The 144,179-nt window shown below is 41.2% G+C and overlaps 2 protein-coding genes across 10 annotated transcripts; both read left to right on the top strand.

Moving 5' to 3' along the window:
* Positions 1–6,836: 6,836 nt before the first annotated feature.
* LOC110501495 (cordon-bleu protein-like 1) lies at positions 6,837–40,641 on the top strand. 4 transcript variants are annotated; one of them, XM_036958865.1, is made up of 13 exons: positions 6,837–6,871; positions 7,724–7,807; positions 28,027–28,224; positions 30,288–30,495; positions 30,648–30,873; positions 31,083–31,142; positions 31,334–31,428; positions 31,606–31,848; positions 32,046–32,163; positions 36,763–37,024; positions 37,122–37,207; positions 37,347–38,701; positions 40,103–40,641. In XM_036958865.1, the coding sequence occupies exons 2-13, from the start codon at positions 7,746–7,748 to the stop codon at positions 40,157–40,159; spliced, it is 2,970 nt and encodes a 989-aa protein (XP_036814760.1). In that variant the 5' UTR covers positions 6,837–6,871; positions 7,724–7,745; the 3' UTR covers positions 40,160–40,641. The 4 variants fall into 4 exon arrangements, with proteins under 4 accessions (XP_036814760.1, XP_036814759.1, XP_036814762.1 ...); XM_036958864.1 differs by lacking the exon at positions 6,837–6,871 and adding an exon at positions 6,958–7,492; XM_036958867.1 differs by lacking the exons at positions 6,837–6,871; positions 7,724–7,807 and adding an exon at positions 16,778–16,843.
* A 248-nt stretch (positions 40,642–40,889) lies between these two features.
* On the top strand, positions 40,890–105,858 carry LOC110501496 (growth factor receptor-bound protein 14). Of its 6 annotated transcripts, XM_021579095.2 has the most exons (15): positions 40,919–41,006; positions 52,195–52,409; positions 53,927–54,059; positions 85,347–85,503; positions 97,241–97,362; positions 97,522–97,596; positions 97,831–97,968; positions 101,042–101,152; positions 101,316–101,411; positions 101,503–101,562; positions 102,667–102,783; positions 102,914–102,983; positions 103,575–103,662; positions 103,871–103,964; positions 104,045–105,858. In XM_021579095.2, the coding sequence occupies exons 2-15, from the start codon at positions 52,231–52,233 to the stop codon at positions 104,189–104,191; spliced, it is 1,587 nt and encodes a 528-aa protein (XP_021434770.1). In that variant the 5' UTR covers positions 40,919–41,006; positions 52,195–52,230; the 3' UTR covers positions 104,192–105,858. The 6 variants fall into 6 exon arrangements, with proteins under 6 accessions (XP_021434772.1, XP_021434770.1, XP_021434771.1 ...); XM_021579097.2 differs by lacking the exon at positions 52,195–52,409 and having other exon boundaries at positions 40,890–41,006; XM_021579096.2 differs by lacking the exon at positions 40,919–41,006 and having other exon boundaries at positions 52,104–52,409.
* The last annotated feature ends 38,321 nt before the right edge of the window (positions 105,859–144,179 follow it).

Here is a 144,179-nt window from a genome sequence, read left to right on the forward strand (position 1 = left end):
AATTTAGGCTGTTGGTGTTGTCTTTTGAGTTCTCTTCTAATATAGCCTATGTGTGTACAGCTTCATATTGTATGATAATGCCAATCAGGTTTCATAATAGCAGAAATCCACACAAAACAACAACACAAAAATGTAGCTTTGGACTATTGGTAGATTGTAATACTTTGCTATATACTTTTGTCTTGCAGCCTAAATCAGCCATCACAACAGCTTTATGATCTATGGCTCTCTGGAGGAACCAAGTCTTGGTCTCGTGTCACTCACGTCTGTTGGTTCTTCTCTGATTGTCAGTGCTCTGTGACTCTGCTGCGACTGGCTATGCTACCTTCACTGGGTACACGCAAGGTAAAACTCAACACACTCTCATGGTATGTCTCTAATCACTCTCCACTAAGGGTTCTTTTTCTAACCTCTTATCTCTTTTTTTTGAAAACTACTGCAGGAACGATGACCTGGCTATGTTTGTTTACTTCTGTCTTGGCATCAGTATAATAACAACTTGTCCTCTGGAGTGTGTTGTGACTCGAGAGGTACGGTGCATTCTGAAAGTATTCATACCCCCTCATCAATCTACACACAATACCCCATAATGAAAAAGGGAAGACAGGTTTTTATAAATTGAGCAAAAAAATTCTAATACAAAAAAATATACATTTACATAATTATTCAGACCCTTTGCTATGAGACTTGAAATTGAGCTCAGGTGCATCGTTTCCAATGATCATCCATGAGATGTTTTTGTAACTTGAGTCCCCTGATGATTTGGAAAGGCACACACCAGTCTATATAAGGTCCCACAGTTGACAGTGCATGTCAGAGCAAAAACCAATCCCCCGTGAGGTCAAAGGAATTGCCCGTAAAGCTCCAAGACAGGATTGTGTTGCGGTACAGATCTGCAGCAATGAAGGTCTCCAAGAACACTGTGGCCACCATCATTCTTAAATGGAAGAAGTTTGGAACCACCAAGACTCTTCCTAGAGCTGGCCGCCTGTCCATACTGAGCAATTGGGGGAAAAGGGCCCTGGTTAGGGAGGTGCCCAAGTACCCAATGGTCACTCTGACAGAGCTCCAAAGTTCATCTGTGGAGATGGGATAACCTTCCAGAAGGACAACCATCTCTCCAGCACTCCACCAATCAGGCCTTTATGGTAGAGAGGCAAGACACAAAAAATATTGCAACATCACAATTGCAACCAAATATGTCTTCATAAAATTATTCCCTCCAGGGCTCAAAACCAAGTCATCTCCTTCGCATAGAGTTAATCAGGCTGTTGATTGTGCAAACCCACAGTTTCATCAGCTGTCTGGGTGGCTTACTCAAATGATCCCGAAGGAGAAACAGCTGGATGTCGAGGTTCACAGCTGGCAACAGCTCTAGTGGACATTCCTGTAGTCAGCATATCAATTGAAATTTCCCTCAAAACTTGAGACATCCGTGGCATTGTGTTGTGTGACAAAAGTGCACATTTTAGAATGGCCTTTAATTGTCCCCAGCACAAGGTGCATCTGTGTAATGATCATGCTTTTTAATCAGCATCTTGATATGCCACACCTGTCAGGTGGATGGATTATCTAGGCAAAGGAGAAATGCTCACTAACAGGGTTGTAAACATATTTGTGCACAGAATTTGAGAGAAATCAGCTTTATGTGTGCATGGACAATTTCTGGTGTCTTTTGCTTCAGCTCATGAAACATGGGACCAACACTCTACATGTTGCAATTATCTTTTTGTTCTCTATAGTTTCAAAATCCTGACCCCCTCCTCTCAGATTCAAGGTAGCTGATGTGCGGTTCGTAACAGGCATGGTCCTCCACTCTCTGGTCTTGTGACCATTTGATCTGAATGAACTGTGCCTCGAGCAGCCTATGTCGACAGAATCAAGCCTTTAGACATTAATGTAAATTTCCTTCATTATAATTGTCAAAAATGACTGGCATTTAGTACATATTGATGTAATTAAAAGTGTCATTAAAGTGTGGCTACATTTTCTGGCGCATCCCTCATGTCAGCATCGGTTTGGACATGAGGTTGTAACTAATATGCATATCACCTACACTTTGTCATGTAGGCTTTTTTATTTATTATATTAAAAATAGATTTGAATATTATTCCAATGTTGGCCTCTCTGATCTAATTCTGATTGGAGTAATTGTTTGATATAGTGATGATTTTTGTGTTTTTTTTTACTTGTCCATTCGGACAAGTTAAATCTATATTATGCGAGTCCCCAAATTAGCTAGCTAGTTACAAGTATCTTTGTTTATATCAACATACTAATGTTAGCTGTCTACTAGCTAGTCAATATTGCTATTGTGGTGTACAGCAAACTCTCACACCTGGTGTAGCTAGCAGTCTAGCATGGTAGATAGGGAACTTAGATACAGAGCATTCTGAAAATATTCAGAACCCTTGACTCTTTCCCCTCATCAATCTACACACAGTACTCCATCATTTGCAAAGTGAAAACCGTTTTTTAAAAATTTGTGCAAAAAATATATATACACTGCTCAAAAAAATAAAGGGAACACTAAAATAACACATCCTGAATCTGAATGAATGAAATATTCTTATTAAATACTTTTTTCTTTACATAGTTGAATGTGCTGACAACAAAATCACACTAAAATTATCAATGGAAATCAAATTTATCAACCCATGGAGGTCTGGATTTGGAGTCACACTCAAAATTAAAGTGGAAAACCACACTACAGGCTGATCCAACTTTGATGTAATGTCCTTAAAACAAGTCAAAATGAGGCTCAGTAGTGTGTGTGGCCTCCACGTGCCTGTATGACCTCGCTACAACGCCTGGGCATGCTCCTGATGAGGTGGCGGATGGTCTCGTGAGGCATCTCCTCCCAGACCTGGACTAAAGCATCCGCCAACTCCTGGACAGTCTGTGGTGCAACGTGGCGTTGGTGGATGGAGTGGGACATGATGTCCCAGATGTGCTCAATTGGATTCAGGTCTGGGGAACGGGCGGGCCAGTCCATAGCATCAATGCCTTCCACTTGTAGGAACTGCTGACACACTCCAGCCACATGAGGTATAGCATTGTCTTGCATTAGGAGGAACCCAGGGCCAACCGCACCAGCATATGGTCTCACAAGGGGCCTGAGGATCTCATCTCGGTATCTAATGGCAGTCAGGCTACCTCTGGCGAGCACATGGAGGGCTGTGCGGACCCCCAAAGAAATTCCACCCCACACCATGACTGACCCACCGCCAAACCGGTCATGCTGGAGGATGTTGCAGGCAGCAGAACGTTCTCCACGGCGTCTCCAGACTGTCACGTCTGTCACATGTGCTCAGTGTGAACCTGTTTTCATCTGTGAAGAGCACAGGGCGCCAGTGGCGAATTTGCCAATCTTGGTGTTCTCTGGCAAATGCCAAACGTCCTGCATGGTGTTGGGCTGTTAGCCCACCTGTGGACGTCGGGCCCTCATACCACCCTCATGGAGTCCGTTTCTGACCGTTTGAGCAGACACATGCACATTTGTGGCCTGCTGGAGGTCATTTTGCAGGGCTCTGGCAGTGCTACTCCTGCTCCTCCTTGCACAAAGGCGGAGGTAGCGGTCCTGCTGCTGGGTTGTTGCTCTCCTACGGCCTCCTCCACGTCTCCACATGTACTGGCCTGTCTCCTGGTAGCACCTCCATGCTCTGGACACTACGCTGACAGACACAGCAAAACTTCTTGCCACAGCTCGCATTGATGTGCTATCCTGGATGAGCTTCACTACCTGAGCCACTTGTGTGGGTTGTAGACTCCGTCTCATGCTACCACTAGAGTGAAAGCACCGCCAGCATTCAAAAGTGACCAAAACATCAGCCAGGAAGCATAGGAACTGAGAAGTGGTCTGTGGTTATCACCTGCAGAACCACTCCTTTATTGGGGGTGTCTTGCTAATTGCCTATAATTTCCACCTGTTGTCCAAACCATTTGCACAACAGCATGTGAAATGTATTGTCAATCAGTGTTGCTTCCTAAGTGGACAGTTTGATTTCACAGATATGTGATTGACTTGGAGTTACATTGTGTTGTTTAAGTGTTCCCTTTATTTTTTTGAGCAGTGTATATAACAAAAGAATACCTTATTTACATAAGTATTCAGACCCATAAGTATTCAGACCCTTTGCAATGAGCCTTGAAACTGAGCTCAGGTGCATCCTGTTTCCATTGATCATCTTTGAGATGTTTCTACAGCTTGATTGGAGTCCAACCTGTGATAAATGCAATTGATTGGACATGATTTGGAAAGGCCCACACCTGTCTAAATATGGTCCCACAGTTGACTGTGCATGTCAGAACAAAAACCAAGCCATGAGGTTGAAGGAATTGTCCGTAGAGCTCTGAGACAGGATTGTGTTGGTGCATAGATCTGGGGAAGGGTACCAAAACATTTCTGCAGCATTGAAGGTCCACAAGAACACAGTGGACTCCCTCATTCTTAAATGGAAGAAGTTTGGAACCACCAAGATTCTTCTTAGAGCTGGCCACCCGCCCAAACTGAGCAATCGGGGGAGAAGAGCCTTGGTCAGGGAGGTGACCAAGAACCCGATGGTCACTCTGACAGAGCTTCAGAGTTCCTCTGTGGAGATGGGAGAACCTTCCAGAAGGACAACCATCTCTGCAGAACTCCACCAATCAGGCCTTTATGGTAGAGAGGCCAGACAGAAGCCACTCCTCAGTGAAAGGCACATGACAGCCTGCTTGGAGTTTGCCAAAAGGCTCCTAAAGACCACTCAGACCATGAGAACCAAGATTGAACTCTTTGGCCTGAATGCCAGGAAACCTGGCACCATCGCTTCGGTGACGCATGGTGGTGGCACCATCATGCCGTGGGGATGTTTTTCAGTGGTAGGGACTGGGAGACTAGTCAGGATTGAGGGAAAGATGAACAGAGCAAAGTCAGATATCCTTGATGAAAACCTGTTCCAGAGCGCTCAGGACCTCAGACTGGGGCGAAGGTTCACCTTCCATCAGGACAACGACCCTAAGCACACAGCCAAAGCAACACGGGAATGGCTTGAGGCCCAGCCAGAGCCCGGATTTGAACCAAATCTAACATCTCTGGAGAGACCTAAAAGTAGCTGTGCAGGGATGCTCCACATCCAACCTGACAGAGCTTGAGAGGATCTGCAGAGAAGAATGGAAGAAAGTCCACAAATATAGGTCTGCCAAGCTTGTAGCGTCATACCGAAGAACACTCAAGGCTGTAATCGCTGCCAAAGGTTCTTCAACAAAGTACTGAGTAAATGGTCTGAATACTTATGTAAATGTTATATTTCAATGTTATTTTTTTCATACACATTTACACAAAAAAACAACAGTTTTTGCTTTGTCATTATGGGGTTATGTGTGTAAATTGATGAGAAAATCCATTTTTAGAAAAAGGCTGTAACGTAACAAAATGTGGAAAAAGTCTAGGGGTCTGAATACTTTGCGAATGCACTGTATGATTTTTCTGATAAAATGGCACTTCATAACTTCAGGCTCAGTGTTCATTCATTTGAATGCAAATCACGTACGAACAACAGTTCCCTATTCTCTCTTATGTCTGTCGGTAATATCCAATGTTTTTTATAATGGGTCTCTCAACAACCATGCCCATGTGGCTGTCACCTTGCTTATAGTTGCAGCGTTTACATTGCTATCCTTGGCCTACGACTGTCTGGGTATTGTTCTGGTGTTAAATGTAAGTCAGATGTCCTTAGAATTGTTGTGACTTATTTCCCTACTCTGGTACAACATGTAAGACTGCAGAAAAATGTATTATGAACTCTGCAATGAATGTGTGTGTCACAATTTACTATTTGACTATGATGTATGTGTGATAATACGCAATGCATTTATTAATTTGTATATCAAATTGTGAAACAGTGAAGTTCCACCTTGAATTTTGCATTTATTTACCTACCACATGGTGTCGCTATAACATGAATAAAACAATCATAAAAAGGCTCCATTTGAAAACTAGGCTACCTACAGTATTGTCCTCTTGCCTTAATGTCATTATTCACCCTTCAATGATTAATATATATCCAGAGCTGTAGGTGTTTGTCCATTGGTAGTGTCCCCCTAAGAACAATGTCCAATTTCTGACACAATAAAGCTAAGTTTGGTAAAAAAATGTGGTATGTGGATGATGGTCATGCTTAGGCAAGAACTATAAATGGAAATAAGTAGCTACAGTTTACATTTTTTTGTTGTTATTTCATGAAATGTGTTTTTTAGAAAAGGGGTGTTTTTCCCAAGTACTGGGGTAACATGGGAAAAACATGTATCTAAAAAATAACTAACTCAATGAAGTTACTTGTAGATGGTTTGGGCATGATTTGAAATATGGTAATTGAGGTACCACTGACTTGCATTGGATCACCTTTAATGTTACTGCTTTATTAAAAACTGATTACAATTTGTATATCTAAACAAGTGGTTATTTATCTTTAGGCTCTCCTAATGGTATATATAACTTTTTCTAAATGACAAAATATTAGATCAACTTAACTCAGAATTGTTTTGTTAGAGTGACAATTTTTTGTTTGTTGATGAGACAGATACCATTTTTAGTTGAGCAAGAGCATTGGCAGCCAGAGAAAGTGTTGGAAAAAAACGCGAATTGTTCACTTCAGATGTTGAAAATACCAATGAAAGTCATACGAATTGGCTCCTTCAATCAAGTTTCACATAGACTTAGTGAACAAAATATTGATGCACTTAAATATTTTGTCTTTCCCGTTCAGCCTCTGAATAGCACACATACACACTCGTTCTCTGAATAGCACACATACACACTCGTTATCAAGGCTTAAACGTCCTTCTTTAACCTGTCCCCTCCACTTTATCTACACTGATTGAAGTGACATCAGTAAGTATCATAGCTTTTACATGGTCAGTCTTTCTTGGAAAAAGCAGGTTATCCGGTGTTCTTAAAGGTTTTTTTTAGCACTCAGTGTACATATTTCCAATGCTGCTTTAAATGAATAAAAAAGCGAAACGTTTGTAGCCTATTCCTTCTGGGATGGAGAGATGAAATCAATCACCGCTGGGAGGAAAACTAGGGCAGTAAGGTATTCGACGCCACACGAAAGCCTATTTGCACGCTGAGTCGTCGTCGTGCAAAGCATCTACAGTACCCATAGGCCTACGTTTGGACGCCGATTTATTTGTATTTTTTAGTTGTGCATTCGACAGAGAACTTGGCATCCGTAGCATTGTGTCACAACTTTGATATGTTGACTGCTGGCTAAACGGGAAAGACTGGGTTGTGCTGGCGGCGTATTGGAACAGAGCAGTGACTGTTGTTTTGATCCAAGAGTTGGAGGTAAAAGTGGGAGTTCCAGAATTCACAAGAACGCAGAGTAGCCTAATGGATCACTGAACGAATGAAAAGTCTACGGTATATTTTGTACGGTATAAGTAATTTTTTGAATCCCTAATAAAGACTGATGAAAGTTGACAGCTGCTCGGAGGGGCAGGGCCATTCATGGTAAGAGATTACAGAAGTTACAGAATGATCTTAATGAAATTGTACTTTAATGTCTGTAACACTTTGTAAGTCTGGCAAAAGTTATCCGGCGAAACTATGACTTCATTGTTAATAGGGGCTCGCCCATCCGCAGCAGGCACTCGGTCGTTTGGGACAGCTCTAGATGTAAACCTGTGCATTTTTTTTGTTATGAAATATGAATAATTGTGTGTTTTTCTTGCCTTTCATTAGTCCGAGGGATTTAGTTAAACCTATGCAGCTAGACATGGAAGAAAATGGGTCCCAAGGAACTCGACGACGACTCTCTGGCTCTAGGTACAGTATGTGGATTCATTATGGGTACTAGGTCAGAAGGTTCCTGTGTGAGAACTGTCAGCTGTCAGTTTTTCTTAGCTGTAGTCTACTACATTATTGTTCACTTCAGGATAGAATTGTAACCATTACTTGGAGGTGTTCTAAAATGCTTAGATTGATGATGACACTTAAAAAACGTGTATATTAGATCATTTATGGTGGAATTCATGAGATGACATCAGTTGGAAAATATGGGACTTTTGTAGCCCATGGTGTCTTATGTCATTCCAAACCCTTATTCAGTTCAAACCTTTTACAAAGCTTCACTGGGATTCCATCCCTTCAATGCCATTATCTACCCCCCCCCCCCCCCCCCCCCCCCCCACGCACACAAAGACAATGTTGCAATACATTTTCTAGACACATGTTGCAAGCAAATTGCAATTGAATGACATGATTGCATGTCTAAGACAAAAGGTTTGACTCATTTAATAGTCCACAACCAGAGGGGATATATCGGCTAGATTGAGTAAATGTAGTCAGTAACTGAAGTAACAGTTGTTGCAGACATTTCAGTAACCTTTGAACTCCACTCATTTCCTGCCTTCTGAGTTGTTCTGAGAAATTGCCTTGACCACATGTTGGGGTCATGGGAAGCATTTTGGAGGAAAACCAGTGTGCATCTCATGTGCATTATAATCAACATCTGGTTATTTATTGATATTCGGAAGTCTTAATTGTATGGATGGGATGATCTCATAGATATATCCTCATATTTCAGTCTCAATATGGAAAACTCCACATCTGTGGAGAAATGGAAACTTCACATGAATTGCTATTAAACCCTTAAATTCTGCATCTCAGTCCTAATTAAAATCACAATAAATCTGCAGGCCTGCGTTGCATGCCAAGGGAGTGAGCAGTGACTTTCTAAAAAACTTGCAAAGAACTTTGGAAAACTCACTCCCAAGTTTTTTTAAGAGCAAACGCCTCCGACCAACTGGAATACGGTCAGCTGACATCATCTTCAAGCAACCGGTCTTGAACCAAATAAATGGGAAATCCCACACGGTCGCAGACATAACACTTTTAAAGAGCTCCTCGTTGACTCTTGTTTATTTGATATTCAATATTAGGCAAAAGACACGTTTAGACCTCTCCTCATGGATCATTTTGTTTTACCACCAGTGGTAATTTTTTTGGGATAGGTGCTTATCATGAACTCCACATAACCACACAGTAATCTATTGGATCAAGTGCTGTAGTTTCAGACCCTTTTGATATGTCATTGGAGAATTGTGTAATTTGGTAGCAGAGCCCATCTGGCTTTCTAGAGTAGCAGACTACCCAATTCAGTCTGTGGTTTGTCTGTTATTTGGAAATGAAAGCCACTCTCCATGAGCTGTTGTGTTGGGGGGGGGGGGGGGGATACATGTGTGCCGGTTTTATTTGTGGCTTCTCATACTTTGAGCCACAACTGCTTCTGAAAATCCACCCCTCTTTTCAAGTGCAATGACTTGTGGAGACATCATGTGGCCCTTCACGCCATGCTACATTTTGTTATCTTGCTACAGACCCTTCCAAAACACAGGCCCTTGTCCAAGGGTGGCAGTTTGTAGTGCACACAAACATGCATAGCTCTATGAACACAGTGAAATTCACTTGAGGATTTTCCAAATTTAGATTCAACTAAATAATTGTATGTCTAGTTCTGCTTTGGCTGTTGGAAAAGTGACTTAATGTCTGCTAAAAGACTGCATCATTTTGCCACAGCAGCATCTGTTTGCAATGACATCTGGTCTCTCATTTTGAAATCCTTCGCTTGGCAACCTTGCGTTTCTGAGTAGAGCGGCACATGCAGTGCCTTCAGGAAGTAGTCATACCCCTTTTTCCACGTGGTGTTGTGTTACAGCCCGAATTCAATTCAATTAATTGATTCATTTGAGATGTTGCGTCACCGATAGCCCAAAATGTCAGCGGAATTATGTTTTTAGAAATGGATTCAAAATGAAAATCTGAAATGTCTTGAGTCAATAAGTATTCAACCCTTATGTTATGACGAGCCTAAATGTGTTCAGGAGTAAAAATGTGCTTAGCAAATCACGTAGGTTTCATGGACTCACTCTATTTGCAATAATAGTGTTTATTGCACATAGAGAGTGGGGTACATAGATGACTACTATCTCTGTACCCCACACATACAATTATCTGTGAGGTCCCTCAGTCGAGCAGTGAATTTCAAGCAGAGATTCAACCACAAAGACCATGGAGGTTTTCCTATGGTTTGTTGTTATGAAGGGCACTTATTGGCAGATGGGTAAAAGAAAGCAGACACTTAATATCCCCTTTGAGCATGATGCGGTTATTATTGTTACACTTTGGATGGTGTATCAATACATCCAGTCACTACGAAGATACAGGCGCCCTTCCTAACTCTGTTGCCGTAGCGGAAGGAAAACGCTCAGGGATTTCACCATGAGGCCAATGTTGATTTTAAAACAGAGTTGAGTGGTTGTGATAGGAGAGAACTGAGGATGGATCAACAACATTGTAGTTCATCCACAATACTAACTTAGATGACAGAGCGAAAAGAATTAAGGCTGTACAAAATACAAATATTCCAGAACATGCATCCTGTTGGCAATAAGGCACCAAGTGAATACTTCAAAAAATGTGGCAAAGAAGTTTAACTTTTTGTCCTGAATACAAAAGCATTATGTTTGGGGCAAATCCAACACAACACCTCACTGAGTACCACTTCATATTTTCAAGAACAGTGTTGGCTGCATAATGTTATATGTATGCCTGTCATCAACAAGGACTGGGGAGTTTTTTTTAGGATAAAGATAAATGGAATAGAGCTAAGCACAGGCAATATCTGAGAGGAAAACCTGGTTCAGTCTGCTTTCCTCCAGACACTGCAAGACAAATTCACCTTTCAGCAGGACAATAACCTAAAACACAAGGCCAAATGTGCACTAGAGTATGCACAAAATTGAAGGTTCCTGAGGAGCCGAGTTACAGTTTTGACTTAAATCTGTATAAAAATCTATGGCAAGACTTAATGACTGTCAAGCAATGATCAACAACCAATGTGACAGAGCATGACAATAAATATATATATATATATATTGTATTGTACAAATACTGTACAATCCAGGTGTGCAAAGCTCTTAGACTTACCCAGAAAGACACAGCTGTAATTGCTGCCAAAGGTGATCCTAACATGTATTGACCCAGGGGGTTGAATACTTATCTAATCAAGATATATTAGTGTTTTATTTTTCTCCATTAATTACAATAATAAATAAAACGTTTCTTCCACTTTGACATGAAATAGTATTTTGTGCAGATTGTTGACAAAAAAAGCGACCAAATCCATTTTAATCCCACTTTGTAACACATCAAAATGTGGAGAAAGTCTAGGGGTTTGAATACTACCTGAAGGCTGTACAGGCCTATCCAAATGTAGGATCTTGATTTTTATCACCCTGTTGCAGGAGAACTTTCCTGAAATGCAGGAAATGTCAAACTTGTAGTGTAAAAAGGCTTCTGACGTTTTAATTTCCATTCGGACATTTCAAAGTTGAGTTTTCCTTTTCAAAAAATATATCCGCCCCTACAAAAATGTCCATTAGTTATAATGCACATAGTAATTCGCACTTCCTGTTGCTGCAGAATTGTTTTCCTGTTGTAGCAAACTGCTGTAGCAAAGATCCTACATCTGTACAGGAAAGGAGTGCAGAAGGAGGATGGATGGTTTATACATTTTCCTCCATGACAGCTGAGTGTTTTTCTTGGTGACATTCCTCTCCCTATCCTCCCAGCTATGTGAAGCCCGTGCTGATAATGAGAGACACCATTTTTTTTTTTTTTTTTTTACCATGATCTCACATTGCAGGCTTCCCTCGGAGTGGAGCCGAGCGTGGAATTGGTATAGGTATTGTGAATCCCCGCAGCTGTTTCCAGACACTTTAGCAGTCCAAGGGCACAGCTGCATTTTAATTCAGTAGCTTTATTCCCATTTAACTGCATCCACTGAAGATATCGTAAGTCTCGACCCTGGCAAATGAGAACACTGTCACACATTGTAGATGCTCAACTATTTGGACGTTTCTATTTTAGTTCTTCTGTTCTGAGTTGAAACTTTGCAGGAGTATAAAAGGATTGGGTCTCTGCAAATATTTGGACAATTAATTAAGCTCACAGTAGCACTAATCAAAGTGGTTGAAAGCTATGGTGAGAGGGATGGGCTGAATTCTACAACATGTCAATATTAGGAAAATATAGCTGCAAGCTGAAATCATTGGGGTCAAAGTTACTGCCCTATAACCGTATTTTGTGTTATACCGCCAGAATTTAGCATACTGGCAGCAGTACGCCCTTATAACGAGCTACTGCACACCCATGTTTTCCATGGTAGAAGTTATAGGTCTTCGAGGCTAACGTGTTCGCTGTGAGGAGAGGAACTTGTGAAACTAATACTGCAATTTCAAATCGAAATTTGCCATTTCAAACCACTTTGATTAGTGCTACTGTGAGCTTAATTAATTGTCCAAATATTTGCAGAGACCCAATCCTTTTATACTCCTGCAAAGTTTCAACTCAGAACAGAAGAAGACCTAAAACAGGAACATCCAAATAGTTGAGCCTCTACAAACAGAAGTGTTATAAGTCTAGACCTTGGCAAATGAGATCTTCACTGGATGTGTTAAAGGGTAATATAGCTACTAATGTAAGGTTATGATAGCATAGACAAAAACCCTCAGAGTTCTAGCATTTGCAACATTTTCCCCTTAAAACTTTCCTGAGGGGTAAAAGCCTCTGTTCAGCCAGGAAAAGAGTTTCCAATTGGGCCAGGAACTACTGTAGGTTACAAATTAAACACAAAACACGGTCACAAAACTCTGAAAGCCAATAGAGGACAGCAGGTGTCATTCCCTCACTAAATGCGATGAACTTACATGAAAATGAACACATTTCGAAATAACTTTTCAATACAGAATAGTATATACTGTGTTTGATACAGCATTTGTGCGATTATTATTAGGCCTATACATTTGTACAATGTTGTTCATCACATTACAATACTGTTTGACAGATTCAATAGAGTAGATACAGATATCACACAGGCCTTGTTGTTTGTAGTTTCAGTGAAGAGGTCAGTGGCATTCCAGAGGCCACCCACACCACTCATAGCAACAGCATTAAATGTAAAGGAGAGAAAAAATCACTGAATTTGGCCAGTGGGAAAATGAAAACTACTTCTAACAAAAAATGTAATTGAGACCTTAAGACAAGCTTGTGTTTGCTAAGCCCGTCAGGTCTTGGGAATACAGAGGCTTTTATGTCTTGTGGATGGGATGCTTTATGCCTCAGAGAGCTAAAACAGACAGTGGCCATCATCCAGAGAACAGGGAATAATGGGTTGTCTTTGTTGTGCAGTTGAAGCCAACGCACTGACCGTAAATACCAATGAGCACTTATTCCTGGAGTTGTACTGTGTTAGTATACAAAATCAGTCAACTATATGTTAAAATTTCGCCAAATGAATTGGTAGGCTTGGCTATTGCAGGAATTAACGTGCTCGGTTTTAATACCAGAGAGAGCACGTATTCAACACAGATTCCACGCAATAGCTCTGTGCAAATGGCGTCATAGTGCCTGGACAATACCAATGGTCAATAGTGTGTATGAAGTCTTGGCCCGTGCTTTGTTTCTGTTGTGTACTCTTCCACCTACCATCCACCTTCATAACAGAGCCTTTTGTGTTAAAAAGGTCAGAGAAAAATAGAAGGACAGGGTTGAATAAAAGTACGTGAAGCAAATCTCTAGATGGCGCTATTCTCGCGCACATTATCATTTACCAGTTGTTCATTCGGTATATTCAATATGTCACAGAAGCAGACATTTCGCAGCTGCTAACCTGATGGTTACATATGTGAGAAATATGTATCTTTCATAACGAATGCTAGTTTATGGTACTGTGGCCCATGTGTCATTTTATTTTTGGATTTCCTCTGTGTCTTTTACATGGAAAACTGTAATCACAAAGCAAGATCATAGTTAACGTTCCCTCTTGGGCCTTTGACATTTTGTAAAGCTCCAGTGCATGTGATGAGCATCAGGGGAGACCGCAGAGCAACAGGCTAATGCTTCTTTGATAAACACTCCTGTATAGACAATGCAGCATTGTCTCATAAAAGAATGAATGCAGTCTGATTTATATATATTATAATTATGACTCGAAGGGGAAAAGCGCTCTCTTCTCCTGCATTTTTATGTAAATGTTGACCTCACAGAAAGGACAAACTTGTTCCTCTTTTTCAGTAGCGTACACGTTTTACATACACTCTTAGAAAAAAGGGTTCCAAAAAGGGTTCCAAAAGAGTTCTTCGACTATCCCCATAGGAGCCCCCTTTTTGGGACCAGATAAAACCGTGTTTGGTTCCAGGAAGAACTCTTGGGTCCCATGTAGATCCCTTTATGAAAATGGTCCTAAATGGAACCCCAAAAGGTTATGCCATGAACCAAAAAGGGTTCTCCTATGGGGACAGGCGAAAAAAAAAACCTTTTTAGGTTTTTTCCTAGGAGTGTAGGCAGCTGAAGCGTTATGTGTATTTGATGGGTTTACAGTGCATTCAGAAAATATTCAGACCCCTTGACTTTTTACACATTGTTACATTACAGCCTTATTCTAAAAATGATTTTAAATTGTGTTTTCCCACCTTATCAATCTACGCACAATACCCCATAATGAAAAAACAAAAAAAGGTTTTAAGATTGTTTTGCAAGTGTATAATTTTTTTTTTTTTAAACATCACATAATATAATTATTATATAATATAATCATAATTATTCAGAACCTTTACTCAGTACTTTGTTGAAGCACCTTTCGAGTCTTCTTGGATATGACCCTAAAAGCTTGGCACACCTGTATTTGGGCAGTTTCTCTCAAGCTCTGTCAGGTTGGATGGGGAGTGTTGCTGCACAGCTATTTTCAGTTCCACCACAGGTGGACTCCAATTAAGTTGTAGAAACATCTCAGGGATGATCAATGGAAACCAGGATGCACCTGAGCTCAATTTTGAGTTTCATAGCAAATCGTGCGCCGAATACAACAGGTCCAATACAACAGAATAGTTACAGTGAAATGCTTACTTACAGACTCTAGCCAATAGTGCAAAAAAGGCGTTAGGTGAACAATAGGTAAGTAAAGAAATAAAACAACAGTAAAAAGACAGGCTATATACAGTAGTGAGGCTATAAAAGTAGCGAGGCTACATACAGACACCGGTTAGTCAGGCTATTTGAGGTAGTATGTACATGTAGATATGGTTAAAGTGACTATGCATATATGATGAACAGAGAGTAGCAGTAGCGTAAAGGTGGTGGGTGGCGGGACACAATGCAGATAGCCCGGTTAGCCAATGTGCGGGAGCACTGGTTGGTCGGCCCAATTGAGGTAGTATGTACATGAATGTATAGTTAAAGTGACTATGCATATATGATAAACAGAGAGTAGCAGCAGTGTAAAAAGAGGGGTTGGGGGGGGGGTCACACAATACAAATAGTCCAGGTAGCCATTTGCTTAGCTGTTCAGGAGTCTTATTGCTTGGGGGTAAAAACTGTTGAGAAGCCTTTTTGTCCTAGACTTGGCACTCCAGTACCACTTGCCATGCGGTAGTAGAGTGAACGGTCTGTAGCTGGGGTCTTTGACAATTTTTAGGGCCTTCCTCTGACACCGCCTGGTGTAGAGGTCCTGGATGGCAGGCAGCTCAGCCCCAGGGATGTACTGGGCCGTACGCACTACCCTCTGTAGTGCCTTGCGGTCAGAGGCCGAGCAATTGCCGTACCAGGCAGTGATGCAACCAGTGCTCTCGACGTTGCAGATGTAGAACCTTTTGAGGATCTCAGGACCCATGCCAAATCTTTTTAGTTTCCTTAGGGGGAATAGGCTTTGTTGTGCCCTCTTCACGACTGTCTTGGTGTGTTTGGACCATTCTAGTTTGTTGTTGATATGGACATCGAGGAACTTGAAGCTCTAAACCTGCTCCACTACAGCCCCGTCGATGAGAATGGGGGCGTGCTCAGTGCTCCTTTTCCTGTAGTCCACAATGCACTTATTGATAAAGCCAGTGACTGATGTAATGTACTCCTCAATGCCATTGTATTTGTTCCAGTCTGTGATAGCATCTGCTTCATCTTACCACTTTTTTTTATAGACCGAGTCACTGGTGCTTCCTGCTTTAATTTTTGCTTGGAATCAGGAGGATAGAGTTGTGGTCGGATTTACCAAATGGTTGGCAAGGGAGAGCTTTGTACGCATCTCTGTGTGTGGAGTACAGGTGATCTAGAATTTATTTTTCCCTCTGGTTGCACATTTAACATGTTGATATAAATTAGGTAGAACTGATTTAAGTTTCCCTGCATTAAAGTCTCTGGCCACTAGGAGCGCCACCTCTGGGTGAGTGGTTTCCTCTTTGCTTATTTCCTTATACAGCTGACTGAGTGTGGTCTTAGTGCCAACATCTGTCTGTGGTGGTAAATAAATAAATAAATAAATAAATAAATAAACAGCCACGAAAAGTATAGCTGAAAACTCTCTAGGCAAGTAGTGTGGCCTGCAATTTATCACAATATAATCTACTTCAGGCGAGCAAAATCTAGAGACTTCCTTAGATTTCGTGCACCAACTGTTGTTTACAAATATGCACAGACCACCCCCCCCCCCCCCCCCTCCCATTAGCTGAATATCCATGTCATCATTCAGCCATGATTCCGTGAAACAGGATATAACGTTTTTGATGTCACGTTGGTAGGATATTCGTGATCGTACCTCGTCTAATTTATTGTCTAGTGATTGCACGTTGGCGAGTAGTATTGACGGTAATGGCAGCTTTCCCAGTCGCCTTCTCTGGGTCCTGATCAGTCATCTTTGTCCTCTGTACCTGCGTCGCTTCCTCTTGCAGATAACGGGGATGTCGGCCCTGTGGGGTGTTTGGAGAATGTCTTGTGCGTCGGTCGTCCTTGTTGTAGAAAAATCTCGAATCCGAGGTGAGTGATCTGTGTCCTGATATCCAGAAGGTATTTTTTGCCGTAAGATACGGTAGCAGAAACATTATGTACAAAATAAATTACAAATAATGCAAAACACCCACATAATAGCACAATTGGTTGGGCGCCCATAAAGCTGCTTCCTGCGCCGTTTTACAGGGCCTGAATACTTATGTAAATAAGGTAATTCATTTTTTATTTATTTTTTACTTGCAAAGATTTCCAAACTTGTTTTCTCTTTGTCATTTTGGGGTGTTTTCTGTAGATGGATGAGGATTAAAATTTTAAAAATCCATTGTAGAATAAGGCTGTAACGTAACAAAATGTGGAAAAAGGGAAGGGGTCTGAAATACTTTCTGAATGCACTGTAAATAGTTCCAGGCGCTAACTGCTCCTAATTTCAGCTCTTATCACTCCAAAAGCAATGGATTTAAACATACACATGGACAGGAACATATTACTTGTCGTTTTCTTATCTTAATGCTTGGCAGATGTTCACCCTGTCTTTACTGGGCCAAGTTACTTGCCTATACTGAGAGAGGTTCTGATAGAAGCATATTTGACCTCTGAAATAAGGTGTGGGGAGAGAACAGGTCAGACAAGGTTGATCTCTTCTGTAACTTGCGTTGTGTAGTGTCATGGACATGGAATTCAAGGATCACCCAGAATGATCTGGAATCTCTTTGATTGACAGACTGGCTAACTAACTTACTACCAGCTGGAGTCCCAGTGGTATTAAGAAGGATATAATGTACTATAGTCTCATAAGGAACGGCTGGGTGCCGTTTATAGTACACTACTTTTTGACCAGTAGTGCACTATATAGGGAAATAGGGTGCCATTTGGGATGTGCCCAATGTTACTGAAGTGAAATAAGGCGATTCATAACAGAAGGTTATAACATACTGTATATTAATGCTAAGCCACTCTGAAGTTAATATTGCCCCCTGGATACAGTTGTCTAAATAAGGGTGTGAAAAGCCTGCATACGGACATGTTATGGGAAAATTGTTTTGTTTTGCCTAAAATAATAAGGTATACACATAGTTTCTTTTTTTCCTTTTATTTTTTTTAATCTCCTGCCATCCGTCCCACACAGCTCCTGGAGTAATGGCCTTTCCAGACCTTCTCTAAACAGCTTGTGTTTACTGTGAGCAACCTCTCACCAAATGACCAGCTGTGTCCCTGGTCCAGTGTTTTGTCTTTCCACAGGGATTTCCCTTCTCTGCAACCCAACCCCCAATCCCTGTCGCTCCGATTCCCACCCACTAATGCCTCCAACCACAAGTCGTCCCTTATCGTCTGATAGGGCTTTTCTGTTGAATGAAGGACAAACTCTAAAGGCAAAAGAGTATGTACAGAGGAAGTATACTAAGATCATGTGTTTCAGTAGAGATTCCTCTGTTTGTTACACTTGGAGCATGAACTGTGTGACACTTGATCATTGTATCGTATCAAGCACCTAGTTCTCTTATTTTAAGTGAAAGAACCAGGGAAGGGGACATCTATAGTACATAGTAGGGCAGAGGGTGCAGGAGAAGACTTTGATGTAGTTGAACCTATGTTGATCTGGCACTCTCATTGTAAGATGTAGGACATTTAGTTGAGTCCATTGTACGCTTACTACCCAAGGTCAAACTGTAGCTTCCTGCTTTTTTTTGTTGCATATTCAATGGGCAGACGGTGACCTCTTGCGTAGATTGTTCCATTTACAACCACTATGATTTAGCAAACAAAATACAGCACAGGACTGTTCAAACTACTTTAAGTACTGTGTAATAGACGGTAAAAGGCAGCATCTCTGAGCCCTGAGTTTCAGGTCATGTTTCAACCTGCATGTCATTCCTGACATTATCAAGTAGTATGGAACTGAAAAATGTTGTTATAGATAATGTTCCTCTGTGAAAAAAAAAAAAAAGAATCTAACACCAACCTGCATATTGGTGCTGTAAATCTTGACCGATTCTTCTGAGTTTAGCTTGCCTATTATTACCTTTCCTCATATACCTGTTGAATAGTCCAACATCTTATGTGCTGAGTAGCTGTGCGAGTAAAGCATTGGAAAGCAGGAGGCTATTAAATCGGGCCTTGGTAAGCCGCTGGGGTTAGTAATACGTAGGGTGAGAGTGGGTGAAAACACGCTTTGTTGATGACGTTTCACTTATCTTATGAAATACATTTTTCCAGGACAATTATGATTATGTTCTGAATCGGTCGGTGGGGGTCTGTCTCACGTGTCATTAACAGTAGGTCCAAAAAGTTGCACTTTGTAACCTAATACATCTGACAATAAGCACCTAGCTGTGTTGACAAAGCGGTGCAGGTTTCCCATAACAACTTTTGAGGATTTTACATTTTGTGGTCGCCGTCTTCAAAGTTGTTTCCTCGGGTTGCAAAATTAACATAACACGAGCTGAATGAAATGTAAAAAGGCTTTGAAAATAAAGGGCGTTGTTATACGCTCAGTGATCTGTTAACATTTCACAGAGACTCTCGTTTTTTAACAGATTATGATAGAGACATGAAGGTTTAGACCATTTGTTTTCTTAGAGGATTATCTACACAATTGAACATTTTTACCCGTTGGTAAAAAGATTTTGATTGGACACCCTATAATAAGTTCTGACAGATTCCATAGTTAACACTCACTATTTCATCACCGGCCTGTACAGTAGACCTAATCGGGCAGAATGCTCAGCTACATACAGATGTCAGATCTTAATTTGATCACTGTTTTGTCGCTGAAAAGTTCAGCATCAGGAAATTCAAATGAGCCTGAAAACCCAGAGTTCTTTTTTCTTTCCATGCGGGGCAGTTGAGTCATTCGGACCAGTGCCAGCTCTCGCTCTCTCAAACGTTAAAAGCACCAGACAAAATATCAATAAATATCCCACTGCTACTGTAGGCCTATAGGTCCAATTACTGCAACGTTTAAATACATTAAAAAAATAATAATAATCTGAGATGCATCAATACACATCAACAATCGTTGTTTTATATAGCTTAACACAAGATGGATTTTGGTCTCCACGACAACATACAACACGTGTCAAGTGTATCCGAAATGCAGCCGTACAATAAGCTAAACCTTAGGCTACAGTAGGCTATAAAAACTAATTCCACACAGGCCTATAATATCACAAAGACGAGATGAAATTGAGAATAGTGAGGTAGCCTACGGAATGGAGCATAATGTCGCATAAAAGAGCAACTGATTTTTAAAGCCAAAAAACGCAGCCCATGATTTTTACAGTGTGTGTGTATATAGTGAATACAGAAAGTATTCAGACCCCTTGACTTTTTCCACATTTTGTTATGGTACAGCCTTCTAAAATGGGATGTTTTTTTTCTCCATTAATCTACACACAATATCCCATAATAACAAAGCAAAAACGTATTTTTAATACATTTGCAAAAAATCTAAAAATAAGTATAAGTATACTTTTCTCAGTACTTTGTTGAAGCAACTTTGGCAGCGATTACAGCCTCGAGTCTTGGGTATTATGCTACAAGCTTGGAACATCTGTATTTGGAGTTTCTCCCATTCTTCTCTGCAGATCCTCTCAAGCTCTGTCAGGTTAGATGGGGAGCGTCGCTGCACAGCTGTTGTCAGGTGTCTCCAGAGATGTTTGATCGGGTTCAAGTCCGGGCCACTCAAGGACATTCAGAGACTTGTCCCGAAGCCACTCCTGCTTTGTCTTGGCTGTGTGCTTAGGGTCGTTGTCCTGTTGGAAGGTGAACCTTCACCCCAGTATGAGGTTGTGAGCGCTCTGGAGCAGGTTTACATCAAGGATCTCGCTGTACATTGCGCCGTTCATCTTTCCCTCGATCCTGACTATTCTCCCAGTTCCTGGCGCTGAAAAACATCCCCACAACATTATGCTGCCACCACCATGCTTCACTGTAGGGATGGTGCCAAGTTTCCTCCAGACATGACGCTTGGCATTCAGGCCAAAGAGTTCAATCTTGGTTTCATAAGACCAGATAATCTTGTTTCTCATGATCTGAGAGTCCTTTAGGTGCCTTTTGGCAAACTCCAAATGGGCTGTCATGTGCCTTATTCTAAGGAGTGGCTTCCGTCTGGCCACTTTACAATAAAGCCCTGATTGGTGGAGTGCTGCAGAGATCTTTGTCCTTCTGGAAGGTTCCTCCATCTCCACATAGGAACTCTGGAGCTCTTGGTCACCTCCCTGAACAAGGCTCTTCTCCCCCGATTGCTCAGTTTGTCTGGGCGGCCAGCTCTAGGAAGAGTCTTGGTGGTTCCAAACTTCTTCCATTTAAGAATGATGGAGGCCACTGTGTTCTTGGGGACCTTCAATGCAGCAGAAATGTTTTGGTACTCTTCCAGATCTGTGCATTGACACAATCCTGTCCCGGAGCTCTATGCACAATTTATTTGAGCTCATGGCTTGGTTTTTGCTCTTGACATGCACGGTCAACTATGGGATAATTTTATATTGACAGGTTTGTGCCTTTCCAAATCATGTCAATTAAATTTACCACCGGTGGACTCCAATCATGTTGTAGAAACATCTCAAGGATGATCAATGCAAACGGGATGTACCTGAGCTCAATTTCGAGTCTCATAGCAAAGAGTCTGAATGGTTATGTAAAGGAATTTGTTTATTTTTTTATACATTTACAAAAATATGGCTGTTTCATAAAGTGGAAAAAGGGAAGGGGTCTGAATACTTTCCGAATGCACTGTTGTTATGGTCTTGGGAGTGGATGGCCCTTACATAGGTGAAATTTCCATTGCTTAGCTGTTATGCACTGACTACAGTAGCGTAGGCCTACTGTACTTTTCAGTTTGATGCCGGCATTTGAAGTCATCCTGTATTGTGTCGCTTTAATATTTAATTTCATAAAGCTATCAAGATGTTTTATGCATTTAAGCTTATTAAAATATTATTTAATTGAGCTTGAGATTGGAACCCATGCCGACTCTGGCATATTTGTGAGGACACATCATTTATTCAGTCTATTTCTTGCCTTGAACACAAAAAAGTTATTGATCTCAAATTTTGTTTTTTTTCTCTTAACAAAAATACATCTATCCCCTACAAATATGTACATTTATTATAATCCACATAAGAATACAGCACTTCTCTTGTGAAGCCTGCACGTAGACTACATACAGTAGGCTACTTGAACTGGCGCCCTAGTGGACCTGCAGTCTAAGATACAATGTAGGTAGCTAAGGTACTGCATTGTATACAAACACCGCTTCAAGGTGCCCCCTGGCTGGGATTTCTAAATATTTCTTTAGATATTCAAATCCTCCTGCTGTAGGGTTTATTTTCCTACTGCGTCGAAATGGGTCAAATTAAGATCTGACATCTGTAGTAACCACTACTGTAATGAACAACGTCACTTAGATCACATCATTTGACCTAGCTTGCCAGGCACCCTGCAACAACCTCCTCTTTTCTGTTTTACGATTGACTTCTCTAATGCTATTTTACTATTTCACAGTGAAACCGATTTGAACCAAAACCAGACATGCTGGATTCATTTAAAGAAATGTTAATCAGACGTTGTAAACAATAGTGTATTCCGAATGGAGACTTGTGGATTCATCAGATGTATAATACTAAGGTAATGCTGCTACTGTAGTTATGTTATCTTAGATTAGGCTGATTTAATCATGTCAATCTCAACAGCCCTATGCAAATCAATACAAATCAGAGGCTTGAGGCAAAGTCTGTTGTCGTCTATAAGGATATGTTTATCAGTAGTCATCAGAAAGCAATCATCCAGAAGTGATTTATAAGATTAGCTTACAGGGAATCTGTTCCAAACCCCCGTCTCAGCAACTAGAGCACCCTAGAAACATCTGAGCAGGCGTGTAATCTCATTCGTTGGCAGGCTTGTTCATGGGAGTAAGATACACACAGAGTTGCTGATGTGATTTCAGAGTGAATCACCTCGAAGAAGCAGGGAGTGGTGGTGGGCTGTGTTTGGGATAATGAATAGCAAACACATACAAAGTAACACCTGATTGAATGAAGTGTTGGAAAAGCGTCCCAGGCATGCTATTGTAGCCAGGCTCAAGGAGGCGGACAGATCGCTAGCGGACACAGTGTGGTTTGGACTGGAGGATATGAGAGGAAGTTGATAAACTCGCTGTGAATGTGATGGATGGCAGGGCTGTGTTGTTTCACCGCCCTGCCCACAGGTTCACGGCTCTAGCGCAGTGTGCAGGGAGGTAAAGTAAAGCTGATTTAGCCCTTTGCTTATTACTGAAGGTGGGGGAGTTCACTCACTCACTGAACTGAAGCTCCACCGATACACCGGGCTTAAGAGATTTCTGCGACCGACTGACTGAGGGGGCCCACTGTGTGAAGGGATTTGAAGTACAGGAGACTACAGGTTTTCTGATGTCACCGCCTGGGCGGGGCATTAAGGTAGGCCCGGTCTCCTCTGCTCCAACAGTCCTAGCATAGCGGATTCTGTCTTTGAACGCAGTGGAGATGGCAGGTCTTTAAGAGGGGAGAATTCAACACGGAGGCCAAGAGGTAAGAAGGCGTTACAGGTTAATGATTGGAGGAGAGGATCTGTTTTAGGACGAATGTGTAATGTTTAAACCTGTTGCCAGCATTTGAAAATAAAGCACAGGTGGACTTGAAGCACTCTAGTTTTGCTCTACTTCCTAGAGCACCCTGTCTAACTTTTGTTGCGTTGTTTCTTTCCTAAGACAGTGTTGAAGGGGAACATGGTGGGTGTACGTGCCTTCAGTTTTAGGATTATGTACACTTGTGTATTACTGCTACGATTCTTGAAAGTACATGCCTGGGTAATGACTTCAGACAAGACCAATGTGGGCCATGTTGCTTGCACTGTCATACAAGAATGTTGTAAGACCCGTTGGTTTGAGTAGCTAGTTTACTGGTTGTAGTTTGCTTGGATTCAATGGTTTTGTGGGAGTGTACAGTAGAGTTTCTGTTAACCCTGTATGTGTGAGGGCCGGTACAGTAGATTACTCAGGCAAGGCAATATTTTTTAAAATTTTTTAAAGTGGTGTGGACGTTGGTGGTGGTATGCATTGTTGCACTCTCGCTTCTTAAAATACACAGGGTGTTGTCCAGAGCAGAGCAGGAAGGCTTGTTTGCATAGCCACTTTGTTTGTCGCTTTGTTCATGAACCTACCTTTCCCCAAGGGACCTTTTTTTAGGCTACACAGCCGGTAAGAGACTTCAACAGCGGGGAAGGCTTCCTAATCTTTATGCATCAACTCTCAGTAAAATAATTCCATGTATTCACTGAACATAACTTCAGCTTGGCAACTCCAAGAACACTCTTGTCAGTCAGAAGCATAAACAATCTGTCCCCCCCCCTCAAGTATTTACTTTTCCCCTCAGGGTTTCCCATTGATTATGAAAGAATTTCATGGAAGAGGCTGAAAATGTCTTTCACGGGAACATGCCTATGATCCAGCTGCAAACATGTCCATTGGAATGTAAGGAATTTAGACAGCCCTTGTGGTGATGTTATTTGTGCCTCCCTTATTGGTTCAAAACAAATATAAGAATGGCATGTCAGGATATTACTGGTTTAAAAATGGTAACAATCAAAACAGAATGTATTTAATACAGGTCAGCGAGTAGGCTTGAGCAGGTTGCCTGCTTCCCCTTCGGCTTATTCATTCAGAGGAGCGAGTAGCAGCCTCCCTGATGCCGGCGATTTGATATTGCAATACTTGTTTTATAGGTTAGTTAATTATGTTTGCCCTAACAAAGACCCGGAAGTAGCCATCAAAGGTACGACACTATAACAACATCTGTGGATTGATTTGGAGACACCATAGTCATTACTGTTGAACTTCTATGGACTGTTGTCTCGGTCTGTCTGTCTCTCTCTCTCTCTCTCATATGCACACACACAAAGGCATCTCAGGTATATGAAAGTCGGTAGCAGTATGTGGATATTATGCCTTTGAGCTGTAGTCCTATTTGTGCATCGTCAGACAATAATGGAAGGAACATGCCACATGCCTTTGATGCTAATCTAACAGTAGGATTATGAAAATGCAATATGGCTTCTTGTGTGCCGTCTGGATGTATTTGGTTATTGTCTGCTTTAGGTAGACTGAATGCGGACCTTCCTGCAGCTGCGTTGCACATTTGCGCAGTACCAGGTGTGAGCAAAAACATCAGAGGCTGATTTCACTCTACATCTGTTTTCATATTTCACACTACTGTAGTGATTCATCAATTGTTGGTGCCAGACTAACAGTAACTGATGGCTGGCAATGGTACCCCAGAGTTCACACAACTATTGTGTGTGTTCTGATACAGTCTGGCAACTGGCAAGTCCATAAGTATAGTAGGCCTCTTTCGACTTGTTTACCAAGGTTACACTCTTAGAAAAGAAAGTTGCTATCTAGAACCTAAAAGGTTTTGCCGGATGTCACCCTCTGAAGAACCCTTTTTGGTTCCAGGTAGAACTCTTTCCACAGAGGGTGGAAACCAAAAACGGGAACCAAAAACGGTTCTCCTATGGGGACAGCCAAATAACCCTTTTGTGTACTTAGTGGTAATGAATCAAGCTATAGGCTGTATCTAACACTCTATACATCAGTGGAGGCTGGTGGGAGGAGCTATAGAAGGACAGGCTCATTGTAATGGCTGGAATAAAATACTAGACAGTATCAAACAAATGGAAACCACGTTTGCCTCCGTTCAATATATTCCGTTCCAGCCATTACAATGAGCCTGTCCTCCTATAGTTCCTCCCACCAGCCGCCGCTGGTATACATACACAGGATACACTCTGGTACACAGGATCAGCTGTATCAAGCCTGTGATCAATAAAAGACACGGAAAACAAAGGCACAAGACTTGTCATTTCCTCCTGTCTATTGACCAATCAGCATGTTCCCCGGTTGCGAATGGGTTTGTTTATGCACACCAGACCTCCTATATGCAGGGAAACACTTAGGGGTAAATGTAGGCTTAGACGGGTCAAGCTGCAACATGTCTCCGTCTATCATCATTCACCAGTCACCTCACTGTCTGGCAGAGGCTGCTGCAGAAGCATGGGCTTGGATGAGGAAAACAGTCCTTTTTGTCTCTGCCTTCTCTGGATACGGCTCCTGAGAAAAGCTAGGCTGTTTTATAAACCCAACAATATTCTGTTTGTCTTTTGAGGACTTTTGACTAGTATTTGTATTATTCTATTGGTTATATTGGCACTTGCCTTTTGTTTCCAGAGTCTATTAAAGTGTCATTGTTGTAATTTAGACATGCCACTTATGTTGTTTCCTCTCTGTGGAAAGTAAGTAAATCTTGGCATAATTTCGACGAATGGTATAACATTTACATAGGGAGAGTGTAGCTCATTCCCATAATCGCATTGCCAAACAAACTTTTAGAGCCATGAAATCTGGACTTTGTACCCTAGCCTGGTGTGGACCACAGTAGTCTGTCTGTTTTAGCTGGGGGCGTCTGTTGACATATTTAGTCACAAGGCTATTCATGGACATTTCTGGTGGTTCTAGACTAGTTTTGTCTGTGTGTTAAATATAACTATAATTTAACACTTTGTCTTCCCTGCCTAATGTCTGTTTCTGATGCTCTAGGCTTCTGGACGCATAAGTCCCACGCTTTGTTAAAATCTAAAGCAGTTAAATGACTTTTAATTGCATCATTGTGCAACTATTGTGAATGAAGGTGGGGGCTTACTGGTGTTATTTACATGATTAGAACCATGGAATATTTGAGAATAGAACCCCCCTGAAGGAACAAATATTATTTTCAAGTCGGGGTTTAGTGGGCCTGGGCCCATCAAGTTAGGACATTTGCAAAAATGTCTCTTTTTTTTTCAGAGTAAGTGGTGACCTCTGAAGAAATCACATACACTACAGGTCACGCAGCTTAGTCAATAATTATAATTATAATAATTAATGACAACTTGAATTTATAGATTGTTTTAGTGACACATCATGTATACTGAATTTCACTGCCAGTTTCTCATACTGTAATGTGCAGTATCCCTCTGAAGGACAAAGTGTCTGACATCTTATCAGGAGATTTGTCCGTTTAAAACGTGTGCATGTTTGCTTTGGCTGATGGGTCAGCTGTCGCAGTCAGGTCTGTCTGTACAGTGAGTGAGAAACATTTTCAATCCGACCTAAAGAAAAATCGGCCATATTTTTATTTATTTGACCTAACTAGGCAAGTCAGTTAAGAACAAATTCTTATTTTCAATGACGGCCTAGTTCAGGGGCATTGTGGATTAACTGCCTGTTCAGGGGCAGAACGACAACGTTGTACCTTGTCAGCTCGGGGGTTTGAACTTGCAACCTTCCGGTTACTAGTCCAACTCTCTAACCACTAGGCTACCCTGCCGCCCCATGATTCCACTCTCCCCAGTTAGGCCCAGTCAGTTATAATGATGATGGTGTAATTAGTATAAAAGTAAGGATTGGCCACACACGTCTTCTGACAGACGGTCCGACTTTTTTCTATCCAGTTGTACACACCACACAGCAGATGCCACTTTACTCTGTATCGTTGGGAAAAGGCTAGTCAGTAATACCTGTTGTATACCTGTTGTATTCGGCGCATGTGACGAATACAATTTGATTTGATGGTAATATTGCTGATTCGGTGATTAAAGGGGAGACTGATGGGTTTTAAAAGACACCTGTAGAGAGAGACATTTTAGAGAACAGTTCAGAGGAACCGAGACTTTGGTCACTGTGCTCCACCTTTTTTTGTTTCTGTTTCACATGGGTTAACCTTTCACCTCACTGTCCTCAGGCCCAATGGACAAATCACTGCACTTGTGTCTTGTGACTTGTTTGCAAATGGAGCCCCAAACGCTTTCATCTAATAGCTGCTTACTTTAAGTTGGGAAGAAAGGATTCCTTTCATGCTATATAATGCAGTGTTATGTGTAACCAGATTTGTTTTATGCAATAACAGAATCTTGTCTCATGAAATGTCGTTTTTTAGATCTATTGCGAACGGTTAGGATTATTTTCGTGACAAAAATTACCCAGAGTCCTTCTCTTTTTCTACTTGTTCAATGCTTCTTATTTCTATGGATACCATCAGGGAAAGATGTGTATTCATACCAATGAAATACTACCATATTGTTTTTAGACTGTAACAGGCTGATAATATTGTGTTTTTAATATTATTGTGTGAGGCTCATCTTGTCCCTTTTCCTACTGACAGAGTGTCAACCAAAAGCAAGGCACCCTCTCCCCCAGTATCAGTGAAGGGCCTGGAAGGTGCAGGCCTCTCCCAGAGACACTCTGTATCAGGATATCCTCTGATGACCATGGACCAGAAGGAGAACCTACTTGAACAGGACCTGACTCTGGTTGTGGTTCTGCCAGGCGGAGTGGAGAAGACGGCCACTGTCCATGGCAGGTGAGACTTGGGCTTAAGTCCCACATGGCACCTATTTAGTGCCTATAGACCCTGGTCAAAAATAGTGCACTAAAGAAATAAAGGAAGTGTCCCACTCTGACTAAACACCAACCAAGTGCTCCCAACTTTCCCTCCTTGAAAATGACCTCCAAGATATCCCCATGATTCCAAGATGAAGCGTGATCTAAATGTATTTTGAGCGTCAGAACAAAAATATAAACGCAAGGCAACCATGTTTCATGTGCTGAAATAAAAAATCCCGGCGATGTTCTATACGCACAGAAAGCTTATTACTCTCAAGTTTTGTGAACAAATTTGTTTACAACCCTGTTAGTGACCATTTCTCCTTTTCGCTAAGATATTCCATCCACCTGACAGGCATATCAAGAACAGCATGATCATTACACAGGTGTGCCTTGTGCTGGGGAGAATAAAAGGCCACTCTAAAATGTGCCGTTTTGTCAACACAATGCCACAGATGTCTCAAGTTGAGAGGGAGCATGCAATTGGCATGCTGACTGCAGGAATGTCCAACAGAGCTGTTGCCAGAGAGTTGCATGTTCCTGTCTCTACCATAAGCCACCTCCCAATGTTGTTTTAGAGAATTTAGCAATACATCCAACCGGCCTCTCAACTGCAGGCCAGGTGTTACCATGCCAGGACCACCCATGGCTCTGCCCCTTCCCAGTGATGCAAAATCCATAGATGGTATATGAGTACTGCACATCCTACCATTACATCATCTTTCCAAGGCTCTAATGTAATGTCCTATCTCTCTGAGTCAGATATTGTAGGTGGTGCTGTAAAAGCTGTGGTTTTGGTTAACAGTACTTGCACCATTAATTGCAACAAAAAAAAAGTTTTATGATGTGGCTGATTCCTTTCCACTTGCTAAGGTTTAATAATGTTATTTACGTTTTAGGCCCAGTAATCACATTTTATAGTTTAAATATGTGTAAAAAAAAAAGTATATATATATATATATATTTCCTGAACTTATATGTCCTATATATAGGACACATTTAAACCGTAGTTAAAAAATAAATCATAAGGAATGTCTCTTTTACCATTTATGAAAGTGTTGTTCAATGTGTTTCTATGGGATTTGGTTCTATTGGTGAAATTCTATATATGCAACAATTCTAAATATATTTTCATTGATACCTAAAGGGTTCCTAAAATTAATTATCAAATAGCTAAACGATCCATGGTATGACTGTCTTAAAACAAATTCATGTCAGTTTCTAAAAGCCCCCCCCCCCCCCCCCCCCCCCAATCTTAGACTTTAGAGAATTAGCTAAGATTAATACATGTAGACTGTGTAATTTGCTACAGGCCCCCTGCACACACATTTCATGAAAGTTAGTCTTATGAAGTCTGGACGATGAAACTCTCATCCACACCAATTCAGCTGAGACCAAAACTAATCAGACAAACATGAGATTAATATCTCACAGTCAAAGGGCTTTGTTGTTTTTCAGAACAAGGACTTTGTGTCCTGGTATGAAACTACAGGCCCACACTCTTCACTCGCCATCACTGAAGTTTACTCAAGATATCATTCTTCTATTTTTGCAAGACTCAAATACTCCATTGGTATATTGTGCCCCTTGCCCTCTCTAGCTTTAATCAAGACCAACTTTTAATATAAAAGGATTAAGCATCAAATTCTTAACCCTCTTTTATTTTACAGAGCACAGTGAACTCATTATGATAAGGATTAAACTTTTGGTATTATATTTCCAGAGACTGGAATTTGGAAACTGCTGCATAGCTTTGTGTGGATGCTGTTGCTAAATGGTTTTCCACATCACCAACAGTTGTGTGTGAAGCACAAACTGACAGCTCCTTGTGCAAAGCTTTATCACTGCGAAAAACTAGTGTAATAATGCATTACTATTACGTAGAGTGTAAAAGTCTTCTGTGATAGCATCTACTTTCGTGAGAGTAGTTTCTCCTTTGCATTTGCAATTTCCACACAAAAGTTCAGTGTTTTCTCAATACACACAGCCTTTGATCCTTAGCTTGGGCGATTATTACTACTAACCTTTTGTGTTTTTCAGCAAGCCTATGATGGATTTGTTAGTCATGCTTTGTGCCAAGTACCACCTGAACCCATCAGGCCACACTATAGAGCTCGTCACCACCAACAGAAACCACATCAAGTTCAAACCCAACGCTTTGATCGGGGCCCTAGAGGCAGAGAAGGTTTTGCTCAAGCCCAAAGGAATGGAGGAAAAGAGTAAGAAGCCTGGCCCTCAGATGCCAGAGGTACAGTTGAGACATCTGTGTTAGAAATGCCCTAGTTAAAATAATTGCTTTATCTTGTAATGTCTATATGAAATGATAGATCTATGTTTTTCTGGCAGTTTTTAATGAGGATAGTCATGAGGTCTGATAATCTAATTGCTTTGACTCTTCAGGCAACTGTCCGTCTGGTAATAAACTATAAAAAGACCCAGAAGACTATACTGAGAGTCAGCCCTCGAGTCCCCCTTGAAGACTTCTTACCAGCTATTTGTGAGAAATGTGAATTTGACCGACAGAGCACACTTTTATTGAGAGATGCCCAATCTGAGGATCCTTTGGATTTGACCTGTTCTCTCAATGATTTTGCAATAAGGGAGGTTTATGCAAGGGACACAAAAGGTAAGGGCTTCTCTTTAAAGCCATCAGCCTTTGAAATCTGAATAATTGCCATACATTCTGAACTAATCTCGGCACCCAGAGCCAAATCTTGTGTGTTAAGTCTGTCAACAAGAGACTTATTCTGAATAAACACTATTCACCATTCATTCATTTTACAATTACACAGGTGCATTTACTACCGCATATCATTTCCACCTTCTCTTCCATAGCTATGTACTCAGCAGATGTACCTGCCTCACCTACTACACCAACTCACCAAGGTCATCTAGGTAATGTAACATGATTTTACATGGGTTTTAGTTTTGCGATTTGTATTTACCAGTGACATTATGCATTTGAAGTTCATCAATACTTTTGACAGAGATTTAAGAAACGTTGTCAGTAAGATCAAATCAAAGTGTATTTGTCACGTGCGCCGACTACAACAGTGAAATGGCCGGGATCTGTATATTCCTAACAGATACCATTCCACCCAGCAAAGATAAAATCCAGAAGGAGAAAGAAAACAAGGGATTGTTCAGTCTATTCAGGAGAAGTAAGAAGAAACCTGAGCAGGTGTGTACTATGTTAAATTACAGGTCAGTTTTGGCTGATTTATGAGTTAAATGCGTGTGTGTGGGTGGGGCATGGGGATATTGTCACAGCCATGTGATTGGATAGTTTTCTCTTTGCTTACTGCAGAAAACAGGCCTTTGATCAGGATCTGATTGGATGTTTGTTTGCTCTTTGAAGGGAATGACTGCCAGTGCCCCGGCGTCCCCAGTCTTCCCTAGCAGGCCTCGACCTCTCAGCATGAGCTCACTCAGTGCCCACTCCTCCACATTCAACTGCAGCACCATGCCTTCTGACATGTCAAAGAAGAGACGGGCCCCTCTGCCACCAATGCTGGTGTCCCAGAGCCCCCCCTCTAACCTCAGCCATCGCCAGAGGTCCATCTCCGCCTCGGAGCCCGAAACCCAAACGGATGGTGACCAGGTGAGTGGGACTCAACCCGACTGGACCTGTGTTCTGGCTTTACCAGGTCTATTTGTAAAGGTAGTTATTAGTATGTCCAGAGAAATGGCTCATGATGCATTTTTAAAATTGAAATCCTAGACAAGTAAATCAATCATTTCAGGTAGGTTACTTCTTTGCATACTTCAACTAACTCGTTTTCCTCTTCTGTTGTGGAGATGACGACTGGTCTGAGTCGCAGAACAGAGTCTTCACTGAAGAGGACAAAGCGCAAGGCTCCTCCACCCCCCGCATCTCCTGGAGTGGTTGTCCAAGATGAAACTTTGCTAGATAGAGGTAGGAGAGGTTTCACTGAATTCATATGTACTGTATTGAATCGTCTTGTGCTCAAGCCCCTGTCTAGATACTGTATTTCAGGTGTAGTTTCTTACATTAGGGGGTTACCTGAAAAGTTTTTTGGATGTTGGTGATTTAGTTGCTCTTTCTTCTGGTTTGAGACCTTGAGTACATATATTGTACTTTGGTCTCTAAAGTCAACAACTGAGAATAGTAAATAAGACCAATGATTGATCAGTGGGAGTTGCAGTCATTGTATTTGACTCCAATGCCTCCTAGTGGTCAATATGAAACAGTTACAGAATGAAATAGCTACACTTGTGGAGCCTTCAGTACTCGAGAGTTTGAATCCAATTCAGAAAAGCAAAACATTTTGTGATCTCATGGGAGAGATATATATATTATTATGTTCCTCCATAAGGGTAAACACCACGTTCTATCAGTACTTCCTCCCTCCTAAACTTGCAGCCTGCGAGTCACCAGATGAGGGTGCCCGAGGGAGATTCTGCGCTGGCGCAAGCTTCCTGTTGTCTCTCCTACCCACTCTGCTCTGCTGCCTCTTTCACCTCCTCCTCAAGCATCTCCTCTTCCTGCGCTGGCCTGTTGCTTCTCCTTCCCACACGTTCCGTCGATCGGATGAACGTGTCCTGTTGATTTTCTTGCTGCGTGTTTACACCTCAATATGATCAAATTGGTCAAACAAAACACACTCTTGAACACAACAATACAGACGTAAATACATGCATTACTTAGTTGCGATACATTGAACGACCGTTTCCAGACTTTTGATCCAATGCATGGATTTCTATGGGTTTATGATTATAAAGTGATGGAAATCAGACACACTGTTATTCAAGGGAAACCGGTCGGAAAGGACTATCCGGAAATCCACTACCTGCTATTGATTGAAAACCGGCTTTTGGTTACACCTGTTACTGACTAGCTTAGATTGGGTTGCATGCTTTCTGTGAGAGAGGAATGATCTTTAGTGATCTTTTTAAAGGTTAAATATACATGAAGTACGTTCTAATCACTCCCAGCCGTTCAGCAATACAGACAGCCCCGGGAGACTTTGCGTTGGATCTAGCCATCATCCTCTTGTTTATTCTGAATTGTGTTTTTGCATTTTCAAATGGCTCTTTTGATCCTTGTTTCCGCTCTGTTCCAGTCTTTTGTAACATGTTTAAAGTCTCCAGTTATGCTTTCCACACGTCAACTCCTTGTGTTGTCAGACCTGCGTGTATTTCATAGAAACTTAATTTGTACGTTCAGTATTTTGAATACTACACTAGCCAATTATCCCAGATCGTATGAATAAAAGATGTGACTGCTCTCTGCTTGTATTGCTACATCTTCAATCTGCCCTCTCTCCCCCGCTGGCTTCACATCATCGACTTCGCAGAGAAAGATCAAGCCCCGATTCTGGATGTCTCTCCCTGACGTCCCACGGCTGTTCATTTCAGTTCGACATCAGACTGCACAGTGAGGAGTCTCAGCTTTTGTATAACCAGCCTGCTGAGTATTCCTTCTGCTCTCTATTTCCCTGTGATGGCCTTGAAGTGCCGAGGGAAGAACTAGAGGGGAATATGAGGTACTAGATGTCTTCATTAAGCCCAATTCACTTGTCTGAAGTATCCCGAACACAATAATATTATGTTCGCTGTTGTGTGATTGTGAAAGTGACACTAGTAATTAGTGACATTTTTGGCCAATACCAATATTTTCCTTGCCAAAAAAAAAACGATTTAACCAATATTTAACATTTTAGCGGCCTTTTATGCATTCTAGTACATTTTAAATAGTCTACACACACACATGGACGCAGCGGTCTAAGGCACTGCATCTCAGTGCACAAGGCGTCACTACAGTCCCTGGTTCGAATCCAGACTGTATCACATCCAGCTGTGTTTGGGAGTCCCATAGGGCGGTGCACAATTGGCCCAGCGTCGTCCGGGTTTGACCGGGGTAGGCCTTCATTGTAATTAAGATTTTGTTCTTAACTGACTTGCCTAGTTAAATAAAGGTTACACACACCACACTGTCCAAAAAGTCATTTTGGGGGGGAATTTACTTATGTCCCCATTACCAGTAAAACATCATCAAAACCTATTTCTTTCACTTACTTACTGGCTGTGCTCTGTTTTGTTGTTTATTTGTTCAATCGTTTCATTCTCAACCAGGATTTCATCAAACATGCCAAGCAGTGAAGTTTCAGCTCTGTCTGTCCGCAGACTCTCTTCCTCTGTGCGCACTGTCACTGTGCCCATTTCCATCTTCTCCAGCTGTGTATGTAACATTTCACGTAAACCCTGTTTCTTGTCTGCATCGAAGTAGCGGTCTTGGTACATAGCATCGAGCATGGTGGTCACACAGTAAAGAGAGAATGCCACTGAATTGTTCACAGCCTGTGTCGGCAGTTTTGTTGAGCAGGCGTTTCGAATGGAGCACACTGGTGTGTTCATGTTTCAAACATGTCCTCAAATGCTATTGAAATGTCAGCAGAGGTATGACAACCAGCACATTCATGAGCATGCAATATGACCTTCCTCAGTATAAAATCCTCAACGACCCACTGTGCTGTCAGACTCGGCATGCTCGTGGGGCTGATATTGCTGGTCCAAATGTCAGTTGTGAAGCTAATACCAGTGACGCCACTACTGTGTAACTACGGTAGGGCAACATCTGAAAAATAGCTCACTTTATTGTGTGTACCGGTGCTCGACTAGTCGGCGAAAGCCAACATCACCCACGACACGACAGTTGATTGTCAAGTGCAATGAATTTCATTATCTTGGCGTTTTAGTTGTCTTTCTGAAATGTTCTTACTCTTTCAAATGACTGCTCGACTTGTTGACTGCTCGATCCACACAGCAGACATTGTGGGCTAGGTTAGGAATGCTGTGTTGTGCTAAATTTTCCATGGCGTCATTACGTCATGTGCATACCTAATATAACGTAGGTACGTCAGCTTTGACATCGGTTTTGCACATCTGCGTTAAACTAGACATCGGGCCGATGTCTAAATTTGCCTGACATGAGACCCATCTCGTCCAAAAAGTTGACTCAAGTTTGTTAAAAAAATCACCTGGAGCCACCTGGATGATCATCAAGACTCTTGGAAGAATGTTCTATGGACAGATGAGTCAAAAGTTACAACTTTTTGAACGACACGGGTCCCATTATGCCTGGTGAAAACACTGCATTCTACACTAAGAAACTCATACCAACGGTCAAGCATCGTAGTGGTAGTGTGATGGTTTGGTGATGCTTTGCTGTCTCAGGACCTGGACGACTTGCCTTAATAGAAGGAACCATGCATTCTGCTCTGTATCAGAGAATTCTACAGGAGAATGTCAGGCCATCTGTCTGTGAGCTGAAGCTGAAACGCAGCTGGGTCATGCAGCAAGACAATGATCCAAAACACAGAAGTCTACATGAAAATGGCTAAAAAACAAAAACAAAAATAGTTTTGGAATGGCCTAGTTAAAGTCCAGCCCTAATCCCAATTGAGATGATGTGGCAGGACTTGAAACGAGCAGCTCGTGCTTGAAAACCCACAAATGTTGCCGAGTTAAAGCAGTTCTGCATGGAAGAGTAGGCCGAAATTCTTCCACAGCGACATGAGACTGATCAACAACTACAGGAAGCGTTTGGTTGGAGTCATTGCAGCTAAAGGTGGCACAACCTGTTATTGAGTGGAAGGGGTAATTACTTTTTCAGACAGGGGCATTGGGTGTTGCATGACTTTGTTTATGAAATAATAAACAAAATTAGTATGTAATGTAATTGTAGCGTTATTTGTTCACTCAGGTTCCCTTTGTCTAATATTATATATTTTGGTGAAGATCTGATAACATTCAGTATCAAACATTTGCAAAGGTAGAGCATTTTAAATGGGGCAAATACTTTTTCACGGTACTGTAAGTATTCACACACCTGAGTCAATACTTTATAGAAGCACCTTTGGCAGCAATTACAGCTCTGAGTCTTTCTGGGTAAGTCTCTAAGAGCTTTCCACACCTGGATTGTGCAACATTTGCCCATTTATTATTTTCAAAATTCTTCAATCTCTGTCAAATTGGTTGTTGATCATTTCGAGGCAACAATTTGCAGGTCCACAGAGTATTATGTAGATTTAAGTCAAAACTGTGTCTCAGCCACTCAGGAACATTCACTGTCTTCTTGGTAAGCACCTCCAGTGTAGATTTGGCCTTGTTTTTCATTATTGTCCTGTTGAAAGGGAAATTCATCTCCCAGTGTCTGGTGGAAAGCAGACAAACAGGTTTTTTGTCTAAGATTTTGCCTGTGCTTAGCTCCATTCTGTTTCTTTTTAATCCTGAAACTCCCCAGTCCTTAACGATTACAAGCATACCCATAACCACTATGCTTGAAAATATGGAGAGTAGTAATGTGTTGTATTGGATTTGCCCCAAACATAACTTTGCGTTCAGGACAAAGTTAATTGCTTTGCCATATTTGTTTTCAGTATTACTTTAGTTCCTTGTTGCAAAGTGGATGCATGTTTTGGTATATTTTTTTATTCTGTACAGGCTTCCTTTTCACTCTGTCCTTTGTCATCTCCATCCTGTTGTGCTGCAGGTGGCCAACCTACTACACTGGAAGAGATCGTGGAGCAGGAGGAGACCACTGCCTCTGTGATCCTAGACTCTATGAGTGATGTCCAGGAGGACGACAGCAGCCTTAACCTGTCAACAGCAGACATCTCCGTGGACTCTGAGAGAACCGAGGGTCTCTCTCCATCCCCGGACGCCCCACATGCTGAGATGGAGACCTCCCCACTGTCTGAGAGCGAGTGCCCAGCGGGGGAAGATCAGTCTTGTGATCTGTCCTCAGATGGCAAGTACGAACTCTAGCAGTTAGTCCTACATTATGAATGAAGTAGTGCGTCTTTGACTTCGGTTTTTTGCATTGCTTTTCTTAACTCCTGTTTTTGACAGACTAGTCCACAGCATGGTGAACAACGCTGAGTGCACGGTTCCCATGCTGAGTGTGGGGATGGACACATCTGAAACAGAAGGTGCTGGTAGGTTTACAAGTAGTGATGAATTGAAATACATAAAGTTCCTAATGCGTTAACTATGGATGTAATGCTATAGCTTTAGAAGCAATGTGGCAAAATCCATGTCTACTTTGTACTAAATCATGTTTTTTATGTTCTCCAGAAAGCCCTCCATGCCAAGCAGAGGAAATAAGTGACCAGACAGGTTTGCCATGTGAAGATTCCACAACACAAGATGGGGCCAAAGGTGAATGTAGTACTGAGAGCTCTCCTACTATCAGCCCACCAGCAGCCCGGCCAGTGACACAGAGCACAGGAACACAGGCCTCCGATCAACTGGACACTGACCCCTCCTGTGATGAACCACCAGCGGCCACCAGCACCCCCTGTGTCCCTGCCAAAGCCTCTACCTCTGGAGCGGTGGTCCAGAAGAGGGACATGTCCACATCCACAGAGAAGCTGCTGACCACTGCTGAACCCATCACACCTGCCTTATCTCCTTCCTCAGCAGCCTGTCGGGACCAAACATCCACTCAAAGTGCCCCGGCCCCACCGAAGCCATCCAATGAGCTGACAAGGGACTACATCCCCAAGGTGGGGATGACTACGTACACTATCGTGCCACAGAAGACTCTGGAGAAACTGAGATACTTTGAGGTGGAGCTAACGTTGGAGTCCCCTTATGAGGCTCTAGAGAAGGAAGTAGATATTGGTTCACTTGAACTCAAAGAGGCTGAGCAGCTACAGGTCAGAACACAACAGACAGAGCTGCCGTCTACTGTACCTCGGGAAGACTATCAGTCTCAGCAAGTCCACAGCACTACTACTAGTGAGAGCACTGTAAATGGCAACCTGATCGAGTCTATTCACTCCCCCTCAACACCGACGACAATAATTCTTGCAAGAGATGACAAGATTCCATCCCCTGCTAGTGGTGGAGACCAAGCAGGCTCCATAGCAGAGGTCAAGGAGATGAGAATTCCACCCGCAACTAAACCCAAGCCTGGCTCTTTCCGCTTGCCACAGCACAAAAGAACACCTGGGTTTTACGTTACCTCGGCTGCAGTGAAATGTTTGAGTGCCAGTCCTGACGCTGGCCAGAGGGAGGCTCCAGGCAGTCTAGTGGCAACAGCAGCAGGGCAGGCCCTGCAGCCAGTAGGGGGCAGCTTCCCCCCTCCTCCTCCTCCGGTGCAGTGGGACGAGGAGACATCAGAGGGAGTTGAGGTGGAGCTGAGGCCAAAGGAGGAAGAGAGCAGAAGTGTGCCCCCTCCACGGCCCAGTCCCGTCAGGGCGCCCCCTTCCCCAGGACTGAGCCTGGAGAAATTGAGGAGTTTTACTGCTCCCAAACCCTACTCTCCTACTACCCCCTCCCGCTTTGCCCAAGCTGTATCTTCGGCAGTCAAAAGGTCCCAGTCCTTATCCACTGGGTCCACCTCACCATCTCCTTGCTCGCCACCATTCTACCCAATCACAAGCAGCTTTTTTGTTAAAGATCCTAAAGGAACAGCTGGGGATAAGGTGAGTAGTTGCAGATGTTTTGTGTCATGTTCTTTCTATTAGAAGCCATCCAATGAGCTGACCACAGACTATTTATTATATTCTCTATATTAGAACATAGTGGGAATCTGGATATTTATCTAATTCAATGAATTTCTGAACAAGGATAGTGTATCTTCGCAGCTCAATGAAAGTTGCTTTTCCCTTAAAATTCAGAGGCTCAAATGTTGATTGCTTTGATACTTGTATTGAAGTTCAAAGCATAGGACTACCTTTAAAAATACTTTGCAGTAGAATTGAATCTCTTCACGAGATGATTTAAAAGTGATCCATGTTTCACTGTCTGTGCTATCTTTAAACATTTGACTACCCTCAGATGAACTCTTCAGTCTGCTGTTTTCCCATGTCCTCTAGGGTCAGCTTTGAGACTTTTGAATAACACAGGAAAGGGGAGGTGTACTCCTCTGAGAATGTATATACAATTTTCTCTCAATGGAATTAGCACACTACAATGAGCTTTTGTTTCTAGGTTGGGTGTGTGTTTTTCCCCCCCCCAGTGTGGCCTGGTAAACAATCCTAGCTGCTTATCCCACCTCTTAGACACCTTGACCTATGACACGTCCCCTCCATCAGAGACTGGGCCGGTGTGCCTGCGTGTCAATGATGTGCCTGTCCTTGGGGAGCCACACTTTGTATCTCCTTGTGAATAGCCTGAGCGCACGTCTTTTACCATAGTTATTCCTGAAGGACTCTCTGTACCAGGCCTATACCGTGGTGTACTGGTGGTTGATGTATCTAAAGCAGGTACAGCAGTGTCTTCTTTCGAGTTTCTCTGTATTGACTGGCACACTCAGTTCTGAGTCATGATTGATTGTGTACATTGTGTCTTCTCCGCTGAGCACAGGGCAGTGACAATAGCGATTGGGTGAAGGACAAAGGCTTGGAGCTCCAGGGAGTGGGGGACCCATGCAGTGTCCCAGCCAATGACATAACTGTTCAGATGGCAGGCCAGAGTGACCCTGGCCTCAGTACGTGTGGAGAGGAGCTGAGAAGCAAAGGGTCAACAGAGACATCAACAGTAAGGACTAGACTGTCACATAACATGGTGTTAAGTGGGGAGGGACTGCGACAGTGTCATAGACTGCCTACTGTAATATGACACTCCCTCACTACTTAACACCATGTTATGTGACAGTCTAGTGCTTACTGTAGATGTCTCTAATGATCCTTTGCTTCTCGGCTCCTTTCCACACGTACTGAGGCGTTGCTCAGCGTCACTCTGGCCTGCCATCTGAACAGCCATGTCACTGGCTGTCCCCTTCCCTGAAGCTCCAAGCCTTTGTCCTTCTCAGACTACATGAATGTATGTATAATTGCGTTAAGTTTCAAGTTCCCTCTTCTTTTTTTTATTTTTATTTTCAGGAGCCTGATGTCCTGCCCTCGAGTCTGTCAGTGCCTGAGCCCAGGAAAGAGGAATAAAACTTTGTTTGATAGTTTTAAGACCTTGGTTGCTAGTCTTAACAACAACCTACACACTGTAGAAGACTACTTTTTCTGTTTTGTTATGAGATACAGTAATTTATGTCCTCCGCATATAATTTTGATGTTATGAAATAATTGTATGTATTATTCCCAATTGTGTTTGAAATTTGATTCATATTGGACTTTTCAGCTGTCTTATTTTGCCAACAAATATGTATATTATTAGTTTTAATAATGAGTTGTAATTTTCATTGAGAAAATACAGTAGCCTATTTAGTACTGTCTACCATTTTGAAGAGGTCAATAATTGGACTGACCTGAAAGTGGTACTTATAAATTCCTCAGTCCATTTTTTTATTTTCTGTTACTCATTTGGTTTTGATAAAGCTGTGCCCGGACATACACTGGTATGTAAAGTATTTCTCTGTTATGAATTAAAGTTACATTCACAGCATATTAAACTATTGACAATCAAAGAGTGTATCTCACTGACTATTTTCTGAACGACTTAAACACTAATTTGCAACCAAATCATATACACTAGACAATTCATGTTATTAAAAGTACAAAAGGTCCCGTAACTGAAACGAAGCATGCTTCAACTACAATTAAACGGTACAAAACAACATCCCATAAAAAGTAAGATGATTCTTCTCTCTACGGATCTCAGCGCCAGACCCCTCTCAGGTAAAACGTGAGGGCTGTGCATGACGTAACGCATACGTAAATATAAACACCTGTCTAGGGAGAACGCGTGGACTAGATGAGCAAACACCTCAAAGGCAGGGATGAAGACGAGAGAGGAAGCGATATGCAGTAACAGTGCCATTTCAGCCAGCGGCAGGTATTATGTTACAATAAACCATGTTCTAGGGAGCACTGGCATAAGCTAATTGTTTGAGTTATACCGATAAAGAGTATAGCTAGCCCCTACTGTGTAATTATGTTAATGTCGATGATTACATGGTGTCCTCGACCTATCCATTGTGTTTTTAGATGTCCTTCGAATATGTTGACTCGTAATCTTATTTTCTGACAGACGATGTGTGTGATGCATGTTATTGTGACCGTAAAGGTAAAACACGTGCAGCCTACCTGTCTATGTCATAAGAGGCTGAGGTGAAATAATGTAGCCTTTTAAAAGCTACAATGTCACTTTTTTGGCAACCGGACCAAATTAACATAGAAATTGAGTTATAGATCTATCATTATAATTGATAACAAGTCTAAGAATATACAGTGTGCAACTGCAGCCCACAATTCGGACGTTCCTGCATGTGGGCATTCCTGCAGCCCTCCCACCGCCCAGTATACTATTGTTTCCTTCATGACCCACCCCCTCCTTTAAAGTTTTTAGTTTTGCCGTCATTTACTTTCGGTTTTGTAAACCAGCATCAAACAGCTGAAAATATATTTTACATAACCGCTGTGATATACAATATTTTGGGTTTAGATGGTACAAGGATTATCTACACAATGACTGCTTGTTTTGGCACATAAACTGAATTTAGGCGGACAAATCGAATTTTAGCAACCAGTAAATGGCGAAGCGATTTCTGCATATCGCATCTTAAATGGAAATTGAACGGTTATGGGAAAATACAACTAAAGGCTGTAACCCTTCATTATACATTCACGATTCAAAACGTAATTTCAACAATTTTCAGCAAAAACAAACCGATAAAAAACTACAACTTTGTCATGATGAATATTACAAATAAGACTATTCTAGCTCTTTATTTCACACATACTACCGTAATATGTCACTTCAATACCATACTACTGCCATCTGGCTGTTGTTTGTATGAACCTACCGAGTCATGGCTCGACATTGAAATCCATATGGCCTAGCCTACTTGTCATTATTAGAGCACAAGGCCATATAGGGTGCAGTCACCTAACCGTCACTAAAGTAATAACAATAGTATCCTATTATAGCACTTAACTGACCATGACTAAATGTGTAAAATATTTATGTACAAATGTTAAATTATTTATAATGTATGACTTAAATATCAAGCTGTTATTGGTCAAATATAATAATTATTAAATAATAATGTCTTTGCTTTTGGTCTTGACGATAGTAAGTTTGATAGAGGCATGATCAAGTTGGTGCATAGCCGTTAGGAATTAAATAATGAAATATATTTTTTTATATTTTTTAACCATTTTGCTTCCAAACCCTGAATAGGTTTGAAATTCATTGCAGGTTATTGCCTCATATAAAATTCTTCAAGAATGGGTGTGTATTTTTAGTAGTTTGATAAGGAGACCTCTAAAATATCCACTTAGGGCCTATCTCCTGCAAAACACTCAGAGGCTAAAAGCTCTTCAGCCTAGAGCTTTTGTACACTCAGGGAACAGGCTATGCTGTACAGATTTAGCAAATGTTATCTACACGTGTTCAAGTATTTTCTCCTAGAGTTGCAAAGAGTGTGTGCTCGACAGATGCATGTTAATCTTTCATTATAATGAGCAGCGATATCTCTGAATATACAGTATTGAGAGTGGTTGAGGACACCAGGCAGTCTGAGTGTTTACAAGTGTACTATTGTAGGCTGTAAATTACAGCCGGTAATTTATTATGCTCTTGGGTATTTTTCCTGTCTTTTTGTATGCCTGAGTTCATGCAGTGGAATAAGAGGGCATGATGTGATAGTCCCCTGAAGTGGATCCAGCTGAACATTTTTATTTACTGAGAACAGTTTTTTTTCCCCTTCTTTACAGATGCCAGTTTGCTCAACTGATGGATTTAGCTAATTAAAATAATAATAATTTAACGGACTGTATCGCTAAATATTTGGCTTGGACCGGATACCGGGGTATTTTGAAATACTGACAATGATTTTTCAATTAGTGTCGTTTTTATTACATTTTTTATTCACAAGAATTAAATTGAGCCAGTCACATGGTATGCTTGTTTACAAAGAGCGCATGGAGCAACATTATGTTTCGTGTTGAGCAGCACAAGAGAGGTGATCAAGTTACACTTGGAATTCACTACTAATGTTTGCCAGCTAAATATCTTATAACTAACTACAAGTTGACTATCTAAGTGCCAAATAGATTTTCTCCAGCTCAGGGCTCCAGCTATGCATTTGTTTCGCTAACTTGCTAGCAGTGGGTGGCTAGCTTTCAAGAGCAAGTTACCTTGGTTACAGCAGAGACCATCAATCCCCTCCAGGATTAAGTGTGGGTAGCCTTTTGAGATAGTTGTTTAACTTTATGTGCTTGGTTATCTGTCCTTGCATTTAATTTGTGTTTGCTTGCGTTTGTTAGCATTTACCTAGCGTCTGCTATGGGAAATAGCAAGTACTTGATAGCATAAAAAAAAGAAATGAGCTCCTCTTGTGTGCGCTGCCGGTAATACCATATACCCTGGTATGGTACAGGAACAGTATGAAGGCATGGCAATCTGGATACCGCCCAACCCTGCTAAATATGCGGTTCTGTTTACATTGATGTGCATACCAGTCCAATTTGTATTGTATAGTTACAGTGTCACACCTGTAACAGACAGAATGTGTACTTTTTGAAAACACCATTGAAATACTAATATTAATAATAATAATAATAATATTCAAGTCTATTCCACATGGATTATCCTTTTAAGAGTAGAATTACAGTTTTAAAGAAGAACCGTCTACATTGGTAAAAAAAAATAATGTTTTGCCTCTTTTGGCAAATCTGTTATCCATGCATGTCAGTAAATCCGGGATCAGTGAATTTAGCTGTCTTTTCCCTGTTTTCAGAAGGGATTTGTAAAGCAATTTAAGTTGCTTTTATACATTATTAGGTGCTATACTTAAAAATGTATCATATCAGTTATTATTGAGTGTTCTTCACTTTTAAGTGTCACTCTTTTCTGGTAATAGTAATAATCTACTGAGAAAATACTTTCAGGCCAAAGTCTTATCTACTAATTGGGGAGTATTTTCAGAACTTTGTGTAAAACTATATCTGGAAAAAAGACCATACTGAGTTATTCAATAGTAACGGTCAACGTTGGCAAATCACAGGTGTGGAGTGGTCCTGTTATTTAGATTATACCCAAGAAGCATGACAATATTCATGACATCATTGGTACTGAATGTGTTGTGCCAGATTTCTTTCTTTACGTCTTCATCTGCCACGACTCTGGATAGAATTCACCAGAGATGGACAAAAAGAAGCGGACAATCCCTCAAAAGTCTTGGTGGTATTTGATATGTAAATTGCAGACAGTAATGTGTAGAGAATCTGATTCTCTCTTTCCTGCTCTCTCTTCCTCTCTCTCTTTGTGCCCCCTCCCAGTAGTTACATTACTTTACAGTAGTAATTTTAGTGTTGCCTACATACTGTAGACATGACAAATTTGGAAGTCGGTAACATTAAGGTATATCACATAATATTATATTTCACATTAAATTACTGTAATCTGCCTGTTGGATCGAGAATTGTATTCTTCTGCTTTTAGCTTTGGCACTTCTTGAGTTGGAGCAAAACAGCCAAGTTTCCTAAAACTTTTTTTTTGTCACAGGGTTTTGTCTATTGCTAGCATCTAGCAGCATGAGGTGTTTTGGCTGCTCAGTCATACACATAATGGCTCATACAACATTTCTCTCTAATCATCAAACCGGGACTCCAAGAAATGATAGATTGGGGTATTATAGCTTTCCTCATTTCTGCGTCAACAGAGGATGAAGCATTAGAAAGGTATTTGAATTCTACGAGTTCCTCCGTTAGAGCAGCTGATGTAGTGTAGCCAGCTGGGACTGGGGAGCGGGTGGGGTCAGACTGCTTAGTAAGTTGTGCTGTAAAAGTCAAATGGGGGTGAGAGTCTGTGTGTTACGTGCTGTTTTTCTAATGCGTAATTATGTTTCTACGTAACAGCCTAAGAATAGCTGTTTCTGCACTTTCCATAAGCACAGTACCACTTGCATGTGCGGAGTATGCTTCTCCAGAGACAAATAATTCATGATGATTATGAGGATAATGTTTGCTTATTTACTTCATATCCTAACGAGAACATAGTCTAGGGGCTAGATCATATGTTGACGTCAGTCACACTGTATGAGCCCAGACCCGTTCCTGTTTCTTCAGCTACAACGTAAACCACACCACCTTGATGAAAGACACCTAGGCTGTTTGTCTTTGTGAGCTTATATTTTCCCTACGAAATCATCTGTGATTTCCAACCTACGAATTGCAGCTCACCTGCTCTCCCCATGTAACTCATGAATATTAGGTGAGGGGGGTGGGACTAGGATATTCAGTAAGAACAATCGACTAGGAAATGAGCAGCACTACTCGTATAATGTTGTTCTAACAAGGCCAGGCTAATGCTGTGGACAGTCTTCGTGTTGGATCGAGTCCTGAGAGGGGATCACTTTGTGGGGCTGCTGAATGTATGAGAATGCAAAATGACATTGGAAATTGGAGAGGGGACTGTGAATCTGTCTCCGTCCATACATTTGTTCGTACGTTCGTTAGTCACTCGCGATATCTGACAGCACTGTCCCGATTTTGACAACTTGGGTGAATGATGCTCCTTGCCATAGAGATTTGGCTTTTACAAAATTACAATGATTGGTCAGATGGTGGCGCTATAAATACAAACTTTGAAATGTCCCGCCCCTCACCTCATTTGACTTAGTCATGAAATTCTGGACAAGGAACACATTTGCCTCAGGGACTGATGAGGTCTGCCATTTAGAATTTTGTGAAAAATACTTAAAATGCTACTCTTCTGGGCCCGATCTGCACAAAACTTGATATGTGGCAGCTATGGAAAAAAGTCCCTCAATGCAATATTTTCCAGACTAGTACCTAAAACAACATGGCTGCTTTTGACCAATAAACACTTGGGCGTGGTCTGGCACATAAATGCATATAAACCAAGGATCCCGAGTAGCGCAGCAGTCTAAGGCACTGCATCTCAGTGCTAGAGGTGTCACTGCAGACCGTGGTTCGATCCCGGGCTCTATCACAGCTGGCCGTGATCGGGAGTCCCATAGGGCGGTGCACAATTGGCCCAACGATGTCTGGGTTAGGGGAGGCCGGGGTAGGCCGTCATTGTAAATAAGAATTTGTTCATAACTGACTTGCCTAGTTAAGTAAAAGGATATTTGTATTGTAACACAATTTGGTCCACGTTGCAAGTACTATCAAGACTCGACATATGTAAGAACATTTAATATTGACCACACGGTGGTGCAATAATGGGCACATTTATTGATCTGTTTGACTCTGAGTGGTGACATTTGGTACACATGCTCAGGGATATGAGTCTAGCTAACCCATGCGATATCTCAGAAACCACTGGCCCGATTTTGACCAAATTTGGGTGAATGATGCGTCTTGCCATAGAGATCCGTCATTTACAAAATGCCACTGTGGGGGACAATTGGAAAGCAGTTGCATTGACTGATAGCCGAAGAATATGTTTCAGGCCAGGGTTATTTTTGGACAGCTCATTCTGCTCTGCCCTGTCCTTGTCTCAGACTTTGCTTTTGTAGGACCCCAGTTGGATTGTTTGACTAGTCTGTCTCTTACTGTCTTTTTGTCTTACTTTTCTGTCTGTCGCGCTCTCTCTGACACACACACACACACACACACACACACACACACACACACACACACTACCTCGCTAATTCACTATTGTGCCGCTAATGCAATAGACTTGCGTCCTGTCCAGGGGGTTTACTTGTACATCAAGCTGCTACACACTACAGAATCGGGAGGCTCCTGCCATTCCGGCTCGCAGAAGGCTTTTGCAAGGCTACTTACGTACTGCTTATGCATTGAATGAATAAGCATGGGACTGTTTACATTCACCTTTACAGAGACTTCAGCAGTAGCATGTCATTTATTTTATTGTTTCCTGTTGTTTTTTTTTGTGTGTGTCGTGCTTTGTCAGTGGTGCTCTCCAAAGAGGGGGCCTTTCTTATGATGGTGTGTCTAAAGTGAAAAGGTAACCTAAGCCAGGTGGAGCTGTGTTATTGTGACAGTGCTGTTAGCTCAGGCTCCTTTACACTGGGAGTGCATTACTGGAGGCACACAGCTCCCTTTCATACAGATCTGTCTGATTTTCCATTGAATTGCTAGGGGGCTGCTTAAACAACTGAGGACCCTGAGGGCTGTGGTCAAAAGTAGCGCACTATATAGGGACTAGGTTTCCATTTGGGAAGCACACTGAGACACAGGAGCCTCTTCAGGGTGAGACTGAAGCCATGTTATGGGAAAAGATGCTCAGTGTCCTTCTCAAGAAAAGCCTTTCGTGCTTGTTTTGTTAACTGTGAAAAGACACAGTGATGGGCCATTTGATGACTCTCGCCTTGACTTTGGAATCCTAGAATCGAGTGATAAGAAAAAGCAGAACATGACTTATATTTAATCAAAACAAGTGATATTCAGGTGTGGGACATGTAACCAATTCCCCCCCCCCAAAAAAAAAAAAAAGTCAGACGTGGCACTATGCAAATTTTATGCCATTTGCAGACTTGGAGAGTTACAAAATACATGAAAAAAAAAAAAAACTGTTACTTTATCAGCAAAAATATTGTAATACTTCTAGGATTACTTTTACATTCATAATGTATGTTTGCAATGATTATTTGACTCCTGTTTTTTCAAATCAGCATTGAAAAAAAGGCACAAATGTAAGTTTGTTCCACCTTAGCGAATCTGACCACAAGTCAGAGACCACTGTGATGACACACCGAATGCCTTTTGAAGGATTGCGTGAAAAGAGTAGGCTTTTGTAGGCTACAGTCCAAGCTATTGTCTTCCAATGGCCTTGACTGCATCCAATGATTATCCAACTTGAATAAACTCTTGGAGGTAAGGACAACAGCAGTGGTGTAGCCTACGTGCGCTACGGATAACACTTATTATTGAAATCTACATACAGTAGCGCAGTGATGTGAATCACAGTGCTGCTCTCTCATTTAGCCATTTGCACCTTAGATTGTGGTTGTTGTGGATGGCTGTTCACAAATGTACACTGAGTGTACAAAACATTAAGAACACTTTAATATTGTGTTGGCTGGATGTCCTTTGGATGGTGGACCATTCTTCATACACACGGGAACCTGTTGAGCTTGAAAAACCCAGCAGTGTTGCAGTTCTTGACACAAACCGGTGCACCTGGCACCTACTACCATACCCTGTTCAAAGGCACATAAATATTTTATCTTGCCCATTCATCCTCTGAATGGCACGCATATACAATCCATGTCTCAATGCTTAAAAATCCTTCTTTTAACTGGTCTCCCCTTCATCTACACTGATTTGAAGTGGATTTAACAGGTTACCTCAATAAGAGATCATAGCTTTCACCTGGTCAATTTGTCATAGGAAGAGCAGGTGTCCTCAATATTTTGTACACTCAGTTTATATGTGTATTTTAACCCAAATGTTTTTCGACCAGTGGACAGCCAGTGAGAATTGTGCTCTTGCAACCACCACATAGTGCGGATAAAAGTTTGAGGGATTTCCTCCCTTCCTCTGTGGTATTGTGCTCCACATACTGTCAAAAACAAGTTTTAATTTATGAAGACCACAAGTCGGGCTTTTATTGCTCAATCTAGTTCGTGTTGATAAAAAAAAATATATATATATATTAAAACAGGCCTAACAGACACATGCTCAAACTCGCACAGACTTAACATAGACTTAAACATCTGCAAATTGTTGAGATATCAAGGTGACACCAACAAAAAAAGTTAATAGTCCTATAGAAAATGCAGCATACAGCATTCATCTTTCACATGCAAATAGCACTTATCGGTAGTGCTCAAAGCATGCAATTCCATGAGAGCAGCATTTATTTTTCAACACGACGCAATGATACCAATCAGTCCTCCATGACAACAAAATCATTAACAGAGTAGGCTAATGAGCTTTTAGTTTGAGATATGCTCAGGTAATTTTGGGCTAAGCTATATTTCAAAATCCTTTTCTTGAGGATCAAGGGGTATTAAATCAACTGGAATGACTGGAAATTTGACCGACGTTGGTGAAGATATAGCCTAATTGTATTAGTATCTGTTGTAGAAAAGAGTGGGATAGAAGAAGCCTACATAACCAACCCATAAAGTAAAATGCAACATACATTCATGGCCAGCTATGTAAACTCTAACATGGATTTATCCTGCAATAGATGTTGTTCAATATACATTTTTGTCTCCTCAAGGGGAAAGTAATAAAATAAAAGTAGCTGAAAGTAATCCAATTACGTTACTGAGCTTGGGTAATCCAAAAGTTATGTTACTGATTACAATTTTGGACATGTAACGGCAAGTAGCCTAGTGGTTAGAGCGTTGGGCCAGTAACCGAAAGGTTGCTGGATCGAATCCCCGAGCTGACAAAGTAAAAATCTGTCATTCTGCCCCTGAACAAGTCAGTTAACCCACTGTTCCTAGGCAGTTATTGAAAATATGAATTTGTTCTTAACTGACTTGCGTAGTTAAATAAAACACGAGTTACTGTAACGGATTACATTTAGAAAGTAACCTACCCTAGCCATTAGTAACCCTAACAACATGTAATCCATAGATTTGTATTTTTTACAAAATATTGAAAAGCATGTTAAAAATAAAAAATAAACTGTTATATTCTCGGTCACAATTGTGATGTGCTTATAATACAATGAACATACATTGACCCCAATTCCTCAGCCCCAATATCTATATACCACAGCCCACTTACCCACACAGTTGTACTTTAGTCCCAATATTCTTACAGACCAGGTGTATACCTGCACGTGTAACCCCCATTTAATGTTTTAACAGGTCTACTGCTACATGTCAGGCCCAATTGTAAAAAAATAGGTGTACTTCTCCATTTCAGCCCCAATATTTATACACACAAGGGTACACCTGCAATTCAGCTCCAATTTACATACCTACAAAGTCTGCACCTGTGCTTGAACCCCAATAGTCAACTAAGCCAGGTCTAAATATGTGCCAAAGCCTGGATACTCATAAACTGTAAACCAGGTCTAGCCCTGCACCTCAGTTCCAGTACTCCCGCAAACCAGGTCTACACCTTTGACTGAGTCCCAATATTAATATAAACCAGATCTACACCTTTATATCTCAGCCCAAATACCCATACAAACCAGGTTGACACCTTTATCTCTCAGCCCAAATACCCATACAAACCAGGTTGACACCTGTGGCTATGTCCCAATGCTCTGATAGCCAGGTCTTCCCTTGTGCAAGAGATGCCAAACAAACCTTACTGACATTCAATATTTGTTACATTATTACACTAATTCAGTTTATGGGTCTATACATGGCTAATTCCCCCCCTGAAATGACAAAATATGACTTTCTACAGTCAATCACTGATTTAAACATACAGCATGTAGAGGCTAATGGATTAACGTCTTTAAGATCATCTTGATGAAGTATATCCACAACCCAACCTTCAATCTACTGAAAAAAAATGAAGACTGTTTTTTTTTTTTGGTACCTTTATTTAACTAGGCAAGTCAGTTAAGAACAAATTCTTATTTTCAATGATGGCCTAGGAACAGTGGGTTAACTGCCTGTTCAGGGGCAGAACGACAGATTTGTACCTTGTCAGCTCAGGGATTAGAATTTACAACCTTCCGGTTACGAGTCCAACACTCTAACCACTAGGCTACGCTGCCGCTATGATGAATGAGTTAGAGACACTGTATTTTCCCATTGGTCACACCGCTAAGATATGGTCATATACCTCCAGCGTCATTGATTCAATGGATTGAAAATGGAAGGCACATTTGTAAACTAGACCGTTTTTTTAAACCAATTTACATAGAAAATATTTTTAAATTCCAACAATGTATTTGTTTTTTTAAGCTGTTGAATACAGACTTCTGGTGCCAATATGTCTGTAAATTTACACCTTGGAGATTAATGCTTGTGGTCTTGAGACCATTAGAGAAATCATATTAAACTTCTCTGAATCATACTAGACACCTTTTTACTCATGCATAATATATGACTAATTTGTTGATCTTCTCTAGAGCCAAACATTACAAACATTTCTTTCCACTATTGTGACCGATGGGATTAAATGGGTTAATAGCATTTTCCATAATTTTTTTGTTATTGCAATTTTAAGTAGCTTTTTGAAAAGTTGCTCCTATACAGATAATGGCCACTTTTCAGTTTTGAAGCACATAACATTATCACCCTCAGCAGCCATCAACAAGCCTACTTACTAATAAAGGAGAAATTGGAGTTAGAAACATTTTGCAATGGTTTGTATAGAATGAAGTTCTGCCGTCTAGATTTCAGCAAGCTAAGTAAACTGGTACTGCGACCGGATGTTACCATGATGACTGCCTGTGTGTGATTATCTACAGTAGCCTCTCAGCCTCAGCCCAATCTCTGTTACACGTTACCTTTCAGATAGATGTTATCACGTCAACAATCACCCCCCCCCCCACACACACACACAATACTTGGCTGGCTGTCACAGAATGACATAACCTACACAGCCCACTACATCATGGCTGGGATACTCTCCGCTTCCACATTCATCCAGTCCAGCACAGGGCTCAGTTTGAAAGTGCAGTCAGGACCTCGGTGCGAAGTCTGTGACAAAAGAAGCAGTTGGTATTACAGTCTGGTAGCCGCCCAGGACTCACGACTTCGCTAAGTTACAGACTTACAACCCTTTGCGTAGGTGTGCTTTCTGTGCAAGTCTGCTTTCCAGGGAGTGGGAGAGGGGGAAAAAAACAAAGAATTAACAACTACAACCAAACCAGGGGGAGAAAACAAATCCCAGAGTTGGTGCATGCATTTTAATACACCACTGTGTCAAAGCCAGGGCTCATTTGCGAGTCATTGAGTTAAAAATAACTTTATTGTGGTGGATCATGTTTTGCCACACTGGGCCAGTCGCACGGGCAGCAGATGAGCCTTGCGAAGGGGCTTGTTGTGTGCTGTGAGCAGACAGAGGATCCCTTCCAGCTCTTGCTCCCTCTCACTGTGCTCTACTCTGCTACTTCCCCGTACACTCCATTCCAACAGCTCGTCTCTTTTCCTCTGCTCCAGATGATGCCTTGGATATAGCCGGCCCCCACGAGTGATATGAATAACACACTGGAAGACGTACACACCTCTGGCAGCCTCGGAGAGAAAGCAGAGGTTTCTGGGAGAGGGAAGGGTAATGTGAGTTGCTTTTCCAGCCCATCCCTCATCCCTTTACATGGTCCTTTACAACCACCAAATGCCCAGCTTTCCAGGAATGCTGTCTGCCAGGGGAATAGGTATTATTCATTTCTCCTTTGGAATGGCTGGTGTGTGAATGAATGTGATTTAGTGTCACATTTAGTCTTTTTAGTCATAGTTATGTTTTCAATGAACAGTCTAAAACACACACCTTGTGTTTGGTAATGTATATCACCCAGATTTCCTCAAAGTCTCAGCGTATCTAACTTTATACTGTAACTCGCGACTTGAAGTTAATATTTAACATATGTGATTAGTGCGCTCGTACAATGTGCTGTCCTACAGAGGAATAGTGCACCCTTTGTATTCACAACAGTAGGGCACAGAGGTCCCAGTTGAACAATTGCCGTAGACTTTGTACCGGTAAATGCACGACTGTCGGCGAGAGAATAGTTTTACCCAATTTTGAGAGTACGCTGAAAGAACTGGACTGAACTCCAACACCTGTTACTTTGATGCTTGTAATTAGTAACTTAGTAACTGCTGTGTGTTTATATAGCAGTAAGGACATGTCAGTGTGAGCCACTTTTTACCATTCAAGGCCCTCAAATGTATTTGTCAAATGTGCTGAATTTCAACAGGTGTAGACTTTACCGTGAAATGCCTTCACATATATAAACCATGTGAAATCTCAATTTCATATCTTCTCATGATACTAATGGCAAATGTGGTGATGCTTTTGTCAGGCCTGTCTTTCCCACACGGACAGGGTTGCTTTTTCTGCTCGTTTTTGTATGAAATGATTAAACGGACACGCTGGCTGAGTTTTTGTGAAGTCAACAGCGTAGCGGCCATCGTGGCCTCTCCCTCACACAGACACAATCAGAAATCCATGTCAGATTATCATAAGGATCATAGGCCTGTATTTCCGTTGTGGATTCACTATGCGTGAACGGGGGTGATTCGGCTCTGCAGTGTGTAGCCTATAACGTATAGAGGGTAGCCAAACTCTGTCTTGAATGATGTCAAGTTCGAATGTTCTTTATGCAGACTTGGAGTGAGCTAGGCTCCAAGTGCTCTTTCTAAGCTGCGCACTGCTGCGGTGGAGGGTGCATTGTATTCTATCGTCTAGTCAAAATTCAGTTTGTCCCTCTGCTTGGTGTGTCTTCTGACTGGCGGGGGGGGGCGGACACACACACACAGTCGCAGACATGGCTAGTCTCACTGTCGGTCAGCCATGTCTGTGTCTGTCTGGGAGTATCAACTGTTCAGTCCTACTTATCCCCTCGAATGTACAGAAGAGACATTATTCACAGCAAAGGCACTAACAATAGCTAGGGGGTATACAGTAGAATCTGGCAATTAACATGCTTCAGTTTGGGTATTGACAGTGATATATGATGTCTCAGGTAGAGGCTAAGGAGATCCCATGACTCGCTGTAGGCTCCTAAAGCTCCAGGCATCTAACATCTGATATATCATTACCATGAATGCCTATCTCTCCTTATTCCAGATGGAAAGACTGACCGACAGACGGCATATTGTTTGTGTTAAGAGTCAAGCTCAGCGGTTGTCAGTATAATGTTTTATATACTTATTCTTTGTCTCTCTCCAGGAAAATTGAAGAGGGAGAGAAGTCTCTGCTGGCTGCTCCTGTTCCAAGCCTTTTCCCAGAACTCATTCCCTCAACCGTCTCATCCCTTGTCTCCGATTGTTTATTACCCTCGACCAAAAGTGGCGCAACTCAGGTGAGCAGATATTTTATTTTACACAGACAAATAGAAAATACAATGTCCCCCTGTAATGATTTCCAGTGGACGACCTCAGGCATTACATGTGATCCTAGAAGGGACGACACTGCCAGATTAAAAAAAAAAACAAGCCACAAGACACGTGTACGTTCAAATTCTCGCATGACTCGCTCATACTTGGCATGAGCTAAAAGTCTAGAACTGCAGGGCGTGAGGACGCAGAACCAGTTGTGTGAGTATGCAAAGCACACACGCTGCAGAGGAAATCCCAAAGAACATGTGACTGTGAGATCCTGACTTTGTACCTAGACTCTGCATCAGCAATAGCTGTTACAATGAACAGCGCACTTGTTCTAATGGCACAACATGTACAACCAAAGAGCTCAGACGAGGGTCGGTGACCCAGTATTTATGTAGGCCTATGTGGTGGTGTTGTATCGCCACGCATGCTGTCCTTCACCCTGCCATGGGCTGCATCACAAATGGCATCCTATTCCCTATATAGTGCACTACTATTATTTATCACGAGAGGGCTAACAATCATCAAACTAAAAGCTAGACAGTCAGGGAGAATAGAAAAATGAATTTAGCAGTTTTTTATTTTGTTGTTGTGTTTGAGTAAAATAACAGCGTTTGTCATGGCAAAATGCATAGAACTGCAGAAACATTGCTTTAAAATGGCAAAATGTTCTCTCAGCTCCATGGAGAAATGTAGAATTGCAGGAAATTGGCACACTTGGGCAATCAGAGAAGGGGCAAATTTATTGTGGCCCTGGTGGCACAAAATAATCAAAAGGTCTGATGCTTTGGAAAATTTTGTGTGTGTGTGTGTGTGTGTGTGTGTGTGTAAGTAAGGGGGTGTATCTGACCGTCATCAGCTAGGACTTGACATTTGGTTAATCAAATCTCCCCATTCTTGCTCCATTTGACATGCCTTCTCAAACAGCTACAACTGTATATGCATTAGCACATCAAGTCTTCTCTTGAGTTGGGCTCGGGGATGGAACAACTGTTGAACATCTGATCTTGTGGTGTGTATGTATCCCACATCTGTTGCTATGGGGTAATAATGTTGGGGAAAATACAGGATTAATCACAATAATTGTTTGCCAAAATAATAATTACTTGCCAAAATTGTATTTTTGTAATGCCAATCCTGGTTATAGGTAACATTCCTTCATATGAACTGCTGACATTATTGAGCATCTTATTAGTTAATTGTGGAAATAATGTAAGATATGCTAGATTTTTTTTGAATATATATATATATATATATATATATATATATATATATCTATATATATATTCAAATAAAATATTGAGGTGAGCGCATTGGAAATGCTTTTGTCAGTTAATCTGCTTCTGTTCTGTGGGTGGCACTGTGTGCTCTTTTTTTTAAATGATTGGTCCCAGTCTCTCAAAGGCCCTAGGATACATGTGGACAGGGGTGGTCTGACAGTTACTGGGACGACAGTCCAACTTGGGATGGGGGGAGGTTTTAGCAGGTGGAATAGTGGAGAACAATTGGAGGTTTACTTAGTCGCAGCGAGAATTCCATGGTAAATGGACACAATCATTGTGGTGCTTTTTAATGGTAAGTTTACAAACATATATTTTGATAAATAGAATTGAAACTTGTATTTCATTATGGTGATATAAGTATAGCCAATTGTAATGGCTCAGCAGATAATGAGAACTGACGATCAGTATTTACCTGGCTAAAAGGAATATACAGTGCCTTCAGAAAGTATTCAGACCCCTTGACTTTTTCCACATTTTGTTAGGTTACAGCCTTATTCTAAAATTGATTAAATAGTCCCCCCCCCCTCCCCCCTCAATCTACAAACAATACACCATAATGAAGAAGCAAAAACAATTTTTAAAATAATTTATATTTTTGCTAGTTTATTAAAAAATATATATATTATTTAAGTTACATAAGTATTCCGACCCTTTACTCAGTACTTAGTTGAAGCACCTTTGGCAGCGATTCCAGCCTCGAGTCTTCTTGGGTATGACCCTACAAGCTTGGCACACCTGTATTTTGGGAGTTTGTCCCATTCTTCTCTGCAGATCCTCTCAAGCTCATGTTTGATGGGGAGCATTGCTGCACAAGTATTTTCAGGTCTCTCCAGAGATGTTCAAGTCTGGGCTCTGGCTGGGCCACTCAAGGACATTCAGAGACTTGTCCTTTGCCCCAGTCTGAGGTCCTGAGAGCTCTGGAACAGGTTTTCATCAAGGATCTCTCTGTACTTTGCTCCGTTCAGCGTTCCCTCGATCATGACTAGTCTCCCAGTCCCTGCTGTTGGAAAAAACTTCCCACAGTAAGATGCTGCCCCCACCATGATTCACTTTAGGGATGGTGTCAGGTTTCCTCCAGACGTGATGCTTGGCATTCAGGCAAAAGAGTTCAATTCTGTTTTCATCAGACCAGAGAATCTTGTTTCTCATGGTCTGAGAGTCCTTTAGGTGCCTTTTGTCAAACTCCAAGAAGGCTGTCATATGCCTTTTACTGAGGAGTGACTTCTGTCTGGCCACTCTACCATAAAGGCCTGATTGGTGAAGTGCTGCAAAGATGGTTGTCCTTCTGGAAGGTCCTCCCATCACCACAGATGAACTCTGGGCCCATCAGATTCTTGGTCACCTCCCTGACCAAGGCCCTTCAGTTTGGTTGGGTGGCCAGTTCTAGGAAGAGTCTTGGTGGTTCCAAACTTCTTCCATTTAAGAATGATGGTGGCCACTGTGTTCTTGGGGACCTTCAATGCTGCAGAAATGTTTTGGTACCCTTCCCCAGGTATGTGCCTTGACACTGTCTCTGAGCTCTACGGACAATTCCTTCGACCTCATGGTTTGGTTTTTGTTCTGACATGTACTGTCAACTGTGGGACCTTAAATAGACCTCTGTGTGACTTTCCAAATCATGTCCAATCAATTGAATTTAACAGAGGTGGGCTCCAATTAAGTTGTAGAAACATCTTTGTTCCCAAGGATGAACCAGACTTGTGGAGGTCTACAATTTTTTTTCTGAGGTCTTGGCTGATTTCTTTTGATTTTCCCATGATGTCAAGCAAAGAGGCCCTGAGTTTGAAGGTAGGCCTTGAAATACATCCACAGGTACACCTCCAATTGATTCAAATGATGTCACTTAGCCTATCAGAAGCTTCTAAAGCCATGACATAATTTTCTGGAATTTTTCAAGCGGTTTAAAGGCACAGTCAACTTTGTATTTTTAACTTCTGACCCACTGGAATTGTGATACAGTGAAATAATCCATCTGTAACAATTGTTGGAAAAATGAATTGTGTCATGCACAAAGTAGATGTCCTAACCGACTTGTCAAAACTATAGTTTGTTAACAAGAAATTTGTGGAGTGGTTGAAAAATGAGTTTTAATGACTCCAACCTAAGTGTATGTAAACTTCCGACTTCAACTGTACATGGCGGAGATTCAAACCAAGCTAGTTGTCTTGACTACTTATGTAAAATACGTTGTTGATGGGGACAGAATGCGGAATTTATAACTGACAGCAGTTCCCCTTAATGTATGGGACACTTTTAGATGAGCATTGAACTGCATTGCCTCTAAAGGCACATCTTTAAAACAAAAGTTTTTTTTTTTATCATTAAGAAAGGAAAATTGGCGCAGAATCCGTTAGAGGAAAAACAAAAAGACATGGAGAAACCTTTTCAAGAAAAATCAAGTGTAATGGATTATAAAAAATAAAGCAAAATGGATAGAATATGGGGTAAAAATGCACTTTCTTTTAAATGTTATCTTCAACATAGACATTCTACCAAAAATAATTGACTGAAACTAGTTACAAATGACGGCGTCACCCATGATTCACCAAACAGTATTTTGAACAAGGAAGCAAAGTACTTTAAGCATCTGTTTTAGTTTGTCTCCTCCTCCATTTTCACATAACCAAAGTTAATTGGAAGTATTTTTTTCTATTAATAATGCACAATTAACAGCTGTACAGAAAGACTTATGTGAAGGCCGAATTACAGAGGAACTTCCTGACGCAATTAAAGTTAAGTCCGGGAAAACTCCAGGGCTGAATGGGCTACCAGTGGAGGACTGTTATTGGCATGTTTTAACCACTACTATAAAATTGGCAGATTATCACATACTCAACCAGGTCTGATTTCATTAATACTGAAACAGGACCCAAGTGGTAAATATAAAGGTCCATTTTAAAAATTGGAGGCCCCTTACACTATACTTACACTATACTTACACTATACTTACACTATACTTGAATTTAAAGGTATTGTTGGATATTATTCATCCTAAACAGACAGGTTTTTTACATGGATGATACATTGGAGATAATAGAAGACAAGTACTGAAAACAATATAACACTATGAAAAATCTGGAAAACCAGGGCTCTTCATCATATCTGACCTTTTTGAAAAGGCTTTGGATAAAGTACCACTGCAATTTATAAACTCAGCAAAAAAAAAAGAAACGTCCTCTCAATGTCAACTGCGTTTATTTTCAGCAAACTTAACGTGTAAATATTTGTATGAACATAAGATTCAACAACTGAGACATAAACTGAACACGTTTCACAGACATGTGCCTAACAGAAATTGAATAATGTGTCCCTGAACAAAGGGGGGTCAAAAGTAACAGTATGTATCTGGTGTGGCCACTAGCTGCATTAAGTACTGCAATGCATCTCCTCCTCATGGACTGCACCAGATTTGCCAGTTCCTACTGTGAGATGTTACCCCACTCTCCCCCCAGAAATGTCCGGAAACTTGCAGGTGCCTTGGTGGAAATGGCCCTAGCCCTCACTCTACGATCCAACAGGTCCCAGACGTGCTCAATGGGATTGAGATCCGGGCTATTCGCTGGCCATGGCAGAACACTGACATTCCTGTCTTGCAGGAAATCACACACAGAACAAGCAGTATGGCTGGTGGCATTATCATGCTGAAGGGTCATGTCAGGATGAGCCTGCAGGAAGGGTACCACATGAGGGAGGAGGATGTCTTCCAGTGTTTAGATTTAGTTTTTTGTCATTACAGGCAGTCTGATGATTCTGTGACACACCGCCCCACACCATGACGGACCCTCTACCTCCAAATCGATCCCGTTCCAGAGTACATGCCTCTAACACTCATTGCTTCGACGATAAACACGAATCCGACCAAAACCGCAACTCGTCAGTGACGAGCACTTTTTGCCAGTCCTGTCTGGTCCAGCGACAGTGGGTTTGTGCCTGTAGGCGACGTTGCCGGTGATGTCTGGTGAGGTCCTGCCTTACAACAGTCCTACAAGCCCTCAGTCCAGCCTCTCAGCCTATTGCGGACAGTCTGAGCACTGATGGAGGGATTGTGCATTCCTGATGTAACTCGGGCAGTTGTTCTTGCCATCCTGTACCTGTCCCGCAGGTGTGATGTTCGGATATACCGATCCTGTGCAAGTGTTACACGTGGTCTGCCACTGCGAGGATAATCAACTGTCCATCCTGTCTCCCTGTAGCACTGTCTTCGGCGTCTCACAGTACGGACATTGCAATTTATTGCCCTGGCCACATCTGCAGTCCTCATGCCTCCTTGCAGCATGCCTAAGGTACGTTCACGCAGATGAGCAGGGACCCTGGGTATCTTTTGTTGTTGTTGTGTTTTTCAGAGTCATTAGAAAGGCCTCTTTAGTGTCCCAAGTTTTCATAACTGTGACCTTAATTGCCTACCGTCTGTAATCTGTTAGTGTCTTAATGACCGTTCCACAGGTGCATGTTCATTAATTGTTTATGGCTCACTGAACAAGCATGGGAAACAGTGTTTAAACCCTTTACAATGAAGATCTGTGTAGTTATTTGGATTTTTACGATTTATCTTTGAAAGACAGGGTCCTGAAGAAGGGATTTTTTGTTGTTGTTGCTGAGTTTATTCCTGCAACCGGTAGGATGTTACAGTATGAGTCAAAAGTTTGGACACTACTCATTCAAGGGTTTTTATTTATTTGTACTATTTTTTACATTGTAGAATAATAGTGACTACGTCAAAACGATGAAATAACAAATTTGAATCCATGTAGAAACCAAAAAATTGTTAAACAAATTAAAATGTATTTGTGGTTCTTCAAAGTGGCCACCTTTTGCCTTGATGACAGCTTTGCACACTCTTGACATTTTCTCAACCAGCTTCACCTGGAATGCTTTTCCAATCGTCTTTAAGGAGTTCCCACATATGCTGAGCACTTGTTGGCTGCTATTCCTTCACTCTGCGGTCCAACTAATCCCAAACCATCTCAATTGGGTTGAGGTTGGGTGATTGTGGAGGCCAGGTAATCTGATGCAGCACTCCATCACTCTCCTTCTTGGTCAAATAGCCCTTATACACCCTGGAGGTGTTAGGTCATTGTCCTGTTGAAAAACGAATGAGAGTCCCACTAAGCGCAAACCAGATGGGATGGCGTATCGCTGCAGAATGCTGTGGTAGCCATGCTAATTAAGTGTGCCTTGACTTCTAAATAAATTTGACCAAGACACCAGCGAAGCAGCTCCCACACCGTCTTGCCACCACCTCCATGCTTCACAGTGGGAACCACACCTGCGGCGATCATCCGGTCACCTACTTTGTGTCTCACAAAGACCCCCACATTTTGGCTGACTCATCAGACCAAAGAACAGATTTTCACCGGTCTAATGTCCATTGCTTGTGTTTCTTGGCCCAAGTAAGTCTTCTTATTATTGGTGTCCTTTAGTAGTGGTTTCTTTGCAGCAATTCAACCACAAAGGCCTGATTCACGCAGTCTCCTCTGAACAGTTGATGTTGAGATGTGTCTGTTACTTGAACTCTGTGAAGCATTTATTTGGGCTGCAGTCTGAGGTGCAGTTATCTCTACCTCTGTTGCAGAGGTAATTTACCTTTCCTGTGGCGGTCCTCATGAGAGCCAGTTTCATCATCGCGCTTGATGGTTTTTGCGACTGTACCTGAAGAAACTTTCAAAGTTCTTGAAATGTTCCAGATTGACTGACCTTCATGTCTTAAAGTAATGATGGGCTGTTGTTTCTCTTTGCTTATTTGAGCTGCTCTTGCCGTAATATGGACTTGGGTCTTTTATCAAATAGGGCTGTCTTCTGTATACCACCGCTACCTTGTCACAACACAACTGATTGGCTCAAACGCATTAAGGAAAGAAATTCCACAAATGAACTTTAACAAGGCACACCTGTTAATTAAAAAGCATTCCAGGTGACTACTGTACCTCATGAAGCTGGTTGAGAGAATGCCAAGGGTGTGCAAAGCTTTCATCAAGGCACAGGGTGGCTACTTTGAAGAATATAAAATATAACACTTTTTTTGGTTACATGATTCCATATGTGTTATTTCATAGTTTTGATGAATTCACTATTATTCTAATTATAGAAAATAGTAAAAATATAGAGAATCTCGAATGAGTCCAAACTTTTGACTGGTACTGTGCATATTTCCCCCCAAAATGTGGGTGATTGGAATTGATGCAGGCAATTGCTTTGATGGAAGCCCCCACCGCCCCAAAAATATATATTATTTGGCTTAAATATTTAAACATTTCTCTACACTGCCAAGAGGAATGGCCTCTGAAATCCAGCTTCCCCGATTGGCCGACCATGCCCCGCCCACCATCCATGGCCCTTTTTTTGGTCCAGAAAAAAAACATGCATATATTTTTAACGAAAGTAAGGGAATAGGGTTTTGAAATGATTGAAATATGATCATACTTAGTGACAGTACAAAATTTGCACCATTTCATATAAATGACAGAGCATTTTCTGCCCAGCATCCTCTGAGTGACAGACTCCATTCAAATGCCTGCTGACTTGTAATAACTTCAGCTTTAAGCATAAGGTTATTTCTTATTTCGCTCCCTATGCAAGTGGTGTGTCAGATTTCACATACTGCATCTCCGATGAGAGCAGAGAATGGCATGCGAAGTGGGACAACCAGACCTGTCACGGAGTGCACAGCAATTGATGTTTCGCCATTCAGAGTGCTCTGTACACACATTCAATTCAGGTAAAAACTTTTTTTTAAATTTCAGCTTGCACTGCGGCAAAAAATACAACATGGTCACACAACTGTTTTTGCAGTTTGATCTACAGAAATTAATTTGGAATTAGTGAAGTAAAACCAAAACAAATCTAATTTTGATTTGAATCAAAACATCTTCCTTTTCTCATCGCAGGTCAGGTGCAATGCTATTTTTGTACTGCTCAGATTTAATTTGAGCCCATGTTTAATTTGTGAGGTATGATATATATATATATATATATATATGAGTTTACATTTGCTAAAATGGGAGCGCACTCATTATATTTCCAGCTAAAAATGATGGTTATGCTTCAAGTTACGACTGAAAGTCAGAATGAAAAGTTTTGATAAAGATATACAGTGCCTTGCGAAAGTATTCGGCCCCCTTGAACTTTGCGACCTTTTGCCACATTTCAGGCTTCAAACATAAAGATATAAAACTGTATTTTTTTGTGAAGAATCAACAACAAGTGGGACACAATCATGAAGTGGAACGACATTTATAGGATATTTCAAACTTTTTTAACAAATCAAAAACTGAAAAATTGGGCGTGCAAAATTATTCAGCCCCCTTAAGTTAATACTTTGTAGCGCCACCTTTTGCTGCGATTACAGCTGTAAGTCGCTTGGGGTATTTCTCTATCAGTTTTGCACATCGAGAGACTGACATTTTTTCCCATTCCTCCTTGCAAAACAGCTCGAGCTCAGTGAGGTTGGATGGAGAGCATTTGTGAACAGCAGTTTTCAGTTCTTTCCACAGATTCTCGATTGGATTCAGGTCTGGACTTTGACTTGGCCATTCTAACACCTGGATATGTTTATTTTTGAACCATTCCATTGTAGATTTTGCTTTATGTTTTGGATCATTGTCTTGTTGGAAGACAAATCTCCGTCCCAGTCTCAGGTCTTTTGCAGACTCCATCAGGTTTTCTTCCAGAATGGTCCTGTATTTGGCGCCATCCATCTTCTCATCAATTGTAACCATCTTCCCTGTCCCTGCTGAAGAAAAGCAGGCCCAAACCATGATGCTGCCACCACCATGTTTGACAGTGGGGATGATGTGTTCAGCTGTGTTGCTTTTACGCCAAACATAACGTTTTGCATTGTTGCCAAAAAGTTCAATTTTGGTTTCATCTGACCAGAGCACCTTCTTCCACATGTTTGGTGTGTCTCCCAGGTGGCTTGTGGCAAACTTTAAACGACACTTTTTATGGATATCTTTAAGAAATGGCTTTCTTCTTGCCACTCTTCCATAAAGGCCAGATTTGTGCAATATACGACTGATTGTTGTCCTATAGACAGAGTCTCCCACCTCAGCTGTAGATCTCTGCAGTTCATCCAGAGTGATCATGGGCCTCTTGGCTGCATCTCTGATCAGTCTTCTCCTTGTATGAGCTGAAAGTTTAGAGGGACGGCCAGGTCTTGGTAGATTTGCAGTGGTCTGATACTCCTTCCATTTCAATATTATCGCTTGCACAGTGCTCCTTGGGATGTTTAAAGCTTGGGAAATATTTTTGTATCCAAATCCGGCTTTAAACTTCTTCACAACAGTATCTCGGACCTGCCTGGTGTGTTCATTGTTCTTCATGATGCACTCTGCGCTTTTAACGGACCTCTGAGACTATCACAGTGCAGGTGCATTTATACGGAGACTTGATTACACATAGGTGGATTGTATTTATCATCATTAGTCATTTAGGTCAACATTGGATCATTCAGAGATCCTCACTGAACTTCTGGAGAGAGTTTGCTGCACTGAAAGTAAAGGGGCTGAATAATTTTGCACGCCCAATTTTTCAGTTTTTGATTTGTTAAAAAATGTCGTTCCACTTCATGATTGTGTCCCACTTGTTGTTGATTCTTCACAAAAAAATACAGTTTTATATCTTTATGTTTGAAGCCTGAAATGTGGCAAAAGGTCGCAAAGTTCAAGGGGGCCGAATACTTTCGCAAGGCACTGTATATTATCCCAGAGACTGTCAAGTCAGGCTGGCTGTGGCTTGTTCATTGACCAGATCACCCATTCCCTGGAGGTGATTGGCTCCCTGCAGGTGTTAATTACACTCACTAGGCATCTCTGGCTGGGGGAGGGGATGAGGCGAAAGGGGGGTTAGCCCAACTCAGACCTCTTACTCATGGTGAAGCCTGAAATTTCAGCGCTAACCCGAAGAACATCAGCTGCGTTAGACCTCGCTCCTCAGCTTTGAACGAGTTGCTTTCAGCATATATTTACCATTCTCCAGTTTGTTCCGGTGCCCAGCATTGTGCCATTTTTAGAATACGTTGTGATTGTTTGTTCTCCTGTAGATGCCTGTAGTGCTTGATTATCTTCCCCAAATAAACGAAGCTGTCACACTTCGCTTGATATGGCAGTCTCAAATGAGCCCTTTATACCCGATCCCCCTTTCCACTTGACCCAGGATTCACACTGGAAAATCAGATAGTGATTGCAATTCTCTACTGCACCCCTCGCTCTATTGTTTATAAAAGTCCAGGGGATTAGCATGGATTTGTCATTCTCTTTTGATTTTCGAGAGTACATTTTTTTTTTCAATTTCTCACCAGTGAAGAAGTATAATGACACCTTGGTGACCTCAGGCTTGAACAGTGTGGCTCCTTGTTAGCCTGTCTCAATGTGCTCCTTATGTAACACCGTGATGAGGGCTGCATTCGCACCTGATTAGGCTGACAGGCTTTCACTCAGCCTTTTGAGCTTTGCCATTGTCAAGACAAAGGGACTATGTCAGACTGCCCAGCTGTTTATGTGTCACAATCCCCCAGTCGCAGGGTCACGACCCATCTTCACAAGCACTTGAGAAACCGGTGACATCACTGCCCTAGCCTCCCTATCCCCATAAATGAGTGTGCCAAGTCTGTCTTTTGAGTCCCCCAGTCCGTCTTTGAGGGTAGTCTGTTTCTAGGCAAAACTGCTTACTCTCAACATGTAAAGCTGCAGATTAGTGTCTATATGTCATCAGATTTCATGATAAAGTAATGGGAACGCTTTACTTGTTTTTGAAACACTTTGTCCCGCAAAAAAAGGTGGTGGTAGTGTTAAATGATAAAATATATAGGGACAGGGCTAGAGTTAGTAGTGGTGGTGTCTGCCTTGGTGCTAGTTGCCGTGGCAATTGGAGCAGCCAGTGTGCTTGTGCATGATTGGCCAGGTTTTGGTTTACTGTGGTTGGCCTGAATGCCTGTTCGGAATTATTTCCGAGGCCCTTTGCTTGACATGCCTTTGTTTTACATGGGCTTTAAAAGCTATTCCAGTCGTGAGAAAACAGTTTGCCTGAGCCCCTGTCAACCGTGCGTTTTCATAAGAAAGTCTATTGTGTATATCATTTGCCCTTGTCCATATCATTTTTGCTTCTCTGTCATATGTTTTATGCGAGGAACCGGTTTGGCCACACATTGTTTGAGTTCTATCATCATTGTCTACATTCAATATTAAAATGTTCTTCAAGCGAATTCATTAATATTGTATGACGTATTATTTAGATGCCGAATGCCTGTGGGGTTTTAAAGTTGTTTAAATTGTTTAAAAGGTGACATATAGTTGTGTTTGTGTAGGGTAGACACTTTAATCACTGATTTATTACAATCGAACACAGTATTTGATGTTTGGATATGTTACATACTGTGTAGTGACTGACAGTGTACATATGTTTAATCACAATTGTTCAATGATCATTTTCACCTTCAAGACGTGGGGGACATGAGCCAATGGCAGCCAGTGATTATGACGGCAGATGGGGTGTTAAGGGGAGTAAGTGAACCACGATCTGTCCTATACTACTTCTGCTCCCTCAGCCATATCACAGGCACTTCTGTGACTGCCTTGTGAAATAGAATACTTATGCACTTTGGATCATAACCTCAAGTCGGATCCCATTGGCAATGCCACGGACATGGCTCCTACCATGTCTTTGCAGCACCAATGGCCCTCAATAAGCTAGCACAAATCCCTCTAATCCGTTCAAGGTTTTGCAAGGTACTGTAGGCGCTACGGTTGTTTGTGTGGTAGGGCACGCGGTTGTGCAGAGCCTACTTTTGGAAAATGAAACTCTACATAAACCAAATTGTCCCATGACAGCTACTTGCAGGCCTGTCATGTGTTGGGATATTTTAGTTTTTTTGTGACACCTTATTTGTGAGATTGGTGGTTACGTTGCAATCAAATTGTTCAATTGCATAACAATCATAATAACATGCATATCATTCATATAGCCAATAGAAAGTGCATAATATTGATTTCAATCATTCTCAGACGCAAATTTCACACAATAACGGACACCATAGAATCTTAGTTTAGTGGATGTCCGTGCACATCTATTGTGAGTCTTTTTAGATGTACCAAATTGGTAGAGTGGAAGGGCTGGACACTCTGCTTGGCCTGTCATTGGACGGACGGACGGACAACCTGCTTCCAGACTTTTTTTTTTATATATATATTCGGTTGAAGTCGGAAGTTTACATGCACTGAGGTTGGAGTCATTAAAACTCGTTTTTCAACCACTACATACATTTCTTGTTAACAAACTATAGTTTTGGCAAGTCGATTAGGACATCTACTTTGTGCATTTTTCTAACAATTGTTTACAGATTGATTATTTCACTTAATTCACTGTATCACAATTCCAGTGGGTCAGAGGTTTACATACACTAAGTTGACTGTGCTTTTAAACAGCTTGGAAAGTTCCAGAAAATTATGTAATGGCTTTAGAAGCTTCTGATAGGCTAATTGACATCATTTGAGTCAATTGGAGGTGTACCTATGGATGTATTTCAAGGCCTACCTTCAAACTCGGGGCCTCTTTGCTTGACATCATGGGAAAATCAAAATAAATCAGCCAAGACCTCAGAAAAAAAAATGGTAGACCTCCACAAGTCTGGTTCATCCTTGGGAGCAATTTCTGAACACCCGAAGGTACCATGTTCATCTGTACAAACAATAGTACGCAAGTATAAACACCATGGGACTACACAGCCATCATACCGCTCTGGAAGGAGACGTGTTCTGTCTCCTAGAGATTAATCTTCTTTGGTGCGAAAAGTGCAAATCAATCCCAGAACAACAGCAAAGGACCTTGTGTAGATGATGGGTACAAAAATATCAATATCCACAGTAAAACGAGTCCTATATCGACATAACCTGAATGGCCGCTCAGCAAGGAAGAAGCCACTGCTCCAAAACTGCCATAAAAAAGCCAGACTACGGTTTGCAACTGCACATAGGGACAAAGATTAGAGGACATTTCTCCAAAAGGTACAATCTGATGAAACATCAATAGAACTGTTTGTCCATAATGCCCATCGTTATGTTTGGAGGAAAAATGGGGAGGTTTGCAAGCCAAAGAACACCATCCCAACCATGAAGCACGGGGATAGCAGCATCATGTTGTGGGGGTGCTTTTCTGCAAGAGGGATTGGTGCACTTCACAAAATAGATGGCATCATATGAGGAGGTAAAATTATGTGGATATATTGAAGCAACATCTTTAGACATCAGTCAGGAAGTTGAAGCTTGGTCGCAAATGGGTCTTCCAAATGGACAATGACCCCAAGCATACTTCCAAAGTTGTGGCAAAATGGCTTAAGGACAACAAAGTAAAGGTATTGGAGTGGCCATCACCAAGCCCTGACCTCAAGCCTATAGAACATTTGTGGGCAGAACTGAAAAAGTGTGTGCAAGCAAGGAGGCCTACAAACCTGATTCAGTTACACCAGCTCTGTCAGGAGGAATGAGCCAAAATTCACCCAACTTATTGTGGAAGGCTACCCAGCACGTTTGACCCAAGTTAAACAATTTAAAGACGATGCTACCAAATACGAATTGAGTGTATGTAAACTTCTGACCCACTGGGAATGTGATGAAAGTCATTAAAGATTAAATAAATCATTCTCTCTGTTATTCTGGGAAATTTTACTAGGAATAAATGTCAGGAATTGTGAAACTCAGTTTAAATGTATTTGGCTAAGGTGTATGGAAACTTCCGACTTCAACTCTATATTTGTATCTACTGGAGGTCGACGGATTATGATTTTTCAACGCCAATGCCGATTCATTGGAGGACCAAAAAAAAGCTGATTTTAAAAAATAAAATAAAAAATGATTTGCATTTGTAATAATGACAATAACAACAATACTCAATGAACACTTTTATATGAACTTAATATAATAAATACATAAATTTAGTCTCAAATAATGAAACGTGTTTAAATAATGCAAAAACGCAGTGTTGGAGAAGAAAGTAAAAGTGCAATATGTGCCATGTAAAAAAGCTAATGTTTTAAGTTCCTTGCTCAGAACTTGAGAACATATGAAAGCTAGTGGTTCAGCATTCCCAGTTCTTCAATATTCCCAGTTAAGAAGTTTTAGGTTGTAGTTATTATGGGAATTATGACGCATCGACTATTTCTCTCTGTACCATTTGACTATTGGATGTTCTTATAGGCACTTTAGTATTGCCAGCCTAATCTTGGGAGTTGATGGGCCAGAAGTCATAAACTGCACTGCGCTTCAAGCATTGCTAAGAGCTGCTGGCATACGCAGTAAAGTGCTGTTTGAATGAATGCTTATGAGCCTGCTGCTGCCTACCACCTCTCAGTCAGACTGTTCTATCAAATCAGACTTTAATTATAATATAATTAACACAGAAATGCAAGTGTTTGGTCATTAATATGGTCAATCCAGAAACTATCATTTCGAAAACAAAACGTTTATTTCAGTGAAATACGGAACCGTTCCGTATTTTATCGAATGGGTGCAACCTTAAGTCTAAATATTGCTGTTACATTGCACAACCCTCAATGTTATGTCATAATTATGTAAAATTATGGCAAATTAGTTCGCAACAAGCCAGGTGGCCCAAACTGTTGCATATACCCTGACACTGTTTGCATTGAATGCAAGAGAAGTGACACAATTTCCCTAGTTAATATTGCCCGCAAACATGAATTTCTTTTAACTAAATATGCAGGTTTAAAAATATATACTTCTGTGTATTGATTTTAAGAAAGGCATTGATGTTTATGGTTAGGTACATTTGTGCAAAGATTGCTTTTTTCGGCAACGTGCTTTTGTTAAATCATCACCCATTTTGGCGAAGTTGAAATAGGCTGTGATTCGATGATAAATGAACAATCCCCGCATTGATTATATGCAACGCAGGACAAGCTAGTGAACCTAGCAATATCATCAACCATGTGTAGCTAACCCTTTCACGCGTACCATCACACGGGTGTGATCGTTCTACAGTGGTCCCTGACACTTACGATCACACCCCTGGGATTTAGAAAGCTTATTTAGAACGGCCAGTTTCAAATGACGCATCATGAACATTTGAGCTGGCCACACTTTTTTTTTTTCCAGAAACTATTTATGTAAACAGTCCTTACAAAGTTATGTCCAGAATGTGAGCAGTTTATTTTTGGATGCAATGTTCAGATAGTCGCTAGAAGTATCCAAAGCATAACACATTCATCCAAACCGGAAAAATGTAGGCTAGATTTGTCCTAGCGCTAACTGAGGAAAGATTGACGCAACACAAGCGGTCATATTTTATAACTCTCGGCTGACAAACTACTATGAATTGGCTAATAACAATTGCTATTTATAATTAATCACATCACAGGTGATCAAAATACTTGAGTTAAACACTTTCTAGAAATCGAAAGTAATCCGACGTTAAGTTTCAGTGCGCTGCCATGCTTTTTTCCCTCACAGAAACCAAAGATAATAAGAGAAGACAAGATGAGTTTGGTCTGTTTTCATGTTGAAGGAATGAGTCGTCTACCATTGTTAACATCCCACCATTCGCTTCCTGAAGTTCTCAAAATGAGTGAACCCTTACTCACCTCATTTTGTTATAGCATATTTGGTCCCACAGACAATTACGTTAAACCCAGAATGCATTCTATATCAACAAACATGGTTCCACACATAGCTGGAATTAGCTTAGCTCATCATAATCACTAAAACCTTCAAAAAAGTATTTTACACACATAATATGTGCCCATTACAATCTATGCAAGAATTGAAATGCATGATATCACCGGTACTTGGAAGACATAATTACCACACAAAACATTTTCTGATAGTGTTTTATTGATACAAATGGCGCGTGCAGGCAGTCAATCACGTAACCTCTCACTCCCACTCTGAGCCATTCAGTGTGGTTGCTTATGTATGTAGTTTGTGAGCTAAGCTGTAGCATTAGAAATGTCTTTCAAAAGGACACAACTCAAGAATGTGGAAATTCTGGAGATTTTTAAAAATTCTGACAAGGAGTCAGGAATCAGATTCTGACAGTGACAGTGAGGAGCTGCTCCCCAGCCATTGAGATCCCTGACTCTGAGGACCCCTTGTCCACTGACAAAGTCCCAGTTCCCTTTGAAGATGCTGATGGTGATGGAGGCAGACCGACAGTGGATGAAGTACAGGAGTTCTGTGGTAGCTGGAAGGCTGCCAGCCATTTCACCCCTCCTGGCCCTGCTATTTGCTTTGATGAATCCCAGTCTGGAGTGCAACGCCCCTTGCCATTTCCATCTGAGGCAGTGCTTCAAGTTGTTTCTGACAGAGGAGCTGGTGGGAGACATAGCAGAGACCAATCGCTATGCATTGGAGCTACAGGAGAAGAGGGAGCCAGGAGTGGGGGGGACAACCACAATTAGTGAAATATATACCTTCCTGGTGACAGTCCTTCTCACGCGGATAGTTAAGAAGAACTCCCTAAGAGAATACTGGAGCACAGATCCTGTTTGCAACTCCCTTCCTTGCCACCTTCTTTTCCCAAGACTGCTTCCTAGTTCTGCTGTGATGACTGCATTTCATCAACAATGCTACTGCCATCCTAAAATGACCCGTTATACAAAATAAGAAATGTCAACAGCTGGCAGTAAAGTGGCATGACAAACGAGACATCCATGTCCTCTCCACTGTCCATACAGCAATCATGTCGACCACAGGAAAGGTGGACCACCTGACGGGAGAGAGAAAAATCAAACCAGACTGCGTACTTGACTATAACCTCAAAATGGGGGCAGTGGATAGGGCGGACATGATAAACAGCTTCGTGGAATGCACTCCGAAAACAACCAAGTGGTATAAGAACATTTTTTTTCCATTTTTCCAGGGTAGCTTCAAAATACAACAAGCCAATACTTCTCTGACGCAATTAGCATTGTTTTACAGCGCTAATAGAATAATGTAGCTACATAAGCACGATTGTACACTGCTCAAAAAAATAAATGGAACACTAAAATAACACATCCTAGATCTGAATGAATTAAATATTATTAAATACTTTTTTCTTTACATAGTTGAATTGTGCTGACAACAAAATCGCACAAATTATCAATGGAAATCAAATTTATCAACCCATGGAGGTCTGGATTTGGAGTCACACTCAAAATTAAAGTGGAAAACCACACTACAGGCTGATCCAACTTTGATGTAATGTCCTTAAAACAAGTCAAAAATAGGCTCAGTAGTGTGTGTGGCCTCCACGTGTCTGTATGACCTCCCTACAACGCCTGAGCATGCTCCTGATGAGGTGGCGGATGGTCTCCTGAGGGATCTCCTCCCAGACCTGAACTAAAGCATCTGCCAACTCCTGGACAGTCAGTGGTGCAACATGGCGTTGGTGGATGGAGTGGGACATGATGTCCCAGATGTGCTCAATTGGATTCAGGTCTGGGGAACGGGCGGGCCAGTCCATAGCATCAATGCCTTCCTCTTGCAGGAACTGCTGACACACTCCAGCCACATGAGGTCTAGCATTGTCTTGCATTAAGAGGAACCCAGGGCCAACCGCACCAGCATATGGTCTCACAAGGGGTCTGAGGATCTCATCTCGGTACCTAATGGCAGTCAGGCTACCTCTGGCGAGCACATGGAGGGCTGTGCGGCCCCCCAAAGAAATTCCACCCCACACCATGACTGACCCACCGCCATACCGGTCATGCTGGAGGATGTTGCAGGCAGCAGAACGTTCTCCACGGCGTCTCCAGACTGTCATGTCTGTTACGTGCTCAGTGTGAACCTGCTTTCATCTGTGAAGAGCACAGGGCACCAGTGGCAAATTTGCCAATCTTGGTGTTCTCTGGCAAATGCCAAACGTCCTGCACGGTGTTGGGCTGTAAGCACAACCCCCACCTGTGGACGTCAGGCCCTCATACCACCCTCATGGAGTCCGTTTCTGACCGTTTGAGCAGACACATGCACATTTGTGGCCTGCTGGAGGTCATTTTGCAGGGCTCTGGCAGTGCTACTCCTGCTCCTCCTTGCACAAAGGCGGAGGTAGCGGTCCTGCTGCTGGGTTGTTGCCCTCCTACGGCCTCCTCCACGTCTCCTGATGTACTGGCCTGTCTCCTGGTAGCGCCTCCATGCTCTGGACACTACGCTGACAGACACAGCAAACCTTCTTGCCACAGCTCGCATTGATGTGCCATCCTGGATGAGCTGCACTACCTGAGCCACTTGTGTGGGTTGTAAACTCTGTCTCATGCTACCACTAGAGGGAAAGCACCACCAGCATTCAAATGTGACCAAAACATCAGCCAGGAAGCATAGGAACTGAGAAGTGGTCTGTGTCAGCACCTGTAGAACCACTCCTTTATTGGGGGTGTCTTGCTAATTGCCTATAATTTCCACCTGTTGTCTATTCCATTTGCACAACAGCATGTGAAATGTATTGTCAATCAGTGTTGCTTCCTAAGTGGACAGTTTGATTTCACAGATATGTGATTGACTTGGAGTTACATTGTGTTGTTTAAGTGTTCCCTTTATTTTTTTGAGCAGTGTATATAACACCATAAAGGTTATGTAATGAGTAACGTTACCTCGCGTGTCTGTGGTTATAAGGAATATACACATATATTATGCCATACACACAGTGAGCTACAGTAGAAACATTATAACACGACATACAGAAACTATTTATAATGTAATAAGGCACTTACTTTGATAGAAACGCAGTCTGGATTTGAACCTGGGTGTCTGTAATGACGCTTTCTAGCTCTGTGACAGCTGTGGCACTTGGGAGTCATAAGGCCAGGGTAGCTTCAAAATACAACACATGCTAATACTTCTCTGACGCAATTAGCATTGTTTTCCAGAGCTAATAGAGGAATGTAGCTAGCTACCAAAGCATTGAGTATAACACCATAAAGGTTATGAAATGAGTGAAGTTACCTCGTGGTTATAAGAAATATACACACAAATATTATGCTACAGTAGAAACGACGACACAACATGCAGAAACTATTATAACGTAATAAGGCACTTTGATAGAAATGCACACATTTCAAAGTTATTATTGGTCACGAAAACAACTATGACTGCGATGCAGGCAACACGTGTGTGTGTGTGTGTGACGGGAGATGAGCAAATGTCTGCAGACTTGAACTGCAGAAACATTTGGGAAGTGTTTCGGGAATTTTGTTCGGGTCAGAAATGTCAAAAAAATTAATTGGTCCGCAAAAGTAAAAATGACTACTTTTATGTGAATGAATGAGGCGGAACACACCTCAATTCAAACTGTTCTTAGAAAATAATTTTGAAATTGACAAGTTGAAAACAGCCTAAAAATAAAAACATGCTGCGTGCCTTGGTTTGAGGGCAGCGCGGATTAAATGTACTGTTGCGTAACAATCACATTCTGGAATGGAGAGAACATTCTAACTAGAGGTCGACCGATCAACGCCGATACCGATTATTGGAGGACCATAAAAGCCGATGCTGATTAATCGGGCAAATTTTTTTATTATTTTTTTATTTAAAAAAAATGTTTTTATTTATTTGTAATAATGACAATTACAACAATACTGAATGAACACTTATTTTAACTTAATATATCAATAAAATCAATTTAGCCTCAAGTAAATAATGAAACATGTTCAATTTGGTTTAAATAATGCAAAAACAAAGTGTTGGAGAAGAAAGTAAAAGTGCAATATGTTCCATGTAAAATATGTGCCATGTAAGAAAGCTTACGTTTCAGTTCCTTGCTCAGAACATGAGAACATATGAAAGCTGATGGTTCCTTTTAACATGAGTCTTCAATATTCCCAATATTGATTGTTTTTTTATGAGATAAATGTAATGCTAGCTAGCAACTTACCTTGGCTTACTGCATTCGCGTAACTTCTTGTGGAGTGCAACGAGAGAGAGGCAGGTTGTTATTGCTTTGGACTAGTTTAGGTTGCAAGATTGGATCCCCCGAGCTGACAAGGTGAAAATCTGTCGTTCTGCCCCTGAACAAGGCAGTTAACCCACTGTTCCTAGGCCTTCTTTGAAAATAAGAATGTGTTATTTAACTGACTTGCCTAGTTAAATAAAGGTGTAAAAAAAAAAAAAATATGCAAATCGGCGCCCAAAAATACCGATTTCCGATTGTTATGAAAACTTGAAATCGGCCCTAATTAATTGGCCATTCCGATTAATCGGTCAACCTCTAGTTCTAACATCACGTGCCTAAAAAAACTCAAGCTGGGGTGACCGTTAGAGATATTTGGAACTGACGTATGAAAGGGTTAACTTGTGATTATGTGAAGATTGCTTGTTTTTTTTATAAGATAAGTTTAATGCTAGCTAGCAACTTACCTTGGCTCCTTGCAGCCACAAGTTCCTTTTTGACGCTGCACTTGCGTAACAGGGTGTCAACCTGCCACGTAGTTTCCCATTATTTTTATATTATGAAATTTACCAGTAATCCCCAGTCTCATGTTTGTTTACAAGCAAACAACGAGGTGAGACCGGAGTTACTCACTGTTTTGTAGCACACGCCAGGTGATCTAGTGACGGTATTGAATTTAGCTAGATCTCTAATAACTCTTCAGTTTGTTTTGTACACTGCTGCTACTCGCTGTTTTATTATCTATGCCTAGTCACTTCACCCCTACCCCTAAATGACCTCTAACCTGTACCCCCGCACACCGACTCGGTACCGGTACCCCCTGTATATAGCCTCGTTATTGTGTTACTTTTTAATAATTTTTTACTTTATTTAGTAAATATTTTCTTAACTCTTCTTGAACTGCACTGTTGGTTAAGGGCTTGTAAGTAAGCATTTCACAGTAAGGTTTACACTTGTTGTATTCGGCGCATCTGATTTTTGATTTAAAAACTGTTCCGTTAACTGTCTAAAATGTGCTAAGTGATCTCTAGTTGTGCTTTTGGTGATGTCTACTTGATTGAGGACTGAGATATGTGGTTGTCCCATCTAGCTATCTTAAGATGAATGGTACTAACTGTAAGTCGCTCTGGATAAGTCTCTACTAAATGACTAAAATGTATATGTAAGTGGTTAGCTTCTTGCAATCAAGCCCCTCTTGGTAACACCAGAGGATCCCCTCCTGGATCAAGAGCCTTGCTGTCTAATATTGTGTGTGTGTGTGTGTGTGTGTGTGTGTGTGTGTGCAGAACTGCGAGGAGAATTTATGAGTTACTTGCATGACTTTATGAGCTGGGAAGTCTGTCCTGCAAATAGTTTTGAAAATAGCTCCCCTTGTGTTCAGTGCCAGTATTACCGAATATCCTGGGATGGCACAAGGTCAGTATGACAATCTGGATACTGACAAAGCCTAGTGTATACATGTCTAGGGTGGATGATTTATTCTCTTATGATGTTAGGCCCGGCACAGTCAAGTCACGCACCAGTGAAGGAGGATATGAGAATGGAAATGGGAATTACTTTTATGTAATAAAATAATATTAACCAGTTATGTAAAGTAACTAATTAAAAAATCCTTTGAAGTACTAATTAAGTAGTTTTTGGGGGGTATCTGTACTCTATTATATATCATTTCGAAAAATTGTACTTCCTCCACTACAATCCTAAAGAACATATGTATGTTTTACTTCTGTACATTTTCCATTAAGTACTTGTTACATTTTGAATGCTCAGGCCGGACAGCAATATGGTCCAATTCACGCACCTATCAATATAACGTGTTGTCATCCCCTACTGCCTCTGATCTGGCAGACTCACTAAACACAAATACTGAGTTTCTAAATGTGTTGGAGTGTGCCCCTGGATGTTTAAAAACATAAATACAAATTGTGCCGTCTGATTTGTTTAAGGAATTTGATGTATAGCTTTTACTTGTACTCATGTATGACAAATGAGATATTTTTTGACCACTTTAAGGCGCTTCAGAGAAACGGATAGTAATTTAAGTGCGCATAGAATGGAGTCATGAGCGCATTTCCTTCACAATGGAACAAACGGGCTCATTCTGTTCAGAACAAACCACTGTGTGATGTCGTCCTTGTAACTGTATGTCAAACATGGGGATCATAAACGTTTGTTATTGTAAATGACATGAATATTAGAATATGGAAATGTGAAGCGCATATTTGGACTCACGGGTGTGTGGTTTGCTTATATGACATCAAAGTTTGTAAAAGATAATTATTTTTCATAAATGCCTTATTTTGGAAATTTGAATTTATGCAATGAATATCTGTAAAATTTGGTTTACTCCTTGATGACAATTCAAGCAGCAGTTTCTGTAGTGTCGTGGTTTGCACGTTCACTTAAAATGCTAAAGGTCCCTGTTTCTAAACTGGGCAGAAACAGAGGTAATTGACACATGCAAAAGTTATCGTATTTGTAATAGAGAAATATTTTTCATAAATGCCTATTTATTATAATCCTCAACGTCTCAGCTTTCAAAATATATTGCCTACCATTTGATCTACAGCTTTCCCCACACACAAACAAAACATTTTTGTTAAAGGAGCCCAATTAGCGGGAGGGATGAGGGGCGCGTCTTCTCGTTGTGCTTGGCGCTCACATCTAGAACTGCTGTCAGTTGAATCCCATACAGCGCTGTAAAGTGGAGAACCTGAGCTCTGACATTGTGTATAGCATGTTACTGAACAGCCACTGCCGTTTTATCAGTGTTCAAATCTGCCATTTTTAACCTGTATACGGGTAGGTGTGTAAAGGTCTACGAGCAGATAATACACTCTGTTGTGATATGGATTGAGAATATCCATTTGAGTGGACTGACTGTACAGTGTACTGAAGGTACAGTTTAAAGAAAGGAGTACATTGATAGTGGTGGTTCTACTCCCATACCGCTCAACAAAGGCATTCATGCATAATTGTAGACCTGCATTTGCCAGAGTTTGTTTTATTTGCAGGCATGTGGGGTCAGAAACAGTTCCTCCTGCCCTGCTGTGTGTGTGATCCCTGCTCGGCTCTGACGGGGCCTGTGAAAGGATCTTGTTTGAATCGAGCCCTGGTCAAGGACAGAATGTCTGGAGCAGGCTTTGTTATGAGAGTTGCGGAGACTCCGTTATCAATTTGGCTCCATTAATCCAAATTCATTTGTTGCACTCTGATAACTAGCAGCGTCTGCTTGTCTGTGCGATTCACAACATGTTGTGCTGCGATTCCAGATAAACTGTGAGCTTGGGATGGACTCCTCCTCCGTACTCATGAGGGAAGCTGTATGACAGTCACCGCTGTGCTGCCTGCAACCCCCCCCCCCCCCCCGGTCTGGTCTGGGAGGGAAGGAAGGAATAAAAGAGTATCAGGAGAGAGGAATCCTTCCACTGCTACAATGTGTCCAGATTTAGTCTAAACTACAGTACATGGTCTGATTCTGACTTGTATACTGTGTTAGTAAATTTCATGCACTTTTAATGACATTAATGTACGTAAAGCCGGATAATGTGTTTTCTTGTCGAATTCATTAAAATGTATGCCGTTATCTGCCCATAGAATGTTGTTGATTTAAATCATTTATCGGCCCTTCTGTAAAATATAATACTACTAAAAAAAGAACATCTGGTCTCGTTGTTTCTCTCATAATAAAGTCAGTGTAGTATTTCCTCAGCTGAAGTTGCCTCCTCTGCTTGACATTTTAAGATTAATAGGAGAGTTTTGGCTCAAATGTTGAGCTTTGCCCTGCACTTGGAAAGACAGAAATATGTAGCAGAGCGGTACTGACCTGTGCATGGTGTTGGTGTGTATCTAGCAATGCATTTCTGGTCCCTTTTCGACTGTGACCCATTATAGGGCCTAGAGCTAATTGTATAACTGCGTTTTATGAAAAGAGCTCTAGCACTGTCGGATGTTTCTAGTTTCGTGTGTCCAAGGACATGTTTCTGCTTTCATTTTTAATAAAACATAAGAAACACTTGAACACTCCAACAAAAACACCACTTATCATCATTATCAAATTCCCCCTTTTTTTTTTATCTCTTCCTTGAACTTTTTATCCAAGTTGAAGCTTATCAGCAGGAACATTTGGCAGAATAGCCAAGGGAGCTAATATAATTGTTTAGCGTTGTCAGAATTAAAATAGAGGTTTTGTCAGGGCCCAATCCTCTTTTACCATTGACAAAAAATGTATTGAAATACATCATCATATTTGCTGTGTAACTCGTCCTTATCAGACCATTGAGTGACTTTCATTATTACATCATAAACTCTTAATGCATACTGTGTGAGGCTGCTCATTTCAGAGACTTCTTTGTTCATCCTTACAGTAAAACAGATGTAGATGATGATGAATTGTGGCAATTGTCGCTGTGGGAACAACTTGGCGCAGAGCTATTTTGAAGCCCCCAATTCATACAGTCTCCCAAACTCCTCCTCGCGTCCCCATTCCTCTTTGCCAACCACATCTTTTCCTTGCTGTAGTGTCGTATAGATATGATATCAGCGATGCACTATTGTCCATTGCCTATAGCTGTACTTGACTTACACGCTTTTTACGATTCGAAATGTGGAGAAATTTAAATTTGGAAATTCATGTCAAATATGATTTGCCAGATATTATTGTGGACATATTTGCAAATTACATTTATTCTTAAGTTGACAACATTTCTACACTTCACATTTGGATTTATTGCAGGAGATTGTAGTACAATGATATTGTTGAATAGACAAACACGTTCTGGTAAAGGGGGTGAGAGGTGTCAATTCTCCTCCTAAATTACTGGCCATCGACTACGTCACAGTTTTCCCTTTTCAGGCATTTTGTATTTTATTTCATGTTGCTTTTGTACCAATGGAACGATTTTCTCTGAGCTGTTAGAAATGGGCAACTATATTACTATAAATAATACACCTACTCACTTTTGTGTCAGATGTTTAATCTTGATTTTTTTCCCCCGTCGTTTTTAGCTTTCTGGCTTTCTCTGAGCTTCTGCATTGTAAACTATAGTCAGTCTTGGAACTATTTCTTTATCAAGACTTGTTTGTGGCTTGATAAAGTGGCTTTCTTTAAAAAAAAATTTTTTTTTTTTAGATTTCCAAGGACAAAGGAGGAGTTTCTTGCACAGCGATGACTTCTCTGTCTCACACATTCATTGTGCACAACCTCAGTGTAGAGAGATATACGATACAATATACATTCTATAGCATACAGTAGAATCACTTAGAGAAGAGTCTTCTGCATATTAAGGTAATATACTAAGTATGACATTGCATGTTTAGATTTTTCTGAAATCTATATAATACCAGTATTTACAACTTCGATATATGGATATGATTTATTTTAGTTGTTGTGTACTGAGGAAAGAAGCATGAACTTCCATGTGAGAAGAGTCACCTTGCCTGCCATTACTCCACTTTGTCTTCAGAAGCGGGTAGGAAACGTGCTTGTAATTTCCCCTTTGCCACACTGTGCATGACTTCTGCTTTCTTTAACTGTCCTAGTAGTGTGTCCATGTTAAATCGTACAATGGGATTCGACTAAACCACTGTGAAACTAGAAGTGGAAAAACAGTTTATTCATCCACTTTTCTGAACCAGTTTGGCCTGGAGTTCAGAAGAGAAAAACCCTCCAGTCCAGAGATACAGTAGTTTTTATTTCATCCTTTGGATTGCGCTTCAGTTTTTCTATCAGTTTCCCATCAGTCATCACATTTGCTTTTTTTTAAATATTTTTTTTTTTTTTTTACATTAAACTCATAGATTTGTCTTCAGTATGTTTTCCCCTTTACTGCTGAGGTACAGTATATGGCAGTCATTGCATTGGAGCAGCTATGCTTCTTCGGAGCTTAGCTAGCCTCCTCGCGTGTGTGTGTGTGTGTGTGTGTGTGTGTGAGACAAGCAGGCCTATATTTTTCACCATGCGCTTCCCTAGATCTTTCTCAGTAGCGTGTCTACAGTAGCAGCTGAATAGAAATGTGATACAATTTTGCAGTCGATGCAGTTATTAAAAAGTGAGAGGGAATAAACCCCCCCCCCCCCCCCCCATGGTTGAAGTTAAAACACAATTTTGTCCACGTATTTCAAAAGCCCCTGTGAACTCTGACTTGGACAGCCCAATGCCATGATGATATCACGCCAAGGATACATGTAGAAGTAATTTGGAATAGTTAACATCTGACCGGTTGAAATATGTGTCTGTAACGGTCTATAAAACCTGTTTGGCAAAAATGACACTAGAGTGAGCCATTTCAAGGTTCCATGTGAGCCTGTTGCCTGTTGAACCACTGAGGAGCTCCACTGTTAAATGTGTAAAATGTTTGACCTATGGTTATTTATGGTCCTCCAACATATTCTTGTTTTGGTGTTATGAGTACCCTTTTTAAAATGTGTTGTTAAAATACGTTTTTTTGCATTAATCATGAAATGAAAGGCTTGACATTACGTGGCAGAAACGCAGAATATGCAGCTGCACAATGGTCAACTGAAATGCCTCAAGATGAGAGCAGTAGGGCCAAGCGACTGCATCGGCACAAGTGTAGCACCTAGGACTGCTGTGTCCAGACGGGCACGGAGTTCAAGCATGTTTAGGTGTAGCATGGCTAACTGAGCTTATCTAGTGCTTTTGCTGTAGTGAAGGGCACTGTGGATGTATGGTTGTTACACACTGAGCCGAGCCCAGGGCTGAGGCCACTGCTGGCACTCACAGATAGAGCTGCAGCTGTGGGAGTGGAGTTCAAGGTAAAACTAGCACACGCAAATTAGCAAACCGGTGTCCGCAACCCTGTCCTTGAGATAACGAGGACTTTTATAGCGTTGTTAGCAAAGCATAGACAAATCTATATTTAGGCCAACCCTTTTGTCTGTCTGGATTTTCCCTCCCTTTTTTTGTCTCAATTGGAGACCATGTTCCTTTTCTCCCAGAGTGTCTGTACAATTTGTATGTGCAACCGCGTGGCCGTCGACGAGGAAGGCCGGGGCTAAAAATTTGGGTTGCAGTTAGTACTGGTTCAAAGCTCGTAGCGCTGCTTAGCCCTGTCATCAACCTTATCACTGTTGGCCAACTCTTATCTTATTTCCCTCAGCACTCTCCCATGTCAGTCCCTGCACAGTGTATGTCATTGTGTTAAGTTCCCGCAGTTCCAGAACGACTGACTATCTGAACTTAAATCGCGAGCACACTTCACATTTACTTTTGGACTGAAATGCACTTTTGGTATTTAGTTGCACAGGCCAGGTCGCCTGCATGTGCTCTGGACTACTTTTTCACTTCAACTGAGGCATTAAGTAGGTCTTATGTGTTCACCCTCTTCGGATTTGTTGTCATATTTTAGTGTCGTCTTTGAACATGGTATAATGAAGATAATATTTTGGTAGAAAACTGCAGGTTTTAGACTTTCTGTCTTTCTAGGAAAGCTTTTTGTAAAGCATCTACAGTAACTATATTAGTGTAATGACAATATAAAAATAAAAAGGGAATTTGGCAGACGGAAACGGAGCTGTGAAATTAAAGCAGGTGCAGGTGGGCACATGGCTTACCTGATGAACGCACCTCTTTGTGCTCATTGATACAGAACGCAGCAGTTCAGTGGCATTTTATCTGGCTTCGCCGTTCATTTGACTCCCCTTGGACCAAAGTGATTTATCATGGATACCGAGGCCTGTCATTTCAACCCTAGTTGAAACATCCCAGCATGCTCTGAACAATGATCGAATCGATATAGGCGAGAGCCGGCGCATGTAGATGCTAGTGTGGGCTCAAGTCTGTTGAAGGACTCATTAGAATGCATTATGCACGTTTTTTTTGTTTGTTAGTTGTGAACTTTTTTGCTGTCTGCAATCTTGTATCTCCAGATAGGGAATGTAGGACACCGAATGAGGACCGACTCAGCAGATTTTTTTTATTGCAGTGTTGAATGCATTTTCAAGAACCTCACCAAATATTTGTCCAAAGCTCTCTGAAGTGGGTAAACGTAGATATTAGTCAAGAGATATGCACACAGATTATATCTAGCTTTGCAGAACACTCCAATAAGGACATACAGGCCAAATTTGTTTTATTGCTAAATATAAAGAGACCGAGTGCTACAGGGATTATTGCACAATGCCTCGATCACACCTACAGCGTCTTTTTGCTAAATGGTACGCAGCAGAATGTGGATATCTGTGCAACAAAAGTTCAACGTTCACCTTCTGCTACCATTTCGGTCAAGCCGTCTACGTATACAATTTTTATGCATACGTTCGATAAATCCAACGAATTCGCCACACAGATCGCACTGCAACTGCCTCTGCCATGCAATGCTGTGGGGCAAATGCAGTGTTCCATTGAACATTTTAAAGTACTTCTGGTGTGCCAAAACGCAATGTCGGTGTGATCGGGGCGTAACACTACAGTACTTTTATAATACATGTGTAGCATTTTCATGAAGCAATATCTCAAAATGAATACACATGTTTCCGTCATCATTCATTTTGGGTGTTTTATTGAAAAAGGTGCACTGTACTGGTAGTCATATAGAACAGTTTCCAATCAACAAAAATGTTGTAATTCGTGTTGTATTGCACTGGAACAAATGACGACAAACTATAATAAAAAATAAAAAAAGTTGTAATAGGATTCTGATTGGGGTGACAAAACCCTACAAGGCAAAAACCTATAGGATTACTTAAAGTAGTCCATTAAGGACTGATACAAAATATTTTAGGATTGCGAGAATCCTATAGGATCCAATATGATTACTTTTGATTTCCAATCGGGGGGGGAAAAAGCAGTCTAATAGGATTCTGAAAGAGGTGGAACAAAATCTTATCAGATTGTGAAAACCCTACAGGATTCTATTGGAAAAATCGCAAATCCTTTATCATTTTTTTTTACAAGGGTTTTCCTGTACATATATTCAAATATCTTCCTGACACACAAATCCTAAACCTTGTGTAAGGTAGCATCGTGTCCAGTGTATTTGTGTGGAGGAACTAATGTCAACCCGTCATCTGCAGGTGTAACGCAGTAAAAGCTGTTTCACCCCCTGACAAACCCTGCCCTGTTCCTCCATGAAACACGATCCTTTGGAGATTTGATTTGGCAAATTCTCAGGAAGTGACTTCCACAGAGGGACACAACTAGATTCCTGCCTAGATGTTTTTTTCCACAGCCTGATTTAGAGGTTCCTTCACACAGTTTTCATCTTTTTTTGTGTGTTTTTGTGTTTGTTGCTTTTGTCATTTCTACCCCTGGAAATGCATTGGATGCAATGTAATGTTTTATACAGTAAGTGCTCTGGGCTTTGAGATTATCATCTTCGGCTTTCTACTTCAACCTCAGTGACTTCAGTGTTACTGCAATGTATGAGATGATTAGTGTGTCATTGTTAGCTTGTCCGTCTGTACTGTACAGACAACTCACCAAAAGGACATTAAAGTAATCCCAGTAATGCAGTCCCTTGGCTTTTGTTAGGTACCCGCAAAGGGTACGTGTTACGTGTTTTTTGGATCTCGGCACTGACATTTTAAAAACAAGATTTTCTTTTTTACTTCATTGAAGGGTGACGTCATAGTTGGTGGTTGTGATTCGCTGCGGGCTCCTTAAGGACGCTGACCCCAGCTCGGCTGGAGCACTGTGGCCTCGTTTCACTCCACAAAAGAGGGCTGGTGCATCCTGCCCCACGATCCGCCTTAAACCAAGGCACAGAGACCCATGCACACAGAAAGAGGCAGCCAGTTGGTCTTTACTGTGACTCTCTTCCTCCCTTCTCCCCGCCCACCCCTGTCAACTTTAGACGGAGTTGACCCAACTAGCATTACATTTAACCAGCACCTTTGTAATGGCTTTAGAGCTCACGCAGGGCTTTATGCTAAGAACTCGAATTGCCATGGCTGTGTGAATAGGGAGGGGGAGCGAGCCTTTTGACTCTTTTCTCCTCCTCCTCCTGGGCTGTGTGGAGCAGAGCAGGCTGATCCTGGGCTCTTTTACTTGGGGGGGGGGGGGGGGGGAAAGGTAGCAGGTGATTGGGCCATAGCCCCAGTGACATATATCTGTGGAGTCAGGAAAACGTTGTGCTCAGAGGCAGCTCTTTCTAATTAGCTCATTTCTGCCCCACTGCAGTAAAGAGAGGAGAAAGAGAGGGAGAGCGGGCTCTACTTTCCGCTTCCCAGCTGATACCGACTCGCTACTCGGCTCTGTTCTGTTCGGCTCTGCACTGTCTGCCTGTCTGATGCATGTTTCCATGTTCCTCACTAAAAGCCTGGTTTACAATGCTGTGCACTCAGCCCTATATAGGCTGCAGAGTTAGCTCAAATTCACAGGTCTTGTCTCCCAACCGAAAGGTAAGTTGTGATGTCAGATTATTTGTTAGTAGCTTGTTTTGTGTTTTAAAATTGCATGACTGTTGAGATTCTCTGAGAGCTTTTTAATGCAGAGCTGTAATATACCTGCTGTGAAGAAGGAAAAAGAAGGACAAGGTAATTGGAACAATAGGCTACGCAGTAGTCACGTTGATGTTTGTCGTGTCTTGTCCTGGAGGCAGGACTGGTCGCTTTCCCATTTTAGATAGGCAGGCTGCAAATTCCAAAAATGTATGAAAACAAAAAATTGTTGGTCTTACGTTTAAGTTAGGGTTAGCAGTGTGGTTAGGGTTAGGTTTAAAATGTTCAGACTTTGTGGCTGTGCTAGCTAGTGCAGAGCTGTCTCCAGAACAAGATTTACGATGGAAAAACTCTAACCTGCACGCAGTAGGCTACTTTGTTAGGGATACATTTATCAACTTTTGGGAGAATTTGGTGCTCTTGTGTGTGGGTTGAATGATTATGGGGTAGAATTATTGTGGACTTTGACAAAGATGAGACATACCTAATATCCTATAAAGCTCGGAGAACATTTTGAAAATCGCATGTGTTTGAAATTTTCTGACCACTATTTCTTGCCTAGTTGGTTATTTGTAAAGTTTGATGTATATTTAATGTAAATGTTTTTATTTAATGTACATATGTGGTATGTGTTTTAAATGTACATATGAAGCAAGCTCTGAACTTTTTCTGATACATATGTTGTTCAAGTCCATGTGTTTTGTTTCGCTGCAGGTAATCAAAGTGTATAATGAGGACAATACAAGTCGAACAGTAGAGGTTCCCACTGACATCACAGCCCGGGACATATGCCAGCTGTTTGTCCTGAAGAATCACTGCATTGACGACCACAGCTGGACTCTGTTTGAGCATCTCACCCATCTAAGCATAGGTAAGAATTCAATTCAAAACAACTTTATTTATCCCACCAGGGGCAATTAAGACAAAGCCGTTTTACAAGTACAGTATCAAATAGACACAAAATCCTTTACGTAAAAAAAGTGTATAGAACCTTAGATTACTGCGTAATAGTGATGAGGATGTGCACAAGATTCGGTTTAGTGAGTGCATAACCCTAAACCAGATACAGTTTATTTTTTTTTTTTTTTATTCTTTCTGTGGCACACTGCAGTGTGATTCTGCTCTTTGGAAAGATACCACCAAGTTGATCAGCAAGGAGTTAATCGTACAGCAACGGTGACTCCAATCTTCCTACAGGTGTAGCCTTACCATTTCTCAGCAGCTTACATTGCACAACTTATCCATCTGTTCTGTTCATTATTTCCTTGAGTCTTGAAAGCATTGAATTTGCTGGAAATGTGCTGTTATCATTCAGCCAGTTTAGTAAGGTGTGTCCTAAAGTCTGCAGTGTTGCAGTCTCTCCTTTTCTCCTTGACTGTAATGTGGAATTATATATTTTTTTAAGTGTTCATTTCAGATGAGCTTAACTGAACAAGAATGTAAATGCAACATGTAAAGTGTTGGTCCCATGTTTCATGAGCTGATGTCAAAGATCCCAGAAATGTTCCATGTACACAAAAAGCTTATTTCGGTCAAATTGTGTGCACAGATTTGTTTACTTCCCTGTTAGTGAGCATTTATCCTTTGCCAAGATAATTCATCCACCTGACTGGTGTCGCATATCAAGAAGCTGATTAAACTGCATGATTATTACACAGGTACACCTTGTGCTGGACATAAAAGGCCACTCTAAAATGTGCAATTTTGTCAGACAACACAGTGCTGCAGATGTCTCAAGTTTTGAGGGAGCGTGCAATTGGCATGCTGACTGCAGGAATGTCCAACAGAGCTTTTGCCAGAGAATTGAATATTAATTTCTCTACCATAAGCTTCCTCCAACGTCGTTTTAGAGAATGTACCAGTACGTCCAACTGGCCTCACAACCGCAGACCATGTGTAACAACACCAGGACCTCAACATCCGACTTCCCCACCTGCGAGATTGTCTGAGACCAGGCTCCCGGACAGCTGATGAAACTGTGGGTTTGCACAACCAAAGAATCTCGGGAAGCTCATCTGCGTGGTTGTCGTCCTCACCAGGGTCTTGACCTGACTGCAGTTCTGCGTCGTAACCAACTTCAGTCAGCAACTGCTCACCTTCGATGGCCACTGGCACATAGGAGAAGTGTGCTCTTCACAGATAAATCCTGATTTTTAACTGTACCGGGCAGATGGCAGACGGCGTTTATGGCGTCGTGTGGGCGAGCGGTTTGCTGATTTCAATGTTGTGATCAGGTGGTGGGGTTATGGTATGGGCAGGCATAAGCTATGGACAACAAACACAATTGCATTTTATCGATGATATTTTGAAATCGCAGAGATACTGTGACGAGATCCTGAGGCCCATTGTCGTGCCATTCATCCGCTGCCATTATCGCATTCAGCATGATAATGCACGGCCCCATGTCGCAAGGATCTGTACATAATTCCTGGAAGCTGAAAATGTCCCAGTTCTTACATGGCCTGCATACTCACCAGACATGTCACCCATTGAGGATGTTTGGGATGCTCTGGATCATCGTGTACGACAGCGCGTTCCAGTTTCCGCAATATCCAGCAACTTTCCAAAGGCCACAATCGACAGCCTTAAGTCAATATGAAGAAGATGTATCGCGCTGCATGAGGCAAATGGTGGCTACACCAGATACTGACTGGTTTTCTGATCCACGCCCCTATGTCTTTTTTTTTTAGGCATCTGTATTCCCAGAAATCCATAGATTAGGCCCTTATGAATTTGTTTCAATTGACTGATTTCCTTATTTGAACTGTAACTCAGTAAAATCTTTGTTGCATTTATATTTTTTGTTCGGTGTATGCAGAAAAGACTCAATTAAACCCTAAATGCAAATGACCCTTTGGAAAAGAAGCTTGTGAAAAGAATGTCAGCTAAAACACAACCTCCTTTATTCCAATAGTCAAGTGTTTCCTGTTGATGAAACATTGAGCTAACAGGCTCCTAACTGTTGTCATTATAAAGAAGCCGTAAAACTATAAAGAACTAGGGTTCCAAGGTTCCCATGTTTTCTGGAAATCCCGGTGGTTGGATTCATTGATTTCCTGCTTATTCACTCCTAAATCCAGGCATATTCTAACTTGGGTTTCTGGAAAACCTGGTAACTAGTATTTTGCAACCCTGTAAAGAACCTTACATATGACTACATTGCAAGGCATCTCAGCATCTTTTGTGCCATGTTATATCATACTGACATAAAATATTGCTTTTGTCCCCCAAATGGCACCCTATTCCCTAATATAGTGCACTACTTTTGACCAAAGCCCTATGTGCCATTTGGGATAGACTAATTAGTTCCTCTCGACCTTTTAGAGCCCTTTGAACCTCTAACAATCTCTGGCCTGATTCACTCATCTTGGTCAAGCCAAATAAAGCTTGCACTTCAAACTACTTCTATAACAGAAGCACATCTGCTTTCACTGAGTTTGTAATGAAGTGCTACTCGACTTAGATGTACAATTTTTGCATTATTCATTCTCTAAGCCCTTTCAGCGCTTAATGCAGTGCTTATGTGGCGATGAAATTATACCTTTTTTTCTCTAACGATACTAGACAGCCATTGCTTTATTGGCTGTAATAGACCCTGACTAGGATTTGGGTCTGATGACCATGCGGCAGCCCGCCTTGCCCCGGCTGTGGTTATACTATGGGAATTACTCAGCCTCAAATGGCTGTGCAGCATTCCAGATGACTGCCTGAAAAACCGCTGCTTTCCATTGGAACGATGAATATGCATTTGAGGTTCAAAGGATGAGTAAAGTTTGATTACTTGAAATAATAAATATAGCGGTGATCAACAATGAACGGGGTGCACAGGATGACCGAAGTTGCACATAATCCGTTGGATAACAAAGTTCCTACATGAGAGAGCTATCTTCCTTAATGTACAATCAGCATGACCATGTTTCTCTCAATACCACAAGGATGACACAAGTGACGTTAAGTCTAGTGCTGTAGGTTGCATCTTTGAATGCAGCAGGTCATTATTTTTAAGTGCATTACTTAATGTATTGAGTTTACACGTGTGTGTGTGTGTGTGTCTATATATCTCGACCGATTATGATTTTTCAACGCCGATACCGATTTATTGGAGGACCAAAAAAAAGCAGATGCCGATTTTTTTTTAAAACATTTTTTAAAAAAACTTTAAAAAAAACTTATTTGTTGTAATGACAATTACAACAATACTGAATGAACACTTATTTTAACTTAATATAATACATCAATAAAATCAATTTAGCCTCAAATAAATAATGAAACATGTTCAATTTGGTTTAAATAATGCAAAAACAGTGTTGGAGAAGAAAGTAAAAGTGCAATATGTGACATGTAAGAAAGCTAACGTTTAAGTTCCTTGCTCAGAACATGAGAACATATGAAAGCTGATGGTTCCTTTTAACATGAGTCTTCAATATTCCCAGGTAAGAGGTTTTAGGTTGTAGGACTATTTCTCTCTATACCATTTGTATTTCATATACCTTTGAATATTGGGTGTTCTTATAGGCAGTTTAGTATTGCCAGTGTAACAGTATAGCTTCCGTCCCTCTCCTCGCTCCTACCTGGGCTCGAACCAGGAACACATCGACAACAGCCACCCTCTAAGCAGCGTTACCCATGCAGAGCAAGGGGAACAACCACTCCAAGTCTCAGAGCGAGTGACGTTTGAAACGCTATTAGCGCGCACCCCGCTAACTAGCTAGCCATTTCACATCGGTTACACCAGCCTAATCTTGGGAGTTGATAGGCTTGAAGTTATAAACAGCGCAATGCTTGAAGCATTGCGAAGAGCTGCTGGCAAAATGCACAAAAGTGCTGTTTGAATGAATGCTTACGAGCCTGCTGGTGCCTACCATTGCTCAGTCAGACTGCTTTATCAAATCATAGACTTAATTATAACATCATAACACTCAGAAATACGAGCCTTAGGCCATTAATATGGTCGAATCCGGAAACGATCTCGAAAACAAAACGTTTATTATTTCAGTGAAATACGGAACCGTTCCGTATTTTATCTAACGGGTGGCATCCATAAGTCTAAATATTCCTGTTACATTGCACAACCTTCAATGTTATGTCATAATTACGTAAAATTCTGGCAAATTAGTTTGCAATGAGCCAGGCGGCCCAAACTGTTGCATATACCCTGACTCTGCGTGCAATGAACGCAAGAGAAGTGACACACTTTCACCTGGTTAATATTGCCTGCTAACCTGCATTTCTTTTGCCTAAATATGCAGGTTTAAAAATGTATACTTCTGTGTATTGATTTTAAGAAAGGCATTGATGTTTATGGTTAGGTACACATTGGAACAACGACAGTCCTTTTTAGGACATGCTAGATAAACTAGTAATATCATCAACCATGTGATTATGATTGATTGTTTTTTATAAGATAAGTTTAATGCTAGCTAGCAACTTACCTTGGCTTCTTACTGCATTCGCGTAACAGGCAGGCTCCTCGTGAGGCAGGTGGTTAGAGCGTTGGACTAGTTAACCGTAAGGTTGCAAGATTGAATCCCTGAGCTGACAAGGTAAAAATCTGTCGTTCTGCCCCTGGACAAGGCAGTTAACCCACCGTTCCTAGGCCGTCATTGAAATTAAGAGTAGCGGAACTCCTCGCCAATGAAATTGCAGGGCGCCAAATACAAATCAACAGAAATCTCATAAATCAAATTTCTCAAACATATACAAGTATTAGGCACTATTTTAAAGATATCTTTCTCGTTAATCCAGCCACAGTGTCTGATTTCAAAAATGCTTTACAGCGAAAGCTCCACAAATGATTATATTAGGTCACCGCCAACTCACAGAAAAACCCAGCCATTTTCCTGCCAAAGAGAGGAGTCACAAAAAGCACAAATAGAGAAAATTAATCACTATCCTTTGATGATCTTCATTAGATGGCACTCATAGGACTTCATGTTACACAATACATGTATGTTTTGTTCGATAAAGTGCATATTTGTATAAAAAAAAATCAAATTTTACATTGGCGCGTTACGTTCAGTAGTTCTAAAACATGCGGTGATTGCAGAAAGCCACATGAATTCACAGAAATACTCATTATAAATTTTGATAAATTCTAGTGCTATGCATGGAACTTTAGATACACTTCTCCTTAATGCAACCGCTGTGTCAGATTTCAAAAAAACGTTACGGATAAAGCATAATCTGAGAACAGCGCTCGGAGCCCAAACCAGCCAGAGAAATATCCACCATGTTGGGTAGTCAACATTATTCATAAATAGCATTATAAATATTCACTTACCTTTGATGATCTTCATCAGAATGCACTCCCAGGAATCACAGTCCCACAATAAATGCTTGTTTTGGTCGATAATATCCATTTATGGACATTTATGTCCAATAGCTTCTTTTGTTAGGGCGTTTGGTAAACAAATCCAAAAGAGCGATCTGGTCCAGTCGGACGAAACGTTCAAAAAGTTATATTACAGGTCGAAGAAACTTGTCAAACTAAGTATAGAATCAATCTTTAGGATGTTTTTATCGTAAAAGTTCAATAATGTTCCAACAGGAGAATTCCATTGTCTGTAGAAAAGCCATGGAACGAGCTAACTCTCTCGTGACTGCGCGTCATGAGGCTGTGACACTCTGCCAGACCACTGACTCAAAGAGCTCTCATCCGGTCTCACTTCACAGTAAAGCCTCATTCAAGTTTCTAAAGACGGTTGACATCTAGTGGAAGCCTTGGGAAGTGTATCTTGACCCATATCCCACTGTATTCGATAGGCCTGAGTTCAAAAACAACGAACCTCAGATTTCCCACTTCCTGTTTGGATTTTTTTCTCAGGTTTTTGCCTGCCATATGAGTTATGTTATGCTCACAGACATCATTCAAACAGTTTTAGAAAATTCTGAGTGTTTTCTATCCAATACTAATAATAATATACATATATTAGCATCTGGGACTGAGTAGGAGGCAGTTCACTCTGGGCACGCTATTCATCCAAAAGTGAAAATGCTACCCCCTATCCCAATTAACTGACTTGCCTAGTTAAATAAAGGTGTAAAAAATAAAGGTGTGTGTATGTATATATGAGGCTGTGACACTATGTATATATATATGTGTGTGTATGTATGTATGTATGTATGTATGTATGTATGTATGTATGTATGTATGTGTGTGTGTGTGTGTGTGTGTGTGTGTGTGTGTGTGTGTGTGTGTGTGTGTGTGTGTGTGTGTGTGTGTGTGTGTGTGTGTGTGTGTGTGTGTAATATATATATTCCGGTTTCAAATATCCCCTTTCCACTACGTTCAGACCATTATAATGGAGCAACAATAAATTATATACTAATCACAATGTTTTAATTAACAGATTTTGAGCATTAGTGTTACATATGCAAATAATAATTTGACAAAGTTTAGGCATGTACCATGTACTTACGTTCCACATTTTAGTGTCATTTGGACTTATGCTTCATGACATTTTTTTACGGTCTTTTTTTTGTGCATATTTTAGCGCATGCTAATATTTATCTACTGGTATAGTGTGGCCATCCTTTGAATGCATCAACGTTTGGAGTGAATCTGATTCTTTTTTTTATAGAATGGGTGGTTTGGAATTCCCATTGTTAGTCTCATGCCCATGACATACTAGAACAAAAATTGTACACTGAGTGTACAAAACATTAAGAACTCTTTCCATGACAGACTGACCAGTTGAAGACCGGTGAAAGCCATGATCCCTTATTGATGTCACTTGTTAAATCCACTTCAATGAGTGTAGATAAAGGGGAGGAGACAGGTTAAAGAAGGATTTTTAAGCCTTGAGACAATTGAGACATGGATTGTGTACGTGCCATTGAGGTTGAATAGGCAAGACAAAATATTTAAGTGCCTTTGAACGGGATATGCTAATAGGTGCCAGGCGCACTGGTTTGAGTGTGTCAAGAACTGCAACGCTGCAGGGTTTTTCACGCTCAACAGTTTCTCGTGTGTATCAAGAATGGTCCACCACCCAAATTACATCCAGCCAACTTGACACAACTGTAGGAAGCAATGGAGTCAAGATGGGCCAACATCCCTGTGGAATGCTTTCGTCACCTTCTACAGAGTCCTTGCCCCAATGAGTTGAGGCTGTTCTGAGGGCAAAGGGGGAGGGGGAAACATACACATGGCCACATTCATAAAAAGTGCCATTGTTTGTCGTTACCTAGCAATGCACTACTACTTTTACAGATCCACTGTCCCATCTGCCCAGCCATGCAACTTATAAACTTGATCTCCACTGTAAAAGCATCTAGGCGTTCTCTCCGACATTTCAAATATTGAAATGAGATCTCCACTGTGTCCCATAATAATGTTGTCAGGACAAGATAGACAGGCAGCTTTCCTCAGCCAGTAGAAATTATGAATATGCATCATTTTATGGATATATATAAATTAAATGTCAATAGAGAAACAGGCCAAATGAAATGCAGCTAGTTTGCGGTCTTTCTAACTGAAGTGATTGTGTTAGCCGTGTAATTGGCTTGCTAGCAAGGGGGAGGGGGAAGAGCCTCCAAAGCAACCATTTTTGTTTGCCATGGCAACCTGCAAAGTTATGAAACTATCAACCAGCGCTTGGGTAGTTTTTGACAGTCAATTTGAATAGAACTAGTGACCAGAGAAGCCCAAAAAATTGCACTTGACTACCAGTGTTAGTGAATGTAGCATCACGCTCTGTTGAAGTATGTGGTTTGAGAAAGAATCGTGCTTATTAATCCTGGCAACCCATTGCATAACCACAATAATACACTCGAGTCCATGTGTTATACATTTTTTATCATGGCTGTGGTCTAAGTCACTCAGCGAAAAATGCCATAACACATGGCCTCGTATTATTGCTTAATTAGTCTTTGAGAATAATTTGTATGATTTATTTGAAGCATTAGTGCCATATTGTCAAAGTGAATTCTTGTTAGTCTCCTTAGTTTTAAAGTTATCCATGCCAAACTTAAACCATCTTATCAGGGTAATGTCTTTGATAACCCTAAAACCATTCAAGTTGATAGGTCATTGTGGATTGGATTTACAGTGGATTTTTAAATGGATATGTAAAATCCCGATTTCCTGATTCATCAAGAACTCAGCTGTCTCTTAACCAATCCCTTAGCTTTTGTCAAACTAATTTAAGAGATGTACCATGGGTCTACATTGGCGTCATTTGAACTTATGGTTCATGAGAATACGTCTTCAAAGGTTTTCAAAAACGTCTAAGATGGAGGAAAATCTCTCCCAGTTTACCTTATGGGTCCTTGAGGCAAATTTGTTCAGCATGAGGAAAGACGCCTACATACAAATTTCGACTTCTCTAGGTCAAACGAGGCGATGGATATGAGGGTTTTAAGTAAGACTGCTTATAACAATAGGTGCCTTTAAAAAAATAAAAATAATACGAAGTTACTCATGGCCTCTTGTTTTGGTGTGCCAAATTAGAAAAAAAGTGACCAATCTATGCTTGAGTTATTTGAACATGTCAAGGGGAGAAAAAAAAGCTAAATTCAGACAATAATGTGTTTGTTGTCTTTGCTGTGAACTTCTAATAACACCCACAGGGCCAGGACTCGTACTGTAACTCCCACCTTAGATTAATAAATAACTTATCTCTTGATAAAGTGTTAATAATCAATCTTCACTGTGTAACATTTTAATAGGTAGAAAAACACATGTCCTGCTGTGACACAGGTCTGATTTGTACTGGGCACTAAATGTGTTTTATATTGCTGTTATGATTAATTATGAACAAATAACCACTAATGTACTGTATGTGTAACGTTTTTAATTATGTTTCCACTTGCCACTGCATAAATGTGTATTTTAATGTTTTGTGTATTCTAATTGGTTGGTTTAAGTTAGATTGTCAATAAGAGGTAATGTCATTGGCTACGCTTGCAGATGGGGGGAGATTGCAAACATCAATTATTCCCAGTCTGATATTGGACATGCAGGTCACATTCTGAAATACTGTATTATATTTAAGCAATTAGGCCCAAGAGGGTGTGGTACAGTGCATTGGGGGAAAGTATTCAGACCCCTTGACTTTTCCACATTCTGTTACGTTGCAGCCTTATTCTAAAATTGATTAAATCATTTTTTTTCTCATCAATCTACACACAATACACCATAATGACAAAGCAAAAACAGGTTTGTAGAAATTTTTGCACTTTATCAACAAAAATGGAAATATGACATTTACATAGGTATTCAGATCCTTTACTTAGTACTTTGTTGAAGCACCTTTGGCAACGATACAGCCTCGACTCTTCTTGGGTATGATGCTACAAGCTTGGCACACCTGTATTTGGGGAGTTTCTCCCATTTTATTCTCTGTAGATCCTCTCAAGCTCTGTCAGTTTAGATGGGGAGCATCGCTGCACAGATATTTTCAAGTCTTTCGGTGTTCAGAATGATGGAGGCCACTGTGTTTTTGGGGACCTTCAATGCTGCAGAAATGTTTTTGTGCCTTGACACAATCCTGTCTCTGAGCTCTACAGAGAATTCCTTTGACCTCATGGCTTTGTTTTTGTTCTGACATGCACTGTCAACTATGGGAGCTTTTATATACAGTACCAGTCAAACGATTGGACACACCTACTCATTAAAGTTTTGGTATTTTTTTTGTACTATTTTCATTCTAGACAAACTATGAAATAACACATGGAATCATGTAGTAACCAAAAAAGTGTTAAACAAATCAAAATATATTTGAGATTCTTCAAAGTAGCCACCCTTTGCCTTGACAGCTTTGCACACCCTTGTCATTCTCTCAACCAGCTTCAACTGGAATGCTTTTCGAACAGTCTTGAAGGATTTCCCACATATACTGAGCACTTGTTGGCTGCTTTTCCTTCACTTTGCGGTCCAACTCATCCCAAACCATCTCAACTGGGTTGAGGTTGGGTGATTGTGGAGGCTAGGTCATCTGATGCTGCACTCCATCACTCTCCTTGTTGGTCAAATAGCCCTTACCCAGCCTGGAGGTGTGTTGGGTCATTGTCCTGTTGAAAAACAAATGATAGTCACACTCAGCACAAACCAGATGGGATGGCATATCGCTGCCGAATGCTTTTGACTGATACTGTAGACAAGTGTGTGCCTTTCCAAATCATATCCCATGAATTGAATTTACCACAGGTGGACTCCAATCAAGTTGTAGAACCATCTGAAGGATGATCGATGGAAACAGGAGGCACCTGAGCTCAATTTCAGGTCTAATAGCAAAAGGTCTGAATTCTTATGTAAATAAGTTATGTTTGTGCACGTTCAAGACCGAAAAAACATTTATGGTACGGAGAACAGTAGAAACATTGTGGAGCAATGGATGGTCCCATTCAAAGTTATCAATCCCTCACCGAAGCCAGTAACAGTGAGACGCAATGCCAAGATAGCTGAGGTTTTTCCCTGTATGGCATTGGAGGACTTTGCCACTGACTACTTGGATTGTTTGTAGTGTGCAAGTGGAATTCGGCAGAGGAGAATGTAACGTGGTTAATTATGTTTCCATTTGCCACTGCAGAAATGTGTATTTCAATGTTTTTGTATTCTAATGGGTTGGTTTAACTCGGATGTCAATACGAGGTAAAGTCATTGGCTACGCTTGCACATAGGGGGAGATTGCGAACGTACATTCCTCTGTCTGTTATTGATATGCAAGCAGTAGGTCACGTTCTGAAATACTGTATTTTAATTTAACTGGGTGATTTGAGCCCTGACAGCCGTGGTATATCAGACCGTATACCACAAAATATTTATTTTAACTGCTCTAATTACGTTGGTAACCAGGTTATAATAGCAATAAGGCACTCCGGAGGGTTGTGTGATATGGCCAATATACCACGGCTAAGGGCTGTGTCCAGGAGAACAGCCCTTAGCCGTGGTATATTGGCCATATACCACACCGCCTCAAGCCTTATTGCTTAAATGTACAATGTGTACGAGTTCACTATGTACATGTCCTGATGTTGGGGGCTTCCTGGATGTGCTTTTGTATGTTATTAAGAGTAAGAGCGCGTTAGCTTCCATGCTCTAAATGTAATGGTCACATTAGCCCCTGCTAAGTCACTTATTTCCATGCTAACAGGCTAATCACGAATCTATAGCCATCGACATTCTGTTGTCCTGCACGTCTGCACATCTGATGCGCTTCCTTATGTCTATCATCTGGAACTTACATTTATTGTATTTTGTACTATTTTCGCAATTGTTATATTTGATTTAAAAAATGTAACAAAATTCCCAGTCTGATATTGACATTCAAGCGAGTAAACACCAATCAACTGGGATTGCTGGCTGGACAGTCCTTTCTTTCAAAACACAACGCAAGAGTTACGAAGTACGATCACATCTGTTAACACTGGTGCCGAGACCAGTCGTGCTTGTGCTCGCTGGACAGCTGTTACATGTGATCACAACTATATGTTTGAGCGGATAACCTTACTTTGAACCTTGATGATGCATTATGGTATTGTGACAAGGAACATGGACGGATGCTGTAGGTTTGACTAACTTGACCTTTCTCACTTTCCCCTCTGTCCATGTCTTTGTCTTTTTGTGGTCTCTACATTTTGACATTTCTTTCTCCTGTATCCACCAGAAAGAATCATAGAAGACCATGAATCTGTTATGGAGGTGCTGTCTGGTTGGGCCATGGACACAGACAGTCGGTTATATTTCCGGAAGAACTATGCCAAATATGAATTCTTCAATAAACCGCTGGTAAGATTGAGGGTGTGATATTAGCAAAGAAAATGGTGTACTCATGTAAACATTATCCCGCCTGTTATCTTAATGCACTCAGCTGAACCAGTAGGTATTAATTAGTTGATATAAAGAGCATGTGTGTTGTTATGACTGATGTTGTTTTCATGTTGATAGGATTTTTTCCCAGATCACATGGTGTCCATATCAAGTGAAACCAACGGGATGATGAACCACTCTCAGCTAATACAGGTATCCTTCAAGCTACATTCTACATGTACATTATCTTCACTTTAAAAGGGACAGAGTTTTGGGAGCCAGTTTCCTGGACACGGATTAAGCCAAGTCCTGGACTGACAAGCCCTTTTCAAAGGAGATTCTTCAGCTGGTTTGCTTGCAAGTCCAAGACCAGGCTTAATCTGTGTCCAGGAAACAGCCCTTCAGTGGTGCTGCTAAAGTATTTACGGACTGCTTTCTGTCCAACAGACTTTTCTCAACTCGAGCACTTGTCCAGAGATCCATGGGCACCTCCATGCCAAAGAACAAGGCAGGAAGTCTTGGAAGAAGTTCTACTTTGTCTTGAGGAGGTCAGGTCTCTACTTCTCCAACAAGGGGACATCAAAGGTCCGTCAATGTCATTGATACATTAGTGTGCATTCAGATGTTTCCTAAGTAGCTGTCAAGTTTTCCAGATTTCAATAAAACATGAATTCATTACAATATGAATGGAATAGATTTCCTTCCCAAAATAATGTTAAAAAGTATGTTTTTGCAAAAAGCAACTAGATTTCAGGAGATAATTGAACTTTTTTGCTGGCTGCTCTATGGGATCATTTGATAACTCTGTGTCAATGTGCCAGAGTGGTGTGGTGTACAGTAGGGGACTAGCTCGCTCTTGTCTCCTGGCTGCTTTGTGTAACTGGTTGAGCTAGATTTCCCTTAGCTCAGCTGGCATGCCACTGCCAGGGACTGAGCCCTCAACACCCACCGCTGACAGGTGAGGCTTAGACCTGCCCAGCGCTGTGTCAAGCCAACCACTTCTCCCTCTCCCAACAACAGAAGACACTAGAACACAAAAAGACTTCGGTTTGCTTTCTCAAATACAGGTGACGAAATTAGAGAAGTAAGATCTGACTTTGTTTCTTTTGGTTTGATTTGAAGGGATTTACAGTGCCTTGCGAAAGTATTCGGCCCCCTTGAACTTTGCGACCTTTTGCCACATTTCAGGCTTCAAACATAAAGATATAAAACTGTATTTTTTTGTGAAGAATCAACAACAAGTGGGACACAATCATGAAGTGGAACGACATTTTTTAACAAATCAAAAACTGAAAAATTGGGCGTGCAAAATTATTCAGCCCCTTTACTTTCAGTGCAGCAAACTCTCTCCAGAAGTTCAGTGAGGATCTCTGAATGATCCAATGTTGACCTAAATGACTAATGATGATAAATACAATCCACCTGTGTGTAATCAAGTCTCCGTATAAATGCACCTGCACTGTGATAGTCTCAGAGGTCCGTTAAAAGCGCAGAGAGCATCACGAAGAACAAGGAACACACCAGGCAGGTCCGAGATACTGTTGTGAAGAAGTTTAAAGCCGGATTTGGATACAAAAATATTTCCCAAGCTTTAAACATCCCAAGGAGCACTGTGCAAGCGATAATATTGAAATGGAAGGAGTATCAGACCACTGCAAATCTACCAAGACCTGGCCGTCCCTCTAAACTTTCAGCTCATACAAGGAGAAGACTGATCAGAGATGCAGCCAAGAGGCCCATGATCACTCTGGATGAACTGCAGAGATCTACAGCTGAGGTGGGAGACTCTGTCCATAGGACAACAATCAGTTGTATATTGCACAAATCTGGCCTTTATGGAAGAGTGGCAAGAAGAAAGCCATTTCTTAAAGATATCCATAAAAAGTGTCGTTTAAAGTTTGCCACAAGCCACCTGGGAGACACACCAAACGTGGAAGAAGGTGCTCTGGTCAGATGAAACCAAAATTGAACTTTTTGGCAACAATGCAAAACGTTATGTTTGGCGTAAAAGCAACACAGCTGAACACACCATCCCCACTGTCAAACATGGTGGTGGCAGCATCATGGTTTGGGCCTGCTTTTCTTCAGCAGGGACAGGGAAGATGGTTAAAATTGATGGGAAGATGGATGGAGCCAAATACAGGACCATTCTGGAAGAAAACCTGATGGAGTCTGCAAAAGACCTGAGACTGGGACGGAGATTTGTCTTCCAACAAGACAATGATCCAAAACATAAAGCAAAATCTACAATGGAATGGTTCAAAAATAAACATATCCAGGTGTTAGAATGGCCAAGTCAAAGTCCAGACCTGAATCCAATCGAGAATCTGTGGAAAGAACTGAAAACTGCTGTTCACAAATGCTCTCCATCCAACCTCACTGAGCTCGAGCTGTTTTGCAAGGAGGAATGGGAAAAAATGTCAGTCTCTCCATGTGCAAAACTGATAGAGACATACCCCAAGTGACTTACAGCTGTAATCGCAGCTAAAGGTGGCGCTACAAAGTATTAACTTAAGGGGGCTGAATAATTTTGCACGCCCAATTTTTCAGTTTTTGATTTGTTAAAAAAGTTTGAAATATCCAATAAATGTCGTTCCACTTCATGATTGTGTCCCACTTGTTGTTGATTCTTCACCAAAAAAATACAGTTTTATGTCTTTGTATTTGAAGCCTGAAATGTGGCAAAAGGTCGCAAAGTTCAAGGGGGCCGAATTCTTTCGCAAGGCACTGTATAATGTGTAAATTGGTTTTGGCCCTACACATTGCCAGTCAATCAGTCAACACAAACACAGACAACTATAGCTACCCGTTCTTTACACTGTGCCACAGAAGTGAGAATGTTGTGTCGCAGTCCCACCAGGTTTGAACAATGGTTTGCTTTGTGCTTCTCTGCTTGGTAAATCTCCTTTGCCTTGGCTCCCTGACAGTGTTCTTATTGTATAAATAGAGCTCTTATCACTTTGTCACATATTTGGTCCTATGTCAAACACTAGCCACACCTACAGTGTAATGGATAGGCCAGTATTATTTGCTTGACTATGTTGAAGTGTTTCAACCTCGTCCCACCTCTCCATTTTTAAGGAGTCTGCAGCAAAAACAACAATCTCTTTTTATTCTGTGATCACAATGGACCAGGTTGATGGGAATCTTTGTCCCAAATGGCTCCCTACTCCCTATCCAGTGCTCTTGGACTCATAGGGCTCTTGTCAAAAGTAGTTTGCTGTAAAGGGAGTAGAGTGCCATTTGCGATGCAGACAAAAACTCCCTCTGCTACTCCCTCTTTACTATTGTCACAGTGACCAACATACTTCAGACTGGCATTATACCACATGCCTCAACTGCTAGCTTTTCCTTACGTTGACCCGGCCCACTAAGCTCACACAGATTTACGTCTGTGTGTACATAATGGCCAAGAATTATGACATTGCAGTCTTTATTTGCTTAGCATCTGTCTTCACACTGGGCAGCCCTGCATTGTTCACATTTCTGCCCTGATCCCTCACATAGTTAGATTTGGTAATGGAACTTGAGTCTACTCTACAGTGGAATGCAAGAACCAACCCCTCGTTGCAATGGAGCATGGTCGGGGGGGTGTTCCGTAAAGGGGACACTGAAAGGCATGTGGGGATTTGAGACATTTGTTGTTTTCTATTCACAGGAACCAAGACATCTCCAGTTCATCGCCGAGTTCAGTGACGGCGACGTCTACACGTTACTATCAGCGAGAAAGATACACGGAGCGCCTACGGACTATGGCTTCTGTGTCAAGGTACTTTATTACTTTCTGTCTATTAACCTATATTTGGTGTTTTATCATGTTAACTTATTCAAGTCTAACTTTATTTATCCCATCAGGGACAATTTAAGAAAGTCAAGTCATTTCCAAGTTATGTTTGGTAAATTCATGCTTTCTCTTCATGATGATCCTCCAGTCTACCAAGCGTGGCTCTCCACGGGACCTCAAGCTGTTATGTGCAGATGACGAGCAAACCAGAACCTGCTGGGTCACTGCCATGCGCCTCTTTAAGGTACAGTCTTCCACGCTGCCCCCCCCTCTGTCTAGTGTCTACACATCTAAAGGCTTGCCTTTTTGAAACGTGCTCATGTTTTGTGTTGCAGTATGGGATGCAGCTGTACCAAAACTTCATTCAACCACACCAGAAACAGAAAACACCTATGGTAAGTGATGTGTAGATGCAATGTGCTGATACACTGTTTAACAGCACATGACACAGGACACACAGTCAGTATTCATCCTTGGATTGATTTTCCAGAATATTCTGAAATGTGCGTATTCTCCCCCTCAAATAAGAGTATTCTGTATGAGTAAACACCTGTTCTATTTTGGGCACTGGAACATGTTCCAGCCTGTCTGCTCTAAAAATAACCTTTAGATCAGCTGCTCTCAGACTTACCAACTCATCACCCCTGCTTTGCTGTCAGAAGAACGCAAAGAGTGGCCAGGCATGGGGCTTCGACCCTGAGCTCAGCGCTGCACAGGGAGGGGCTAGGATGCATCTCAAATGGTGTACTTTTTCAACCAGGGCCCTATGAGATACCCTATGGTCCCTGGTGAAAAGTAGTGCACTATATAGGAAATAGGGTACCGTTAGGGACACACTTAGACTAACCCTCTGGGAACACCCTGGCATACAGCTGTTACAGCCTCGAGCACGACGTGCCGTTCGACTACGGACAGAGAATCAAATCACAATGAAACCAATCCAACGAAAGGAGCAATCAGTTTGTTTGCACAATGATGCCTGGGAGCCCCAGAATGATCTTTGCATCGCCTGAATAGACCCAGACCGGGGCGGAGAGTCTTAGAAGGATTGGAATGTTTCTATCCTTAGAGTAAACAGTCGTCACTTTGTGCCCTTAAGGATCCCGAGGTTAGGGCTGATAGAGGGGCAAACCATGGCAATTTTAAAGGCTTCTCACTAATCCTGATAACTATTTTCTTTTGTGTGTGATTTATTTAGAACCGGTGACTACGACAGCTTAAGGGACCATAATCAATTCTATGTGCCCATGTGTCATTTTATTCACATCCCGTCTAATCCCCAGTCACTGGAGGACATTCTGCTCGGAATCATCTAGAAATTATACTGTCAAACTTCTCCGACACTAGATGGCAGCACAATGCCACACACAAAAGCATGAATGTGCTTCTCCTATAACCTGTCACTCACTTATCTATCTAATTTTTTCAAACGTTAAAACCCTGTTACACTGTATACTCATAATAATGTATACTACCTCAAACACAATGTATATTTCCAGAGAAGTATCTCCGAGAACTCCTTGGTGGCCATGGACTTCTCAGGACACAAGAGCCGGGTGATCGAGAACCCCTCGGAGGCGCTGTCCGTAGCCGTGGAGGAGGGGCTCTCATGGAGGGTAGGCCATTGGTTCTCTCTCTGAAGTCATTTCTCTCTACTCAGCGAGTATAAGGTATGAAATGATGGTGCAGCCATGTGAAAATAGTCCTAGCATGTGACACTTGAAATGCTCTTCTCTCTCCCTTTAGAGGAAAAGCTGCCACCGTCTGAGCTCCCATGGAAGCCCGTCCACCTCTCAGAGTCCCATGTCAAACATAGGTTAGTAGAAGGCCACTTTCAACATCCAAGCAGCAGCTTCCATCGATACAGCCACATGACTCTCCTGACCAGATACACTGTGCTTAATGACTCAGCCACCAGTGTCGTGTCCTCTCCCTCCCTTTGACACATGGGTCGTATTCATTAGTGCACACCGTAGCAATACGATTTTGGCGGCAGGTAAACTAGCGGTTAGAGCGTTTGGCTGCTATCCGAAAGGTCGCTAGTATCCCTGAGTCGACATGGTGAAAAATCTGCCTGTGCCCTTGTTCGAGGCGCTTAACCCTGATTGCTCCAGGGTTGCCGTAGATACTGGCAGAGCCTGGCACTGACCCCACTCTTCAAAGGTGTCTCAAGGAGAGTTGGCATATCCCCAAAAAACATTTCCATTTCACATATGCATATTAATACACACTTGTACGTGTATGAAATAGGACAAATATAAGCACCCGCCAAATGTATTATTTTGCAACGGATAACTGAAACGAGCGTTTCTTATTGGACAAGTTCAGCTAGTCACTCAGTTTCTGCATGTTTCCTTCCGTTTGGTGCCTAATGAACATCACCATGGTTGTCCTGTGTGTTTTGTAGCTCTCCATATGGCCCAGCCCTGGTTCCACAGCAAACTGTCCAGAGATGAGGCACACCGCTTAATCACTCAACAGGGTCTGATTGATGGGTGAGCAGCATCAGGCACTTTTCTATGCGTTGTTTGACACTGCAAGCTAAAGAGTTTACCTATGGATTTTATTGTAGAGTAATTTACTCTCTTATTTTTTTCCAGACAGAAATGTGTAAAAAAAAAAACGACAACAAAAAATGAAAAGTTGTTCTTGATGAAACCGAGAGACTTTGTTACTTTGAACTTTGAAACTCTTTGTTTTCAGAGTATTTCTTCTAAGGGACAGCCAAAGCAACCCCAATACATTTGTACTGTCACTGTGTCACACACAGAGAATCAAACACTTTCAGATCTTACTGGTGAGTATAACCTTTTTGTCTTGGTATGTTCTCTACTCTTTCAGACAACATCTTGTTCAAGTTTGTGTTTTGTGTGCCAGGTGGATGAAGAGGGGGAATTGTTCTACAGCCTAGATGACGGTCACACGCGCTTCACTGATCTGATCCAGCTAGTGGAGTTCTACCAGCTCAACCGAGGAGTGCTGCCCTGCAAACTCAAACACCACTGTGCCAGGATCACCCTCTGAGGGGGAAGGGGTCTCCAAGGGCCCCATACATACCTTTAATCACAGCCAATATCCCTCTGGAGAACCAACCACCCACGCATCCCTCCTTCCCTCCCATGCCATGGCAAAGGAGACACCGAGAACACCTCCAGACATAAACAAACTGAAACCACTTATCACCTTCTAGAATCCATTCTCTTGGAGAAAACCGTGGTGATCCAATATTTTGTAATGACTTGTGTTTTTCACTAAACTATGAAATGGGTGTTATGGTGAAAAAAATAGATGACGACATTGTGTCATACGTGACCATAGGTGTTGAGAAACATGGCGTTGGAAAAAAGTGAATCTACTGTAGAATTGATGTGACTGAGAGGGCTCTATTGCGAGCCCATTGGTTGGCCCTGTATGTTAGCCCAGGTGTGGTGACGAATCACAAACACCACGGGGACTGTGTCGAGTCCAAACTTCCGTTAATATACTGTATACACAATGCAAGCATGATCCACATTGTATCGGCTCACTTTACTACACTCTATGGGAATAAACATTTACTGTAGCCAACGGTTGAAACCGTAGAGCGAGAGCTGATATTTGACAGTGTGTGTTCACACCTCGAGAGTAGAATGACCAGTGTGGTATAGCCATCAATGTGCATTATCGGCACAGTTAAGCTGAACCTGGTAATTAGTCAGTAGAAGGGGATCACTGCTACCAGACAAGACGAGGCATGATGGGAAATGTAGTATGTTGACTCTAGAGGAGGCTGGTGGGAAGAGCTATAGGATGAAGGGCTCATTTGTAATTGCTGGAATGGATTAAATGAAACTGGGGGTGAACATGTGGTTTCCATAAGTTTGATACCGTTCCATTAATTCCATTCCAGCCGTTACAATAAGCCCATCCTCCTACAGCTCCTCCCACTAGCCTCCTCTGGTAGGCTACAGTGGTCCTCTGGCCTTGGTCATCTCCTGGGTAAGCGAAGCTGTTTTATCACATCTCAAGGAATTCCGGTGTATTTCTAAAAAATAAATGTAAAAGACTGTTTATTTTCTATTTTCGAGGTATGAGTAGCCGAGGAGAATTCAAAGTGGTTTCATGTTGTTTAAGCTGGACATTGACCGCTGTAGGGAGAGCATGCACAACAACATGCTTTTACTAGCCTGCACTGTACATTTATTGGCAATGTATTGGTTGCATTTGAATCAATAAACGGAAGGCTGCTCCCTTTTTGTTCTCGCAAGAGCAGCAGAATATATTTTTGACTGATTTGAGATTCAAAGATAGAAATACAGTATAATATTGTGATTTTTTTATTGATCAAAATCTGAATTGTTGTACATTGAAATGAATGTTTTATAGTATTTTTTTTTCTTTCTCCAAGATTCAGGTAAAGCATGTGCAGCACCTGAAATGGTTACATTTTGACGTAAAGAACCATGACTTATATCATGTACTGTTTTGTTGCTTCATTTTGGAAACGGTACTGTAATCATGCAGCAATTTATACAGACAGGTTTCACCAGTACAATATAATAAAACAAGGTGTAACTTACTTTGATACAAGTGACAAGCAAGACATGTTAACAATGCACTTCACACAATATTTCGTTTTAACATAAAGAACAGTGCATTTAAACAGTAATGATGTCATGGACTGCAATGTTTTATAAAGGAAACAAAATCCATGTCTACTTGCAATGTATGATTTCAGTTTTATAATTATGTATTGAGAGTAAGCCACAAGGTAAACAAACACACAGTAGCTAGGTTTCTATACAATTGGCAGCAGATTGTCATATGAATATTCTCAAATCTGCATAAAAACCTTGTCGGCATTTTCATCAAACTGACTTACATCATCATGCACCGAATTTGATGAAATGCACATAAAAGTAACTTATGTCGTTAAAATTCCTATGTACTGAATAAAACATTTAAGTTAAGTGGGACTCTCTCAGAAACGTTCCGAGAACGTTAAGAAACAACATTCTGTGCGAATGTCAGTACTTCAGCATAATGCTTTCTGCAGGTTTCCTCATAGTTCAATTTAGTCATGTTCTCAAATTGTTTAGAGAATGTTAAGAAACAACGTTCTTCTGTGGGAATTCAAGTACTTCAGCATAACGGTTTCCTTGGGGCTATATTTTAGTCGTTCTCAGAACATTAAGAAAACGTTTTAAGAATGTTATTTAAAAACACATTCTGTTCTCAGCATTAACAAAACTCTATCTTGTTAAGTGTGTTGGCCGCACCCACTAATTGGCCACACCTGATTTATAAAAAGTGCTTGTTTTCTTTAAAATAGGGTCTGTTTGAATAGACTAAAATGAACTGCGTTGTAAAACAGCATGGTATGGTAGCGCCATCCTGGTGTACTAATTGGTGGACTTATTCCATGGATAAAGAGCAGGAGATCATAGGTTTAAATCTCACTGAAGCCATGCCACAATAAAAAAACAAATGTGCTAGCTGGGGGGTTACACAGACTGTTAAAGGGCAACTGCACTTCCTGATTTAGCCTTGTTTTAGATTTGGTTCATTAAGAAATGCTAGTGACCATGACGGAATTCAAACGCGAGTTGGTTTCATGCGGGTGTCGTGTGTATTCACAGTTGGGAACAGTTAGCCAATTAGCTTCAGCCGGCTGGTGTGCAACCGACCGTGGCAGAGTGGGGCGGCAGGTAGTCTAGTGGTTAGAGTGTTGGACTAGTAACCGAAAGGTTGCAAGATCGAGTCCCCGAGTTGACAAGGTATATGTCGTTCTGCCCCTGAACAAGGCAGTTAACCCACTGTTCCAAGGCCGTCATTGAAAATAAAAATGTGTTCTTAACTGACTTGCCTAGTTAAATAAAGGTACATACTTTGGATAGCCTATCACTGGGGCTAGTTAGTTATTTTTACGCTAGGAATTAGGAATTTTCAGGCTATTTTTTACGATAACTAGTCCCATAAGTCAACCCAAATTTACCACAAGTATTAGGATCGGGTCTTATGCAGCTGCACTCCGAATTGATGATTACTTGTGTCCTGCCAGCTGTGGGCATGTGGGCAGGATTGAAACAAACCCGACCTTAATTTAGATTGTGATGCAGTCACAACCAGTGCAGTGACTTTATGACCAAAATTACCCCATTTAAACTCTGTACTCAATATTGACAGTAGAATACATGTTTCTGACTCATACTCAAAGCCACATAGGCTGTTCATAGGCTGTTCTCTAAATGAGAAGTTGTTTTTTTTAGGGGCAGTTTCTCTTTAAGAGCAGTTAGCTGCTTTCTTTTTATACCACAGGAGGGTGGGGGCACCTTAATTGGGGAGAGCTGGCTTGTGTTAGTAACTGGAGTGGAATTATATCATGGTTTCCAGGTGTTTGATGTCATTCCATACGGTCCATTCCGGCCATTATTATAAGCCATTCTCCCCTCAGCACCCTCCTGTGTTTTATACAGACCTAAATAGCCCAGTATCTACATGATCTGAAATGACAATGTACATATCATTTGTCTTCTATAAAGCTTTCTCTGTGTTCACTATTTATCTGCATCTGTCATCAACAGTCACCCATTGTCCTCTTTGGTCACATTTACGGTTGTCGCTAGTTACCACGGCCACAAAGTCATAAACCTGGCCTAGTCATCGGTGGCACGGTTGTACATGTTATAACCACTAGATGGCAATAAATGGCTTCTCTTAATCTCCTCACCTTTACTGGTGGGTGTGATGAGATCCCTCCATTGAAGTCCATGGATCTCTCTGTGGCTTGCATAGACCTGTAATTGCCACTATTTGAATAGGCTAATCAGTCATTTACTTAATACATGGATTAGCATTCTGTATATTGCAGTCAGATGGCTGAGCTTTTTGACTTGAGGCGCTTCTTGCACAAAACACGAGTAACACAAACACAGTCTCTAGTGAGATGAACAAATCACCCCGCCACATCCTGACCACAGCTATTTCAATGTCTCACTTTGAAAATGTGCTCACGTCCAGGGTTGAGATGTGCACAGTGAAGTCTTAAATGCACCCCTGCTTCTAAGGTCTTCAGCTAAATGCTGCTCTGGGATGTATTCCTGCCATTGATCCATGTCTGGCTGCAGGGCTAGAGATTAGGGAGAGATGGCAGCTGGGGGGGGGGGGGGGGGGCGACGACACTCTGCTTCCCTTAATGAATTCATCCAGCTAGACAACAGCCCAAACAGCCTGTGGATAACTTCTCCTCCCAGGCAGACTGGGGCTCACTGTCTGGGCCCACATGAGAACAAGAACAACTCCTCTTCTCTACTGGACCTGACCAGAAGGAGAGCAGCAACCGGGCCTGTATTGAGGCTATGTGAGGGTAGGTTTGGACTATAAGGGGAGTTGCTGTGCGCTACTGTATCTGTACTGTCCATGACCCAACAATGTGTCAGCAGGAAGCTGGCTCCCCTAGCAGGGCAGCTCTACTGCTGATGCCACTGTGGCCCGAAAGGAACAGCACGGTCACTAAGGTGAATGAGCAAAATCTGAATATCACTGTCCTTTTGTTTTTTTCAGCCTTTTTTTCCTTTTGTCCTTGTACTATCTAAACAGCAATAAAAAAAATGTGTTTATATAGTACAGACGTGTGCAAGAAATAATATTCAATATAAAATCAACTTAGGGCTCTTAACGGGAACGTTGCCTTTTTTAAAGCTGAAGAATCTAATATTTCAGCTTTACAGACTGAATAGAGCCCTGGATTAAGGTACGGTGTATCTATTGTTTGCATTGCAGCAAGATGTATTGTATAAGAACGCATTACCACAATGCCATACCTCAGAACATATCATTCTTTTTTGTTGTTGCTCAAATGCTTTTACCCACTAAACAAATCCACGGCCATTTCCTCATTGCAACACGTTTTTGCAGAGTATTTCCATCCACCGAGTGATACACACACAGACACACATACGGTAGTTTAAAATGAGTGATACATTATTAACGAGCATCCTGATTGAGCCGCTGATTTCTCCTGGCAAATGACAATCATATCTGTCCATTTATTTAGAGATGTAATTGCTATTATACACTGAGTTGAACAACAGGTGTAGAAAACAAATAGCATTAGCTCAACAAAAAGCTATATTAAGACGGTGGGTTGTAATTCAGAGTTAAAGCACATTGATGATGAGAGTATGTGATATTGTGTAACATCTCAAGTCAACATTTTAGTTGTTTAGCAGACACTTATCCAGAGCAACTAGGGTACATTGACAGATTTTTCACCAAGTCAGCTCAGGGATTCAACCCAGCAACCTTGCAGTTACTGGCCTAATGCTTAAGCACTAGGCTACCTGCCAGTACTGAGGTAAAGATTGGATTTTGTGCTTGTATCATCCTTAAAAAAATATATACAATTATTGCACTTCCAGATAAAGTAAGGACATAATTGAATAAAGATACATTTCTTCATGTGTATTTAAAAGGTCTAGTTTGGTAGTAAGATGAATAATGGACAGCTATATTTGCATGTCCTTTATGCTTAAATTATCTCATTTTACTAGACTTTTTCTAAAGGTGGTTTTCACCTCATATTTTTCTGATATATTGTGTCACGGCTAATTGCACAGTTTCAATGTTGGCTTCCTAGTCTGCCTGCTAACCCCACATATCATATCTTGGTACTGGAGAACGCCAAGTATCCAGGTTTGTTAATTACAAGGATAGCACATTCAGTCGTCAAATAATGGATGTGGTTTGCAATTTCAAGTTTTAATAATCAATTACTGGGAGTAATTCTCTGTGGAGTCACAGGAGAGTCATTAACTCATAAAACATATGTAATGTAGCTTTTTCTAAAGCCCTATTTTTAAATACATAAGGGAACAGGTTCCACTTCAATTCTACGCATGTCCTTCCCTTATTACAATCTAAAGTAGCTCAATTAGACCTGGACTATTCAGTTTCTACACCACACTACTATATACTTTATCCATCTAGGTCACATATGTCAGAGTCAAGGCCCGCGGGCCACATCCGGCCCGCAAGAAGGTTTTTTACGGCCCCTGGGATGATCTTGATTTATTATTAGAACCGGCCCGCAGCAAGCCGGCAGCCCGCAGATCTTTTACACGCACCAATACTACATTTCCCACAATGCAAAGGTGACGCACCGAGCAGTAGGCTGCTTCATTTCAATATTTATTGGCACAGCAGTCGTCAGCATCACAGTAAAATTAACTTTCAGATACCCATCAAAAATGGCAAAACGGAAGGTGGATACTGAGAACCGGGGGTTTCAAACAAGGTGGGAGTCGGAGTATATGTTCACGAAGGTAGCTGGAAAACCTGTGTGTCTTCTGTGTGGAGAAAGTGTGGCGGTACTGAAAGAGTATAATCTGAGACGACATTATGAAACGAAACACGCGGACAAAAACAAGAATATGGACATGGAACAAAGGCTACAAAAGGCCAGTTTTATTTTGGCAGAAGAGATCGCTAAATCAGCCCGGCCATTTACGGAGGGGGATTTCATCAAAAACTGCATGATTAAAGTTTGTGACGAAGTTTGCCCAGAAAAAAGGCAACTCTTTTTAAATGTGAGTCTGAGCAGAAACACCATTGCCGAGAGAGTAGACCAGTTGTCCATCAATCTAAAAGAGCAGCTTGTGAAAAAGGGAAAATATTTTATTGCATATTCCTTGGCTGTGGATGAGAGCACCGACATTTCTGACATTGCCCAGTTGTCAATTTTCATCTGCGGAGTGGACTCCAACCTAAGCGTGACAGAGGAGTTTTTGGCTTTACGTCCTATGCATGGCACAACTACGGGGCATGATTTGTATGAAGAGGTGTCAAGATGTGTAAATGAGATGGAGCTGCCTTGGGAAAAACTCGTGGGTTTGACAACCGACGGAGCACCTGCGATGTGTGGACACAGGAGCGGACTGGTGGCGAAGATACGGGAAAAGATGCAAGAGGAAAACGCGACAGGTGAGCTGACAGCTTATCATTGTATCATACACCAGGAAGCGTTGTGCGGTAAAGCCTTGAAAATGGAGCATGTAATGAGCATCATCACGCGCACAGTTAACTTTATCAGAGCCAAAGGTTTGAATCACCGCCAGTTCAAGGCATTTCTGACGGAGTTAGAAACGGAGCATGGTGATTTGCCTTATCACACAGAGGTGCGATGGCTAAGCCAGGGAAAGGTGCTTCAAAGATGTTTCGAGCTTCGTGAGGAGATTTGTCTGTTCTTGGACAGCAAAGGGAAAGACACAACACAACTCCGAGACGAAATGTTTCTGTGTGAAATGGCTTTTCTGTGTGACATTACGAGTCATCTGAATGCAATAAACTTGCAGCTGCAGGGTCGGGATCGTGTCATCTCTGATATGTACAGTACAGTGAAGGCATTTAAAACCAAACTGACTCTGTGGGAGACGCAGATGCGGAAAGAAAATTTGAGCCACTTTCCCAGCTGCCAGACCATGAAAGAGAAGCTCTCTACCAGTGCGTTCCCGAGCACACAGTTGGCTGATAAAATAGGTATGCTTGCCGCTGACTTTCGACGCCGATTTGCTGACTTTGAAGCACAAAAAAGCAGGTTGGAACTGCTCGGTAACCCATTTGCTGTTGACGTGGAAAGCTCACCACCAAACCTCCAAATGGAGTTGATTGACCTCCAATGCAATGATGCACTGAGGGCAAAATATGCGGCAGTGGGTGCTGCAGAGTTCGCCCGTTTCCTCCCCGGCACAATGCCCCAGCTGCGCATCCAGGCTGCTCAAACGTTGTCTATGTTTGGCAGCACATACCTGTGTGAACAACTGTTTTCTTTGATGAACCTGAACAAAACATCACACAGAAGTCGACTTACTGCTGAACACCTCCACTCAATTCTGAGGATTTCTTCAGCTCAGAGCCTTACCCCGAACATTGATGAACTTGTGGAAAAGATGGGACACCACCAAGTATCACCCTCAACCTCAAACAAGTGAACATTACTGTGCAATCACATATTTAGAGTTTTTACTCAGTTCAAGTTTAAAAGTTAAAATTTAATATTTGTTTTCACTGCATGTTACTTCTCCTTAAACAAAGTGTTGTTTTTGATTAATAGATTTTTGCACTTTATTTTTTTGTATTTCAATCCAATTATATTTTAAAAATATTTCAGTTGAGTGGATGATAGAAAATTGCTATTATTGTTTTTTCTTTGAAGTAAATTTAGCCCACTTTTGCTAAAATAGAAAATATAGTCTACTGATGGTGCCTTGAATACCGGTTTCTTTCATTTAATGTTCATGTTATGGGGATATTTATATAAAGGAAATTTGTCTTTTGTGTCTGTTGAAAATTAAAGATTACTGACAGAGCCATAAGAAAATATTGCTTTATTTATCTGATCATATTGTAATATATTTGTTAGGTTTTCAGTAGGTTCAATTAGGTTCACTAGACTATATGCGTCATTTAAAAATTTTTCAATGAACATTCGAACAGTCCGGCCCTCGTCTTGTAGCTGATTTTTTTATTTGGCCCTCCGTCCATTTGACTTTGACACCCCTGATCTAGGTAATGAATGCTAAAATACAAATATAATGCAAGATGTTCAACACTCTTGGTTAATATCGTACATCAAACGTATTGTTCTAAGCAATACATTAGAAACACAACCGATGATACCATGAGCCTTTGTCTCTGATGTGAAGGTTAACACACGAGGTTCAGGATGTCTTTGGTTGTTTAGCTTAGTAAAGCCTCCTCAAACTTTGTAAACCAGTGGCATTGTCTTTGTCATTGTTTTCCACACCAGCAGTACAGTTGTGCTTGTCTTCTCGGAACACATTCAAAGCAGCAGCGTTATAGAGTGATTTCTGACCTTGAGAAATTAACATGTGAAGAGTGGCTCTGCTCTGAGGCAGCCTGGCGAGATGCCCCCCCCCCCCCCCCCCCCCCCCCTTCCAATGAAAGGCATACCTTTATATTGCTCGAAGGAGATAAAGAAATCACAGCAAGCCAAGTGTTTGTGTGATACAAACTGACGCGTAAGTAATGCTTGTGCGATTACAGCAAGGAAGGGGATATTGCAAATATGTATAGGGCTCTAAGTAAGATCACACGTTTAATCAATGATGATAACAGAGCTGATTCCGAGGGTTATTGGCTATCCTTGTCTGTTGTCTGAGCTGGGCTGGATAGGTGCTCTGTGATGGAGAGAGAGAGAGGGAAGGCGATACAGAGAGAGATAGAGACTGGGGGGGGGGGGGGTGGGGGGCGATAAGAGAATAAAAGAGAGAGCGAAGCTCCGGCAGCTCGAGCCTGGGTTGACTAACAGTGCAGGAGCTCCCTGTGTGGCTCAGTGGCTGACTGGCTGACCACCGACTGAGCAACATTAAGGCAGTGCTGCATGTAAAACCTTCTCACTCCTCACAGAAACACTTGAGTTTGGCAAGCAGGCCGTGGCCCAGCGGGGAGGTGGGCACACTGGGAGGCAGAGAGAAAGAGCTGTGGACAGACAGCAGGGAGACAGCTTATAGAGGAGATGGACTGATGTTTTAGGTGATCAAAAGGATGGATAAGAAAGGGAAAATAACAGGGGGGGAAACAGGAGGGGGTCTCGCAGAGAAAACATTTGGATTTTTACAGGTATAAAAGAGCACAAAAACTTGAAAGCCATAGCAAAGTTGAGATTTTTTTTTTTTACAGCAGCATAGGCCTACTGAGAAACATATTACATAGTTCGTATTCAACTACAAAGTCATACATTAGACATGCTGTAAAAGGAATACATCAATAATGCACATTAAACAAGTTGTACAGAAATCTCATTTTATCTAGCATCAATGTTTAATATTCATAACAATAACAAATATGGAATCATGTAGTAACCAAAAAAGTGTTAAACAAATCAAATATATTTTAGATTTGAGATTCTTCAAAGTAGCCACCCTTTGCCTTGATGACAGCTTTGCACACTCTTGGCATTCTCTCAACCAGCTTCATGAGGTGGTCACATGGAATACATTTCAATGAATAGGTAGGTGTGCCTTGTTAAAAGTTCATTTGTGGAATTTATTTCCTTCTTAAAGCGTTTGAGCCAATCAGTTGTGTTGTGACAAGGTATGGGTGGTATACAGAAGATTGCCATATTTGTTAAAAGAGTCCATATTATGGCAAGAACAGCTCCAATAAGTAAAGAGAAATGACAGTCCATCATTACATTAAGACATGAAGGTCAGTCAATCCGGAACATTTCAAGAACTTTCAAAGTTTCTTCACGTGCAGTCGCAAAAACCATCAAGCGCTGTGATGAAACTGGCTCTCATGAGGACCGCCACAAGAAAGGAAGACCCAGAGTTACCTATGTTGCAGAGGATAAGTTATTTTGAGTTACCAGCCTCAGAAATTGCAGCCCAAATAAATACTTTACAGAGTTCAAGTAACAGACATCTTAACATCAACTGCTCAAAGGAGACTGTGTGAATCAGGCCTTCATTGTTGAGTTGCTTCAAAGAAAGAGTGAAGGAAAAGTAGCCAACAAGTGCTCAGCATATGTGGGAACTCCTTAAAGACTGTTGTAAAAGCATTCCAGGTGAAACTGGTTGAGAGAATGCCAAGAGTGCGCAAAGCTGTCATCAAGGCAAAGGCTGGCTGCTTTGAAGAATCTCATCTCAAATATATTTTGATTTGTTTAACACTTTTTTGATTACTACATGATTCCATGTGTGTTATTTCATCGTTTTGACGTCTTCACTATTATTCTACAAAGAAAAACCCTTGAATGAGTAGGTGTGTCCAAACTTTTGACTGGTACTGTATATTATGCAAACAAGCATTTTTAAATCAATGACTTTGAAATGCTTCAAGAAACAGCATGCACTCTTTAACAAAATAATATTTGTGGCATCACTGAAAATAGGGAGTAATGTACGTAGTGACACACATAGTCTTGGTGTTTATAGAGAGCAGAGCGGCTGACACACGACATTGAATCTATTTACATTTCTACCTCATTTTATCTCTCATTTCAATGGTGTGCAAGTGACTCCTGAACTGGGCAGGAAGCCTCGTGGAAGAGCTAGGAAATTGACAATATCTCGGAATGCTGAGCAGTGGAAGCAGAGCAGCATATGTTGGGATTTAAATAGCCAATCGATGAATAACCCAAAGCAGTGTTTTTCTGGACGGACTGGTAGAACATTGCTCCGCGTTTGGGGGGGGGGGGGTCATCCTTCCCCAAGGTACCAGGCAGTAGTAGAAAATATTTGCAATGCCAGGAGGTATTTTGAAAGATATTTGGAAAAAAATCTAGAGCTGACCTTTCACAGGGCATTTGGCGAACGCTCACTCCTCCTATCTCCCCTGTTTCTGAGGCAGAGGAATCATTGCACCACTTACACTGATTCTCTACTAAGAATATTCACATACTCTTTCTGGTGTTTCATTTAGTTAACGTTTTTGTCAAGAACAAAACATTTATTGACTTTCCCAAGCCATCTTATCAAATGGCATGATTTTCAAGATGATTTGAACTGAATCCAAGTTTACTGTGTTTTAATATTGAGAGGTTTGCTGTGTTAAATTATTAACTTGATTACAATGTCTTCTTACATACAGTATTGCACTTACAATGAAGACTATAATAATACATTATTATTATACATTATCACATCTGTGGGATGCATCTACATGTTTGTTCATCGAATCTTCATATGTGACAGTGATCCCCCCCCCCCCCAACAAAACACAGTTACAGACACAACATGCAAACAATGAACTTCCCTGCTAGTCTTTACCTTAAGATAACAAATTACATTTTACAATTCTATCCTGGTGAACTTACAGTTTGGCAGATAACAGAAACTCTTCTGCCCGTCCATCCGTGCCGTACTAAGTTAGACCACCACTAGAGGGCAGAAAGTGCCCAACAAGCAGGTCACATTAGAACAACCTCCAACTCCTTTCACTTTGTATTACTAAACACAAAGTCACATAATAACAGATAGTATTGTACTCTAAACTATATTATACTCTACTACTATACCATAATATACACAGTATATTACACTTTTTATTTTATTTTTGCCTATAATGTTCCAATCCTATTTAGAACCACGTACTGAAACTGAAGAAATGCATGTAAAATGCAGACAGTACATCTTGTGCGGTGAAGAAACAAAGAACACTGGTATCATCAAAAAACCTACTGTATAATATTCCATTGGAAAGATCTGAAAACAATTGACCCTTTATTTGATAAATGACTGTTTGTGACCCCCATCTTGCCATGCTGCTTGGTGGTTGCAGCCTATTTTAAGATGTTTTCACTGGAACAGATTGCTAGAGAGGAACAGATGTCAAGATCACAGGCTCACAACGTTTAATGGTTCTTAAGGGGATGGAGAGACTTTAGTTTGAACAAACAGCTTTATACAGAACATAATAGTAATAGTGGTACATTGTTTAGATAGATATACAGTACCATTATGCAGGGAGAATGCATGTAAGTACTTGTGTAATGTGTAATGAATGGTTGTGATTTTGAATAAGTATATTTTCTATGAGTTTGAAAATAAAACAGTGGAGGATTTGTGCATTTGTCCTAATCTGTATCTAAAGCCTTCAAGGAAATGAGTAGGTAACATGCTGACCACACCGCTCATGTTATGTGCACGAGCGTTGCAAAATAAATGACGAGCGTCTGCGTAGCCAGGCGCTAAAATAGAACTTGGTTCTATTTGTGATACTTGACGCCCTGGAAGTCCCAGCTCTCCCATCTCTTCACTGGTTTTAGGAGCATATACTACGTGGGTGATTGAAAGATGAGCCGAGGTCCATACTCCGGTCCAGTTGGTGGTGGTAATATGGTTGCTAACCACCATATAAAGTCCAAAGAAGAAGAAGAAGCCTGAAGGAGGAGAGATTCTAGAAACAAACTCGGTTTACCCTTTTTATCTGTGGATTAGTTGTCGGAGTAGAGGGCAGCCCAATGTTTATATCCCAGGACAAATTAGCTAGCTAGCTAAATTGCCATGCATGTTTAATGCATTTCGACCTGTCCCCAAGTTAATATTGGTTCAAAGTTCGTTTTGATATTTCAACCTGCGTGTCCTGAACGCGTCTGGTGTGGATGGACAAAATCATGCAACGCATGCGCGCGACCGGTCTAGTCAGCAGTAAGGCATATACAAGGGAAAGAGGATACAAAGTCAGTTGCACAGCTGAATGCATTAAATGACCCGATGTCATCGATTACGTTTACATATTGGAAATTACAGGGAGTTTAGTTTACTCAATTAGAAAGAGGAAACTCAAAGTGACACTAAGTATAGAGGCCGCACTACATTCCTCTACTTTTGGGCCATACAGTCTCAGTAAAGCTCCAGCCAATGGGGCTCCTCTTTGACAGAGCCTGACCATTCTGACAGATCACCCCCAATAGTGATCAATGTCCACTGGGGTGGATACTGTCCCTCAAGTGCTGGAGGAAAATGTAACTCATACATTACACTGGCCAATTGATTAGCTATTGTTTTCCTCCCAAAGACATGGTCTTGGACAACAGCCATCCGTTGCCTGATCCATTGAATGGCTGTTAAGGGTGTTTTTGCTTGCTGCTACTTTTCTCTGTTGATGGTGCGCTGGAGGAGAGGGGCTTTGTTTCTGAGATTGGCTAAAGTGGTGGGTAATGTAGGAATGTTCTATAAAATGGACTAGATGGTTAAACAACGTCCTCTATATAGTGTGTGTAACACTGCTAATATGCATGATTTATATACTGTGAATATATAGCTAGAACAATAAAGGAAAAAATCTTACCCTCAACTTAAACATTTGTTTTTCCATTTTGGTTACTGTTATCATCCTACATTTTACAGTACTTCTACGGCTTCAAAACATGACAGGTGGCAGAACAACACGTCTAATGTATTCTGTAACTGCCTAGAGAAAGGGAAGGATTGTGAAATGTGCACTGAAGTGAAACATGGTTCCAGACAGCATCTGACACTGTCATTCAGCAACACAGATAAAACCCATTCGTCACCAAACTGCCTGCAACTTCTTTCTGTCCAACACGTACCACTTACACATGTCCAACTATTGAGAGTAGGCCAAATATCATCAAATATGTTATGTTTATACAGAAAATAGTGACTGCTGTGAGCTTTGTTGACATTGACTTAAACAAGCCCATATGATACTGTATCTGATTGCTGCTAGAAGTTGTTGACAATACCCCCTTCAGCCTTTCTCCACTCAAACACATTTCCTATTAGATTTTCCCCTCCATCAGATCCTGCGATGCAAGCTCAGGTTTGTCCTTCGTCCAGGAGATTTACGATATAGCTCGCAGACTTATTCAATTCATCAGACGGCCACAATGCATGCCCATCTCAGTGCTGATCCCTTGGACACTACTTAATCATTGTTGCCTTTGTACATTATTTTGCAATTCCAGAAAATATGGGGGTTGATTCCAGAAGAAAGTGGATTGGACTTGGACAGGGAATATTATTCGAGAGCATTCTATTTGTTTACTTAGCTCTTCTTTTCATGCTGGGTTGAATCAAGACTAACGTCAATCATACCTCTGGACCTCAGACTTGAATAGCTAACTACCTCACTTTTTCCCTTATTATCAGACAAGTTAATTGAATCTGAGTCCAATACGTCCCTCCAAATGCTCCTTTGTAAGGAGGCACAAAAGTGCTGGAGCAGGTGTAGCCACGTTAACACTTATTTCCATGGAAGATCAGTTCGCTCTGGTTAGGCATCTGAGAGATGGGTCTATTTGGCTTTGTCAATACCTTTCGTTTTGATCACACTGGGAAGTATTCCTATCATCCTCCCATTCAAAAGCGTCCACTTTGACCCACATCTAGCAATCTATTGATATAACTGAGAGAGAGAGGCCTCCGCCTCAATGTGCAGTGTTAGTACAGTGGGATGAGGACACAAACATTGTCTGCTAATGGGGATATGGGCAAAATGACCGTGACCTCAGAATCCACTGCATTTTAGGAGGAAAGAAATGTGTCTTTGCCAATAGCAGAGCGCTTAACAGAGGTCACAACAGATTTGTTTGCAGTGTCTTGCAGGGGTGGGAATTTCACAACATGTCAGTGATTGCAGTAACATTCCTTACCACTAAAGATGAGAATAGGACAATGTAATACAGTCCTCTGCAAAGGCATATGTTGACCATGGTATGCAGCAGGTAACCTAGCGGTTAAGAGCATTGGGCCGGTGACCAAACGGTTGCTGGTTTGAATCCCCGAGACGATTAGGTGAGCAATCTGCCGATGTGCCCTTGAGCAAGGCACTTAACCCTAATTGCTCCTGTCATGGTCTGCAAAATGATTATAATGTATAAGTTCTTATAATACGAATTGATCTTTCTTGACACGGCGGGTGCCCACACCATTTTGGGAAACCATAAATGCCTATTATAAACGGCTTGTATTAAAATGTCAAATGTTGACGAGACATTGAGTGGATCAGATCTGCTTACATACCCAGCTTACAAAAGACATTTGTAAAAAATGTGAAGACATCTTAAGTCAGTTTATGATCACTGTATTCTCAAGACATAGCATTATTTTGATGAGTATCTCAAGACACCATGAAATGTCTCTCAAGGCCAGAGGAGGCTGATGGAAGGATGTTAAATGTGTTTGATACCATTCCATTTATTCCATTCCAGCCATTACAGTGACCCCATCCTCCTATAGCTCCTACCACCAGCCTCCTCTGCTCAATACTTACACCATTGTTTCACCTCAGTTCCCAATAACCTAAAGTAATGTCAAGTTCACTTATTTAGTGTGTAGTAGAATATGATCCTAAAGTCATGGTGAGGTTCAACCTCAATTCCAATACTGCCAGAAATATGATGCACTTACGCAACGTTCATCATTACTTGTTTTATAGTCATTTTTGTTTATGGATGGACTACATTTCCAAGCTGCGGCCACTGACATGAATGAAGCACTGTGAATGATCCATAGCCCCCTAGCCAAAAGGTTATGCTGCTAGTACTTTCACCACACAGTGGTGTGGATCAGGACTTTTGTCAAAAGTCCTCATACTGGGTTTGACTTCCTCAAAATGTACTTTCACAAACATCCCGGTACGTGAGCTATTTTCACACAGGCAACCTTAGGCTTGAAGTGGAGTCACTCAATTCTGAGATCATTTATCAGTCGAGCATGAATTGAAAGATGGCTGGAGACTGTGCTTTATTCTTGAACATTTCAGACGTATGAGAGATGGCGGGATTAAGGAATGCACTCTCCCATACTGATCCCAACACAATGATAGTTCAGCTTCTGTTTTGACATATTTTTATTTACTTAACCAGGCAAGTCAGTTAAGAGCAAAATCTTATTTACAATGAAGGCCTACCCCGGCCAAACCCAGACAACGCTGGGCCAATTGTGTGCCACCCTATGGGACTCCCAATCACAGCCGGATGTGATACAGCCTGGAATCAAACCAGGGACTGTAGTGACGCCTCTTGCACTGAGATGCAGTGCCTTAGACCACAGCTTTTTCTGTTCTGTTTTGTTCTGGCCACCGTTTATCCGAAGTGTATTTCAACACATTTTGTGGGTCTTGGAGCTCTATCAAATGAAATAGAAAACCCTACACAATTACATTTGCTTGATTGACCCATTACCTAGATATCAAACCATCTTCCCTGGAGATTCCACAAAACACACATTTATACAATAACTTTACCCTGAAAGTTTATAAATCCAAATAAACTAATTGAATCCAGTTTTTCATATACTGTAAACTGTTTAGGATTGAACATGGACATACTCCATTGGATAGATATGTTGTGTCCCAATTAGTGCCAAACCAAAATACACTTTCCCCTTAACATCAAATGCTAAGATGATTTTTATTGACCGATCTTTCGTCCAGGAAATTAAAGACGACACTGTGTTGACGCTACAATGGAGAACCCTTAGGGTCAATAGATAGACTTACAGGGGCCAGGGAATGAAAGGGAACCATCCCAGTCTGAGAACTACCTCATGGAACTATATTCCACATCAGGTAACTGATGCACGCAGAAGAATCAGATTTAAAAAAATACTGATAAAAATACACCTTATGAGAAACACACACAGGCACAGACACACACATACACATGATAACACACGCAACTCTACACACGTACACATGGATTTTCTATTGCAGATATTTGGTAGTAAAGTATTGGCCTGAGGGCACACACTTAATGTGTTGTAAAAAGTGTTAAGAAATGTAATATTATGCCATATTTTTGATTGTAAATACAGTGCAGTCGGAAAGTACTGTATTCAGATCCTTTGACTTTTTCCACATTTTGTTACTTTACAGCCTTCTTCTAAAATTGATGTTTTTTAAAATGTACTCACCAATCTACACACATACCCAATAATGACAAAGCAAAAACATGTTTTTTTTTGGTTTGTTTTTTTAGATTTAAAAAACAGAAATACCTTATTTACATAAGTATTCTGATCCTTTGCCATTAAACTCAAAATTGAGCTCAGGTGCATCCTGTTTCTACTGATCATCCTTGAGACATTTCTATAACTTGATTGGAGTCCAGTATATTAAATTAATTGGACATGATTTGGAAAAGCACAAACCTGTCTATATGAGGTCCCACTGTTGACAGTGCATGTCAGAGCAAAAACCAAGCCATGATTGTGTCCAGGGACAGATCTGGGGAAGGGTACCAAAAAATGTGTGCAGCATTGAAGGTCCCCAAGAACACAGTGGTACTGTGTTTAGATTAATGAGGGGGGGGGGGGGGGGGGGGGCGGACATGTAATGCATTTTAGAACAGGGCTGCAATGTAACAAAATATGGAAAAGTAAAGGGGTCTGAATACTTTCCGAATACACTGTAACTGCCTTAATGTTGCTGGACCCCAGGAAGAGTAGCTGCTGTCTTGGCAGGAATTAGTGGGGATCCTTAATAAATACAAATACAAAAGTATGTACGGTTGCTTGAAGGACAAGACTATAGGAATGAATGGACTTATTCACTGAGTATCCAAAACATTAAGAATACCTGCTCTTCCCATGACATAGACCGACCAGGTGAATCCAGGTGAAAGCTATGATCCCTTATTGATGCCACTTGTTAAATCCACTTCAATCAGTGTAGATGAAGGGGAGGAGACAGGTTAAAGAAGCATTTTTAAGCCTTGAGACAATTGAGACATGGATTGTGTGTGTGCCATTCAGAGGGAAAGACAAATTATTTAAGTAACTTTGAACGGGGTATGGTAGTAGGTGCCAGGTGCACCGGTTTGTGTCAAGAACTGCAATGCTGCTGGGTTTTTCCACGCTCAACAGTTTCCCATGTGTATCAAGAAAGGTCCACCACCCAAAGGACATCCAGCCAACTTGACACAACTGTGGGAAGCATTGGAGACAACATGGGCCAGCATCCCTGTGGAACGCTTTTGACACCTTGTAGTCCATGCCCCAATGAACGTTGGCTGTTCTGAGGACAAAAGGCGGTGCAACTGAATATTAGGAAGGTGTTCCTAATGTTTTTTACACTCAGTGTATGTATTCATAGTTAAAGAGGGATACACAGAGAGAGAGAGAGAGGGAAAGAGAGAGAGAAAGAGTGTAGGCATGCAAAAGCATGCACACGTGTCTCAGAGTTAACTGTAAAACCAAGAATAAAGCAGACAACATCTGAATACCATAACACTTCATCTTCCAACTGTGAGAATGAGCGCCCCCCAATGCTAGCTTCAATCAAGTCTGTAGCTATATGACTCCTTGCCCCTATTTTCCCAACCAATCTTTGTGGTCTATTAAGGGCCTTGTTTCAGAATTTGTAACAGATATTGGCTTTCATTAACTCTCATCCCCCTCGTGTAAGTATGGAACACTTTACCAAGAGCACCCTGTTCTCCAAAGACTGAAGAGCCTTGTTATTGGAAATGAAATTCCAAAACATTGATATCATTTCCACCGAATAGGACACTCCTCGGAAATGTGAAGCAGTACTCTAGGACAAGGATAGCATTCCAGCACAATTGACGGAGAACCATTTACTCCCGAAGTGCAAGCACATACTTCATCCCTCGCCAGCATCCTAAACTTTATGGAGAGTTGATTCATGGCACTTCATTGGCTTTTTGCTTTGTTGATTTGTTTAAAGATTCTTCATCAAGTCCCGGCACTCCAAGAGAATTTGAGGGGGAAACCCCAGTGATAGCTGAGACTCAAACGTAATGCAGACACTCTCTAGAGATCCAGGGGATCTGAGGTCTCCAGAGAATACTATGTGTGCGCGTTTGTGTGTTCTTGCGTGTGTGCATGTGTCTGTTATCTTCCCAAATAAAAACAATCACTTTTTACGGGCACATATTATAGTACAGAAAACGAGTCACTTAAAATGAATATATTGAATATTACTCAATAGTGGGACCATAAAAACATCCCATTTCCTTTTTGATATCCCTCATTCTGTACCCCTCACAATGCACAGTCCCTGGTGTACACCTGGCCAGATCCCTGATGTTGAGAGAATTGAAATACTAGACATCAAAATTCTAAGCATGAGGCATCCATGATATAAATTCAGCACCCTCCAGATGACTGAATAATAACAGTAATGCCATTTTTACATTGACTAAAAGTCAGAGTTCCCCCTTCATTCATTTTATAGTCACTCTCTGGGACTTAGAAATGCCTAGCCATAGCACAAGTCTCTTCGGTCTCATGTGTGTCAATTCTAGCCTTGCCACATCCATTGGAATTGTGAAATTGTAATTGCACCACAGAAGGTTGGTGGGACCTTAATTGGGGAGGATGGGCTCATGGTAACAGCTGGAGCAGCATTAGTGTAATGGTATCAAATATATCAAACACATGGAAACCATGTGTTTGATGCGATTCCATTTGCTCCATTCCAGCCATTATTATGAGCCGTCCTCCCCTCAGCAGCCTCCACTGAATTGCATACCTTTCAAAGGAAGGTTGAGTTCTCTTTCTTTCACATATTTTTGCTTACAAAGGTGCCATTCTTCCAGTACAAAAGGAATAGGAAATGTGATATGCTATCTATCTATTGAATCTGCGATCATATCAGGTATCTACAGTATGTGTGGGAGTACAGTAAATCAGAAGGCTTTACCGTTTCAGTACTGTATGCATAGGTGAACACTATCTTATCACAAAGGTCACATGTTTCAGGACTGTATGCATAGGTGAACACTATCTTATCACAAAGGTCACATGTTTCAGGACTGTATGCATAGGTGAACACTATCTTATCACAAAGGTCACATGTTTCAGGACTGTATGCATAGGTGAACACTATCTTATCACAAAGGTTACATGTTTCAGTAGTGTATGCATAGGTGAACACTATCTTATCACAAAGGTCACATGTTTCAGGACTGTATGCATAGGTGAATGCTATCTTATCACAAAGGTCACATGTTTCAGGACTGTATGCATAGGTGAACACTATCTTATCACAAAGGTCACATGTTTCAGGACTGTATGTATAGGTGAACACTATCTTATCACAAAGGTCACATGTTTCAGGACTGTTTAAGCTGTGCTAACATAATTGCAAAAGGTTTTCTAATGATCAATTAGCCTTTTAAAAGAATAAACTTGGATTAGCTAACACAACGTGCCATTGGAACACAGGAGTGATGGTCTGATAATGGGCCTCTGTATGCCTATGTATAGTTGAAGTCAGAAGTTTACATACACCTTAGCCAAATACATTTAAACTCAGTTTTTATAATTCCTGACATTTAATCCTAGTAAAAATGCACTGTCTTAGGTCAGTTAGGATCACCACTTTATTTTAAGAATGTGAAATGTCAGAATAATAGTAGAGATAATTATTTATTTCAGCTTTTATTTCTTTCATCACATTCCCAGTGGGTCAGAAGTTTACAGACACTCAATTAGTATTTGAGAGCATTGGCTTTAAATTGTTTAACTTGGATCAAACGTTTCAGGTAGCCTTCCACAAGCTTCCCACAATATGTTGGGTGAATTTTGGTCCATTCTTCCTGACAGAGCTGGTGTAACTGGGTCAGGTTTGTAGGACTCCTCGCTCGCACATACTTTTTCAGTTCTACCCACAAATGTTCTATAGGATTGACGTCAGGGCTTTGTGATGGCCACTCCAATATCTTGACTTTGTTGTCCTCAAGCCATTTTGCCACAACTTTGGAAGTATGCTTGGGGTCATTGTCCATTTGGAAGACCCATTTGCTACCAAACTTTAACTTCCAGACTGATGTCTTGAGATGTTGTTTCAATATATCCATATAATTTTACTTCCTCGTGATGCCATTTATTTTGTGAAGTGCACCAGTCCCTCCTGCAGCAAAGCACCCCAAAATCATGATGCTGCCACCCCCGTGCTTCACGGTTGGGATGGTGTTCTTCAGCTTGCAAGCCTCCCCCTTGTTCCTCCAAACATAACGATGGGCATTATGGCCAAACAGTTCTATTTTTGTTTCATCAGACCAGAGGACATTTCTCCCAAAAGTACAATCTTTGTCCCCATGTGCAGTTGCAAACCGTAGCCTGGCTTTTTTACGGCGGTTTTGGAGCAGTGGCTTCTTCCTTGCTGAGCAGCCTTTCAGGTTATGTCGATATAGGACTTGTTTTACTGTGGATGTAGATACGTTTGTACCTGTTTCGTCCAGCATCTTCACAAGGTCCTTTGCTGTTGTTCTGGGATTGATTTGCACTTTTCGCACCAAAGTACGTTCATCTCTAGGAGACAGAACTTGTCTCCTTCCACACGGGACTGTTTCGGTTTAATTGCTTCACGTTTATTGTTTATTCAGTGTTCATTGCTTTATTAAAAAACATGAACACTTACCACGCTGCGCTTTGGTCCTCACCTTCTTCCACCACAGACGATCGTTACACCAAAACTATAGTTTGTTAACAAGACATTAGTGGAGTGGTTGAAAAACGAGTTTTAATGACTCCAACCTAAGTGTATTTAAACTTCCTTAGTTCAACTGTAGATATTCAATTTAAAAAATCTGCAGTTTCCAGCCACAATAGTCATTTGCAACATTAACAATGTCTACACTGTATTTCTGATCAATTTCAATTTATTTTAATGGACCATTTCTTTTGCTTTTCTTTCAAAAACAAGGAAATGTTTTGGGGTTGGCTCCCCCCTTGGGTTGTGCCGTGGCGGAGATCTTTGTGGGCTATACTCGGCCTTGTCTCAGGATGGTAAGTTGGTGGTTGAAGATATCCCTCTAGTGGTGTGGGGTCTGTGCTTTGGAAAAGTGGGTGGGGTCATATCCTTCCTGTTTGGCCCTGCCCGGGGGTATCATAGAATGGGGCCACAGTGTTTCCTGACCCCTCCTGTCTCAGCCTCCAGTATTTATGCTGCAGTAGTTTATGTGTCGGGGGGCTAGGGTCAGTTTGTTATATCTGTAGTACTTATCCTGTCTTATCCGGTGTCCTGTGTGAATTTAAGCATGCTCTCTCTAATTCTCTCTTTCTCTCTTTCTTTCTCTCTCTCGGAGGACCTGAGCCCTAAGGACAATGCCTCAGGACTACCTGGCATGATGACTCCTTGCGCTCCCCAGTCCACCTGGCCGTGCTGCTGCTCCAGTTTCAACTGTTCTGCCTGTGGCTATGGAATCCTGACCTGTTCACCGGACATGCTACCTGTCCCAGACCTGCTGTTTTCAACTCTCTAGAGACAGCAAGAGTGGTAGAGATACTTTTAATGATCGGCTATGAAAAGCCAACTGACATTTACTCCTGAGGTGCTGACTTTCTGCACCCTCGACAACTACTGTGATTATTATTATTTGACCATGCTGGTCATTTATGAACATTTGAACATTTTGGCCATGTTCTGTTATAATCTCCACCCGGCCCAGCCAGAAGAGGACTGGCCACCCCTTATAGCCTGGTTCCTCTCTAGGTTTCTTCCTAGGTTTTGGCCTTTCTAGGGAGTTTTTCCTAGTCAACGTGCTTCAACACCTGCATTGCTTGCTGTTTGGGGTTTTAGGCTGGGTTTCTGTACAGCACTTTGAGATATCAGCTGATGTAAGAAGGGCTATATAAATAAATCTGATTTGATTTCAAAGTGACCCCAAACTTTTGAACGGTAGTGTATATATACACAAACGCACACAGACACAGACACAGACACAGACACAGACACACACACACACACACACACATCTTCATGTTCTGGGTTTTGTTCTACAGGGCTGGCTTGATGAGAGCATTGCAATTGAAAACACATTTCTGCCTGGCATTGAATAAATATTGACTGGAAGTGGAATAGAGAACTAGACATATAGCCAGAGGATTTTCCCCTTTGTATCCGGCTGCCATTGATGTAATCGGAGGTGTGAGATACAACCAAAACAAGATGTTTGAATAGAAAGTTGATATACACAAAAGGTTAATCACTGCTATCAAACCAACAAAAAGAAAATCTATCCCTCATTCTCTACTGTATTTACACCCGATAAAATATGTGAATAGAAATTATAAGATATTTCCCTCAAAGAATACGCAGGATGATCTGCTTGCAGTAGGATATGTGAATATAAATTATATAAGCTATGTGAAAAACAGGATTCTCTGCTTGTCCATATAGGACACTGGGTTACTGTCCAGATGCCATATGTATCAAGCATCTAAGAGCAGGAGTGCTGATCTAGGATCAGATCCCCCTATCCACGTAATCTTATTAATTGTGATTTAAAAGACTAAACGAATCCTAACTCAGCACTCCTACTGCTTGATACAGTTGGCCCCAGAATAACTGCTCCTTGTATGACCATAAGACCATAAGATCTGCAATACATCTAAAGCCTCCAAATGTTATTCTACAGAATGGCCTTATTCTCCCTGAAGGACTGGAGCTCAACCTGGGCAGTGGTGTAAAGTACTTAAGTAAAAATACTTTAGTCGTTTTTTGGGGTATCAGTACTTTATTTTACTATTTCTATTTTTGACTACTTTTACTTCACTACATTCCTAAAGAAAATAATGTACTTTTTACTCCATACATTTTCCCTGACACCCAAAAGTACTCATTACATTTTGAATGGCTAGCAGGACAGGAAGATGGTTAAATTCATGCATTTATCAAGAGAACATCCCTGGTCATCCCTATTACCTCTGATCTGGCGGACTCACTGAACACAAATGCATAGTTTATAAATTATGCCTGAGTGTGGGAGTGTGTCCCCTGGCTATCCTAAAAAAATAAATAAAAAGAAAGACAATTGTGCCATCTGGTTTGCTTAATAAAGGCGATTTGAAATGATTTATATTGTGCTTTTGATACTTAAGTATAACTAAAACCAAACACATCTAGGCTATTACTCAAGTAGTATTTTACTGGGTGACTTTCACTTTTACTTGAGCAATTTTCTATTAAGGTATCTTTACTTTTACTCAAGAATGACATTTGGGTACTTTTCCCACCACTGAACCTAGGTCATATCTTGTTTAAATCAGTTTAGGGTCTCATATGCTGTGCTTATTTCCATGTAGGCCTTAGCATTCTATTAACAAGTGATTAACAAGTGACCACCTTCCACCGATGCCCCAAGGATTAAACAGGGCAGGCTGTCTCTCTCTGCGTAGCCTCACCTCCACCATTGTAGTCAATAAATGACTAACCAGAGAAGAATGAGGCGTTGGGAGAATCAATCTACAGGAAGCCTCCCCACAGTTTTCTCATCATTTCACGTGTCCTAGTTTGTGAGATTGTTTCTGTGCCGTTCAATGTGAGGAAAAGCTAGAGCGTGAAAGGGATTTTGATTTAGTGGAAGAATGGATGTTATGTTTTACTGACGGAGTTAAGTGGTGTGTGTAGCTACTGAGTTTCCCACTCAGATGAAAAGCAACGTTGTAAAATGATCATCAGAAATATAACATTCAGATGGACAGCTTTCATTGGACAATGTCATTTAGGTTTGTAGAGTGTACCAGTGAGTAAACACACGAGGTGCGTCCAGCTTCCAATCTGCTGAAGGGCAGATTGGACCGTGGGGACCACAACCCACTCAGCATTATTGCATTGTAATCAATAGTTGCGTTTAATGCTGACACTCCAAAGAGTTCCATAGTTCAGTAGTCAAATTCCATGCAACTATTGTAGCCTATTAACCCCTCTCACGTCACACAGGGCACTGAGGCATTCAAACAGGTTGTTCCCTTATTGTTTCCCTATCCAAATAGACATCTCCATGGTTACCTTTTCAACCGCAGGATCAATCCCATTCTATTTGCAGAAGAAAACATGTCACAAAATTTTGTCAGGAATTTTTTTACTTAACCAAAGGAATTAGATGTGCGTGACTGAATGAAAATAATATGCATATAGCGTGTTCTTATAAACTCAGTAAATAAACATTATTTTCAGAGGGTGAATGAGAAACTAATTTCTACACACAAAAAAAAATCCATGTCCTTGGAGCATCCTTTTCATAATGTTCAAGTGTGTTCCAATGGACACCTCCATGTCTATCCTTGTGTTACCATTATACACATGCTGATGAGAGTTTATCTTTCACTCCACTCCAGCTCATGGAAAAGCCTACCTCTTAAGTCTTCTCACAAACAAAAGGGGAAAACATTCACTTAAAAAAAACGGTAGCCATGTATGGTATCGAGAGACCATGTCAGAGGGAAAATAATGAGATTCATAACTGACAGATACGAGACGTTCCTATTGCGCATTTTCCCATTCATTTGTTCATTTACAGATGACTTTCACAAAAAGGTATCCCCTCAAGATTGTTACTACTAATATGGCCAGAAAGCTCTTAAGACATAACATACAGTATGCACTTCTTAAATGGGACTTTGGCTGTCCCTTCCATCTAGTCTTCTTAAGCCCCCGGGGCTTTGAACGAGTAGATAAAGCCTGGGATGAAATGACTAAAACAGACAGCTTTCAGAGTCAAATGAAGTCTCTCAGAATTATTTTTCTTTTTTTATTCGCTGGAGATTCATTTGAAGTTTATATTCACTGCCATAAGATGATGTTTTAAAGTAAATGTCCAGCATGAAAAGATGAACGCGACAGACTGGTCATTCATGCTGAAAGAAAACGTCTTGGTCTCCGAGATCCTCACTTCCAGCACGATGTCTTTTTGCCTTCACTTCATCATTATAACTCCATGCCGCTTTTTTGATTCCACTCTTTAAGATTGTCATGTGTCAATGTGAACCCCAAAAAATGTATAAACTATTATTTCAGAGCCAAATGGCATTGAAGACCCATTAATCCTTTTCTGTATGTGAATGCTCTGTGGCTATTGCAGAGCAGTTAGTATGCTTCGTTCTAATCTAGAAACATTCTATATCAGGGGATGAAGCTGTCTGTTCGGGTGATTGAAACAAGCCCATATTAAGAGGTGGTTTTGGAAATTAGTCCGTGGAGACCCTCTGGAGCCGAGTAGGGGAAGGAGAGCCGTCTCCGAGAGGAGCCGTGTCTTTTGAACCCCACTCATTGGTATTCCAATGTGCAAGTGCCAAGCTGCTCTCTAAATGGCAGAGGCATCCAGCCTGGTACCCCCTCGACACGCTCTTGCGCAGACAGACCTTGTGGAGAGCTGCCAACATATGCAGTCCGGAATCGTCAAATTAAAATGGGCCCAATTAATAATCACATGGTTAGTTCATACTTCATACCTTACACAGAGCTCTGCGAAACAAAGTTTGCATCTGAAATTATGGAGTACTTTTTTCTTTTTTTTTTCATTCCCAAGCTTTACCTTAACATTTTGAACTTTCATGTTTTCCTCACCTCTGTATGCTGGATGTCTGGGTTCGTTAACGCTGTGGTACTGTAGGTACGAGGCAGGCCATTCTTTACCCATACTTTTTATTCTCTAATATGGACAGATGATGTAATGGGATATCTTTGAGGAGGAATACGCTGCAAAAATATGAGATACATACCAGAGTGAAAAGTCATGTTCTCTGTAAGTGGCTCATCGGAGATGGCACGCCAAACATGGCATTTCAGATTTGCAGGATGATATATGTATTTTCTTACATCATGCTTGTCACCCTCCTCTGCAAGTATTGTTTAACCGTAAAAAGTCATTCTTCATGTCCTACCTCTTGAAACAGCTCAATGTAGAAACCTATACAGTAGTCTTTCTGTTAACCTTAATGTTATTGAACGCGTAGGGCCTACATTAATATGTTCTCTTAATCCATTTAGTCACAGTAATTTGAAAAAATAATATATTCCCTTTGAAAATCTATTTTGATAAACTCAACTGTGTGTGTATTCCCATGCCATGTGACATTAATCAGACTGTTTATAGTTTTACTATCATCAGGCTCAGTGTTGAATTACTGTGTGATCTTATCACTGTCACTGATGAACATTTTACAGAAAAATAGTTGTTAATCAGATGTAAATATGCAAGGCATGTTCCCATGGGTTCTCTTTGAAATGCAAACAAAGGTGGGGTGGATGTAGTTCTAATGCAGCAGAATCACAGGGGTGTGTTACTCTTCATATCTCATTAAAATAGGAAAGACAGCAGTTCCCTCAGCCCTTCATTAATGGATTCATTGCAATTGGTTTTTTATTTGGCATTGAGGATTGACATTATCTCAGTCCATTTTGTCATGCATGCATCAATCATCAGTGTAGGGGGATTTTAATATGACATACACAAACACCGGTTGAAATGTTGAGTTAACAGTATATACTTCAGAATCTATTTTATATTGTTTTATTACACAATGAAGTTATATTTTTGAAATGACCGAAGGAGAATACCACTGTAAAATAATGGCACTTAGAAAAGTCCATGGGGCGTACGGTACTAATCAACAGTTTGCACACATCTACTCATTCAAGGGTTTTTCTTCATTTTGACTATTTTCTACATTGTAGAATAATAGGGAATAATTCAAATCTATGTAATAACACATATGGAATCATGTAGTAACCAAAAAAGTGTTAAATTAAAATATATTTTAGATTCTTCAAAGAAGCCAGCTTCGCCTTGATGACAGCGTTGCACAGTCTTGGCATTCTCTCAACCAGCTTCACCTGGAATGCTTTTCCAACAGTCTTGAAGGAGTTCCCACATATGCTGAGCACTTTTTTGACTGCTTTTCCTTCACTCTACGGTCCAACTCCTACCAAACTATCTCAATTTGTTTGAGGTTGGGTGATTGTGAAGGCCAGGTCATCTGATGCAGCACTCCATCACTCTCCTTCCTGGTCAAATAGCACTTAAGACAGCCTGAAGGTGTGTTTGGGGTCATTGTCCTGTTGAAAAACAAATGATAGTCCCACGAAGCGCGCATCGCTGAAGAATGCTGTGGTAGCCATGCTGGTTAATTGTGCCTTGAATTCTAAATAAATCACTGACAGTGTCACAAGAAAAGCACCCCCACACCATCACACCTCCTCTTCCATGCTTCACGGTGGGAGCCACACATGCAGAGAACCGTTCACCTACACTGCATCTCTTCTTTGGAACCAAATATCTCAAATTTGGACTCATCAGACCAAAGGACAGATTTCCACCGGTCTAATGTCCATTGATCATGTTTCTTGGCCCAAGCAAGTCTCTTCTTCTTATTGGTGTCCTTTAGTAGTAGTTTATTTGCAACAATTTGACAATGAAGGCCTGATTCATGCAGTCTCCTCTGAACAGTTGATGTTGAGATGTGTCTGTTAGGTGCAATCTGAGGTGCAGTTAATTGCCGATTTCTGAGGCTGGTAACTCTAATGAACTTATCCTCTGCAGCAGAGGTAACTCTGGGTCTTCCTTTCCTGTGACGGTCCTCATGTGAGCCAGTTTCATCATAGCGAATGTGGAAACAGTCGCTTGATGGTTTTTGCGACTGCACTTGAAGAAACTTTCAAAGTTCTTGACATTTTCCGGATTGACTGACCTTCATGTCTTAACGTAATAATGGACTGTTTCTCTTTGCTCATTTGATCTGTTCTTGCCATAATATGGTCGTGGTCTTTTAACAAATAGGGCTATCTTCTGTATACCACCCCTACCTTGTCATAACTGATTGGCTGAAATGTATTGTCATGATGCTAGCCCTTTCAGTGGATTGGCTAGCAGAGATTTGAACCCCTCCCCCCATTCAGAACGGAAGGGGGGAGCAGTTTTACAACTTTACAATCACGTTGTAAATTCCTTGCAGAGACACTTCTCTCCCTGACCATGCAGTATGGAGTGAGAGAATTTCACAGTAAGACAAAGGGACTGTCCCGCCCAATTCTACTACATCCCAGTATTGGAGAATTAAACATTATTCCTAATTTAGAGAATGTGGAAACAGTCCGTGGAGAAGTCAGCTACGACCCTGTCAGTTTTGTTTCATGTTTGTGACCTCATGAAAGACAATACAGCCACATTACCCTAACATTACCCTAACTACCCTAAGGTCCTCAATTATGAGGCTTGCGTCTAAAGGTTGGATAAAATGTTTGACTCAGTATAAGAATACTTTTGAAAAGATTACAATGTCTTCTAAAGTGAAAAGTGTTTGTTTTATGGTAACGTGTGCCCAGTCAGTGGCCCCACCCAAGTGAATAGACATTGGTTGGAAATGATGAACCAACCCCTTTTCCACTCTTGAATAAAAGCCTCCGTGACGAAAAGTCAACAACTTTTGGAACTTAGTTCCAAATAATAGGAAGACTTGTCCTCCACGTTGAAAAGGGCTAATTTCAACTATACAGGCCTGGAAATGTGAGAGCTTGCTCCACACGTGAAATAGTATGAACTCTGAACTCTGGATCATCTAAGGAAGAAGTGCATACTAAACTGGCATACATCAGACTGCAGCTGAACATATGCGCAAATCTAGTATGAGAAAACTGATCGACGAGGAAGCATTTCCAGAGTGAGATGAACCTTTTAGACCACATGAAACTTACACACCATGACCCGGCAGAATCTACAAAGGACAATGGCAACATTAACTGGGCAAACCAGAGCCTCACATCACCAGCTCAACTATCAAAGCCAGCTTCACGTAAATACAAAGCATTGCTTTTCAGAATGAGCGATCGTTAGTGGCATATGCATTAATGTGAGAATAGCTTCCCAGGTGCAGTAGAGACCCATGTTGTCACGTTCGTCATAACGAGGAGACCAAGGCGCAGCGTGATAAGAATATATTCTTTATTTACACAAAGACCACTAAACAAACTAACAAAATAACAAAAACGACCGTGAAGCTATAAACACGAGTGCTGACATGCTGACACATAGACGATAACCCACAAAACCAAAATGGAAAATGGCAACCTAAATAGGACCCCCAATCAGAGACAACGATAAACAGCTGGCTCTGATTGGGAACCAATTCAGGCCACCATAGACCTACATATACCTAGACATACTAAAACCCCATAGATAACAAAAACCCTAGACAGGACAAAAACACCTAGACAATAGAAAAACTAAACCAACCACCCTTGTCACACCCTGACCTAAACAAAATAATAAAGAAAACAAAGATAACTAATATCAGCGCGTGACACATGTTCCTTAGTCTTCCTTCCAAAACCCCCTTCTCTTCTCTCTGAATCTATCGTGTTATAACCAAACTGTTTTTGTTTAGTCCACTAGGGACGGTATTTACTGTGTAATGTTATTATGTATTGTATATTCTGTAATTGTTTAATTAGTTAGTAAGTAAATAATTGAGCCAATAATTGAGCCAATAATTGTGTGTGGATGATTCATAAGTAAAGGATGGGTTCGTGCAGATAACCAAGAATTTTACGACGTTTGGAATGAGGACTGATGTGGTAATAATTCATTAATAGAAGACTGTACTAGATAAGATATGAAAATATCTTTAGAGTCGATTCGGGAAATTGACTCAATAAACAGTTTCCCGTGAAAAACAGAGATAAACGTAAGTCAAAGAAAACTATTCACATTACACTAAGCACAAACATACCTTACGGCAACGGAAACTTCTACTTCTCACTGGCATTACATGGAGAAAAAATAATGACTACAAACGTCCAATTCCCACTTGTTGTAAGTGTATGTTGGTCTGGTCTGTCAACTGGACTAGCCACCAGGCCATCCACCAGTCCCTTGTATGAAACTGACTGACTTCATTGGCCTCACACCTTAATGTCCTCACATTTCCAATTTCAGCAGACAAATTGGGATTCCTGACTGCCCTCACAAGTGTCGGAAGCAACATTTTATGGCTCTATGGAGAGGAAAATAGGATTCAATTCCTGTTCAACACCTTTTCATTAACTAACCACTGAATGGCATCCAAAAAAAGGCTTGAATCAAAGAACAGTGATAATTGTATATCCCCCCTACATCTCAATTACGGTTTTGGAGAGGACATATGAATAAAATACATTTCCCTCATTATGTTGAGATCACAACTTACTAATCTCGTGATCACGACATAACAAAAGGGAAACTACTCTTTTACATGTCTTTCAAATGTTATTGTTTATGACAGTATTTATCCTTTATTTTGACAGGGAAGACATATTGGGACCTCTTTTCCAAATGAGCCCTGTATAATACAATATAAAATACACATTGAACACAACAATATTATATTTCAGTGCATTCGGAAAGTATTCGACCCCTTGACTTTTCCCACATTTTGTTAGGTTAGAGCCTTATTCTAAAAAGGATGAAATATATTGTTTCCCTCAATCTACACACAATATCCCATAATGACAAAGCAAAAACTGTTTTTTAAATACATTTTTGCGGATTTATTTGAAATAAAAACAGAAGTTCCTGTTCATGATGACACAAGGCTTAGATTTTTGTATTCTCACATCTCTAACACAAACAACTGGGCAAGTTCACTAATGGCCTGGGGCGAAAACACCAGTAGAAACATATTTATCTTGTGTATTTGTTCAAATAAGATCAATCAGAGACGACTTTGAAGGATCTCTAGGGTGGGCCGTGTAGGCTTAGTCACCAGCTGGGTTAGGTTCAGATCATTACACATGTTGTTTCGATTGTCTGAACCCTGCATTTCGCAATCATAATTTAGGTCACCCAGGATAATAACTTCTGATTTAGTAAAATAAGACAACAAACTAGTTAACTCCTCGAGGTTCACAAAGGTTACCCAAGGGTGTACTGTTGTGGACATATTTTTCCCCAGACAAAGGTTTAAAGATAGTAGTTCAAATTTCATTGCAAGGGAAACGGATTTCAGTAAAGAGACAGAGAAATAACGTTTTATCAAAATGGACACTCCACCACCTCTACCCTGTCTGTCAGCTCTGAACACATGATAACCCTCAATATTAATGTACCCAGTGATCCAAGTTTCAGTAAATACCTGTTATCCGGATTTGTCTGCATAGCCCAGATCTGGATCTAATCCAGTTTAGGAAGTAAGATCCTAATGTTCAGATGCACCTAAGACCTTCAAGTCACATGGACACTCCATCTCAAACAAGCTACGTTCAATAGGCCCTGTCTGATGGTTGATATTGATATAGTTGGTAAAGGCTATGAGATTGCGTAGTACTGCACAATTTGGTCTGTCCCTATTAGTAATAGAGGAAGGAGAAAAAAATTGGAATTACTTTTCCAAGGTTAGCGCCACAGGGCCTGAGGCTGCAGCCAATGTCAATATGAGAAACTCTCAGAGTAACAAATTATGTTATAAACTGACTTACATGGGCTTCGGTTGCTATCGTTCAACAGCCCAAGCCCTCTACGTGATTTGAAAACAAAACCGAGGGGGGTTATTCAAGTTTATGGAATTCCCATTTGAACTAAAAGCACTGGGTGAGCAAACCACAGTGGGTTCCTCTTGTGATCTACATGTAACTATAGCAGATCTAAGAGTGGAATTCAAACAAATGGCTACAAGATTACAACTGACAACACCCCTGGCAGTATAGACCATAGTACAACGATAACACTTAGAGAGGAAGGGACGTATTATCTGAGCGGGGCTTGTTCTGTCTGAGTCAATATCTTAAAGCAGCCTCAAAATATGAAGAGAGGGTCCAGGCTCTTAAATGTTTTGGGTGGAGTCCATAATCCCTGTAGAGCATCTTTTGTTTCCAAAAGTGTTGAAATGATCAATAAAAGTTCGTCCAACAGAGAGGCAGTAGTCTTTACACCAGATATGAAGTGCTAAGAGCCTGCTGAACCTTTCACAGCTGCAACCCAGCGACAGCACGGGACCAGAGAAAATTGGATGCTTTTCAGAGCCTTTTAGGGAGCTGATCAACTCAACAAAATCCTGTTTGATTCACTCTTTTTGATGTCATTTGATACCACACGCACTACGACACCGGCAGCCCTTGGCTGCTGATGTAGGACGGATGGAAGATATCCTGTGATATCCTTCACCATAGCCCCCGGGTAGCACAAGGTCTTTGCTCCAGGAATCAAGAGGTGCCTCACCATGGAACTACCTATGATGATGGCTGGAGGAAGGTGAGTGGCCGTGGACTTCCAGCCTTTTCTGAGCTTCCTTGAGGACCGACAAGAGATGGGGGACAGAGGACCTACATCATCAATAGAAGCCCTTCGAGCAGGGGCTGGGGGAAAGAATCTCTGGAAGCAGGTGGGCAAAATTGTTGGTCAGCATGATGGGATCCCCCAAAGACATTTTTTTTTGCCACATCCACCAAAGATCGCTGCCTTGGGCTGGGCTTACAGTGTGTGACGGGCCTCCACTGGGATGCAAGATCGCTAACCGTGGCATCTACGAGCTCCTCATAAAGCGTCCTTGCTCATTTATTCTCCGGGGGGGGGGGGGGGGGGGGTGAAGCAGTGGCACAACAACCAGGTTAAGGAGGAGAAAAGGGACAGGTCAGAGAGCAAAAACAGGTTTATAGAATGTTTTGCTAATACAAAATTAAATAAAACAGAAATATTCCATTTACATAGGTATTCAGACCCTTTACTCAGTACTTTGTTGAAACAACTTTGACAGAGATTACAGCCTCAAGTCTTGGCACACCTGTATTTGGGGAGTTTCTCCCGTTCTTCTCTGCAGATCCTCTCAAGCTCTGTCAGGTTGGATGGGCATTATTTCCGGGTCTCTCCAGATATGTTCGATCTGGTTCAAGTCCAGGGTCTGGCTGGACCACTCAAGGACATTCAGAGACTTCTCCTGAAGCCACTTCTGTTTTGTCTTGGCTGTGTGCTTAGGGTCATTGTCCTGTTGGAAGGTGAACCTTCGCCCCAGTCAGAGGTCCTGAGCAGGTTTTCATCAAGGATCTCTCTGTACTTTGCTGTGTTCATCTTTGCCTCGATCTTGACTAGTCTCCCAGTCCTTGCCGCTGAAAAACATCCCCACAGCATTATGTTGCCACAACCATGCTTCATTGCAGGGATGGTGCCAGGTTTCCTCCAGACGTGACACTTGGTATTCAGGCCAAAGAGTTTAATCTTGGTTTCGTCAGACCAGAGAATCTTGTTTCTCATGGTCTGAGAGTCTTTAGGTGCCTTTTGGCAAACTCCAAGCAGGCTGTCATATGCCTTTTACTGAGGAGTGGCTTCCATCTGGCCACTCTACCATAAAGGCCTGATTGGCGGAGTGCTGCAGTGATGGTTGTCCTTCTGGAAGGCTCTCTTATCTCCCCAGAGCAACTTTGGAGCTCTGTCAGAGTGACCATCGGGTTCTTGGTCACCTCACTGACCAAGGCCCTTCTAACCTGATTGCTCAGTTTAGCCTTGTGGCCAGCTCTAGGAAGAGTCTTCTTGATTACAAACTTTTTAAATTCTTCCATTTAAGAATGATAGAGGCCACTGTGTTCTTGGGAACATTCAATCCTACAGAAATGTTTCGGTACCCTTCGCCAGATCCGTGCCTCGACACAATCCTGTCTTGGAGCTCTACGGACAATTCCTTCGGCCTCATGGCTTGGTTTTTGCTCTGACATGAACTTTCAACTGTGGGACCGTATAGACAGGTGTGTTCCTTTCCAAATCACGTACAATCAATTGAATTTACCACAGGTGTACTCCAATCAAGTTGTAGAAATACAGTGCCTTGCGAAAGTATTCGGCCCCTTTGAACTTTGCGACCTTTTGCCACATTCCAGGCTTCAAACATAAAGATATAAAACTGTATTTTTTTGTGAAGAATCAACAACAAGTGGGACACAATCATGAAGTGGAACGACATTTATTGGATATTTCAAACTTTTTTAACAAATCAAAAACTGAAAAATTGGGCGTGCAAAATTATTCAGCCCCTTTACTTTCAGTGCAGCAAACTCTCTCAAGAAGTTCAGTGAGGATCTCTGAATGATCCAATGTTGACCTAAATGACTAATGATGATAAATACAATCCACCTGTGTGTAATCAAGTCTCCGTATAAATGCACCTGCACTGTGATAGTCTCAGAGGTCCGTTAAAAGCGCAGAGAGCATCATGAAGAACAAGGAACACACCAGGCATGTCTGAGATACTGTTGTGAAGAAGTTTAAAGCCGGATTTGGATACAAAAATATTTCCCAAGCTTTAAATATCCCAAGGAGCACTGTGCAAGTGATAATATTGAAATGGAAGGAGCATAAGACCACTGCAAATCTACCAAGACCTGGCCGTCCCTCTAAACCTTCAGCTCAGACAAGGAGAAGACTGATCAGAGATGCAGCCAAGAGGCCCATGATCACTCTGGATGAACTGCAGAGATCTACAGCTGAGGTGGGAGACTCTGTCCATAGGACAACAATCAGTCGTATATTGCACAAATCTGGCCTTTATGGAAGAGTGGCAAGAAGAAAGCCATTTATTAAAGATATCCATAAAAAGTGTCGTTTAAAGTTTGCCACAAGCCACCTGGGAGACACACCAAACATGTGGAAGAAGGTGCTCTGGTCAGATGAAACCAAAATTGAACTTTTTGGCAACAATGCAAAACGTTATGTTTGGCGTAAAAGCAACACACCATCCCCACTGTCAAACATGGTGGTGGCAGCATCATTGTTTGGGCCTGCTTTTCTTCAGCAGGGACAGGGAAGATGGTTAAAATTGATGGGAAGATGGATGGAGCCAAATACAGGACCATTCTGGAAGAAAACCTGATGGAGTCTGCAAAAGACCTGAGACTGGGACGGAGATTTGTCTTCCAACAAGACAATGATCCAAAACATAAAGCAAAATCTACAATGGAATGGTTCAAAAATAAACATATCCAGGTGTTAGAATGGCCAAGTCAAAGTCCAGACCTGAATCCAATCGAGAATCTGTGGAAAGAACTGAAAACTGCTGTTCACAAATGCTCTCCATCCAACCTCACTGAGCTCGAGCTGTTTTGCAAGGAGGAATGGGAAAAAATGTCAGTCTCTCGATGTGCAAAACTGATAGAGACATACCCCAAGTGACTTACAGCTGTAATCGCAGCAAAAGGTGGCGCTACAAAATATTAACTTAAGGGGGCTGAATAATTTTGCACGCCCAATTTTTCAGTTTTTGATTTGTTAAAAAAGTTTGAAATATCCAATAAATGTCGTTCCACTTCATGATTGTGTCCCACTTGTTGTTGATTCTTCACAAAAAAATAAAGTTTTATATCTTTATGTTTAAAGCCTGAAATGTGGCAAAAGGTCGCAAAGTTCAAGGGGGCCGAATACTTTCGCAAGGCACTGTATCTCAAGGATGATCAATGGAAACAGGATGCACCTAAGTTCAATTTCACCGTAGTCACTGAAGGTGATCTGGAAAAAGTCTGTTTCCCATACAGTGTGATAGTTAGTTACAATGAATCACAGTTTGTTAGTTACATTGAATCACAGTTTGTAGGATCACCACAGTTTGTAGGATCACCACAGTTATATGCAGCAAGCCAGAACCCAACCACAGATTAATGACCATCCAGCACTAGGATCCACAATAAACACAACCAAGGCATAAAACTGGCCAACACAAGAACAGCAAGGAGAGAGCAGTGACTTACTCAATGTGATTAAATGCTGGGGCCCATCAAAACAGCACTGCAACGGAGGCCGTGTTACCAGTATTATAGCCAGGAGAGAAGCAACTTGGAGGGGATGTAGTTTCCAGTACTGGCCGGTGGAAAGTCGGGAGGGTCCAAAGTGGAGTTTAATTTTGGCAGTAGTCCAAAAACATCCAAGGCGCAATGTCAAGTGGAAGGATGAAAGCAACAGTAGGAAGGTGTCTGCTCAGATAATGCCCCAGTACAGGCCCCAGTACAGGCCCCAGTGCAGGGTAGGGTGCCCAGGTATATCCAAGTAGGCCTCGATAGTTTCATAGACCTGTTTTGTATGTCTCTTTAAAAACGCTGTATGCAATATTGTCCAATGTGTTCACAGCAGACAGATGAAAAAAAAGGTAAATGGAGACAAAAAATCCACAAAAAACCTTTCAGCGACAAACACTGATCAGACAAGAAAGCCGTGCTTTTGCTGCCATCTTGAAAAGTGGGAGTAAGCAGTGACAGACATAATGCAATTCATGCCTGGGTTCTGCCGCCTCAGCCATACTTTCAATCTATCATCAATAAATGCACTCCTATCTGTGGAGTTTATCTTTTGATCTCGACCAAACAACTTTTGTTATGTTGTGATCATGAGAAAATGATCTTATGATCTCGACAAAACTCTGGAATGTTTTTTGGGGGATTAATATGTCCTCTCTCTGTATTTTTTGTATATTTTGATGCAGTACGTGTTTTAGAAATTATACAATTGGCTAAGTTCAGCTTTAATAGAGCTCGGCTATCTAGCTCTGCTTTGTTGGAAGCGTTTGAGCCTGTCATAAAAAACAATGCAGCCCTGACCAATTCCTCGAGCGAGGCTTCACAGGCAGCTCTTGCTGCGTACATCCACTTAACCAGGCTCAGGGACATTAGCCACATATGACTTTACTGCCAATCCACATCCGACACCCACTGTACTCCCTATTAAAATTTTACAGGTCAAACATTTTAAAGGCAGTTAAAGAAATGTTATTTTTCATTTACAAGTGACAAAAAATGAGCAGGTCAGTCTGTAGCATAACGGGACAGTAATTAGAGCCTCTCGACTTGATAAAGTGTGACTGTAAATCAATGTTAGACTAATTAATCAATGTTTTAATTGTTAGACCTTATAATGACCATTTTGTCGAATTTCCTCGGATCTCTGTGACATATTGGCCTCCTCTGTCATCATTAGCAAGTATATTAAGGTTCCATCACATTGTGAAAGTGCCATCGTTTTACATTCAACTATAACATCAGAGAGCTTTGATTCTCCTCTGGCTTGAGCACTGCAAAGGCTCATGGTCTTGATCCCCAGGATACTAATCTCTGTGAAAGAAGTCTATGTCTTTGTATTTCAAAAAAAAAAAATCCACTGTAACTTAAATCTGCACTTAATATGTAGATGATTGCATCATCGCACACTCAACATAACTCTCAGGAATTGGACTTAATTAACCTATTGTTATATCAGAGCTTTGCTTAACTAAGATTTTCTTGATGGCATCCACAAAGTAAACTATAACTAGTGTGGGCGGCATACCTGTCCAGTTGAGTTGATTCGTACTGAGTAGTCTGGACACTTGGCTAGACAGAGGGAGTCTGTGTTATCTGGCATACCCAGTGACCAGACACAACACCAATGCACCCGCCTAGACATAAATAAGCCATCAAAAGACCCACAATACTTTGTTTCAAATTCTTGGTAGTGTGTGTCAAACTGATTTTGAGAAATATCATGTATATTGTGCTTGAACATCTTGTATTGTTGTAGGTTCATTGTTTTGAATGAGACCGACACGACATGTTCTTACTAGATCACAAAAGTCAAGTCTGTTATCGTCCAATAGCTCTCTGGAAATGAGTGAACATGTGCAATTATGATTTAGCGGTCAGAACAATGGCTTCTGATAAATGCAATCAGACAAAAACCGTCACGCTTGCAACAACATGTACAGTCTAACGCTGTCATTTCAAAGCTTTAGCAAGGAGCGTGATACTGTCGTTATGCTGTCTGTTTCCTCTACATTCCTCAACGAGATGAATTCCTCAACAAAACACCGACATGTCCTCTCAGTTCAAGACTTTCACAGTTTCTCTGGTCTATTGCTTCTATAGCAGCTCCGTCCTAAATGTGTCATCAAGTATCCAAACTCTAATCAATTCAGGAAAAGTGAATACATTAATCAAGTGAATTCATTGATCAACGACAACAAAAAATCACAGAGCCGCAGGGTGAGAGTCCCCACCCTAATAGTTACATAGACTAAACTAGATTAAATGAGAGAAAAAACATTCTGGAAGAGGTTAATTATAATGACAGCACCCACGCGTAGCTATAAAGTTACTATAGTAACAAACTGATGAGTTAATCATGGGTAGAGATAGACATCCTTAGTGGTTAGAGCATTGGGCTGATAACCAAAAGGATGCTAGATCAAATCCCCCAGCTGACAAGGTAAAAATATGTTGTTCTGCCCCTGAACAAGGCAGTTAACCCACTGTTCCTAGGCCGTCATTGTAAATAAGAATGTGTTCTTAACTGACTTGCCTAGTTAAATAAAGGTTCAATTAAAAACAATAAATCAAATAAAATCCTGAGGTGTAGCTACTGAAACCCAATTTTGTCTATGCCCAAATGTTATGTTCTGCCCACCAACAAGAAAATGATGTGTTCAGAAGAAGATTACATATAAAATAGACCTAATATGAGAATGGAGAATGATGACAAAAGTCATTTCTGGCCAGAATCGTGTCACTTGTTTATAAACCCTTTGCTGATTATCATTAGATAATGCTTACTTTGTTATTCAATTATAATGTTACAATATTAACAAAACATATCCTTTCAATGTAAAACATTTGGTAATCTCAAGAGGCATTGCTTTATAAACAAGCAGAAGGAAAGAAACGTGCACTGGGGTGCCATGCGGAGCTTGGGTGTTGCTGTATATTCTCAACTATCTGCCTCACTCTCTTTAGTCATTTATGGGGATTTCGAGTCTTCTAAGAGTTAGAGGGGGGGGGGGGGGGGTGTATTAGCAGGGCTATGAAGTGGAAGAACAAGCAAGGT

This window comes from Oncorhynchus mykiss, chromosome 22 (assembly GCF_013265735.2).
Source record: "Oncorhynchus mykiss isolate Arlee chromosome 22, USDA_OmykA_1.1, whole genome shotgun sequence".
NCBI lineage: Eukaryota > Metazoa > Chordata > Actinopteri > Salmoniformes > Salmonidae > Oncorhynchus > Oncorhynchus mykiss.

Coding starts and splice junctions, on each gene's coding strand:
- LOC110501496 (XM_021579095.2), top strand. CDS start 52,231: ATGAATAACACACTGGAAGACGTACACACCTCTGGCAGCCTCGGAGAG. Junction 52,410..53,926: donor GCTGTCTGCCAGGGGAATAG/GTATTATTCATT, acceptor GTCTCTCTCCAG/GAAAATTGAAGAGGGAGAGA. Junction 102,984..103,574: donor GAGTCCCATGTCAAACATAG/GTTAGTAGAAGG, acceptor TGTGTTTTGTAG/CTCTCCATATGGCCCAGCCC.
- LOC110501495 (XM_036958864.1), top strand. CDS start 7,452: ATGAAAGTTGACAGCTGCTCGGAGGGGCAGGGCCATTCATG. Junction 32,164..36,762: donor TGAAACTTTGCTAGATAGAG/GTAGGAGAGGTT, acceptor GTTGTGCTGCAG/GTGGCCAACCTACTACACTG. Junction 37,208..37,346: donor ATCTGAAACAGAAGGTGCTG/GTAGGTTTACAA, acceptor TATGTTCTCCAG/AAAGCCCTCCATGCCAAGCA.